Source organism: Telmatherina bonti (genome assembly GCF_933228915.1).
Source record: "Telmatherina bonti genome assembly, chromosome: 9".
Taxonomy (NCBI): Eukaryota; Metazoa; Chordata; class Actinopteri; order Atheriniformes; family Telmatherinidae; genus Telmatherina; species Telmatherina bonti.
Window position 1 is genome coordinate 5,419,581 of NC_136627.1, and position 137,470 is coordinate 5,557,050.

General features: G+C 42.5%; 4 protein-coding genes across 4 annotated transcripts; 2 read left to right on the forward strand and 2 right to left on the reverse strand.

Moving 5' to 3' along the window:
- Positions 1-17,469: 17,469 nt before the first annotated feature.
- Positions 17,470-26,750, reverse strand: LOC306760613 (succinate dehydrogenase [ubiquinone] cytochrome b small subunit B, mitochondrial-like). The gene is made up of 4 exons (XM_079246553.1): positions 26,659-26,750; positions 22,642-22,752; positions 21,021-21,171; positions 17,470-19,697 (listed from the first exon to the last, which is right to left on the reverse strand). Exons 1-4 carry the CDS (start codon positions 26,705-26,707, stop codon positions 19,532-19,534), a joined length of 477 nt encoding a protein of 158 aa, XP_079102679.1. The 5' UTR covers positions 26,708-26,750; the 3' UTR covers positions 17,470-19,531.
- A 2,150-nt stretch (positions 26,751-28,900) lies between these two features.
- On the forward strand, positions 28,901-30,574 carry timm8b (translocase of inner mitochondrial membrane 8 homolog B (yeast)). The gene is made up of 2 exons (XM_079246160.1): positions 28,901-29,120; positions 29,856-30,574. Exons 1-2 carry the CDS (start codon positions 29,019-29,021, stop codon positions 30,021-30,023), a joined length of 270 nt encoding a protein of 89 aa, XP_079102286.1. The 5' UTR covers positions 28,901-29,018; the 3' UTR covers positions 30,024-30,574.
- Positions 30,575-31,093: 519 nt separating this feature from the next.
- Positions 31,094-35,231, reverse strand: il4i1 (interleukin 4 induced 1; the record flags this gene model as incomplete). The annotated part of the gene is made up of 8 exons (XM_079246647.1): positions 31,094-31,862; positions 33,032-33,168; positions 33,247-33,315; positions 33,381-33,582; positions 34,435-34,547; positions 34,634-34,848; positions 34,950-35,019; positions 35,187-35,231. The coding sequence occupies 8 exons, from the start codon at positions 35,229-35,231 to the stop codon at positions 31,094-31,096; spliced, it is 1,620 nt and encodes a 539-aa protein (XP_079102773.1).
- A 4,901-nt stretch (positions 35,232-40,132) lies between these two features.
- snx19b (sorting nexin 19b) lies at positions 40,133-121,014 on the forward strand (the record flags this gene model as incomplete). The annotated part of the gene is made up of 13 exons (XM_079246957.1): positions 40,133-40,336; positions 40,434-40,628; positions 77,135-78,301; positions 80,777-80,975; positions 81,053-81,153; positions 81,228-81,347; positions 81,457-81,581; positions 82,945-83,038; positions 83,136-83,295; positions 83,575-83,710; positions 115,056-115,240; positions 115,405-115,492; positions 118,178-121,014. 13 exons carry the CDS (start codon positions 40,133-40,135, stop codon positions 118,299-118,301), a joined length of 2,898 nt encoding a protein of 965 aa, XP_079103083.1. The 3' UTR covers positions 118,302-121,014.
- Positions 121,015-137,470: the final 16,456 nt, after the last annotated feature.

Here is a 137,470-nt window from a genome sequence, read left to right on the forward strand (position 1 = left end):
ACCAACAGGTGATTCGTAGAACCAACAGCTGGTTCGTGGAACCAACAGGTGGTTCATATAACCAACAGGTGATTCGTGGAACCAACAGGTGGTTTGCAAAACCAACAGGTGGTTCACGGAACCAACAGCTGCTTCGTGGAACCAACAGGTGGTTTGTGGAACCAACAGGTCGTTCACGGAACCAACAGCTGGTTCGTGGAACCAACAGGTGGTTTGCATAACGGTGGGAGGAAGCCGGAGAACCTATGGGGAGAATCTCCTCAGCCAAGGCTCGAACCAGCAACTTTCTCACTCAGTGCTAACCACTATGCCACCATGACACCCACAGCACTAATATTTTCACTTGACATTTCAAAATATCAGGACCATCAGACATCATGTCTAGTGTTACTGTACAAGCCTGTGGGGGCCTTCTATGATCTGGGGTTGCTGCAGTTGTTCAGGTCCAGGTTCAAGTCTAGATTCAGGTCAGGGTTCAGGTCTAGGTTCAGGACTAGTTTTAGGTCTAGATTCAGGTCTAGGTTCAGGTCTTGACTCGAGTCTAGGTTCAGGTCTAGATTTAGCAACATTATGTGTCCAAAGAATTCTTTTCTTCAGGCAGCGTATTACTTATAATAAATATTATTAGGGTCCAAAGTATAGCCGGAGCCTATGGTTGTTGAAATGTTTATTATTCTTGTTCTTCTCGTTATTATTATTATTATTATTATTATTGTTATTATTATAATGCACAACTTGACGGTATGCATTAGAAACCGCCCTGAAACACCGACTGGGGGCGTATTTATGTCTGTTTCCAGCTGGTAAAACATTTGGGAACCTGCTGGTTCTTCGTACCCTCAGAGGCTGGAAGGTTTGCCGTCCAGAGGAAGGGGAATTTTACAGAATTAAAGCTTTATGTGATGTGACCAGCTCTGCAGGTTTTCAGTGTATCTCTGCTCCAGACCTGGACCCCACTGAGAATCCAAGACTCCTTGTGCAGAAGTTAATAGGCTGTTGGATCCATTTAATTTGATTCAGGTATGCTGGAGCAGGGACACATTGACAACTCGAAGGGCTACAGCCCTGGTTTATGTCATCTTCTCCACAAGTGTTTGGAGGTTCCTGAATGCATTGTATCGTTCATCCTACGCAGCCCTGGAAGCTGAATTCAGCATCTAACCAGCTTAACCAGATCTTTTGTCGTCACACACGAATCATAACCAAATAGAGAACACGATGATGTCCTCCGACTCGTTTCCTCATTTTCAAAAAAACTATAATGTATAAAAAATGTAAGAATAGGAAATTATGACGATTTAAAAACACAGATTCCTGAAACCCAGTGGGAAAACACTTGCCTAAATGCACAGATTATCAACGCGCCACTGAGACTTTAACAACGTAAACCGTTGCTGAAAACGTATGGGACGCCCGTAAAGCTGCATCTGTACGATCCCAACATTCCTGACAACTGTACGAAGTGTAATGGTAACGTTGGTCGCCTGCTCCATTATGTGTGGGAATGTGAAAAGATCCAGTCTTATTGGGAAGATGTGGTGAATTTGGCATGGCGATACCCCTGGACTCTGTGTACCTGTGTACCCTGATCCTTCTGTACCCGACCACAATGCAGCGTTTCTGGTCAACATGTGCCTGTTCCAGGCTAGCAGAGTAATTGTCCTTCGGAGGAATAGTATGGAAGGCTCTTCATCTGTAATGTGGTTACATGAAATAGAGCCCTGGCTTGCGTTGGAGAAACTAACCTACCTTGTAGGGGTGGGAAAATCACATTGAAAAATCGGAAATGGGGATTTTTTTGTTACAATTTTATTTATTTATATTTTTTTCTTTTGTTAAAAAATCTATTTTTTTCTTTTAAATAAATAAAATGAATGCACTATAAAATTTTTTGTTTTATTGTTTTTATTGATCTTTTTACTCATCTTCTGGGGCATTATAGCAGCAAAATGATGGTCTGGCTACTGGGTTGTTTTTCCTCATTAAAATGAAGAAAAATAATGAGCAAAAAAAAAAAGTTTTATTAATTTTTTTTTTTGCTTTTAATCTACAAAAATCAGCAATATCGAAGAATTGTGAGAATCGCATTTTAAATCAAATCGGCACCCAAAAAAAATCGGTATCGAATCGAATCGGGACAAAAGCATGTCGTCAAACCCCTACTATCTTGTCAGAGGAAGGATGAGGGTTCGAATCCCTCTAATTCACTCCATTCTGTGTGTGTGTGTGGGGGGGGTCACAAGTTCAGTATATGTGTGTTTGTATCGCTGTTTTGTAAAATTAATATTTTGTTAAAAAAGGAAAGAAAAAAAAGGAAATTGTATCATGAAAGCAGCGGTGGTCCTGCCTTATTTCACACCCTGGGCAACGCCCCCCCCCCCCAACACAACAGTTTCATAACAGTTGTCTGTAAAACACACCAAATTCTTTAAAAAGATCTATGCCACAAAGTCTAGCTTACTAAATGTTCATGTAAAAGGCGCTTTTGTTTCATCTTCATATAATGTTTTCATATAAACAACCAATTCAACTTGGAACTGATCAAATAAAAACACTATTTTTGGCTTCACGCTGCTTCCAGCACGGCTTAATGATGAAATTTATGTGTAAGTAGCGACAAAGTAGCTGGTATATGTTTAGCTACTATTAGCAAGAAGCTAATAAACACATCAGGTTGCATGTATAAAACTTTTATCTTTACTTTTCTTCTTCTGTGCTCTTCTTCCTGAACTGGGCTCCTGGTGGCTTTATTTACTTTTTTTTCCCATCCTTTGTTCAGCACTTGACTCAACAAACAACCGCGTTTCTCTGACGTAATCCACACGTGTCGTCTGCTTCTGCATTAGCGCTGCAGGTTTTACATATTGCAATGAGGGAAAACCCAAACAGTCCAGTTAGTTTATTTATCACTGTCAGCAAAACAGAGGTGTATAAAACCAAAACTTTAATAATAATAATAATTTTTATTTGGTCACCTCACAAGATAAAACAAGAAGAGCAAATCAATAAACACATGAATAAAAGATGCATAAAACAATAAAAATAATCAGAAACGGTGTGAAATGTTAACGTGAGAATTCCAGTTTGAACAGCTGTGTTTTTATTGACATCTTATTTATCAGGAAGCAGATTGTGACTAGACTTGAGTTGCATCCTGGCCTTCTGTCAGAGACCTTTTTTCACTCTGAACGGCAACAAATCTTTGGATCAGGTGGCAGGTAGTATGAAGCAACCGTGTGTGTGTGGTTCAGAGACCAGCTCAGATGATTAAATTTAATGAAACATCCCAGCAGGGGAGTCAAGTCCGGTCCTGAAGATCTACGATCCTGCAGCTTTTAGATGTGTCCCTTCTCCAACACACCTCAATCAAATGAATGTCTCTTTACCAGGCCTCTGCAGAGCTGCATGACACGTGCATGAGGGAATTCAGCTGTTTAATTCAGGTGTGTTGGGGAAGGGAAACATCTAAAAGTTGCAGGACGGTAGACCTCCAAGAGGAATTTAATCCGAGAGAGTTGATGACTACCACGGGACAGGTGGTGACTAGATACCAGGATCCAAATGAAGTACAGAAAATAAGACGAATGGAAATAATAAAAATATCAAACTGCAACAATAGAAGAAACAAAACCAAAAACTAAAACAATTCCAGCAGAATGAAATCAGCTACTTTTAAAGCTAAAACATAATAAAACCCACAAACCAAAACCACAGGAATGTGTGGACTTATTCAGTGTCTGCTTGCAATGTAACACACCCAAAGTGGTTGTTGCACTTCTCTGTTTTCTCCCACTGGGCCAGACTGGCAGCCAGACTGGTGCCAGTGCCGATAAACCAGCTAAATGACACAAAGTCCACCTCTGGCTGCGCCTTGTGTTTTTATAGGTGACTTTATGTTCACAGCTGATAGAGGAAAAGTGGAAAGCTTCAGCAGTTGCTGTGACCTCTGCAGATCACATCTGTCCTCTGCTGGTGGGAAGCAGAGCTGTGACATGGGAATGAAATCACCTGTAATCACTTCAGCACACCTTACAGGACACGTCTCTGCTGTTTACAGCAAAAATAAAAGTTTTCTTTACCTTAGAATGTAAAACTAAAACTTATGGTTTAGATTAAATGAAAAACAAAATAATATTTTCAGTTTACTAGTTCCTGTTGAAGTTATTACAAGAAAAAAAAAATCATATAATCTGGATATTAACCATCAAAATAGTTGTAGGCTTGTTGAAAAAGAAGTAAAATCCAAATCAAAAAAGGTGTTTTTGTATTTATTTCATTCCAAAAGTTTGTAATAAAGTTGTGTTGAATGAACGGATGAATACTTTCGCGCTTCTTTTCATTCCACTTCCTGGTTCGTTACCAGAGTCATAGACATAATGTACATAGACGCTGACTACACGAGCATTAAAAACATTAAAACAACGAGCTTTTATGTTAAAATATTTTTTATAATGCCATTTTACAAAGACATAAGGTACCTAAAATATAAATGAATGTATAAATGAATTTGATACTAACATGTTTGATTGTTCCTTGATACATTTGGATTTATCTATCTATTTTTTTTTTATCTGGTTAAATAAATTATTATTCAACCTTGTGAAGCATAATTCCACACAATCTGCTTTCAGCATTTTGCCTGTTATTGCAACCATATGTTGAACAAAATACAGAAATCTTTTGACTACGGTTGAGTCTTTCTTTTATGTACATTCATTCATTTATCAATGTAGATATACTGTTGTACAAAGTCTGAAAATAAAGTATTGTATCAAATCTGTGCAATTCAGAAGTTACCCAGAAAAACACTGGGAGAGCGCAAACCTTCGCCAAGGCCTTTAAAACGTTCCTGGATCCAAACGGTGATCTGGATCACCACCAAAATTAATTTAGCTCTTCCTTTTCATGTTTCAAACAAGTCCTGAAAATTTTATGAGAATCCGTCCATGACGTTTTAAGTTATCTTGAACACAAACAGATAAATCCGGTGAAAACACAACCTCCTTGTCGGAGGTAATTATGCTACCATGTAAAACTCTCATTATGAAACGTCAATGTCATATTTTTCCATAAACAACTCATTGGAGTGAAATTTATCATTTGCATTTAGTGTATTACTCTCTGTGTTAACATTATTTATAAACCAGTTATGTAGGAAAGTGTTTTGCTTGTGTGTAATATATACGTGTTGTTCCACAGAAAACAGTTATGTGGGGAAACTACGTTGACTCTGTAGCAAGACTCGAAAGCAGAGACCCATCCAATATGGCGCCGACGCTGGTTCACTCTCCAGCTTACGAGGAGGCGTCTATGTATATTATGTCTATGATCACAGTGCCGCAACGTCTTCGACATTTACGCTGCTTATCATACATGATTAAGATCCCGGATGAACCCATCAAACGCTGCTCGCGCTGCAAGCGAGACAACATCCGACGGGGCTGATATGTGAAGACGTTGGAGTATTTCTTTAAAGTCAGTTTTTGTTACTCGATCTGAGTCTTAGAAGAAGAAGAAGCGACCCGCGGAGAACACACCTTTACAGGTAAGTTTTCCCGCTGATCTCTGAGCCTACAAGGCGGGACTTCTGGTGCGACTTACAGATAGTCACATGTTTGGTGGAAGGGAGCGATCTCTGCAGCTTCTTACGGCTTGGCGTGCGTCACAGGCGGGAGTGCGTCTCTCCTGGACACCCAGGATTTAGATTGATTTGTTATTTAGATGTAAGTCCGTACATCATGTACTACAGGGGTCCCCAAACTTTCTGTACCAGGGACCAGTTTCACTCAGAAACACTTTTTCAAGGACGGGGTAGGGGCGTGAAGGTTCCAATAACATAAACCTTAATAATTATATTTAGTCTGTAATCTGAATGCAGCAATTACATTTTATATTAGGCACTTTCATGAACTATTACACTATAATATCAAATCACCTGAATGTAGAATCAGTGGGAGCTCTGGGCTTGTTTGCCTGCAAGTAGACATCCCATCTGAGCAGGGCCGTATTAAAAGTGCACAGGTCCCTGGGCCCAGAGTGTTCCAGGGGACCCCTTCCCCACCACTACATTGTGAATTATACACTGAAACAACATTTCTAACATCTCTCAGCCAGTGGTACCAGTAGCAGTACATTAGACACTGTGGTGTAACTATCTGACTTATGTACATTTTGTTTCATGTCAAAACTGCTGTTGTATGCCCGATGTGGCCCCCACAGGGCCCGAAGAGGGCATAGGCCCCTGGGCCCATGCCCATAAGGCCCATTGGATAATCCGGCCGTGCATCTGGGGGTGATGGGAGTCAGGGACACTCAAACTGTATTCCTCATATCCAGTCTACTCCGTAGTCTTGTTTTTGTTTTAAGTAATTGTTTCTGTCCTTCATGTTCTCGTTTTTTTCTTTCAAAATATTCTAAGGGCTTTTCTTTCAATGCTGGGTGTTTTGTCTCCATGTGGCAGAAACATTTTGATGGTTTTATGGCTTCATTGGCAAGTATGTCACCGCATATTACACAGAATGGCTGTGGGGCATGTGATTCACCTGTTGCGATGAACCTGTAACTCAGGTAGGAATCTTGGTATTTTCTTTCAAATGCAGCTTTCTTTTTACAACCAGTCTGTGACCCTTCTGCACTATCTTGTTTACCTTTTCCAAAGAAACTCTCCAGTGAACTCTGTTTCTGACTCATTTAGCGAGGGCTCGCTTGCATTGCTGATGCAGGATAGATACGCGCCAAAAAGTCAAGCGTGGAAGTTGGGCAAGGGCGGAAGTGGTTGTCTTTCAAAATATGACACTCGGAAGCAAAAACATATTTTTATATATAATAATCAAGATTATTCATTCTTTGTGGCCCAGTACAAAATGATCCAAGGACCGGTACCGGTGGTTGGGGACCCATGATGTACAAGGAGGAGGAATCATGTGGATCAGAAACATTTATAAAACATGTTTACATTATTCTTCAACCATTTATCTCTGTTGTATTTCACAGCTACAACATTTACTGCTTTCAGTTGCAGGAAAGTTTTGGTGCCATTTCAACAAAAACACTGAAATAGTTTGTGCTGACCAGCCGAACATTATGCTTTGTCAGAGAAATCTTAAAAGTCTTATATACCTACTATCCTTTTAACCAGCTGCTAGGATTACCAGCACACCCCTCACCCCTCTTACAAGATTAATAATAAAAGATAAAAACATGATCAACAAATAAACCATTTGATAGATGTCTCTGTCTGGACAAAGTAAAAATAAAGTAAAGCATGAGCTACTTGAAATAACACTTAAGCTAAGGCTAGTTGTTAGCATACTAACATCACCACTGCTGATCATTTAGATGCAGGTTTACTACGTAATACTACGTATAATACTATATGTAATACTCAAGGCCGGATTATACGATGGGCATTATGGGCACAGGTCCAGGGCCCCACACTCACTCGGGGCCCATGTAGGCCATACACCAGCATTTTGGACATGAAACAAAATGTACAAAATGCTGTTTAGTTACACCACAGTGTCTAGTGTGTTGCTTCTGGTACCACTGGCTGAGAGATGTTAGAAATGTTGCTTCACACTGTATCATGTATAATTATTATATACTACAATATTGAATTTCCCTTTGGGGATTAATAAAGTATTTTTCATTTCATTTCATCATTCACAATGTTCACAATTTTGTGGTGGGGAAGGGGGCCCCTGGAATACTCTGGGCCCAGGGGCCTCTACACTTTTATTCCGGCCCTGACAGGTAATACAGCAACATCAGCGTCTGATCCTGCAGAGTGAAAACAATCAGAGCTTGGACAATAAGCTTTCCTCTCGATTTGATTTTAAACAACGTTTCTTGTGCTGATTTGATTTTAAATTTCAATTCCTGGTATTGACGATTTTTACTAACAGAACATGTGATAAAGTTGCATTTTGACCACGATATCAAGAGTCAGATGTCAGTTTTTTTGTTTTATTCCGCAGCAATATATATCTGAACCAACTGTGTGAACTTATGCTGCTGTTTCTAGTCGTGTTACGGCGGTACAACATGACATGTGCATTACAGAGCTTATAAATGTCCTGTTAATGGACAGTCGAAGAGAAACACGTCGCCCTCTGCTGGAGGAAAGCGGTAACTTCTATTCCATCTGGCTCTAAACAGAAACATTTAAAGTTGAAAAAAGTTTATACTTGACCAAAAAAATGTATTTAAAGATTGTAAAATATATATATTTTTTCCCCATCTAACGAAGAAAACTTGGTTAACAGCAGCTTCATTTTGTGTAATTTATGCAACATTTAAACATGGAAAGCGCATCTGAACCCAGATGGATAAGACACGGCCCAGTTTCAGCTGGTATTTCCACTCTTCATCACGCAGAACACACCTAGCGTGATGCGGCTCGATACGTCTGCTCTGATTTTACACACAAGATCTTCAGAAACGTTTCAGACAGTTCCAGACACCCAGTCTGGAAAGTAAACCCTCCAACACACCTGTTGGGGTTTCTGTGGTCCAGCAGGTTCAGAGTTTAATCAACTGTAAAAAGCTGCAGTCACTTCATTTACAAGCCGATAAACACGACAGCTGGACGAGGACAGATGTGGACCTGTAAACAGACCAAACAGCTAGTGTATCAGAACATCCACCTGACGGTTCAACCCACAGATATGTTGTATTGGACAGCAGGAGACCCAGTCTCCCCAGTCAGGACCCGGTCTCCCCAGTCAGGACCCGGTCTCCCCAGTCAGGACCCAGTCAGGACCCGGTCTCCCCAGTCAGGACCCGGTCTCCCCAGTCAGGACCCGGTCTCCCCAGTCAGGACCCGGTCTCCCCAGTCAGGACCCAGTCAGGACCCGGTCTCCCCAGTCAGGACCCGGTCTCCCCAGTCAGGACCCGGTCTCCTCAGTCAGGACCCAGTCAGGACCCGGTCTCCCCAGTCAGGACCCGGTCTCCCCAGTCAGGACCCGGTCTCCTCAGTCAGGACCCAGTCAGGACCCGGTCTCCTCAGTCAGGACCCGGTCTCCTCAGTCAGGACCCGGTCTCCCCAGTCAGGACCCAGTCTCCCCAGTCAGGACCCAGTCAGGACCCGGTCTCCTCAGTCAGGACCCAGTCAGGACCCGGTCTCCTCAGTCAGGACCCGGTCTCCTCAGTCAGGACCCGGTCTCCTCAGTCAGGACCCGGTCTCCCCAGTCAGGACCCAGTCAGGACCCGGTCTCCTCAGTCAGGACCCGGTCTCCTCAGTCAGGACCCGGTCTCCTCAGTCAGGACCCGGTCTCCCCAGTCAGGACCCGGTCTCCCCAGTCAGGACCCAGTCTCCCCAGTCAGGACCCAGTCAGGACCCGGTCTCCTCAGTCAGGACCCAGTCAGGACCCGGTCTCCCCAGTCAGGACCCGGTCAGGACCCGGTCTCCTCAGTCAGGACCCAGTCAGGACCCGGTCTCCCCAGTCAGGACCCGGTCTCCCCAGTCAGGACCCGGTCTCCCCAGTCAGGACCCGGTCTCCCCAGTCAGGACCCGGTCTCCTCAGTCAGGACCCGGTCTCCTCAGTCAGGACCCGGTCTCCTCAGTCAGGACCCAGTCAGGACCCGGTCTCCCCAGTCAGGACCCAGTCAGGACCCGGTCTCCTCAGTCAGGACCCAGTCAGGACCCGGTCTCCCCAGTCAGGACCCGGTCTCCCCAGTCAGGACCCAGTCAGGACCCAGTCTCCCCAGTTTCCCCAGTCAGGACCCAGTCAGGACCCAGTCTCCCCAGTTTCCCCAGTCAGGACCCAGTCAGGACCCAGTCTCCCCAGTCTCCCCAGTCAGGACCCAGTCTCCCCAGTTTCCCCAGTCTCCCCAGTCAGGACCCAGTCTCCCCAGTCTCCCCAGTTTCCCCAGTCTCCCCAGTCAGGACCCAGTCTCCCCAGTCAGGACCCAGTCTCCCCAGTCAGGACCCAGTCTCCCCAGTCAGGACCCAGTCTCCCCAGTCAGGACCCAGTCTCCCCAGTCAGGACCCAGTCAGGACCCAGTCAGGACCCAGTCAGGACCCAGTCTCCCCAGTTTCCCCAGTCTCCCCAGTCTCCCCAGTCTCCCCAGTCAGGACCCAGTCTCCCCAGTCTCCCCAGTCTCCCCAGTCAGGACCCAGTCTCCCCAGTCTCCCCAGTCAGGACCCAGTCTCCCCAGTCTCCCCAGTCAGGACCCAGTCTCCCCAGTCAGGACCCAGTCTCCCCAGTCAGGACCCGGTTCATGTTTCCACTCGCAGCAGATTCAACAGAACTGCATCAAACCACAGCAACAGTAGAACTTGTGGGATTTTATTGAGTTTTAGTTTGTAGCTGCTGTTTACAACATGTGTGAAGCTTTTAATTCTCTTCAGACCCTGATTGATCTGATCTGATCGGATCTGATCAATCAGCTTCCGCCTATTAAACAAATGGTTCAGTCTGTGGTTGGACGCCAGAACCAGGCTGGCCAATCAGCTGAGACTAAAAGGACGAAGGACGTTTCAGAGCTCGGACCCCTGAGAGCCGCTGGATTTACCAGAACTTTTACTAAATGGAAAGAGATGAAGAGGAGGAGGCCGAGACGACGAAGAGCCGCCAGACCAGCTCGGCGTCCACAGATCAATGCAGGGAATCTGGTCTTCATGAACCGTCTGCAGACTGACTGCAGAGTACGGCGCGGAGACGGGGAGCGGTCTGAGACAGCGAGGTACCAGTAGGACATCGCTGTAGTTAGGCTCGCTGGTCATAAATCCCTCGTTAAGGCCCAGACCACCTAGAGTCGTCCTCCTGTGGACCTGTGCGTGTGTGTGTGTGTGTGTGTGTGTGTGTGTGTGATCTGATCTGTTTTCCTTCCTCCATCCAGTCGCCCTGATGGCTGCCAGTACCTGCCTCCCGTCCGTCGCTATACGCTATGAAGACATCTGTCAGGACTCGTTCTACTTTACAGGTAAACAATGTCGCTTGTTCTCCGTTTGGAAAATGTTCTTTCTGTCTGACACGCCCCTCATTCTGACCTTCATCATCCTCGCATGAACCGGGAAACCCTGCGCCGCGTGAACCGGGAAACCCTGCGCCGCGTGTCCGTACGTCTGCAGAGGCCGATGAAGGTAACGCTCCTGCTGCAGCTGCGATCTGGTTAGTAGAGACGGAGGTTCCCCGACACTGCTGATGTTTCGCCACGTTGCTCCTCACAGATTCGCAGTTTGAGGAAGACGCTTTCAGGAAAGTTGGACGTGAAGACAAGAAGTTTTGGATCCAAAGCAGGGAGAAAAAATTCCTGATTTTGACCACTGACAACAACCTAAAAGCCCAGGACTTGGACACGGTGGAGAGAAGACAGTCAGGTCTGATTGGACATGACGTTTTTGACTTTGGATTAATAAATCCGCCGTGAATCGAGGCTCAGACGCGGCTTTGTGTTGATAAAGTCCTTCTCATATCTTCTCCCTGTAGATTGCAAATTCAACATCCAGGTGTATCTGGACAACTGTAAAGAAGCAAAGATGGGGAAGCCAGTCATGCTGTACTCCTGTAAAGACGGCAAAAAGATGGTGGTCTGCTGCCGTAGCAACAGAGACGTTTACCCGAAGCAAATGGTGAATATTTACTTAACCTCTCACTGTTTGATTGAATGGTTTTTTATGTATTTATTGTGATTATTGTTGTGCACAGAATAATTTTCCTTCTCTTCACACAGTAACACCTAAAATATTTCTGTAAAGTCTCAGCTGAGGTGTTTCTTCTAAAACTTGTCCCGTGGATAATAAGGCTTCCCTTGGTTCTTAAGCTTTATTCTTTATTTTATTATTTGTTTCATAAGGCTGTTATTCAGCTTATAACTGCTGGACCGGAAAAAAGAGATAACCGAAAGAAAAGGATGAGGAAAGATAGAAGAAAAATAACTCAAACAAAAAGTAGAAAACAAGCCACAGCAACCGTCACGTCTTCTCTACAGAAGAACATCTTTTACATTGTTAGAGAATCAAGTATCTAAAATTTCAAAGAAAGCACAATATACATCTGGAGTAAAAACCAGACAGAGCAGTTTATGTACAGGGATGTGTGTGTGTGTGTGTGTGTGTGTGTGTGTGTGTGTGTGTGTGTGTGTGTGTGTAGGGGAGTAGTCGTGTAACTATGTATGCTGAGGTGTTTCTCACCAAGAAGAAAAACTTTTCAGGGTTAAAAGTCAGCAGGATCGACTTGTGGTGTGTTCAGACCAAACGTTCAAAACGCTCGATGCTGATCACTAAGCTGCCACTTTTGTGTCCGACTCCCAAAACGCTCCTGCCGCGTTTGCCGCTGGTTGGGAGCGAGCAGCAAACGCGGCGGAATAGAGAGAAGGGAAAGGCGGAGCTTTCCTTCCGGTCAGTCTGAATGATGGCGGTGCAGTAGAGACGGCATGGTTTTATTTAATAAATAAAGCTAGAGAACGTCGTGGTAGGGCGGTGATAGTCACTGTTAATGCAACAAGAGTCTCACTCGGCAGAGAGACGCCACCCAAACAAAGCGTTGCCAGGCTATCCTGCTACGTTGCCAAATCAGCAACATTCAGCTTTTTAGCAAGGAATGGTTATCCTAAATATTGCATGGAGTAATGGCGTTCTTATGCAACACTATATGGTGGAAATACAATAATCCCTCCAGAATGTGGGCGTTTCTTTTTCATTATATATACGGAGCTACCAGAGCAGCTCTTTGGTGGAGTTCGGTGCAGCAGAAATCAGCCGAAACTGGCAACTCTGACAGGGTCAGTCAGGGCCGTTAGGACAGCAAAGTTTCTGCAAGCAGCCTGCAGCTCTTGTTTGTGGAGAGAACTGCAGCGTTGATGATCGTTATGACTTGTTTAGATGCATTTTCAGAAAGCCAGTGGCTGCTTCACGAGCCGCAAGTGAGCCTCAGCCGCATGCGAGGAGGAACGCTGTCGTAGGGCGCCTCAGCCCCGTGTCTGGGTTCACCACAGAAATCCTCCAGCAGCTGCGAGCTGATCGCTCTGATTTGTTGACGTCCCGCGTCAAGCGGCCAAAGTTCAGATTTTCCATCTCTGGCTTTGGGCGCTCAAAACGCGACACGAGAAAGCTTGACGCCCCCTTGCCGCGCCTCCACATAGACTTTACATGTAAACCTGCCGCTCTTGACGCTCAAAACGCGTTTGGTCTGAACACACCGTTAAAGCTGCTTCCTTCTGAACACAGGGATCAACATCTGCTGACTTTCAGCCATCAGAAGTCAGGATTACAGTCTGAGAGTACGGGAACTTCTATCCGTGCACGTTGAGCGGAACGTCGTCCAGATTGTTAGCTCGACCGCTAGCTGAACCTGTTGCAGCTAACAGCTAACCTGTTGCTGACGGTTAAGGAACCATTTCTGCACCTTACGTATGTAAACGGAGACGTTCATGTCAAACGCCGTCATGCATCACCGACCTCATGTATGCGTTACGTTGGCGTGGTTGTTAAAGGAACAGTGTAAGAATTACTCCCGTCTAATGCTCACCGTTTTGAAAGCCCTTAACAACAACGGCAGCCGCGGTATGTCAAAAAGCCTCAACCTCACTCAGCTACTAAAACTGGTTAGCTCCCTGTGCTGACTGGAATCACCTGGTTGTTGCACGAGCAGATCGGATTCATGGCGTGGAGACGCCGTGCAAAACATCATCCCAACCCCATATATAAGAGCACAGACACTACACAAACGCACACACATACACACACTATGAAATCCGCATCTTCTCTTCTGGTGGAACTTTGTTTCGGCAGCTTTCACATCGCTGTAAACGTTGGCTGTCAGTGGCGGGAAATCCAAACTGAAAGCCGGTAAAAAGACTTTATAAGCTGCGTTTAGTGCGACTAAAAGCTGTTAACGCAGCTAAAAGCACGTAAACATCCACTTCTGTACCAACGATGTCAGTTTCACCTTGATGCGACCACACCCAACCTGCGTTTCCCTTAAAAAAGTTTTGCAAAATAAAGCGATATTTGTTCGTTTTGACAAACTACTGCGATTTGCAGATGTCAACATTTAGCAGCGTTTAGCGCACAAGCCTCAGTTCTCGTAAAATCTCGTAATACGGTTGAGATTTTACGAGTGTAGCGTTATTTTGGGGTTTTTTAACTTAATGCAGAGGATTTGCTGCGGCTTTTTGAAGCTTTTCTCCCTCATTTTCTTTACTAAAACTCTGAAATTCGCTGTTTGTTCCACACCGCGCTGTCTTTACTGGAAAGGAACTGGTCACATGACCCCTCCGCGTCACATCCGGGGACATGTAAATGTGAGAAAAGGGTTTCCATTGAACTTTTGCGATATATTTCTATATCTAAACATCTGGAAAACAACTTCATGAGAGCGTAAAAACTTTCAAATGTTTCCATTAGCGTTTTTTATTGTGATATTTAGGCCAAATTCCCCTCAGCCTTTTCCAATCCGAGTCTGTTTGCTCGAAAAGTCCGCTTCGTTTGGGCAAATATGAATGCACCAAATGAATTCTGATTCGGATCAAAGAAGTGGACCCGGTCCACCTACAAACGCAAGTCTCGGCACATTTCAAGTGGACCAAATACAGGAAGCGGACTACCAAAGAAAGCTAGCTTCTGACTTTAGATCAGAAGTTTCTCATCTCTTCTGACAGAAGATCTGAATCTGTGACGTTGGAATAAGACGGGTCTACTTCTGCTTCTGTCTGCAGGAACCTCCCAGTAACATTCCCGGAAACAACCACGAGGCCATGTTCTACCAGACAGAAATCTCCTCCGGCAGATACATGTTTGAGTCCACCCGGTATAAAAAGCATTTCCTGGCGTTCGAGCCGGACCAGGGCCATTTCCTCAAGCTGCTGCTGCATCCCAAAGAAGACGATGAAATGGACATGTCGTGTTTCGTTAACGTGTTAAAAGCTTAAGTATGAGGCAATAAGTCTCTGTAAGCTGTCGTTTTAATTTCCTGGTTTGTAGGTTTTTAAACGCAGGGGTTCTTAGGAATTTTCAGCTACGGCCCCCAAGATGGCGTACGTTGCCGTAACTCCAGAATCCGATTTATAATATGTTGTATAATAACCATAGACTGTATATTTAAGATGGACGGAGCCTCCGACGGTTAAAAGTGAAGCCTATGCAGAAGTGCATAAAACTGCAGTTCCCCCTTCATCCACTAGGGGCTGCAAAACAGAGCAAATCCCCATAGACTCCCATGTTAAAAAGACCAACTTCACAGCAGAAATAAACATGTTTACAGCAGAAATAAACAAAAATCCATGTTAGGTTAATAGGTCAGGTTTACCTTCATGACAACTGTGGGGGGAGTGAATTTTTTTCTAACTCGCCCGTTTAAAAGTAATTTATCCTCGAAATTCAGCATATTTAGGGGCGTGTCCTTTTGATTGACAGGTACCCAATCTCCCACTTCAATTAAGAAAAACGTAGAACAACCGCGGTTTCTAGCCGGTTAACAACGTGACTTAGCTTTAGCCCACTTACCTCTGTTAGCTGGTTAGCTCCTGTTATCTCCGGGTTAGCTCTTAGCTACAGAAAGGTTGGAGTACGCTAGATGTTAATCATCCACCGTGACGCTCACAGACCCCCTCTCAGCTCCACCTCTTTGCCCATATTTGTATTTTCCGGGTGAGACGATGCGCATGCCCCCGCCAACATGGTCATGGTAGGAACCGCCCACCGAGCTTCAATTCAGCTCTTCAGAAACCTACGGGTGACGTCACGGAGGCTCCGCCCATCTTTTACAATCTATGGTAATAACTTGTGTTAAAATGTGCCGCTCATTTCACAGATTTCTAACGACTCTGCTAAATGTTAGCCCATGTAAATTTGAAGGAGAATACTTTTAATAGAGAATTATTTCTAAATAATTGATTCGAATTTAAAATTACTTGATGTGTTCTGAGCATCTATGGGGAAGAAATTATGAATTTTCTGGGAGGGGTTTACTGTCCTTTAATGACTGTATTTGCAGAAAAACTGAAATTAAAATGTATAGTTCCTAGATAGAAACTAAAAAAAACATCTTGAAAATAGAAACGCATAAAATTAAGTGAAAATTAGCTACAAGGATTAATCGAACCCTGCAGGTATTTAGATATTTTATTCCAACAAATGTTTTTAAGATTCTTTCATCATTAAGCAGCAGGCGGCGTCTGACTTCAGGTTTTCTGTTTATGGTTTTATTGTTATATCATGATACTGTAATAATGTGGCTGTTCCACAGCAGCAGCTGTGGGAGTGACGCCGTCCCACAGCTGCTGCTACTGGTGACACCAGTGAACCTGCAGGTCAGGTGGCTCATACTCTGTAACATCCGTCACATTTCAACCGTCCGTCATGATAGCAGTTTGGTAAAAATGTAAATATTTTTTATTTGCTAAATAAACATCTAAAATGTTGTATTTGTGTGTCTGTAAGTTTGTTCCTTGAAGGCAGTGGGGTAGTCCAGGGCATACCCACTTCTAAACCTGCTGGTACATAGACATAATATGTATATATGTCTATGTACCAGTCTCTCACCAGTCTGTACTGGTTTAATCATTTCATGACTCTTCCTCCCTGAAACAGAAGAGCAGGAATTAAGTGAGAATGAACAGATGTACAGATGGATTCTGGGGTAAACTAAATGGACTCGTCTTACATGTCACTGTTTCTGAAGCATCGTTTTTCTGGGCTTTGTTTAGTTTTTAAAACAAGGGTGAGACGTTTAGAGCAGGTGTGCCACAGTCCTGCAAATGTTAGGAGTTTCTCTGCTGCAACACACCTGGCATGAGGACTGCAACCATATGTTTTTGTCCCGATTCAATTTAAATTGTGATTTTCATAATTTTTCGATATTTCTTATTTTTAAAGTTAAAAACAAAAATGCATAAAACTTCTTTTTTGCTCGTCATTTTTCTTGATTACACTGAGGAAAGAAAACAACACAGTAGCCAGACCATCAATCTGCTGCTATAATGTCCAAGAAAACAAGTAAAAAGATCAATAAATGTCATAAAAATGACAATTTTATAATTATTTTTATTTATTTGGAAAAAAATTTTTTTTTTTTTAAACAGAAAAATCTATTTAATAATTGCGAAGCAAAAAATCCAATTTTCAATTTTTCAATTAATTTTCCCACCCCTACCCGGCACACATCGGAGCGAATCAGCAGAGCTGCACATCAAACTGCACCAGTCTAATTAGCCGTTGATTTGAATCAGGTGTGTTGCAGCAGGGAAACTCCTAACATTTGCAGGACTGTGGCTCTCCAGGACCGGGGTTCCCTACCCCTGGTCTAGACCCACTTCTTGCAGGAGCACTCGCTCAGTCACTGCCTGAAGGCAACGTGGAGCCGCAACGCTGCAAAAGAATTAAGAAACTCGACATTTATCTGAGAAATGTGTAAAATGTTCCGCAGATTCAGATTTTCCGGTTTAAATGTAAAATATTTGACCTGGATGCAACGTTTTGGAAGAACACAAGCATCTAGAAGAGTCTGAGCTTTTTGGTTTTAACTTTATTTAAAGTGAATGAAAACAAAGATCCAACATGTCCTGGAGCAGAAGCTGGAGTCAGATTCCAGAGTTTTATCTCTGTTTTCTGGATCTTTCCGGACCTGTGCTGCCGTGTTGATGGAGCTCCATGAAGCAGATCTACGGGCTGAAAATGTGGAACTTCAGGGTAAATCAGACCTAACTGCAACATCAGTCATCTGATCTGGTTTTTAGGACTAAACCTGAACAGTGTTGAATCCCCGAACAGGAGAAGATGACGGGAACTTCAATAAAACTGCATTCTCACCACAAGGACTTTGTTTTTCATAAAGCTTGTTGGAAGGACCCCATATCTCCTTTTCAGACAAACTCTCCTTTAAGTGTGTTTTGTATTAGTATGATTTTCACCCCTTCAGGGAAATGCACCTTTAAGGAGGGGTTTAGTGGTTCTGTGGGATCATTACAGTGACGGTATATAAAGACTTGCTGATGACTAAAAGAGGCTTTTTGCAACTTTTTGCAGCCCTTGTAGCTCTGGAATTAATCATAAACATACTGTCTAGAGACTTTTCCTGAAGAGGACGGTAGTTTCATGTGTAGTTTTACCCTGTAGGGAAATTACTTTGATCCTTTCAGGGATTATTTTTGTTTGTCTGATTGTAAAAATCTGTAAAAAGCAAATAAAAGGTTTAGAGTTAAGGGGTTACCTTAACTTCCCAACAAAATTAGCTGCTTTATTTTTTCCAGTCTCGTATCAAGAGGAGAACCAGTAAGCCCCAGGTCCCTCGTCACCTGAAGAGGTTTTAACGATTGAGCTGTTCTAATTCTCCGAACGCCGGCAGCTAAAAACTGAAGAATCCAAAGGACCGAGAAGTTAGGCCAATAGCTGAAGCCTTAACAGGGGAGAAGTGTGAGAGACCAACCCCCAACCTCCTGACTGGAGTCTCACTGGTCAGATCTAAATACCAGAGAGAGGAACTCGAATGAAGGACGAGTCCCAGTAACGGTTCTAGAGCTCGACAACAGAAAACCATCATGGTTCCCTGAAGTCAACACGATGCGACTTTCCATTGTAACCAGCTTTCATTATGGAAATGGTAAATATCTTCAATTAAACCATCAGAAATAAAAGCTTTGGTCACCTGGGAGATGAAAATGATGGAAATGGCAAAAGTCTTTCCCAGTAAAACCAGTTTGGCATGACTTCCTGAGTCATGGGACAAATTAAAGCATAATTTCACCTTTTTAAAGAATCAAAGCGATGCATGGAGACGTTTCAGGCCACAACCTGCCGCAGGGGGCGCTAGACTGCGTCAATCGGCACGTTTTGTTGCCATGACAACGTCTTCAGTGATTTTATTTAAAATTCATTCATTTTGATCAGACTGAATCGAGAAACACAGATTTTATTGATAATCGTCACCTCTGCGGAGTTGGGTCTAAAGCTGCATGCAAACAGTGTGTGTGAACACACACACACACACACACACACACACACACACACACACACACACACACACACACACACACACACACACACACACACACACACTACAGGACGTGTCATCATGAAGACTTGACAAGAATTTAAATGATCATTATTTCTTCTGTTTATTGTTTTCATTGACACCGTGTGAGAATTCAGAACGTTGCGGCTCGTGTCTGCAGCAGATCCGAGCGCCGTCCCGATGACGTTCCAGCAGCTTCGTCCGGAAGCGGAGCGGCTCGTCCGGATGGCGGCCGCCTCACGCCGCGTCCTCCTACATGAGACGTGTCTTAAAGGTTTCTGGGAATGCCTGGCAATGAAAATGCGACGGCGCGAACGACTCAAACAGCTCTGCGTGGAAACAGATCCCAGCGTGATGTAGAACGGCGTTAACCTAAACGACTCGGTCAGACTCGTGGTCGAAAGCCGAACCGAGAAGCGGCGAGCTGGAGCTGGTGGACGTTTGTTTCAGACAGCACGTGCATACATGTAATATTGTCAAATGATATTTATAGGAATTTACAAAGAATTTTTTTTACAATCAGCCCGGATGAGATTCCTCCCCCCGCTGCGGGAAGCTTCTCCTGAGTCCATAGTCCTTCATTTGCTCCACAGCAGAGCCACGGCTTTGCAGATGCCCACGTCGTTGTAGTTGAAGTAGCAAAGCCCGGCGAAGGTGACGGTGGACAGGAGGAAGAGACCTGCGTTGGCCAGCTTTATCTTTGTGTCGCCGTGAACGTAATCCGTTAAAACCTGACCGAGACCCCTGAAAGACAAAAAAATAGTTTTATTTCCCTGCTGCAGATATGGACCAGAGCCCTGTTTACTGTTTACTGTCAGGACACTTTATGGGGACGGACCGGTCCTGCAGATCTGTGCGACTCGGATCTAAAACCCAGTTAAACCACATCAGCTGGTGTCGCTCGTTTCTGTTTGCAGAAGAGGTTCATGGGAGAGTACAGCAAAGGGCTCTACGGTGGCCTCGCAGCAAGAAGGCCGCTGGTTCGAGCCTCCGCTGGAGGAGGTTGGACGATGGCCTTTCTGTGTGGAGTTTGCATGTTCTCCCCGTGTATGTGTGGGTTCTCTCCAGGTGCTCCGGCTTCCTCCCACCGTCCAGACATGTTAGGTAACTGGTTTGGGAGGAGTGGCGCTGAGATGGACTGGCGACATGTCCAAGTGGTCCTGCCTCTCGCCCAGTGGTTACTGGATAGACTCCAGCTTACCCACTGGAACAAGTGGTTTAGAAGATGGATGGACGTACAGATGGATGGATGGACAGATGGACGGACGGGCAGACGGACGGAGCACAGGAGGAATTTTTCCCTCCCTACTAAAAGATTAAAACATCTGAGACAAATTTCGTTAATCTGATCTGCAGGATTTATTCCTTCTTTACGAAGCAGACAAGAGTTTTTACCTTAAATCTAGATTATTCTGTCATGATGGCGTCAAAAAGTTACAGAAAAAAAACTAGACGACGTATAAAGACTTGATGAGATTTTACACATTTACAGGATCTGGAAACTGGACGATGCAGAACAGTCGTTCCTTCGCGTCTCCGATGCGTCAGGTTGGGATTCCTTTCCAACATTCCAGACTCTAAAATCCCATCAGTGTCCCGTTCGGCCGACAGCTGGAAGCCTTCTGGCTCCTCCTGCTCCAGCCGACGGCGACGGCGTTGCTGCAGGAAACTGGAGCGCTGGTTTTCATCCTGGCTGCCTTTAATGAGACTTATGACTGGGATTTGCGGGTCGAAGTGCCACGCTGTTCGGTCTGCGCGCTGCCTGACGGGGGACGGTATCGTCGTGACACAGAGCCACAAGCTCCTTCTGAAGTCTGCAAAGAGAGCCGGAGCACAGCGAAGCTGAGCTAACATCTGCTGACAGCGCCGGTTAATCCAGCGGACGATCTCCGGACCTGGAGCGGAAAACTTCCTGATCCGTTTAATCCCAGTGTGCTGAGGTAAGACCACCGCGGCGCAGCCTGAACCCCGGCCGACCTCTGGTGATAAAGAGCGAGCTCCAGGTTCAGCTGGAGAAATGGAACGTGTGTGTGAAGAGGAAGTGAGCGAGGTGTGTTCTGGTCTTACCAGTGTCCGTGCAGGGTCAGGGCAGCAGCCAGGGAGTAGTCGATGACGGGACTGGGGCTGTAGTACGCTACGGGGCCCATGGCCAGCAGCAGGATGCTAAGGACTCGCTCCGCGGTCCAATGCAGCGAGGCGGCCTTGGAGTCGGCGCCCGCTGGAGGACAAACATCCACACGTCAGACATCCCTCAGCTTCATCGATACAAGAATCAGAATCCTGTTACATCCCGCTTTACCTGCTTCCTGCCTTTCAGATCGGAAGTTATACTTCTATATCTTACGGCCTTCACACTCCGAATAAACAACACGAATGTTTCGCAGGTGAAATACGAACATTTTGGTCCATAAACACCACGTTTGGCGTGAAATTATGAATAAATGGTGAGGATTCTAAAGCAAACGGCAAAGTGACCAAAACAAACATGGTGGCGGCGATATCGATGTTGATGCCGCAGAAGAAAAGAGGGAAAGAGGCGCCGGTTCGTCTTGTCGGAGAACAGAGAGGAGGACTCATTCAGTCCAGGATCCGAAGCGAGACCACGGCCGCTTCAGCAGCTGGTGGCTAGCTGGAAGAAGCGGGGAAGAATAAGTCAATAAGACGCTTGGCCATGGTTGCCATGGTGATGCAAACTCTGTCGCAGCAGCGACAACGTGACTCCAGCAAAGCTGCCAACATGCCTTCTCTGATTGGTCCACTGTGTGTGTGTGAACGTTACGTAAAATCCACCTCAGTTCGCAAAAATAAAAGTAGCCAAAAATCGCAGGACGTAATTTCATCCCTGACGCTGCCGTTGAAACAAAAGCGCCTGCTGACGCCAACGCTGCCGGTGACGCCAACGCTCCCGTTGAGGCCAACGCTGCCGGTGACGCCAACGCTCCCGCTGACGCCAACGCTCCCGTTGAGGCCAACGCTCCCGTTGAGGCCAACGCTGCCGGTGACGCCAACGCTCCCGTTGAGGCCAACGCTGCCGCTGACGCCAACGCTCCCGTTGAGGCCAACGCTGCCGGTGACGCCAACGCTCCCGTTGAGGCCAACGCTGCCGGTGACGCCAACGCTCCCGCTGACGCCAACGCTCCCGTTGAGGCCAACGCTGCCGGTGACGCCAACGCTCCCGCTGACGCCAACGCTGCCGGTGACGCCAACGCTCCCGCTGACGCCAACGCTGCCGGTGACGCCAACGCTCCCGTTGAGGCCAACGCTCCCGCTGACGCCAACGCTTCCGGTGACGCCAACACTCCCACTGACTCGTAAAATACCAACGTGTGAATTAGTCGCACAAACTATTTGGAGTCGGTGTGTGAAGGTCTTTAATACGCCTGTTTATCTTCATTGTCAGTTCATTGTTTTTATTCTGTTTGTTGATTTGTTCGTTGCCTTGGTTACATTAAGACCCAAACCACCGATGTCCCAGTTTGGGATTAATAAAGTCATCGATGCATGATTGTTTTCAGCAACAAAAGCATTTCTAAACACTTTGTGGCCCCCCGCCCCATAACTACACAAGTCTCCTCAACATGAGCAGCTGACCGGAGATGCGCTGATGGCCAGACCGAGCCGTGTAGACTCCCCACCACCCCCAGACCAGGTTCTGGTTACACACACGCCGCCGTCTGTCGACACTGACCATACAGAGCCTGAGATGAGTGGATCGCCGCCGTAATCAGCTGGGGTTGCTCCTGGTACCTGTGTGGAACAGCGACTGGTCTGAGCAGCAACGGGCTTCGGTAGAACAGAGCTGAGGAGAGAAGATGAAGATCTGCCAACAGCTCAACATGCAACCAGTTTGTCATGTTTGGTCTGCCGGTTTCTTTTCTTTTTATGAAACTACATGTAGAATCTGAAGCTTCTCATCTCAGTCAGGATGCAGACGGGGCGCTTCCATGGAAACGGGATGTTCTCAGCCTCCGCTGTCAGATTCTGAGGCTAAAATGATGTAAAATGAACGTATGGATAGATAAAGCAGCATAAAGAGCAACCAGAAGTTTGTAGAAATAACACACAGATCAGCAGTGACCAAGCCTTTTCTCATCTGCACCTCATTCTCTCACACAACACACTCTGTTTCCATGTTTCCACACTCCTTCCTGCTACTATCTACCTGCTGTCCTCACTGCAGCACCTCCACCTCAGCTGCATCCCAAACGTCTTCTTGGATTTATTCCAGCCATAGAGGATCATTATTTTCCTGCTTTTCTCATCACTTGTTGGTCTTTGGCTGCTCCTGATTGGACGTTACCGTCAGTTCAAGCTCTCTGATTGGTGGAAAGTCTGACAGGAAGTGTCTTCATCATCATGTCCAGGTGAAAATAGAGGTCTCTTAGCAACATGATGGTGATGGTGATGAAGATGTGATAAATAATGGTGGATTTACCATCTAGAGTCTCTGAATAAACACTACATGTTGTGTCTGGATTGTAAACCTCCTGGACGGATAGAAACATACAGATTTCCACACTGCCGTTCCTGATGGTAGAGGAGGTAGACCTCGGGGATCTGATGGAGGTTTAAGGGTTAAAGTAAACGAAAACACCTTCAGAGTCTCAGTCTTCGCGTCTCTTACTGACATTTACAGCCTCATATGAAGTATTTCATCGTGTTTACTCGACTTGAGATAAGTTATCATGTAGTTTGATGCGGCTGCAGGAAACACACCCAGGTTCTCTGCTGATAAAACTGAACACAGATGTCTGGATCAAAGCTTCATGTGAATCCGTTCGGGTTATCACGGTGCGGTGCTGCCCGACCCGTTGCTTCACCTTTCAGCTGGAACTACGTCACCATATCGCATGTTTTATGGCAAACACCTCTTCAGTTCAGCTAGGTGCGACTGCGATGTCCGTCTGCTGCATGGTTTCAGACTCTTCACAACGTGTTTTGAAGCTGAAACATGTTTCTGGATGTAATCTGAGGCTGAATAACTCGCTGAGCCTGCAGGGGGCGCCAAAACCTGTGCTGATAAGGAATGTGGCGATATCGACACCAGTACCAGCTATCGGCCTGATACGATGTGCTTCTACTTGATTCAATTTTCCAGCGTAACGTTTACAGGATGAAACCTCTGACAGTAACCAGACACATTAACCAGTCAGTCCTCCATCTGGTCCATCTGGTCCATCTGGTCCGGCAAGTACTCACTGCTGAAAACACGTGGTATCGGCTAGGGGTGGGAAAAATGAATTTAAAAAAATAAAAAATCTGGATTTTTTTTGCTTCACAATTTTAAAATCTTTTTTGGGATTTTTTCCCAAATAAATAAAAATAATCCATTATTTAATTTAAGGAATATTAAAGACAATGTTTAAATGAAGTCATTACTTTATCACTCGTGGTCCGATTGGTTGGCCTTTAGAGGTGGGAAAATCGAATCGAAAATTGGGATTTTTTTTTTTTAACATTTACTGAAGGTTTAAATAAAGTTTAATCTGGAATAAAAGGACGTATCCGAGTGATTTTATGCGTGCTGTGACACGCAGCCTGCAGATGTCCCACAAACTTTCACTGCATTTCCGGCGTTTTGCCATGGACTTATCGGCATCTCTGAGTTCAGCAGGTTTTTGCCTCAACTTGAGCAAATTCTGGACATCAAGGAGCAACGACTGATTCTTCTTTTGTACTTATTATCGGCTCTTTTTAAATCAACTAGAATCCTTTAACTTCCTGGGAGCCACAGTCCGAGTCATCCCTCCCAGTTATCATGTCACCAGTTAATCCTGAACACCAGTTTGACCACAGATGCGTTAAAGTTGAGCATCAACCTCTGGTTAAAAGCTGCTACAGCCCAGGAAGTTGTCCTGGCTCATGGTTTCTGTCTCATTAGGTGTCCAGACAGTTTGGAGCCGATAAGGAGACCGCAGGAAGATTCACCATCATCATTATAATACTGCGTTACTGTAATAACTTACACCAACCAATAAGTTAGTGATGTCATACAGTTAAACTGGTTCTAAAATGCAAAGTCAGCTGATTTAAAACCTCATAAAAACATCTTAACAATAAACTTCACTTCAAATTTACTTATTTCTTCAGAAGGAATTGGAGTTTCGTCTTGGACAGTCGTGAATTCTTTCAGCTAAATAAATCTATTGTATGAACAAATTATGACTTATCAAAACACTGCTATTAATAATAATAATATTAGCATTGTGTACATTAAGGCAGCAGTTCAACCTTTTTGTAACACAGTAAATATTTGTAAAATATTTTTCCAGCTAAGTACCCCCTAACCCCTGCAAAGTATTTTTGATCAAGAAATTACATGAAATCACAGCACTTTGTCAATTAAACTTTAAATGTCTCTACTACGCTTTATTTGGGACTCTATTGTTTGCGTAGTCAAGGCGACAGTGGCTGACGGATATGAGCGGTTCCTACCATCGCCATCTTGGCAGGGGCATGCGCGTCATCTCGCCCGGAAAATACAAATATGGGCAAAGAGGTGGAGCTGAGAGGGGGGCTGTGAGCGTCATGGTGGATGATTGACATCGAGCGAACTCCGAGCTTTCTGTAGCTAAGAGCTAACCGAGCTAACCTGGAGATAACAGGAGCTAACCAGCTAATGGAGGTAAGCGGACTAAAGCTAAGTCAAGTTGTTAACCTGCTAAAAACCGCGGTTGTTCTACGTTCTTCTTACTTGAAGCCGAAGATTGGTACCTGTCAATCAAAAGGACCCGCCCCTAAATTTGCCGAACTTCGAGATCAAATTACTTTTAAACAGGCAAGTTAGAAAAAAATTCACTCCCCCCACAGTTGTCATGAAGGTAAACCTGACCTATTAAACCTAAAATGGATTGTTGAACCAGGCTGTAAACCTGTTTATTTCTGCTGTAAACATGTTTATTTCTGCTGTGAAGTTGGTCTTTTTAACATGGTAGTGTATGAGGATTCGCTCTGTATTTGGAGCCCCTAGTGGATGAAGGGGGAACTGCAGTTTCACTTTTAACCGCTGAAGGTTGCCGCTTGGGTTCAATTCATGTCAGAACGTGGGATTTTGGGATAATTATTATGTAATAGTGTTTTAAAGAAACCATAAAAAGGTATATGTTTTAAAAGAAAAATTCACATACCCCCTGAAATGCCTTGAAGTACCCCCAGGGGTACGCGCACCCCCAATTGAGAAACAGTGCATTAAGGCCAACCAATCCAACCACGAGCGATAAAGTGGCGACTTCATTTAAACATTAATGTCTTTGTTATTCCTCAAATTCCTGTTTTGGACAAGACTATATGTGAATGCTACGAGCCATGAAGGGGGATCTTTCAAACAAAGAGGGAAGGAAAAGGAAGGGGAGGAAAAGGAGGAGGAAGAAGTGAAATGTGTTGTTTTCTTTGTTAGAAGGGCACCAGATGACATGGTAACAGTTTCATCTGCAACACCAGTCATGTTTATATTCCCTCTACCTTACTAAACTTACACTAACTGGTGATGTCAACTGGAAAACGTCCACTGGAGATTTTATTTCTTGTTGCTTTACTGGAAACGTGAACTTAAAAGTGTAATTCTCTGCAGGGCGTGATTTGTTCTTACGCCTCTCACGATCCACGCTGCGTCATCCAAACGAGCTGCTTTAAATCCACTGCGCTAAAATGCAAACATGTGTCGCCATAACCGACACAAACATTGATGGAAGAGGACAATACTTACGTTTAACTCCTCTGCGACACACAGAACTCAACCTGACGATGGCTGCCATGATGATTTACCAATCAAGGTCACGACAGTTACCCGGATGTGGTTGCTGCGGCGTCAGCGGTGCAAAGATTTTGCGTGTTAATAAAGTTGAGTTAATGCCGTCTGCTGCGCGAGTTTAGCAAATACAAGCTAAATAAACATTTTTACTGGTCTTCCTCCTCTCTTTAATTACTTTATACTAAATACTTATTGGATTATTTTGTACTGAGGCTTTTTGTTTGCTTTTTTTTTTTATTTATTTATTTTTTTTTACAAGTGGTGATCAGAGATGTGAATTACCATGCTGGTGAGTAAACAGGGCCGGATTAAAAGTGCACAGGTCCTTGGGCTGAGTGTTCCAGGGGCCCCACTCCACAACATAACATTGTAAAAATTGTGAATGATACACTGTGAAAAGACATTTCTAACATCTCTCAGCCAGTGGTACCAATAGCAATGCACTAGACACTGTGGTGTAACTATCTGGTTTTTATGTACATTTTGTTTCATGACCAAACTGCTGGTGTTTGCCCTACGTTGGTCCCACATGGTCCCCAAGTGGACATGGGCCCCTGGACTTGTGCCCATAATGCCCAATGGATAGTCCAGCTTTGTGTGTAAAGTGTGTTATTTAAACTGGTTTGTTTTAATTATATTAATAAAGTTCTTTAATAACATAAAAATATTTTGTTGGATGAAAAAGATTTCCACATGTCCTTGGCGTACACATAGTGTTCCAGTGACATATTCAGGAATGTTTTAATGGGATGATGAAGTTGGGTTCTCAAAACAATGTCCAGCAGGATCGTTGATAGCTGTGGTTCAAGAAAGTATGCTAAATACTTGGATTCTTGGGTAAAAAAAACCCCAAAAACATTTTAAATATTGCACAGTATAGATAAAGATAGAGTTAAAGCATCTGTGGCATTTAAAAACAATCTGTCACCACATCCTTGAAGAATCTTTATTTTACTCAACGAGAAGAAAGGTTTTAAATATGACACACAGCAGAATAATGGCACAGAAAGAGCAATCAGCTGTTTCTGTTTTTAAAGCTAATGGAGGGTTACCCACTGAACCCTAAATAAACACTACCCCACTCCCACGCCAAGCCGCATAAGTATTTAACATTAACTCTGTTGCACAAGTACACCTGTCATATTTGTTTTATCTGCTTTCATTTATTAAGAAAATGCAAATTTCTACTTCATGACAATATTCAACTTAACTGTATTTACATTGTACTTATTAAATGTACAAGAGCAACCCAAAGAACAAAGAAGCATAGCTTTGGATACGCACATTCTCAATAGCACCATAGAGGATGACACATATATGCACCTGAAGCCACTGGAAACCAGTGTTAGAGTTACGTTCTGGACTAATGTTTTGATTTACTGGAACATTTATTTTTGGTGACAAACATTACCAACAGTTTGCTGCTGTTTGGTGGATTGTTAACTGGAAACACAAATTTTGTTTCTTGGAGAAGTTGCAGCACACTACTTGGCAAAAGAACCTAGTTTTTCTGAACAACAAACTAGTAACCTGCAGAGATTCCAGATTTAAGCAGTGCCAGATACAATCTGTAGTCCACTGCTGTCTTTATTAAATATCCACAAAGCGTCTGGTGCAAAATGAAACCACGTTGTTCTTATCAATAAGATTGTTATGGTGAAGTTCTGCTGATTTGTGATATGATATTTTCATGATTATCATTGAATCTGCTGGTTTTCTCATGATGCATACTTTTCCAACTGGTTTGTGATTTTCTCGTTTTATGAAGCATAATGGTAGATGTTCATAAACTGGCTTTTTTAGATTTGTTTATTTATAAGTAAAGTTTACTAGTATTCCCTGGTAGTTAGTGGAAGGTTTGTATAGTATAGAAACTCTGTCTATGTCTGAAAAAAGTAAGGTTCACAACTATAAAGAATAATTTTCATATCGGTTTCTAATACAAAGTGACTAATTTTTATAAAGACTCTTATATCTTTTAAATAAAACCCTTTTCGTTATGTTTTTTATTTTACGGTGCAGAAAAAATAATCTTCCATGAAAGAAAAACTCGCGTTTTAGTTTTGAGTTAATTTCTCTTCAGCGTCAAATATCTTTGTGACCCTGTTTTGTTGCGTCACATCCTGTCAGCAGATTGTTAAACACACCGGAAGTCATCCTCTAATATTGACGGCTCAACGTCTGGTTTTTAAATCAGCGAAGTTTGCGCAGCCGCAGTACTTTCAGGTGGAGAAAGCGAAGGTGACCTCCTCTCCAGCCGGTCCGGCAGCCTGATACCGGCTCCCCACGCGCTCTTCTGGCCCGGTTCTGCAGACATGGACAGCTTGGACAGTTTCAACACTTCGGAGAAAGCGGAGGCGACGGAGCTTCAGAGGCTGATCGCCGTTGAACAGCAAAAAGCCCAGTTCCAAGCCCAGGTCAGTACCAGTTCTAAGCCCAGTTTAGTACCAGTTCCAGACACAGTTAAGTACCAGTTTTAAACCCAGTTTAGTACCAGTTCCAAGCCCAGGTCAGTTCCAAACCCAGTTTAGTACCAGTTTTAAGCCCAGTTTAGTACCGGTGCCAGGCCCAAGTTAGAACCAGTTCTAGACCCAGTTTAGTAACAGTTCTAGACCCAGTTTAGTACCAGTTTAGACAAGGTTTAGTACTGGTGCCAGGCCCAAGTTAGAACCAGTTCCAGACCCAGTTTAGTACCAGTTTGACACCCAGTTTAGTACCAGCTCCAGGCCCAAGTTGGAACCAGTTCCAGACCTTGTTTAGTACCAACTCCAGACCCAGTTTAGTACCAGTTTGACACCCAGTTTAGTTCCAGACCCAGTTTAGTATCAGCTCCAGGTCCCAGTTGGAACCAGCTCCAGGCCCAGTTGGACCATGCCAGTCGGACCAGTTAAATATCAGCTTTATAACGTATAAATGATAAAAACGCCACTTTTTTTTTTTCTAGCTACATTTTGTAGAATATGTCCCCACGGGCCAGACTGGACCCTCTGACGGGCCTGTTTTGGTCCCTGGGCCTGATGTTAGTCCCCGATCAGAAGGAAACCCACCAGAACTTCCTCCATCTGGTCTCTGGTTTCTCAGTTCTGCAGCTGATCCTCCTTCAGGTTTACCTTTATCTTGGTGTCCTGACCCGGTCCGGTTCTGGCTTCCAGGTGCACAGTTTCACCGACGTCTGCTGGGACAAGTGCGTGGACAGTCCGGGTTCCAAGCTGGACTACCGGACCGAGACGTGCCTGGTGAGCTGCGTGGAGAGGTTCATCGACACCACCCTGACCATCACCAACCGCTTCACACAGATGGTGCAGAAAGGAACCCAGTGACGACGGACTCTACCCGGACTTTTTTACCTGGACGATGGAGCTGACATGAGAAGGACCGCAGGAGGTTTAGCTGCTGGTTTAGGGGGGTAACCATGGCAACAACAGTCTGTGGTTCTGTCGTATTAACCCTTTGAACAAAGGAGTTCAAATCTGTTCTGCTTTTATGATCTGAAGATCAATGAAGAACATGATGGGAAAATAAAGACAAAATTATGTGAGAAAAAATGAAAATGTTTAAAGCTGGAAGCAGAAACCCAACATCAGCTGGAAGCTTTAACACGTCACATGATCACCGGTGGTTATTTATCAGAGCTGTGACGATATTTTTGTCCCAATTCGATTCAGATTTAAATTGTGATTCTCACAATTCTTGGAAATTGCTGATTTGTGAAGGTTAAAAACAAAAGAAATGTATAAAACTTTTTTTTGTTAATCATTTTTGTTGATTTATATGAGGAAAAAACAACACAGCAGCCAGACCATCATTCTGCTGCTATAATGCCCCAGAAGACAAATAAAAAGATCAATAAAAACAATAAAAGACCAAAAAATTATAATGGATTTTATTTATTTGAAAAAAAAAAATCTATTTTAATATTGTGAAACAAAAATCTCGATATCCAATTTTTTTATTTTTTTTTATTTTATTCAGTTTTCCCACCCCAATATTTACCCTGATAAACTGCAGTTTTTCTGCTTTGTCATCCTCATCGTCATGGCAACCTTCTGGTACCGGTTCATCTTTATCGTCAGGTCCGCCTTATGGTACCGGGTGGTCCTCATCGTCATGACGACCTTCTAGTACCAGGTCGTCCTCTTCATCAGGACCGTGTTCTGGTACCAGGTCGTCATGACAACCAGTACTGCCATGAAGCGTCAGGTGGTCTTCTGAACAACAGCAGGTGATTTTAATGATTAATGTACATAAATCCAGCTGGTTTTTTCAGTACTTAAATTTTTATTGAAAGATTTAATCTGACAGTTGATTTAAAATGGAGTCACAGAAACCAGACCAGAAAGCTGCAGCCTGACCAGTCTGACCAGTAAGAGTCGGCTCCAGCTAGAAGCAGCTAGCGCGTGAGGCTGTGGATGTTCCTGGCTGCTCTCAGTGCGGACTTCATGGCGGTTTCTATCCAGCCATGAGGCGTGGCCGTGTGCTCGCCTGCGAAGTGGACCCTCCCCTCGCTCTGGAACAGCTCCGCGGCGTAGTGTCCCTGCTGGTAAGGCGTGAAGAGGGCAAACGCTCCCAGACTGTACGGGTCCAAGCCCCACTTCTTCACCAGCCCCCCCGTACACAGAGGTCTGATGTACTCCCCGTGGATCTTCACCAGGTCCTCCAGAACCACAGCCAGGAGCTCGTCCTGGTCCATCCCCTGGAAGAGGGCGGAGTCATCGGAGCAGGTGTAGGACGCCAGCAGCGCCCCGGCTGCCGTGCCAGGGAAGCTGTGGCTGGGGTAGTAGATGAAGCGAGAAGGCTGGTCGGTGACGCTCTTCCCTCCTCGGATGCCCTCCGTCTCCCAGAAGCGCTCCCGGAAGCTGAGCACCACCTTGGTGGAGCTGGTGTAATGGACGGAGCGCAGAGCCTCCATCTTGTCCCCAGACAGAGGCGGCTGGAAGTCGATGAAGAGGGAGGCCTTGGCCGTGGCGGTGACCAGAGCGTAGTCGGCGGTGAGGTTCACCAGGGACACCGGGTTACGGCGGTCTCGGTACGTTATCGTCACACCGCCGCCGCCTGTTTGGTTTATACGCTTCACCTTGGAGCCGAGCAGGACGGTGGCGTTTAAGGCCTGGTGGAAAGCCTCGGGGAGGCGGTCGAAGCCGCCGGTCACTTCAAAATACCTGGAAAAACACCAACAATCAGTAAAAATCTCTTTATGTAGGATGTTTCATTTTCAGGCCAGAAGTTTTTGGTTTAATGTTCGTGTTGAGTCGGAGATGTTCCGCTTCGTCCTGCCTGGAGTTTGATTCGTTACCGTGGATTTCTCCTCAACCGGTAAGTATGGACAGAAAACAGGCTGGGAAAGGAACTGGAACCAGTCAGAACCAACTGGAGGATAATCTGACAACTAATCTGGTTAACTGGTCGGTCACATGACGAGTAGAAAGGGAGCATTGCAGAGAGGCAGAGTCTCTCAGATGGGAAGATGGACAGAGCCTCACCAGTCTGAGAAAAATGCAGATCCATCATTTTACATTGTAGAATATCACCGGATGATTTAGAGAATTAGAAGGAATCTCTGTATGCTGGGGACAAGGAGAAGCAGACATGATTCTCTACTGGAAACCAGTGCATGGACTCAGGAAGCTTCCAGAAACCAGTGTGAACCCAGTTCAGGCTGAAATCCACACATGCAGGTTAAAGCTCCATCATATGTGAAGAGGATCCAGAAACACGCCGTCTTCTCTGGACCAAAGCTCATTTAAAATGTTCTGAGTGGAAACCTGGATGAAGATGTGGAATAGTTTGTGGACAGCATGGACGGCGTGTCCTGCAGACTAAAGAGGAGAGGGAGCATCCAGCTTGTTATCAGCCTGCATCTCTGATGGGATGGGGTTGCATTAGTGCCGATGGCGCGGGCAGCTTCCACATCTGGGAAGCTCCATCAATGCTGAAACATCTGCTCCCATCCAGACAGCGTCTCTTTCAGGGAAGACCTTCCACCACGCTGGACCACATCCTGATGGTGGAACAGGAGAACTGGTCTGCTGCTGGACTGACCTGCAGGAACCTTTCTAAAACTAGAAAATCATCACATCTGTGAGGGTTTAATGTAAATAAATGTAAATAAATGTGGTGTTTTTATTGTGTTTATGTGAAAACGGGCTTTTGACACTTATATGCGGATTTTAACACACATCTGCTGCTGGTTTTTAAACTATTTTCTCTCCACACAAGAGCTGATTGTGTCCAGAACCAGTCACCATGACAGAATTCCCGCCTGGCTGATCCGTCTGGTCCTCGTCTTCCCGACATCCCACCTGAACACAGCCCAACACGACGGTCTTACTCTGCGTTGTCGCTGATGTCTGACTGGATGTAGAGCGTCTCCAGCAGCGACGTGTAGAACAGGCTGTTCTCATTCAGGATGTCCCCGATCATCCTCAGAGCTCCACGACTCAGGTTGCCCTCCTTCACCAAGTATTCCTGGCAGGATGTGAGAAGGGGATTCGTTCAGGTCCTTGTATCGTCTCTCACCCGGCAACATGGCGACAAAATATTTACCATCACTGTGTAGGAGTCGTATTTATCCAGCATGGCGCTGCAGCCAGCTGCTGTCAGGTCGTCTCTCACCTGGAAAACACTCGGAGTTAGAAGCTAACACGTGAAGCGTGGGAACGTGTGAAATGCAAACAGACCTTCCAGAGTGTCTGGCTGAAGAGTTGGGCGGCGGACATCCCCCTCTCTCCGTCCTTCAAGCTGTATTTGAGCACACTGGGGTCGTTCTCCACCGTGAGGGTTTTATGTACAGCTCCATTCACCAAATAGTAGGTGTTGACGTCATCCTGGATGAACCGGTTCAGGGAAATTTGCAGTTTGGAGATAAAAGAGAGCAAAATCCTGCAAAACAAACGTTCTGCTTTAAAAACATATGTTCATGTTTTTCCTCTCAGTTTACAGCTCATGCAAGGTGGAGCCTGTTTAGTTCATTTAGTCAAAGCTCCATTGTTTGTATCTGTCATGTAATTAAACTTTATTCACACAACTCTTTTAATACAAAATTGAATGTTTTAAAAAAATAAAAATCCTACAAATAAAACAAGAAAACAGGTATCAGAAAAGAAATTACATCCTGGTTGACTTCAGGCTCTGATGTGCAAGTTTCCAAGTGTTGGAGCAGGGAAAATATGAGAAAATAGATAAATACATTTCTTTAAATCTCAAAAATGTATTATTATTATTATTATTATTATTATTATTATTCTTAGTATTGAAGCAATAAAAAGAGTTTAATGACATGTAAATATTATTAAACAGCCATTTAAATACTTTTTTGGAGCTTTGTGTTCAAAACAAAATGTTTTGGCTTGTAAAATAAAAGTTAAATAAGTACTAAAAATATCAATTTAAATTAAATTAAATATGCCTGTTAACAAAACAGTGAAATGTAAAGAAGAAAAATAAAATCCGCCTCAGACCAGTATAAAATGATTAGTAATTAATCCAATGTTTTGACGTATAAACAGTTGTGCATAGATAAGTTTTAAGCCCCAGACTGAAGATGTTTTTACTGTCTGCAGAGGCTTTGGAGCCACATTTGCTTTCATTTGAATGAATCTCCTCCATCATCACTGCAGTAGCAGGTTAACGCAGGAATCGGCTGATTAAACCAAAGTCTGATGCCGAGCTGCAAACAGAGTGACTTCCAGCAGGGACAAACGTCGGTCCATCACCGCCTCTTCCTTTTCTCACCTATGAAAGCTTGGGATCCTCATGGCTCCCACTTCTGTGTACCAGCCCTCCTTGGTGTTCCTGAAGGTCTGCACCCGTCCCCCAACACGGTTACTGGCTTCTATTATCGTCACCTTAAGTCCAGAGAAACAGGATTATCACACCTTGCCTGCAGCGTCCATGTTGTCCCGTCAAAGCAGTGGAAGTTGTTTCCGTCCACCTTGTGTCCCGCATCCTCTAAAACCTTGGCAGCCGTCAGTCCAGCCATGCCCCCGCCGATGACCGCCACATGTCGAGGGGTCTCAGCAGGAGGAAGACCTTTCACCACCATGTCCAGGAGCTCGCTGTAGTCCGTGTCCTGGAGGCATTCGTAGAGAGGGTCTCCAGTGATCCCACTCACAGTGAAAACCACAACTCCCAGCAGAACCAGAGCAGCTGACGGGAGCAGAAACAGCAGCAGCCAGATGGAGGAATTACAGCTCAGACTGGCAAATATTCGACTCATTTAATTAAAACCTACCAACTTTAAAAAGTGCCATGTGAGGAATTATCCCGAGGAAAGACCCCCACAGCCTGGAGGTCGTCGCTGTGCAGCTGAAACTGACCCTGGGAGGGGAAGAAGAAACCTAACAGACACAGTGAACTCACCGAGGAGCTCAGACAGAAGTTTTACACATTCCTGACAACTAAATCTGCCTGGAAAAACTAAAAACACATAAAAATGATACGTAAATCTAAAATAGAGGAGAGTGGATCTGGTCCATCCCACTCACCTTAGTCTCAGGGAAGGTGTTGTATGTTGTCACAGAGGGATGCATGACTGAGGAGAAAGCAGCCGAGGCTCAACTACCACCGCTGCGAATCTGCACACAGAAAGGTTGACTGGAAAACCCGGCGGAGTCATATGTGCGACACCGAGGTCGTTTTAATGATGGCTTGTGTGGCTCCCTCAGGTCTTCCAGAAATATTTTCCCACACCGGCTCGAGAATCAACCACACTGAACAAATCAGATTAGCGAGCTTCCACCAGTCATCAGCATACCTCATTTTCTCCATCTTCACTCATTTCAGTGTCTGACCTGAAAGTGTCCGTCAAACCAAAAGCATCTAAATCTGCGTGTAATCAGTTTTAAATTCCACGACAAATAAACGGGTTTAATGCCATCATTAACCCCACCTGCCTCTGTTCATGTCCAGCACTGGTGGAGTTGGAGTCTGTAAACAAAAGAGGCAACATGATGGATTAAAAGATGACTTTCATTCTCCAAACTGATGCTGTCAAGAACTCAAAGTGTTCTCCAGCAGAGAAGAATCAGATTAACAATTTGAAGAAATGTTGGAAACTAAAGAAACGCTAACAGAGTCATGGCTCAGGCTTTAATTCACATGTTACATCCATGGGAAACATGTTTGTTGCTTGTGTAAGGAGGCTCTGGGAGTTAAATCATCCATGTTAATGCAGAATGTGTAAGGCTGAGTTCCCCCAACGCCCTGAGAAACCAGAGGCTCAGATTTGAAGTCAGACTGAGAAAAGCTCAAGTTAACTAATTAACTAATATGGAAAACCTTTAAGAGACTCATTTTTCTTGGTGGAAAGGTAAAAATGACTGTTCACTGTTTCCGACAACCTTTAAAGAGTTGGAGTTTTGATCATTAGGAAGGACAAAAAGAGAGCAGCAGATTTAAAGAAATGGAATAGAATATGTTTATCTTTAATAAAGAAGTTCAAGGCTTTATCTTGTGTATGTGATGTCAGACATAAAGCGCTGATTTGTTAGCATTTGGAAAAACTCATTGCATACCCATGAGATACTAATACATGGTAATACTACATGATGAGATACAATGCAGTTTGTTAAAATATGATGTGATGCAATACAATATGATACAATGCAATATGATGTAATATTATGTGATAAAACACTATGCGTTGCGATACTATGCAATACAGTGCAAAGTGATATAATACTACGTGATATGAAACTAAATGAAACAATATTATGTAATGTAATACTACGTGATACAATACTACGTGATACGATACTACGTGTTACGATACTACGTGTTACGATACTACGTGTTGCGATACTACGTGTTACGATACTACGTGTTGCGATGCTACGTGTTGCGATGCTACGTGACGCGATGCTACGTGACGCGATGCTACGTGATGCAATCTTACGTGATGCAATCTTACATGCGATACTATGTGATGCGATCCTACGTGACACGATGCTACGTGACGCGATGCTACATGATGTGATCCTACGTGATGCGATCCTACATGATGCGATCCTATGTGATGCAATACTACGTGATGCGATACTACGTGATGCGATCCTACGTGACGCGATGCTACGTCATGCGATCCTACATGATGTGATCCTACGTGATGCGATCCTACGTGATATGATACTACGTGATGCAATCCTACGTACTGCGATGCTACGTGATGCAATCCTACGTGATGCGATACTACGTGATGCGATACTACGTGATGCGATACTACGTGACGCAATACTACGTGACGCGATACTACGTGACGCGATCCTACGTGATGCAAAATTACATGATGCTATTCTACGTGATGCGATCCTACGTGATGCGATCCTACATAATGCGATGCTACGTGATGCGATACTACGTGATGCGATACTACGTGATGCGCTACTACGTGATGCGCTACTGCGTGATGCGCTACTGCGTGATGCGTTAAGTAATACGATACTACATGACGCGATGCTATGTGATGGGATCCTACGTGATTCGATCCTACGTGATACGATCCTACGTGATGCGATCCTATGTGATGCGATCCTACGTGACGCGATGCTACGTGACGCGATCCTACATGATGCGATTCTACGTGATGTGATCCTACATGATGCGATTCTACGTGATGTGATCCTATGTGATGCAATGCTACGTGATGCGATACTACGTGATAAGATACGACGTGATAAGATACGACGTGATAAGATACGTGATACAATAGGGATATGACACTACGTGATGCAATCCTACGTAATGCGATGCTACGTGATGCGAGGGTATTTGATGCGATATGATAAGTGATGCGATCCTACGTGATGCGATACTACGTGATGCGATACTACGTGATGCGATACTACGTGATACGATAGGGATACGACACTACATGATGCGACAGATGCGACGCTACGTGATGCAACGCCACGTGACGCGATGCTACGTGACGCGATGCTACGCGATACGATGCTACGAGATAGGATGTAATTTGATATAATGTGGTTTGATACTATGAAATTTGATACTATATGATGCAATACTATGTGGTACAATTTCTGTAAAGTGTCTGAAGTGTGTTAGAATAAGGACTAAAATAAATTAAATAAAACTGGAGACGGTCTAGATCATATATTACACATAATTCATGATTTTGTTTCTCTTAAAACTAAATCAAATGAACAACAACAAGAAAAAAAACCTTAAAACACAAACACATGGTGTATCATCTGGCCAACATTTGTTTCTCACTAAATGTAATCTAATGTATTTTCACAGGAATTAGGAGTCAGCATTAGTCATTGATTAATTGATCTCATCAATGTGATCTTTGGAAAAGCAGAAATTTTGCAGATGTGGAGCATTCAGGTGACATATGAACAGTGCTTTGCTGGTGTTCAGGCAGTTTTATGATCATAACTAAATAAAACACTCATTCAGAGGGAACATAGATGACATATTTACTAGATAATTCTAAACAACTTTAAATCAACACCGTTTCATTTAGCTATGTATTATGAATGTAACTTTTTCTAAACCAAACAGTTGTTGAGCTGCGCAGTTTGTGGTTATTTAACAACAAATCCCATGATCCTTTGCAGCAAAGCCTCATCGGAGCTGCAGCTGGGGAATACAAATAAAAAACTGTTGTGCAATCATACAGTTTTTAAAAAATGAAACAGGATTACATTTATAAATCTTTTTCATGTGAGAATATCAATTTCGCTCTCGCAGACGTCAGCGACGTCACGCAGGCGTTCACGTTTTGCTGACGTCACAGCAGGAAGTAAACACGGACAAGCGATGACATCAAGTGACATGACAGCTCGAACAGGTTCGGCATTTTTTTCCCCTTAACCCCCCTTTTTTATTCATATGTTAAGTGTTAAACTGCAAATACGAAAAGCGCCGCCTGTGTTGCTAATTGCTAATATTTTTATTCGGCGTTTTATCTCGTAAATGTTTGCTTCTAAAGGTTGATGCGTGTTTACACACAACACGCATCCTGCACGCATCTTACAGATAAATAAATAAATAAATAGCTTTATTGCCTTCATTTCGGCCTGTTTGCAGCGCATCAGAAATAATTATTTTACTAATATTTAATGTCAGATGCGTTTGCTTTCGCAGTGGTTCTTCTGTAGTGCATGTTGTTGATCGGTGTATAATTCAATTCTAACAATATAATATACAATATTACTATATTTAAATCTCCAGGTTAAATGATTTATATGCCGAATTAACTGTTGAGATGACTGATAGTGTGGGATTTAAAAAAAATCTTTTTAGTTGCGGTTGTTTTCCACATAAATCAAATAAAAGCTAAATTGCGACATTTCTGCGAAGTGTTTGGTGTGTGTTTTCTCAGAGTTTTAACTCTGCATACCTTACAAAAAACATAAATCCAACTGGAGAAGCTTATCAGAAAGTACATTTACTGGAAAACAACTTCAACACTGCGCGAGCTAAGGGTTTGTTTATTATCTGTTTGTTGTTAGATGCTCAGTAGAAGAAATCACATTGTTTAATAAATACAGTGATGCAAGTTAAGTTTAAGAGACAGATTTGATGTCTTATGAACCCTTTCATGCATACATTTTCAAAAAACAAAACAAACAAAAAAAAACAACAACAACAACAAAAAAAAAACCAAGGCCACATTATTTTAAATGCAATATTTAGCCTGTACAGACTAATGCAATGTGTTTTTGTTTACTAGTAATATTGAATTTATTTGATGGATTTGAATGCATTCTGCAAAATATTTATAAAACGACATATAATCATAATAATATTATCTAAATATTTTATAAAATATAAAATACCATTTACTTTTCCTATTTATCACACAAGCAAACCTTTGTAGTTACAATGTATGCATTATCTTTAGTATATCACATATTTATTTATTATTCAGTGAGCTGTAATGTAACGAATGACTCACTAACATCCACTGAAGTTGTACAATTACAAATACATCCTTATTCATTAATATGCAAGAAAAAAATATGTCCAGTATACTAACACTATGCGTGAAAGAGTTAACTTGTCTTGTTTATAATAAGCCACAACAAGCCTTTCATAACAAAAAAATATTTAAAATGTATTTATCTAAAAAAAAATCATAATTTTTCTTCATAACAAACCTGATCTGCAGGTTTCTGGAGTTTCATGGAAGTCTTGTGTGACTGAGTTGCCATGTTTGGATAAAAATGGATAAATTGAGACCTTATGGACCATTTTTTGCCCCCCCCTTAAATTAATAAGAACGCAGATTAATGATTATACTGTAACTTAATTTAGAGCACCGTAAGGCCTTTCAGCCTGCTATTAATGTTATTAAATCTTTATTCTTGCATGATTTTCCTTTACTTTTCAAGGTGTGGTGTAACCCTGGCATGCTGATCCCTCCTTGTTTCTTTGCGGCTGTTGAGGCTGTAAGCCCTGCAGGATCATGACTGAGGTGTGGGGACAGAGGAGCTTGTGGGGCTTTGGTGTGGTGTTGGCATGGCTTGTGTTGTTCCACCTGCTGGTCAACATCTGGCTTCTGTGCGTCTTCACCAGCCTGCTGGTGGTGCTGGGCGGCTGGCTCGGGTCGCAGGCCATCCTGGAGTCCCGTAACGTGGTTCACTTGGAGAGGTTTATAACCCTGGAACGGGTAAATGTGCTTTAAACAGTGTTAGCTTAACTTTTTCATTTTCAGCTCTACCTGATGGGGATCAACTAATTTCCCTTCATCCTGATAATAAATTCAGTTTCCAGAGTCGGAAGATGATGAGCTTCAGTTGGACCAGGAGATCCACAACACAGTGAGGAAGATCATCAGGGACTTTGTCACCTCCTGGTACTCCACCGTCTCCACGGAAAGTGCTTTTGAAACAGAAGTCCAGGAGGCGATGATCTCTATGGCCATGGAGCTGAAAGTACGGGCCAAACATATCGACAGGAAGGTACGACGTTTTATAAATTAAAGCTTTGATTGTCGGAAATTCAAAATGTAGATGTAACGAACATTGAGCCTGAAAATCAGACGTTCGTCTGGAGGAAGCTGAGAGTTGCCTGCAAACACTCCACATGATCTCATACTGGATCTGATGTGTGTTCAGTAGGGATGCACCAGGGCTGCTCGGTTATGGCAAAAATTATAATCACGATTATTTTGACTGAAATTGAGATCTCGATTATTGAACACGATTATCCCTTTATCTTTAACAACATGATGTTTTTTGTTTTTTTGTTTTTTTTAAATTAAACCGTGACTTTTAAAAAGAATGTCTTCAGGATTCCACATATTTTAGAAAACAAACAAATAACATGAAGCTTTGTCTTGACAAAGTGCAAATACTGATGTAAACTGAATAGATAAGTATAAGTAAGGATTAAACAATGCAGCGTGTCGTGGTGTTTTCGACTCCACGTCGGGCATTATAACCGTCTAATGCACGGTTCCAAGTTGTTTATTCCGCTATTACCATGGTCCCACACAGTAAACATTTTATAACAAACTTGTATTTCTTTCCTACAACATTTGCTGAAGTATAGGAACTATTTTACGTTGGCCTGGATGTACGTTTTATGCCAAACAACGGCTGTCAGGCTGCAGCGCGTTTCTCTGTTTCACCTGTTAAAAGACGGTTGATCTGAACCAGCTGGTTAACGCGTTGCTATGGTAACGCCCCGTAAAGGAGGGATATTACAGTGTTTAACTGGCCGAACTATGTATAGGAAAATAAAGCAGCCAGTTGTCACTGACAATGGTATAAACTATGTTGTAGTGAACTTCCACAACCTACTGCAGTTATTCTACATTGACCTGCAGCCGGAGCCGACTGAGACTGGCCGCCTGGGAGTGCTTTAGGACGGGAGAGGCTCCCGCTGCTCCTTCCTTACAGTAACTGCAGAACAATATGTGCCTTCAAGTCAGTCGCCAAAACACCAGAAAAGTCTCTAATAACTCCAGTAAAAGCTGCTAGATTTGTCGCTTTTAACAAAAAAAGTCTCCAGATTTAGCGAGAAAGTCTCCAAGTTGGCAACAGTGTCTGAATGAAAGCAAAGCGGCTGTGGGAGGAGTTTACAGCACAGCGCTGCAACGCCAGAGACGCTCGATTAGCAGCTGAAGACAGCAGGAGAGGAAACTGCAGAGAGAAAAATAATCACACCCTTTTATTTTTATGATCGTTGAAAACTCAGATCGTAGTTGAGATTAAAATCCGATTAATCGCCCTGACCTAGGATGCACTGATACCGATTCCAGTATTCTTTGGTATTGACTCAATACCAAACGTGTGTACTCGTACTTGATGTTAAAAGTGTACCGATACCACACTAGTCAATCCAGCGAAGATGTGTATGATGACATGCTTCCGATGTGTTTTAAAAGAAGTAAATGCCTTGAATGTTAAAATGTGATATTTTTGTTCCACTAAAAGCCAGATCTTCGTTTCAAAATCACACATTTATAGTTGTATTTAGGTAAAATGTGCCAAATCAGAATAAAACTTGTTAAAATAGTAAGATCTGTAATGTTATTATATCTGTATTGATGAAGTAACTTCAGAAATGATGGGTCATTTATTACAACCTGATGAAATCTTACACAGTTATAACAGAAATGATAACCATAGTCACAATAATGTTCACATAAACAGGTTTGGTATCGGCAGATATTCAAGTTTAAGATATCGGTATTGGATCAGAACTCCTAAAAGTGGATCGGTGCATCTCTAGTTTTGATGTCAGAATGGAGATTGGATGAAAAAAGAGAAAAGGTGTGACAACTTGTTACAGATTTGTCATACTGACAAAACATTTGGGGACGTAAGAAACAAAAAAAGAAAAAAAAAGAAACAAAACAAAGCTCAGAGCAGTTATGTGACATAAACAAAGTCATGTTCTACATGTCAGGCTGGAATGCAATGAAATGTCATGGACTTAAAAAGTAAAGACCTGTAAGGAAACTTTATGTGATGTTACACAGTTATAGGGCTGGAAAATGAATGAACACAGAATAATCTGGGTAATTTCAAACTAAGGATTATTTCTTTGAAGATAATTGTACCAAGAAAATCTATGATGGCGAGATCCATTACAACAAAGACATCACCATTTCTGGATTGTCACAGTTTAACACCACAGTTAATAAATCATGAAAATCGTCAGTATTATACATTATTGTATGTAGTTGTCTGTACTCAACTTCCTGTTTATCACTGATACTCGTGCAGAGTAATCAGAGTATTGTGAGTATTTGTACAGATGACAGGAGTCAGCTTGTATAACTCTTCTCCAGAATATTTGCATCTGTTATTATCCTGAAAAAAATCTAATAAATGAAGAATAGCTGATTAGAAAATGAGATTAGACTGAGTCAACAATGACGTCAACAGGTTTTCAATAGTTTCAAGTCCTCACAAAGACAAAACATAAAAAACTTCTTTCTACATACGGTGCTGCTCCCATTGCAGCCAAACATGATGAGACATGAAGACATAATCTGTAGAGACATTAAGACATAATCTGTAGAGAGATGAGGACATTATCTGTAGAGATATGAGGCCATAATATGTAGCGATATGAGGACATAATCTGTAGAGACATGAGGACATAATCTGTTGAGACATAAGGACAAAATATGTAAAGACATGAGGACATAATCTGTAGAGACATGAAGACATAATCTATAGAGACATGAAGAAATAATCTGTAGAGACATGAGGACATAATCTGTAGATACATAAGGACATAATCTGTAGAGACATGAAGAAATAATCTGTAGAGACATGAGGACATAATCTGTACAGACGTGAAGACATAATCTGTAGAGATATGAGGACGTAATCTGTAGAAACACGAGGACATAATCTGTAGAGACATGAAGACATAATCTGTAGAGACATGAAAACATCTTTAGAGACATGACGACATAATTTGTAGAGACATGAGGACATAATCTGTAGAGACATGAGGACCTAATCTGTTGAGACATAAGGACAAAATATGTAAAGACATGAGGACATAATCTGTAGAGACATGAAGACATAATCTATAGAGACATGAAGAAATAATCTGTAGAGACATGAAGACATAATCTGTAGAGATATGAGGACGTAATCTGTAGAAACACGAGGACATAATCTGTAGAGACATGAAGACATAATCTGTAGAGACATGAAAACATCTTTAGATACATGACGACATAATTTGTAGAGACATGAGGACATAATCTGTAGAGACATGAGGACCTAATCTGTAGAGACATAAGGACAAAATATGTAGAGACATGAAGACATAATCTATAGAGACATGAAGAAATAATCTGTAGAGACATGAGGACATAATCTGTAGATACATAAGGACATAATCTGTAGAGACATGAAGAAATAATCTGTAGAGACATGAATACATAATCTGTACAGACATGAAGACATAATCTGTAGAGATATGAGGACATAATCTGTAGAAACACGAGGACATAATCTGTAGAGACATGAAGACATAATCTGTAGAGACATGAAAACATCTTTAGACATGACAACATAATTGGTAGAGACATGAAGACATAATCTGTAGAGACATGAAAACATTATCTGTAGAGACATGAGGACATAATCGGTAGAGACATGAAGACATAATTTGTAGAGACATGAAGACATAATCTGTAGCGATATGAAGACAATCTGTAGAGACATGAAAACATAATCTGTAGAGACATGCGGACATAATCTGTAGACGCATGAGGACATAATGTGTAGAGACATGAGGACATAATCTGTAGAGACATGCGGACATATTCTGTAGAGACATGAGGACATTATCTATAGACATGAGGACATAATCTGTAGAGACATGAGGACATAATCTGTAGAGACATGAAGAAATAGTCTGTAGAGACATGAATACATAATCTGTACAGACATGAAGACATAATCTGTAGAGATATGAGGACGTAATCTGTAGAGACATGAGGACATAATCTGTAGAGACATGAAGACATAATCTGTAGAGACATGAGGACATAATCTGTAGATACATAAGGACATAATCTGTAGAGACATGAAGAAATAATCTGTAGAGACATGAATACATAATCTGTACAGACATGAAGACATAATCTGTAGAGATATAAGGACGTAATCTGTAGAAACACGAGGACATAATCTGTAGAGACATGAAGACATAATCTGTAGAGACATGAAAACATCTTTAGAGACATGACGACATAATCTGTAGAGACATGAAAACATAATCTGTAGAGACATGAGGACATAATCTGTAGAGACATGAAAACATAATCTGTAGACGCATGAGGACATAATGTGTAGAGACATGCGGACATATTCTGTAGACATGAGGACATAATCTGTAGACATGAGGACATAATCTGTGGAGACATGAAGAAATAGTCTGTAGAGACATGAATACATAATCTGTACAGACATGAAGACATAATCTGTAGAGATATGAGGACGTAATCTGTAGAGACATGAGGACATAATCTGTAGAGACATGAGGACATAATCTGTAGAGACATGAAGACATAATCTGTAGATACATAAGGACATAATCTGTAGAGACATGAAGAAATAATCTGTAGAGACATGAATACATAATCTGTACAGACATGAAGACATAATCTGTAGAGATATAAGGACGTAATCTGTAGAAACACGAGGACATAATCTGTAGAGACATGAAGACATAATCTGTAGAGACATGAAAACATCTTTAGAAACATGACGACATAATCTGTAGAGACATGAAAACATAATCTGTAGAGACATGAGGACATAATCTGTAGAGACATGAAAACATAATCTGTAGACGCATGAGGACATAATGTGTAGAGACATGCGGACATATTCTGTAGACATGAGGACATAATCTGTAGACATGAGGACATAATCTGTGGAGACATAGACATGATCTGTGGAGATATGAGGACATAATATGTAGAGACATGAAGACATAATATGTAGAGACATGAAGACATAATCTGTAAAGATATGAAGACAATCTTCAGAGACATGAAAAAGTTATCTGTAGAGACATGCGGACATAATCTGTAGAAACATGAAAACATAATCTGTAGAGACATGAAGACATAATCTGTAGAGACATGAAAAGATAATCTGTAGAGACATGAGGACATAATCTATTGAGGCATGAAAACATAATCTGTAGAGACATGAGGACATAATCTGTAGAGACATGAAGAAATAATCTGTAGAGACATGAATACATAATCTGTACAGACATGAGGACATAATCTGTAGAGATATGAGGACGTAATCTGTAGAGACATGAGGACATAATCTGTAGAGACATGAAGACATAATCTGTAGAGACATGAAAACATAAACTGTAGAGACATGCGGACATAATCTGTAGAAACATGAAAACATAATCTGTAGAGACATGAAGACATAATCTGTAGAGACATGAAAAGATAATCTGTAGAGACATGAGGACATAATCTATTGAGGCATGAAAGCATAATCTGTAGAGACGTGAAGACAATCTGTTGACGCATGAGGACATAATGTGTAGAGACATGAGGACATAATGTGTAGAGACATGAGGACATAATCTGTAGAGACATGCGGACATAATCTGTAGAGACACGAGGACATAATCTGTACAGACATGAAGACATAATCTGTAGAGATATGGGGACGTAATCTGTAGAGACATGAGGACATAATCTGTAGAGACATGAAGACATAATCTGTAGAGACATGAAAACATCTGTAGAGACATGAAGACATAATCTGTAGAGACATGAGGACATAATTTGTAGAGACATGAGGACATAATCTGTAGAGACATGAAAACATAATCTGTAGAGACATGAGGACATAATCTGTAGACACATGAGGACATAATTTGAAGACATGAGGAAATAATCTGTAGAGACATGCGGCCATAATCTGTAGAGACATGAAAACATAATCTGTAGAGACGTGAAGACATAATCTGTAGACGCATGAGGACATAATGTGTAGAGACATGAGGACATAATCTGTAGAGACATGCGGACATATTCTGTAGAGCCATGAGGACATCATCTGTAGACATGAGGACATAATCTGTAGAGACATAAAGACATGATCTGTAGAGATACGAGGACATAATATGTAGAGACATGATGACCTAATCTGTAGAGACATGAAGACATAATCTGTAGAGATATGAGCACATAATCTGTAGAGACATGAAGACATAATATGTAGAGACATGAGGACATAATCTGTAGAGACATGAAGAAATAATCTTTAGAGACATGAATACATAATCTGTACAGACATGAAGACATAATCTGTAGAGACATGAGGACGTAATCTGTAGAGACATGAGGACATAATCTGTATAGACATGAAGACATAATCTGTAGAGACATGACAACATAAACTGTAGAGACATGCGGACATAATCTGTAGAAACATGAAAACACAATCTGTAGAGACATGAAGACAATCTGTAGAGACATGGGGATATAATTTGTAGAGACATGACGACATGCTTTGTAGAGACATGAGGACATAATCTGTAGAGACATGAAAACATAATCTGTAGAGACATGAGGACATAATCTGTAGAGACATGAAACCAATCTGTAGAGACGTGAAGATATAATCTGTTGACGCAAGAGGACATAATGTGTAGAGACATGAAGACATAATGTGTCGAGACATGAGGACATAATCTGTAGAGACATGCGGACATAATCTGTAGAGACATGAGGACATAATCTGTACAGACATGAAGACATAATCTGTAGAGATATGAGGACGTAATCTGTAGAGACATGAGGACATAATCTGTAGAGACATGAAGACATAATCTGTAGAGACATGAAAACATCTGTAGAGACATGAAGACCTAATCTGTAGAGACATGAGGACATAATTTGTAGAGACATGACGACATAATCTGTAGAGACATGAAAACATAATCTGTAGAGACATGAGGACATAATCTGTAGACACACGAGGACATAATTTGAAGACATGAGGAAATAATCTGTAGAGACATGCGGCCATAATCTGTAGAGACATGAAGACATAATCTGTAGAGACATGAAGACATAATCTGTAAAGACATGAGGACATAATCTGTAGAGACATGAGGACATAATCTGTAGAGACATGAGGACATAATCTGTAGAGACATGAAGACATAATCTCTAGAGATATGAGGACATAATCTGTAGAGACATGAAGACATAATGTGTAGAGACATGAAGACATAATCTGTAGAGATATGAAGACAATCTGCAGAGACATGAAAACGTAATCTGTAGAGACATGCGGACATAATCTGTAGAAACATGAAAACATAATCTGTAGAGACATGAAGAAATAATCTGTAGAGACATGAATACATAATCTGTACAGACATGAAGACATAATCTGTAGAGATATGAGGATGTAATCTGTAGAGACATGAGGACATAATCTGTAGAGACATGAAGACATAATCTGTAGAGACATGAAAACATAAACTGTAGAGACATGCAGACATAATCTGTAGAAACATGAAAACATAATCTGTAGAGACATGAAGACATAATCTGTAGAGACATGAGGATATAATTTGTAGAGACATGACGACATACTTTGTAGAGACATGAGGACATAATCTGTAGAGACATGAAAACAATCTGTAGAGACATGAAAACATAATCTGTAGAGACATGAGGACATAATCTGTATAGACATGAAAACAATCTGTAGAGACGTGAAGATATAATCTGTTGACGCAAGAGGACATAATGTGTAGAGACATGAAGACATAATGTGTCGAGACATGAGGACATAATCTGTAGAGACATGCGGACATAATCTGTAGAGACATGAGGACATAATCTGTACAGACATGAAGACATAATCTGTAGAGATGAGGACGTAATCTGTAGAGACATGAGGACATAATCTGTAGAGACATGAAGACATAATCTGTAGAGACATGAAAACATCTGTAGAGACATGAAGACCTAATCTGTAGAGACATGAGGACATAATTTGTAGAGACATGACGACATAATCTGTAGAGACATGAAAACATAATCTGTAGAGACATGAGGACATAATCTGTAGACACACGAGGACATAATTTGAAGACATGAGGAAATAATCTGTAGAGACATGCGGCCATAATCTGTAGAGACATGAAGACATAATCTGTAGAGACATGAAGACATAATCTGTAAAGACATGAGGACATAATCTGTAGAGACATGAGGACATAATCTGTAGAGACATGAGGACATAATCTGTAGAGACATGAAGACATAATCTCTAGAGATATGAGGACATAATCTGTAGAGACATGAAGACATAATATGTAGAGACATGAAGACATAATCTGTAGAGATATGAAGACAATCTGCAGAGACATGAAAACGTAATCTGTAGAGACATGCGGACATAATCTGTAGAAACATGAAAACATAATCTGTAGAGACATGAAGAAATAATCTGTAGAGACATGAATACATAATCTGTACAGACATGAAGACATAATCTGTAGAGATATGAGGATGTAATCTGTAGAGACATGAGGACATAATCTGTAGAGACATGAAGACATAATCTGTAGAGACATGAAAACATAAACTGTAGAGACATGCGGACATAATCTGTAGAAACATGAAAACATAATCTGTAGAGACATGAAGACATAATCTGTAGAGACATGAGGATATAATTTGTAGAGACATGGCGACATACTTTGTAGAGACATGAGGACATAATCTGTAGAGACATGAAAACAATCTGTAGAGACATGAGGACATAATCTGTAGACACATGAGGACATAATGTTTAGAGACATGAGGACATAATCTGTAGAGACATGCGGACATATTCTGTAGAGACATGAGGACATAATCTGTAGACATGAGGACATAATCTGTAGAGACATAAAGACATGATCTGTAGAGATACGAGGACATAATATGTAGAGACATGATGACCTAATCTGTAGAGACATTAAGACATAATCTGTAGATATATGAGCACATAATCTGTAGAGACATGAAGACATAATATGTAGAGACATGAGGACATAATCTGTAGAGACATGAAGACATAATCTGTAGAAACATGAAAACATCTGTAGAGACATGAAGACATAATCTGTAGAGACATGAGGACATAATTTGTAGAGACATGAGGACATAATCTGTAGAGACATGCGGCCATAATCTGTAGAGACATGAAGACATAATCTGTAGAGACATGAAGACATAATGTGTAGAGACATGAGGACATAATCTGTAGAGACATGAGGACATAATCTGTAGAGACATGAGGACATAATCTGTAGAGACATGAAGACATAATCTCTAGAGATATGAGGACATAATCTGTAGAGACATGAAGACATATGTAGAGATATGAAGACATAATCTGTAGAGATATGAAGGAAATCTGCAGAGACATTTAAACGTAATCTGTAGAGACATGCGGACATAATCTGTAGAAACATGAAAACATAATCTGTAGAGACATGAAGAAATAATCTGTAGAGACATGAATACATAATCTGTACAGACATGAAGACAATCTGTAGAGATATGAGGATGTAATCTGTAGAGACATGAGGACATAATCTGTAGAGACATGAAGACATAATCTGTAGAGACATGAAAACATAAACTGTAGAGACATGCGGACATAATCTGTAGAAACATGAAAACATAATCTGTAGAGACATGAAGACATAATCTGTAGAGACATGAGGATATAATTTGTAGAGACATGAGGACATACTTTGTAGAGACATGAGGACATAATCTGTAGAGACATGAAGACATAATCTGTAGAGATATGAAGACAATCTGCAGAGACATGAAAACGTAATCTGTAGAGACATGCGGACATAATCTGTAGAAACATGAAAACATAATCTGTAGAGACATGAAGAAATAATCTGTAGAGACATTAATACATAATCTGTACAGACATGAAGACATAATCTGTAGAGATATGAGGATGTAATCTGTGGAGACATGAGGACATAATCTGTAGAGACATGAAGACATAATCTGTAGAGACATGAAAACATAAACTGTAGAGACATGCGGACATAATCTGTAGAAACATGAAAACATAATCTGTAGAGACATGAGGACATAATCTGTAGAGACATGAGGATATAATTTGTAGAGACATGACGGCATACTTTGTAGAGACATGAGGACATAATCTGTAGAGACATGAAGACATAATCTGTAGAGATATGAAGACAATCTGCAGAGACATGAAAACGTAATCTGTAGAGACATGCGGACATAATCTGTAGAAACATGAAAACATAATCTGTAGAGACATGAAGAAATAATCTGTAGAGACATGAATACATAATCTGTACAGACATGAAGACATAATCTGTAGAGATATGAGGATGTAATCTGTAGAGACATGAGGACATAATCTGTAGAGACATGAAGACATAATCTGTAGAGACATGAAAACATAAACTGTAGAGACATGCGGACATAATCTGTAGAAACATGAAAACATAATCTGTAGAGACATGAAGACATAATCTGTAGAGACATGAGGATATAATTTGTAGAGACATGACGACATACTTTGTAGAGACATGAGGACATAATCTGTAGAGACATGCGGACATAATCTGTAGAGACACGAGGACATAGTCTGTACAGACATGAAGACATAATCTGTAGAGACATGAAGACATAATCTGTAGAAACATGAAAACATCTGTAGAGACATGAAGACATAATCTGTAGAGACATGAGGACATAATTTGTAGAGACATGAGGACATAATCTGTAGAGACATGAAAACATAATCTGTAGAGACATGAGGACACAATCTGTAGACACATGAGGACATAATGTGTAGAGACATGAGGACATAATCTGTAGAGACATGCGGACATATTCCGTAGAGACATGAGGACATAATCTGTAGACATGAGGACATAATCTGTAGAGACATAAATACATGATCTGTGGAGATACGAGGACATAATATGTAGACATGATGACCTAATCTGTAGAGACATGAAGACATAATCTGTAGAGATATGAGCACATAATCTGTAGAGACATGAAGACATAATATGTAGAGACATGAGGACATAATCTGTAGAGACATGAAGACATAATCTGTAGAAACATGAAAACATCTGTAGAGACATGAAGACAAAATCTGTAGAGACATGAGGACATAATTTGTAGAGACATGAGGACACAATCTGTAGAGACATGAGGACATAATCTGTAGACACATGAGGACATAATGTGTAGAGACATGAGGACATAATCTGTAGAGACATGCGGACATATTCTGTAGAGACATGAGGACATAATCTGTAGACATGAGGACATAATCTGTAGAGACATAAAGACATGATCTGTAGAGATACGAGGACATAATATGTAGAGACAGGATGACCTAATCTTTAGAGACATGAAAACATAATCTGTAGAGATATGAGCACATAATCTGTAGAGACATGAAGACATAATATGTAGAGACATGAGGACATAATCTGTAGACATGAGGACATAATCTGTAGAGACATGAAGAAATAATCTGTAGAGACATGAATACATAATCTGTACAGACATGAAGACATAATCTGTAGAGATATGAGGACGTAATCTGTAGAGACATGAGGACATAATCTGTAGAGACATGAAGACATAATCTGTAGAGACATGACAACAAACTGTAGAGACATGCGGCCATAATCTGTAGAAACATGAAAACATAATCTGTAGAGACATGAAGACATAATCTGTAGAGACATGGGGATATAATTTGTAGAGACATGACGACATACTTTGTAGAGACATGAGGACATAATCTGTAGAGACATGAAAACATAATCTGTAGAGATATGAGGACATAATCTGTAGAGACATTAAAACATAATCTGTAGAGACGTGAAGACATAATCTGTTGATGCAAGAGGACATAATGTGTAGAGACATGAAGACATAATGTGTAGAGACATGAGGACAAAATCTGTAGAGACATGTGGACATAATCTGTAGAGACATGAAAACATCTGTAGAGACATGAAGACCTAATCTGTAGAGACATGAGGACATAATTTGTAGAGACATGTGGACATAATCTGTAGAGACATGAAAACATAATCTGTAGAGACATGACGACATAATCTGTAGACACATGAGGACATAATTTGAAGACATGAGGAAATAATCTGTAGAGACATGCGGCCATAATGTGTAGAGACATGAAGAAATAATCTGTAGAGACATGAGGACATAATCTGTAGATACATAAGGACATAATCTGTAGAGACATGAATACATAATCTGTAGAGTCATGAATACATAATCTGTACAGACATGAAGACATAATCTGTAGACACATGAGGAAATAATCTGTAGAGACATGCGGCCATAATCTGTAGAGACATGAAGACATAATCTGTAGAGACATGAAAACATCTGTAGAGACATGAGGACATAATCTGTAGAGACATGAAAACATAATCTGTAGAGACATGAGGACATAATCTGTAGACACATGAGGACATAATTTGAAGACATGAGGAAATAATCTGTAGAGACATGAAAACATAATCTGTAGAGACATGAGGACATAATCTGTTGATGCAAGAGGACATAATCTGTAGAGACATGAGGACAAAATCTGTAGAGACATGTGGACATAATCTGTAGAGACATGAAAACATCTGTAGAGACATGAAGACCTAATCTGTAGAGACATGAGGACATAATTTGTAGAGACATGTGGACATAATCTGTAGAGACATGAGGACATAATCTGTAGACACATGAGGACATAATTTGAAGACATGAGGAAATAATCTGTAGAGACATGAAAACATAATCTGTAGAGACATGAGGACATAATCTGTTGATGCAAGAGGACATAATCTGTAGAGACATGAGGACAAAATCTGTAGAGACATGTGGACATAATCTGTAGAGACATGAAAACATCTGTAGAGACATGAAGACCTAATCTGTAGAGACATGAGGACATAATTTGTAGAGACATGTGGACATAATCTGTAGAGACATGAGGACATAATCTGTAGACACATGAGGACATAATTTGAAGACATGAGGAAATAATCTGTAGAGACATGCGGCCATAATGTGTAGAGACATGAAGACATAATCTTTAGAGACATGAAGAAATAATCTGTAGAGACATGAGGACATAATCTGTAGATACATAAGGACATAATCTGTATAGACATGAATACATAATCTGTAGAGTCATGAATACATAATCTGTAGAGACATGAAGACATAATATGTAGAGACATGAGGACATAATCTGTAGAGACATGAAGACATAATCTGTAGAAACATGAAAACATCTGTAGAGACATGAAGACATAATCTGTAGAGACATGAGGACATAATTTGTAGAGACATGAGGACACAATCTGTAGAGACATGAGGACATAATCTGTAGACACATGAGGACATAATGTGTAGAGACATGAGGACATAATCTGTAGAGACATGCGGACATATTCTGTAGAGACATGAGGACATAATCTGTAGACATGAGGACATAATCTGTAGAGACATAAATACATGATCTGTAGAGATACGAGGACATAATATGTAGAGACAGGATGACCTAATCTGTAGAGACACGAGGACATAGTCTGTACAGACATGAAGACATAATCTGTAGAGACATGAAGACATAATCTGTAGAAACATGAAAACATCTGTAGAGACATGAAGACATAATCTGTAGAGACATGAGGACATAATTTGTAGAGACATGAGGACATAATCTGTAGAGACATGAAAACATAATCTGTAGAGACATGAGGACACAATCTGTAGACACATGAGGACATAATGTGTAGAGACATGAGGACATAATCTGTAGAGACATGAGGACATAATCTGTAGAGACATGAGGACATAATCTGTAGAGACATGAAGACATAATCTCTAGAGATATGAGGACATAATCTGTAGAGACATGAAGACATATGTAGAGATATGAAGACATAATCTGTAGAGATATGAAGGAAATCTGCAGAGACATTTAAACGTAATCTGTAGAGACATGCGGACATAATCTGTAGAAACATGAAAACATAATCTGTAGAGACATGAAGAAATAATCTGTAGAGACATGAATACATAATCTGTACAGACATGAAGACAATCTGTAGAGATATGAGGATGTAATCTGTAGAGACATGAGGACATAATCTGTAGAGACATGAAGACATAATCTGTAGAGACATGAAAACATAAACTGTAGAGACATGCGGACATAATCTGTAGAAACATGAAAACATAATCTGTAGAGACATGAAGACATAATCTGTAGAGACATGAGGATATAATTTGTAGAGACATGACGACATACTTTGTAGAGACATGAGGACATAATCTGTAGAGACATGAAGACATAATCTGTAGAGATATGAAGACAATCTGCAGAGACATGAAAACGTAATCTGTAGAGACATGCGGACATAATCTGTAGAAACATGAAAACATAATCTGTAGAGACATGAAGAAATAATCTGTAGAGACATTAATACATAATCTGTACAGACATGAAGACATAATCTGTAGAGATATGAGGATGTAATCTGTAGAGACATGAGGACATAATCTGTAGAGACATGAAGACATAATCTGTAGAGACATGAAAACATAAACTGTAGAGACATGCGGACATAATCTGTAGAAACATGAAAACATAATCTGTAGAGACATGAGGACATAATCTGTAGAGACATGAGGATATAATTTGTAGAGACATGACGGCATACTTTGTAGAGACATGAGGACATAATCTGTAGAGACATGAAGACATAATCTGTAGAGATATGAAGACAATCTGCAGAGACATGAAAACGTAATCTGTAGAGACATGCGGACATAATCTGCAGAAACATGAAAACATAATCTGTAGAGACATGAAGAAATAATCTGTAGAGACATGAATACATAATCTGTACAGACATGAAGACATAATCTGTAGAGATATGAGGATGTAATCTGTAGAGACATGAGGACATAATCTGTAGAGACATGAAGACATAATCTGTAGAGACATGAAAACATAAACTGTAGAGACATGCGGACATAATCTGTAGAAACATGAAAACATAATCTGTAGAGACATGAAGACATAATCTGTAGAGACATGAGGATATAATTTGTAGAGACATGACGACATACTTTGTAGAGACATGAGGACATAATCTGTAGAGACGTGAAGACAATCTGTTGACGCATGAGGACATAATGTGTAGAGACATGAGGACATAATCTGTAGAGACATGCGGACATAATCTGTAGAGACACGAGGACATAGTCTGTACAGACATGAAGACATAATCTGTAGAGACATGAAGACATAATCTGTAGAAACATGAAAACATCTGTAGAGACATGAAGACATAATCTGTAGAGACATGAGGACATAATTTGTAGAGACATGAGGACATAATCTGTAGAGACATGAAAACATAATCTGTAGAGACATGAGGACACAATCTGTAGACACATGAGGACATAATGTGTAGAGACATGAGGACATAATCTGTAGAGACATGCGGACATATTCCGTAGAGACATGAGGACATAATCTGTAGACATGAGGACATAATCTGTAGAGACATAAATACATGATCTGTGGAGATACGAGGACATAATATGTAGACATGATGACCTAATCTGTAGAGACATGAAGACATAATCTGTAGAGATATGAGCACATAATCTGTAGAGACATGAAGACATAATATGTAGAGACATGAGGACATAATCTGTAGAGACATGAAGACATAATCTGTAGAAACATGAAAACATCTGTAGAGACATGAAGACATAATCTGTAGAGACATGAGGACATAATCTGTAGAGACATGAAGACATAATCTGTAGAGACATGAAAACATAAACTGTAGAGACATGCGGACATAATCTGTAGAAACATGAAAACATAATCTGTAGAGACATGAAGACATAATCTGTAGAGACATGAGGATATAATTTGTAGAGACATGACGACATACTTTGTAGAGACATGAGGACATAATCTGTAGAGACATGAAGACATAATCTGTAGAGATATGAAGACAATCTGCAGAGACATGAAAACGTAATCTGTAGAGACATGCGGACATAATCTGTAGAAACATGAAAACATAATCTGTAGAGACATGAAGAAATAATCTGTAGAGACATTAATACATAATCTGTACAGACATGAAGACATAATCTGTAGAGATATGAGGATGTAATCTGTAGAGACATGAGGACATAATCTGTAGAGACATGAAGACATAATCTGTAGAGACATGAAAACATAAACTGTAGAGACATGCGGACATAATCTGTAGAAACATGAAAACATAATCTGTAGAGACATGAGGACATAATCTGTAGAGACATGAGGATATAATTTGTAGAGACATGACGGCATACTTTGTAGAGACATGAGGACATAATCTGTAGAGACATGAAGACATAATCTGTAGAGATATGAAGACAATCTGCAGAGACATGAAAACGTAATCTGTAGAGACATGCGGACATAATCTGCAGAAACATGAAAACATAATCTGTAGAGACATGAAGAAATAATCTGTAGAGACATGAATACATAATCTGTACAGACATGAAGACATAATCTGTAGAGATATGAGGATGTAATCTGTAGAGACATGAGGACATAATCTGTAGAGACATGAAGACATAATCTGTAGAGACATGAAAACATAAACTGTAGAGACATGCGGACATAATCTGTAGAAACATGAAAACATAATCTGTAGAGACATGAAGACATAATCTGTAGAGACATGAGGATATAATTTGTAGAGACATGACGACATACTTTGTAGAGACATGAGGACATAATCTGTAGAGACGTGAAGACAATCTGTTGACGCATGAGGACATAATGTGTAGAGACATGAGGACATAATCTGTAGAGACATGCGGACATAATCTGTAGAGACACGAGGACATAGTCTGTACAGACATGAAGACATAATCTGTAGAGACATGAAGACATAATCTGTAGAAACATGAAAACATCTGTAGAGACATGAAGACATAATCTGTAGAGACATGAGGACATAATTTGTAGAGACATGAGGACATAATCTGTAGAGACATGAAAACATAATCTGTAGAGACATGAGGACACAATCTGTAGACACATGAGGACATAATGTGTAGAGACATGAGGACATAATCTGTAGAGACATGCGGACATATTCCGTAGAGACATGAGGACATAATCTGTAGACATGAGGACATAATCTGTAGAGACATAAATACATGATCTGTGGAGATACGAGGACATAATATGTAGACATGATGACCTAATCTGTAGAGACATGAAGACATAATCTGTAGAGATATGAGCACATAATCTGTAGAGACATGAAGACATAATATGTAGAGACATGAGGACATAATCTGTAGAGACATGAAGACATAATCTGTAGAAACATGAAAACATCTGTAGAGACATGAAGACATAATCTGTAGAGACATGAGGACATAATTTGTAGAGACATGAGGACACAATCTGTAGAGACATGAGGACATAATCTGTAGACACATGAGGACATAATGTGTAGAGACATGAGGACATAATCTGTAGAGACATGCGGACATATTCTGTAGAGACATGAGGACATAATCTGTAGACATGAGGACATAATCTGTAGAGACATAAAGACATGATCTGTAGAGATACGAGGACATAATATGTAGAGACAGGATGACCTAATCTTTAGAGACATGAAAACATAATCTGTAGAGATATGAGCACATAATCTGTAGAGACATGAAGACATAATATGTAGAGACATGAGGACATAATCTGTAGACATGAGGACATAATCTGTAGAGACATGAAGAAATAATCTGTAGAGACATGAATACATAATCTGTACAGACATGAAGACATAATCTGTAGAGATATGAGGACGTAATCTGTAGAGACATGAGGACATAATCTGTAGAGACATGAAGACATAATCTGTAGAGACATGACAACAAACTGTAGAGACATGCGGACATAATCTGTAGAAACATGAAAACATAATCTGTAGAGACATGAAGACATAATCTGTAGAGACATGGGGATATAATTTGTAGAGACATGACGACATACTTTGTAGAGACATGAGGACATAATCTGTAGAGACATGAAAACAATCTGTAGAGACATGAGGACATAATCTGTAGAGACATTAAAACATAATCTGTAGAGACGTGAAGACATAATCTGTTGATGCAAGAGGACATAATGTGTAGAGACATGAAGACATAATGTGTAGAGACATGAGGACAAAATCTGTAGAGACATGTGGACATAATCTGTAGAGACATGAAAACATCTGTAGAGACATGAAGACCTAATCTGTAGAGACATGAGGACATAATTTGTAGAGACATGTGGACATAATCTGTAGAGACATGAAAACATAATCTGTAGAGACATGAGGACATAATCTGTAGACACATGAGGACATAATTTGAAGACATGAGGAAATAATCTGTAGAGACATGCGGCCATAATGTGTAGAGACATGAAGAAATAATCTGTAGAGACATGAGGACATAATCTGTAGATACATAAGGACATAATCTGTAGAGACATGAATACATAATCTGTAGAGTCATGAATACATAATCTGTACAGACATGAAGACATAGTCTGTAGACACATGAGGAAATAATCTGTAGAGACATGCGGCCATAATCTGTAGAGACATGAAGACATAATCTGTAGAGACATGAAAACATCTGTAGAGACATGAGGACATAATCTGTAGAGACATGAAAACATAATCTGTAGAGACATGAGGACATAATCTGTAGACACATGAGGACATAATTTGAAGACATGAGGAAATAATCTGTAGAGACATGAAAACATAATCTGTAGAGACATGAGGACATAATCTGTTGATGCAAGAGGACATAATCTGTAGAGACATGAGGACAAAATCTGTAGAGACATGTGGACATAATCTGTAGAGACATGAAAACATCTGTAGAGACACGAAGACCTAATCTGTAGAGACATGAGGACATAATTTGTAGAGACATGTGGACATAATCTGTAGAGACATGAGGACATAATCTGTAGACACATGAGGACATAATTTGAAGACATGAGGAAATAATCTGTAGAGACATGCGGCCATAATGTGTAGAGACATGAAGACATAATCTTTAGAGACATGAAGAAATAATCTGTAGAGACATGAGGACATAATCTGTAGATACATAAGGACATAATCTGTATAGACATGAATACATAATCTGTAGAGTCATGAATACATAATCTGTAGCGACATGAAGACATAATATGTAGAGACATGAGGACATAATCTGTAGAGACATGAAGACATAATCTGTAGAAACATGAAAACATCTGTAGAGACATGAAGACATAATCTGTAGAGACATGGACATAATTTGTAGAGACATGAGGACACAATCTGTAGAGACATGAGGACATAATCTGTAGACACATGAGGACATAATGTGTAGAGACATGAGGACATAATCTGTAGAGACATGCGGACATATTCTGTAGAGACATGAGGACATAATCTGTAGACATGAGGACATAATCTGTAGAGACATAAAGACATGATCTGTAGAGATACGAGGACATAATATGTAGAGACAGGATGACCTAATCTGTAGAGACACGAGGACATAGTCTGTACAGACATGAAGACATAATCTGTAGAGACATGAAGACATAATCTGTAGAAACATGAAAACATCTGTAGAGACATGAAGACATAATCTGTAGAGACATGAGGACATAATTTGTAGAGACATGAGGACATAATCTGTAGAGACATGAAAACATAATCTGTAGAGACATGAGGACACAATCTGTAGACACATGAGGACATAATGTGTAGAGACATGAGGACATAATCTGTAGAGACATGCGGACATATTCCGTAGAGACATGAGGACATAATCTGTAGACATGAGGACATAATCTGTAGAGACATAAATACATGATCTGTGGAGATACGAGGACATAATATGTAGACATGATGACCTAATCTGTAGAGACATGAAGACATAATCTGTAGAGTCATGAATACATAATCTGTAGAGACATGAAGACATAATATGTAGAGACATGAGGACATAATCTGTAGAGACATGAAGACATAATCTGTAGAAACATGAAAACATCTGTAGAGACATGAAGACATAATCTGTAGAGACATGAGGACATAATTTGTAGAGACATGAGGACACAATCTGTAGAGACATGAGGACATAATCTGTAGACACATGAGGACATAATGTGTAGAGACATGAGGACATAATCTGTAGAGACATGCGGACATATTCTGTAGAGACATGAGGACATAATCTGTAGACATGAGGACATAATCTGTAGAGACATAAATACATGATCTGTAGAGATACGAGGACATAATATGTAGAGACAGGATGACCTAATCTGTAGAGACACGAGGACATAGTCTGTACAGACATGAAGACATAATCTGTAGAGACATGAAGACATAATCTGTAGAAACATGAAAACATCTGTAGAGACATGAAGACATAATCTGTAGAGACATGAGGACATAATTTGTAGAGACATGAGGACATAATCTGTAGAGACATGAAAACATAATCTGTAGAGACATGAGGACACAATCTGTAGACACATGAGGACATAATGTGTAGAGACATGAGGACATAATCTGTAGAGACATGAGGACATAATCTGTAGAGACATGAGGACATAATCTGTAGAGACATGAAGACATAATCTCTAGAGATATGAGGACATAATCTGTAGAGACATGAAGACATATGTAGAGATATGAAGACATAATCTGTAGAGATATGAAGGAAATCTGCAGAGACATTTAAACGTAATCTGTAGAGACATGCGGACATAATCTGTAGAAACATGAAAACATAATCTGTAGAGACATGAAGAAATAATCTGTAGAGACATGAATACATAATCTGTACAGACATGAAGACAATCTGTAGAGATATGAGGATGTAATCTGTAGAGACATGAGGACATAATCTGTAGAGACATGAAGACATAATCTGTAGAGACATGAAAACATAAACTGTAGAGACATGCGGACATAATCTGTAGAAACATGAAAACATAATCTGTAGAGACAAGAAGACATAATCTGTAGAGACATGAGGATATAATTTGTAGAGACATGACGGCATACTTTGTAGAGACATGAGGACATAATCTGTAGAGACATGAAGACATAATCTGTAGAGATATGAAGACAATCTGCAGAGACATGAAAACGTAATCTGTAGAGACATGCGGACATAATCTGTAGAAACATGAAAACAAACTGTAGAGACATGCGGACATAATCTGTAGAAACATGAAAACATAATCTGTAGAGACATGAAGACATAATCTGTAGAGACATGGGGATATAATTTGTAGAGACATGACGACATACTTTGTAGAGACATGAGGACATAATCTGTAGAGACATGAAAACAATCTGTAGAGACATGAGGACATAATCTGTAGAGACATTAAAACATAATCTGTAGAGACGTGAAGACATAATCTGTTGATGCAAGAGGACATAATGTGTAGAGACATGAAGACATAATGTGTAGAGACATGAGGACAAAATCTGTAGAGACATGTGGACATAATCTGTAGAGACATGAAAACATCTGTAGAGACATGAAGACCTAATCTGTAGAGACATGAGGACATAATTTGTAGAGACATGTGGACATAATCTGTAGAGACATGAAAACATAATCTGTAGAGACATGAGGACATAATCTGTAGACACATGAGGACATAATTTGAAGACATGAGGAAATAATCTGTAGAGACATGCGGCCATAATGTGTAGAGACATGAAGAAATAATCTGTAGAGACATGAGGACATAATCTGTAGATACATAAGGACATAATCTGTAGAGACATGAATACATAATCTGTAGAGTCATGAATACATAATCTGTACAGACATGAAGACATAGTCTGTAGACACATGAGGAAATAATCTGTAGAGACATGCGGCCATAATCTGTAGAGACATGAAGACATAATCTGTAGAGACATGAAAACATCTGTAGAGACATGAGGACATAATCTGTAGAGACATGAAAACATAATCTGTAGAGACATGAGGACATAATCTGTAGACACATGAGGACATAATTTGAAGACATGAGGAAATAATCTGTAGAGACATGAAAACATAATCTGTAGAGACATGAGGACATAATCTGTTGATGCAAGAGGACATAATCTGTAGAGACATGAGGACAAAATCTGTAGAGACATGTGGACATAATCTGTAGAGACATGAAAACATCTGTAGAGACATGAAGACCTAATCTGTAGAGACATGAGGACATAATTTGTAGAGACATGTGGACATAATCTGTAGAGACATGAGGACATAATCTGTAGACACATGAGGACATAATTTGAAGACATGAGGAAATAATCTGTAGAGACATGCGGCCATAATGTGTAGAGACATGAAGACATAATCTTTAGAGACATGAAGAAATAATCTGTAGAGACATGAGGACATAATCTGTAGATACATAAGGACATAATCTGTATAGACATGAATACATAATCTGTAGAGTCATGAATACATAATCTGTAGCGACATGAAGACATAATATGTAGAGACATGAGGACATAATCTGTAGAGACATGAAGACATAATCTGTAGAAACATGAAAACATCTGTAGAGACATGAAGACATAATCTGTAGAGACATGAGGACATAATTTGTAGAGACATGAGGACACAATCTGTAGAGACATGAGGACATAATCTGTAGACACATGAGGACATAATGTGTAGAGACATGAGGACATAATCTGTAGAGACATGCGGACATATTCTGTAGAGACATGAGGACATAATCTGTAGACATGAGGACATAATCTGTAGAGACATAAAGACATGATCTGTAGAGATACGAGGACATAATATGTAGAGACAGGATGACCTAATCTGTAGAGACACGAGGACATAGTCTGTACAGACATGAAGACATAATCTGTAGAGACATGAAGACATAATCTGTAGAAACATGAAAACATCTGTAGAGACATGAAGACATAATCTGTAGAGACATGAGGACATAATTTGTAGAGACATGAGGACATAATCTGTAGAGACATGAAAACATAATCTGTAGAGACATGAGGACACAATCTGTAGACACATGAGGACATAATGTGTAGAGACATGAGGACATAATCTGTAGAGACATGCGGACATATTCCGTAGAGACATGAGGACATAATCTGTAGACATGAGGACATAATCTTTAGAGACATGAAGAAATAATCTGTAGAGACATGAGGACATAATCTGTAGATACATAAGGACATAATCTGTATAGACATGAATACATAATCTGTAGAGTCATGAATACATAATCTGTAGAGACATGAAGACATAATATGTAGAGACATGAGGACATAATCTGTAGAGACATGAAGACATAATCTGTAGAAACATGAAAACATCTGTAGAGACATGAAGACATAATCTGTAGAGACATGAGGACATAATTTGTAGAGACATGAGGACACAATCTGTAGAGACATGAGGACATAATCTGTAGACACATGAGGACATAATGTGTAGAGACATGAGGACATAATCTGTAGAGACATGCGGACATATTCTGTAGAGACATGAGGACATAATCTGTAGACATGAGGACATAATCTGTAGAGACATAAATACATGATCTGTAGAGATACGAGGACATAATATGTAGAGACAGGATGACCTAATCTGTAGAGACACGAGGACATAGTCTGTACAGACATGAAGACATAATCTGTAGAGACATGAAGACATAATCTGTAGAAACATGAAAACATCTGTAGAGACATGAAGACATAATCTGTAGAGACATGAGGACATAATTTGTAGAGACATGAGGACATAATCTGTAGAGACATGAAAACATAATCTGTAGAGACATGAGGACACAATCTGTAGACACATGAGGACATAATGTGTAGAGACATGAGGACATAATCTGTAGAGACATGAGGACATAATCTGTAGAGACATGAGGACATAATCTGTAGAGACATGAAGACATAATCTCTAGAGATATGAGGACATAATCTGTAGAGACATGAAGACATATGTAGAGATATGAAGACATAATCTGTAGAGATATGAAGGAAATCTGCAGAGACATTTAAACGTAATCTGTAGAGACATGCGGACATAATCTGTAGAAACATGAAAACATAATCTGTAGAGACATGAAGAAATAATCTGTAGAGACATGAATACATAATCTGTACAGACATGAAGACAATCTGTAGAGATATGAGGATGTAATCTGTAGAGACATGAGGACATAATCTGTAGAGACATGAAGACATAATCTGTAGAGACATGAAAACATAAACTGTAGAGACATGCGGACATAATCTGTAGAAACATGAAAACATAATCTGTAGAGACATGAAGACATAATCTGTAGAGACATGAGGATATAATTTGTAGAGACATGACGACATACTTTGTAGAGACATGAGGACATAATCTGTAGAGACATGAAGACATAATCTGTAGAGATATGAAGACAATCTGCAGAGACATGAAAACGTAATCTGTAGAGACATGCGGACATAATCTGTAGAAACATGAAAACATAATCTGTAGAGACATGAAGAAATAATCTGTAGAGACATTAATACATAATCTGTACAGACATGAAGACATAATCTGTAGAGATATGAGGATGTAATCTGTAGAGACATGAGGACATAATCTGTAGAGACATGAAGACATAATCTGTAGAGACATGAAAACATAAACTGTAGAGACATGCGGACATAATCTGTAGAAACATGAAAACATAATCTGTAGAGACATGAGGACATAATCTGTAGAGACATGAGGATATAATTTGTAGAGACATGACGGCATACTTTGTAGAGACATGAGGACATAATCTGTAGAGACATGAAGACATAATCTGTAGAGATATGAAGACAATCTGCAGAGACATGAAAACGTAATCTGTAGAGACATGCGGACATAATCTGCAGAAACATGAAAACATAATCTGTAGAGACATGAAGAAATAATCTGTAGAGACATGAATACATAATCTGTACAGACATGAAGACATAATCTGTAGAGATATGAGGATGTAATCTGTAGAGACATGAGGACATAATCTGTAGAGACATGAAGACATAATCTGTAGAGACATGAAAACATAAACTGTAGAGACATGCGGACATAATCTGTAGAAACATGAAAACATAATCTGTAGAGACATGAAGACATAATCTGTAGAGACATGAGGATATAATTTGTAGAGACATGACGACATACTTTGTAGAGACATGAGGACATAATCTGTAGAGACGTGAAGACAATCTGTTGACGCATGAGGACATAATGTGTAGAGACATGAGGACATAATCTGTAGAGACATGCGGACATAATCTGTAGAGACACGAGGACATAGTCTGTACAGACATGAAGACATAATCTGTAGAGACATGAAGACATAATCTGTAGAAACATGAAAACATCTGTAGAGACATGAAGACATAATCTGTAGAGACATGAGGACATAATTTGTAGAGACATGAGGACATAATCTGTAGAGACATGAAAACATAATCTGTAGAGACATGAGGACACAATCTGTAGACACATGAGGACATAATGTGTAGAGACATGAGGACATAATCTGTAGAGACATGCGGACATATTCCGTAGAGACATGAGGACATAATCTGTAGACATGAGGACATAATCTGTAGAGACATAAATACATGATCTGTGGAGATACGAGGACATAATATGTAGACATGATGACCTAATCTGTAGAGACATGAAGACATAATCTGTAGAGATATGAGCACATAATCTGTAGAGACATGAAGACATAATATGTAGAGACATGAGGACATAATCTGTAGAGACATGAAGACATAATCTGTAGAAACATGAAAACATCTGTAGAGACATGAAGACATAATCTGTAGAGACATGAGGACATAATTTGTAGAGACATGAGGACACAATCTGTAGAGACATGAGGACATAATCTGTAGACACATGAGGACATAATGTGTAGAGACATGAGGACATAATCTGTAGAGACATGCGGACATATTCTGTAGAGACATGAGGACATAATCTGTAGACATGAGGACATAATCTGTAGAGACATAAAGACATGATCTGTAGAGATACGAGGACATAATATGTAGAGACAGGATGACCTAATCTTTAGAGACATGAAAACATAATCTGTAGAGATATGAGCACATAATCTGTAGAGACATGAAGACATAATATGTAGAGACATGAGGACATAATCTGTAGACATGAGGACATAATCTGTAGAGACATGAAGAAATAATCTGTAGAGACATGAATACATAATCTGTACAGACATGAAGACATAATCTGTAGAGATATGAGGACGTAATCTGTAGAGACATGAGGACATAATCTGTAGAGACATGAAGACATAATCTGTAGAGACATGACAACAAACTGTAGAGACATGCGGACATAATCTGTAGAAACATGAAAACATAATCTGTAGAGACATGAAGACATAATCTGTAGAGACATGGGGATATAATTTGTAGAGACATGACGACATACTTTGTAGAGACATGAGGACATAATCTGTAGAGACATGAAAACAATCTGTAGAGACATGAGGACATAATCTGTAGAGACATTAAAACATAATCTGTAGAGACGTGAAGACATAATCTGTTGATGCAAGAGGACATAATGTGTAGAGACATGAAGACATAATGTGTAGAGACATGAGGACAAAATCTGTAGAGACATGTGGACATAATCTGTAGAGACATGAAAACATCTGTAGAGACATGAAGACCTAATCTGTAGAGACATGAGGACATAATTTGTAGAGACATGTGGACATAATCTGTAGAGACATGAAAACATAATCTGTAGAGACATGAGGACATAATCTGTAGACACATGAGGACATAATTTGAAGACATGAGGAAATAATCTGTAGAGACATGCGGCCATAATGTGTAGAGACATGAAGAAATAATCTGTAGAGACATGAGGACATAATCTGTAGATACATAAGGACATAATCTGTAGAGACATGAATACATAATCTGTAGAGTCATGAATACATAATCTGTACAGACATGAAGACATAGTCTGTAGACACATGAGGAAATAATCTGTAGAGACATGCGGCCATAATCTGTAGAGACATGAAGACATAATCTGTAGAGACATGAAAACATCTGTAGAGACATGAGGACATAATCTGTAGAGACATGAAAACATAATCTGTAGAGACATGAGGACATAATCTGTAGACACATGAGGACATAATTTGAAGACATGAGGAAATAATCTGTAGAGACATGAAAACATAATCTGTAGAGACATGAGGACATAATCTGTTGATGCAAGAGGACATAATCTGTAGAGACATGAGGACAAAATCTGTAGAGACATGTGGACATAATCTGTAGAGACATGAAAACATCTGTAGAGACATGAAGACCTAATCTGTAGAGACATGAGGACATAATTTGTAGAGACATGTGGACATAATCTGTAGAGACATGAGGACATAATCTGTAGACACATGAGGACATAATTTGAAGACATGAGGAAATAATCTGTAGAGACATGCGGCCATAATGTGTAGAGACATGAAGACATAATCTTTAGAGACATGAAGAAATAATCTGTAGAGACATGAGGACATAATCTGTAGATACATAAGGACATAATCTGTATAGACATGAATACATAATCTGTAGAGTCATGAATACATAATCTGTAGCGACATGAAGACATAATATGTAGAGACATGAGGACATAATCTGTAGAGACATGAAGACATAATCTGTAGAAACATGAAAACATCTGTAGAGACATGAAGACATAATCTGTAGAGACATGAGGACATAATTTGTAGAGACATGAGGACACAATCTGTAGAGACATGAGGACATAATCTGTAGACACATGAGGACATAATGTGTAGAGACATGAGGACATAATCTGTAGAGACATGCGGACATATTCTGTAGAGACATGAGGACATAATCTGTAGACATGAGGACATAATCTGTAGAGACATAAAGACATGATCTGTAGAGATACGAGGACATAATATGTAGAGACAGGATGACCTAATCTGTAGAGACACGAGGACATAGTCTGTACAGACATGAAGACATAATCTGTAGAGACATGAAGACATAATCTGTAGAAACATGAAAACATCTGTAGAGACATGAAGACATAATCTGTAGAGACATGAGGACATAATTTGTAGAGACATGAGGACATAATCTGTAGAGACATGAAAACATAATCTGTAGAGACATGAGGACACAATCTGTAGACACATGAGGACATAATGTGTAGAGACATGAGGACATAATCTGTAGAGACATGCGGACATATTCCGTAGAGACATGAGGACATAATCTGTAGACATGAGGACATAATCTGTAGAGACATAAAGACATGATCTGTAGAGATACGAGGACATAATATGTAGACATGATGACCTAATCTGTAGAGACATGAAGACATAATCTGTAGAGATATGAGCACATAATCTGTAGAGACATGAAAACATAATATGTAGAGACATGAGGACATAATCTGTAGAGACATGAAGACATAATCTGTAGAAACATGAAAACATCTGTAGAGACATGACGACATAATCTGTAGAGACATGAGGACATAATTTGTAGAGACATGAGGACACAATCTGTAGAGACATGAGGACATAATCTGTAGACACATGAGGACATAATGTGTAGAGACATGAGGACATAATCTGTAGAGACATGCGGACATATTCTGTAGAGACATGAGGACATAATCTGTAGACATGAGGACATAATCTGTAGAGACATAAAGACATGATCTGTAGAGATACGAGGACATATGTAGAGACAGGATGACCTAATCTGTAGAGACATGAAGACATAATCTGTAGAGATATGAGCACATAATCTGTAGAGACATGAAGACATAATATGTAGAGACATGAGGACATAATCTGTAGACATGAGGACATAATCTGTAGAGACATGAAGAAATAATCTGTAGAGACATGAATACATAATCTGTACAGACATGAAGACATAATCTGTAGAGATATGAGGACGTAATCTGTAGAGACATGAGGACATAATCTGTAGAGACATGAAGACATAATCTGTAGAGACATGACAACAAACTGTAGAGACATGCGGACATAATCTGTAGAAACATGAAAACATAATCTGTAGAGACATGAAGACATAATCTGTAGAGACATGGGGATATAATTTGTAGAGACATGACGACATACTTTGTAGAGACATGAGGACATAATCTGTAGAGACATGAAAACATAATCTGTAGAGACATGAGGACATAATCTGTAGAGACATTAAAACATAATCTGTAGAGACGTGAAGACATAATCTGTTGATGCAAGAGGACATAATGTGTAGAGACATGAGGACATAATGTGTAGAGACATGAGGACAAAATCTGTAGAGACATGTGGACATAATCTGTAGAGACATGAAAACATCTGTAGAGACATGAAGACCTAATCTGTAGAGACATGAGGACATAATTTGTAGAGACATGTGGACATAATCTGTAGAGACATGAAAACATAATCTGTAGAGACATGAGGACATAATCTGTAGACACATGAAGACATAATTTGAAGACATGAGGAAATAATCTGTAGAGACATGCGGCCATAATGTGTAGAGACATGAAGACATAATCTTTAGAGACATGAAGAAATAATCTGTAGAGACATGAGGACATAATCTGTAGATACATAAGGACATAATCTGTAGAGACATGAATACATAATCTGTAAAGTCATGAATACATAATCTGTACAGACATGAAGACATAATCTGTAGACACATGAGGAAATAATCTGTAGAGACATGCGGCCATAATCTGTAGAGACATGAAGACATAATCTGTAGAGACACGAAAACATCTGTAGAGACATGAGGACATAATCTGTAGAGACATGAAAACATAATCTGTAGAGACATGAGGACATAATCTGTAGACACATGAGGACATAATTTGAAGACATGAGGAAATAATCTGTAGAGACATGAAAACATAATCAGTAGAGACATGAGGACATAATCTGTAGACACATGAGGACATAATTTGAAGACATGAGGAAATAATCTGTAGAGACATGCGGCCATAATCTGTAGACACATGAAGACATAATCTTTAGAGACATGAAGAAATAATCTGTAGAGACATGAGGACATAATCTGTAGATACATAAGGACATAATCTGTAGAGACATGAATACATAATCTGTAGAGTCATGAATACATAATCTGTACAGACATGAAGACATAATCTGTAGACACATGAGGAAATAATCTGTAGAGACATGCGGCCATAATCTGTAGAGACATGAAGACATAATTTGTAGAGACATGAGGACACAATCTGTAGAGACATGAAAACATAATCTGTAGAGACATGAGGACATAATCTGTAGACACATGAGGAAATAATCTGTCGAGACATGCGGCCATAATCTGTAGAGACATGCGGCCATAATCTGTAGAGACATGCGGCCATAATCTGTAGAGACATGAAGACATAATCTGTAGAGACATGAAGACATAATCTGTAAAGACATAAGGACATAATTTGTAGAGACATGAGGACATAATCTGTAGAGACATGAGGACATAATCTGTAGAGACATGAAAACACAATCTGTAAAGACATGAGGACATAATCTGCAGAGATTTGAGGACATAATCTGTAGAGGTATGAGGACGTAATCTATAGAAACATGAGGACATAATCTGTAGAGACATGAAGACATAATCTGTAGAGACATGAAAACATCTTTAGACATGACGACATAATTTGTAGAGACATGAGGACATAATCTGTAGAGACATGAAAACATAATCTGTAGAGACATGAGGACATAATCGGTAGAGACATGAAGACATAATTTGTAGAGACATGAGGACATAATCTGTAGCGATATGAAAATCTGTAGAGACATGAAAACATAATCTGTAGAGACATGAAAACAATCTGTAGAGACGTGAAGACATAATCTGTATACACATGAGGACATAATTTGTAGAGACATGAGGACATAATCTGTAGAGACATGCGGACATAATCTGTAGAGACATGAGGACATAATCTGTAGAGATATGAGGACGTAATCTATAGAGACATGAGGACATAATCTGTAGAGACATGAAGACATAATCTGTACAGACATGAAGACATAATCTGTAAAGACATGAGGACATAATCTGTAGAGACATGAAGACAATCTGTAGAGACATGCGGACATAATCTGTAGAGACATGAAAACATCTGTAGAGACATGAAGACATAATCTGTAGAGACATGAGGACATAATTTGTAGAGACATGAAGACATAATCTGTAGAGACATGAAAACATCTTTAGACATGACGACATAATTTGTAGAGACATGAGGACATAATCTGTAGAGACATGAAAACATAATCTGTAGAGACATGAGGACATAATCGGTAGAGACATGAAGACATAATTTGTAGAGACATGATGACATAATCTGTAGCGATATGAAAATCTGTAGAGACATGAAAACATAATCTGTAGAGACATGAAAACAATCTGTAGAGACGTGAAGACATAATCTGTATACACATGAGGACATAATTTGTAGAGACATGAGGACATAATCTGTAGAGACATGCGGACATAATCTGTAGAGACATGAGGACATAATCTGTAGAGATATGAGGACGTAATCTATAGAGACATGAGGACATAATCTGTAGAGACATGAAGACATAATCTGTACAGACATGAAGACATAATCTGTAAAGACATGAGGACATAATCTGTAGAGACATGAAGACAATCTGTAGAGACATGCGGACATAATCTGTAGAGACATGAAAACATCTGTAGAGACATGAAGACATAATCTGTAGAGACATGAGGACATAATTTGTAGAGACATGAAAACATAATATGTAGAGACATGAGGACATAGTCTGTAGACACTTGAGGACATAATTTGATGACATGAGGAAATAATCTGTAGAGACATGCGGCCATAATCTGTAGAGATATGAAGACATAATCTGTAGAGACATGAAGACATAATCTGTAAAGACATGAGGACATCATCTGTAGAGACATGAAGAAATAATCTGTAGCGACATGAAGACATAATCTGTAGAGATATGAGGACGTAATCTGTAGAGACATGAGGACATAATCTGTAGAGACATGAAGAAATAATCTGTAGAGACATGAATACATAATCTGTAGAGACATGAAGACATAATCTGTAGAGATATGAGGACGTAATCTGTAGAGACATGAGGACATAATCTGTAGAGACATGAAGACATAATCTGTAGAGACATGAAAACATAATCTGTAGAGACATGCAGACATAATCTGTAGAAACATGAAAACATAATCTGTAGAGACATGAAGACAATCTGTAGAGACATGAGGATATAATTTGTAGAGGCATGACGACATACTTTGTAGAGACATGAAGACATAATCTGTAGAGACATGAAAACATAATCTGTAGAGACAAGAGGACATAATCTGTAGAGACAGGAAAACAATCTGTAGAGATGGGAAGACAATCTGTTGACGCATGAGGACATAATGTGTAGAGATATGAGGACGTTATCTCTATAGACATGAGGACATAATCTGTAGAGATGTGAGGACGTAATCTGTAGAGACATGAAGACATAATCTGTGGAGACATGAAGACATAATCTGTACAGAAATGAAGACATTCTGTATGGATATGAGAATGTAATCTGTAGAGACATGAGGAGATATTCTGTGGAGATATGAGGACGTAATCTGTAGAGCCATGAAGACATAACCTGTTGAGACACGAACGACATAATCTATAGAAACATGAGAACATAATCTGTAGAGACATGAAGACATAATCTGTAGAGACATGAGGACATCATCTGTAGAGATATGAGGACATAATCTGTAGACACATAGACAATCTGTAGAGACATGAGGACATAATCTGTAGAGACATAAAGACATAACCTGTAGAGACATGAGGACATAATCTGTGGAGATATGAGGACATAATCTGTAGAGACATAAGGACCTAATCTGTAGAGACATGAAGACATAATCTTTAGAGACATGAAGAAATAATCTGTAGAGACATGAGGACATAATCTGTAGATACATAAGGACACAATCTGTAGAGACATGAATACATAAAGAGACATGAATACATAATCTGTACAGACATGAAGACATAATCTGTAGAGGTATGAGGACGTAATCTATAGAAACATGAGGACATAATCTGTAGAGACATGAAGACATAATCTGTAGAGACATGAAAACATCTTTAGACATGACGACATAATTTGTAGAGACATGAGGACATAATCTGTAGAGACATGAAAACATAATCTGTAGAGACATGAGGACATAATCGGTAGAGACATGAAGACATAATTTGTAGAGACATGATGACATAATCTGTAGCGATATGAAAACAATCTGTAGAGACATGAAAACATAATCTGTAGAGACGTGAAGACATAATCTGTATACACATGAGGACATAATTTGTAGAGACATGAGGACATAATCTGTAGAGACATGCGGACATAATCTGTAGAGACATGAGGACATAATCTGTAGAGATATGAGGACGTAATCTATAGAGACATGAGGACATAATCTGTAGAGACATGAAGACATAATCTGTAGAGACATGAAGACATAATCTGTAAAGACATGAGGACATAATCTGTAGAGACATGAAGACATAATCTGTAGAGACATGAGGACATAATTTGTAGAGACATGAGGACATAATCTGTAGAGACATGAAAACATAATATGTAGAGACATGAGGACATATTCTGTAGACACTTGAGGACATAATTTGATGACATGAGGAAATAATCTGTAGAGACATGCGGCCATAATCTGTAGAGATATGAAGACATAATCTGTAGAGACATGAAGACATAATCTGTAAAGACATGAGGACATCATCTGTAGAGACATGAAGAAATAATCTGTAGAGACATGAAGACATAATCTGTAGAGATATGAGGACGTAATCTGTAGAGACATGAGGACATAATCTGTAGAGACATGAAGAAATAATCTGTAGAGACATGAATACATAATCTGTAGAGACATGAAGACATAATCTGTAGAGATATGAGGACGTAATCTGTAGAGACATGAGGACATAATCTGTAGAGACATGAAGACATAATCTGTAGAGACATGAAAACATAATCTGTAGAGACATGCAGACATAATCTGTAGAAACATGAAAACATAATCTGTAGAGACATGAAGACAATCTGTAGAGACATGAGGATATAATTTGTAGAGGCATGACGACATACTTTGTAGAGACATGAAGACATAATCTGTAGAGACATGAAAACATAATCTGTAGAGACAAGAGGACATAATCTGTAGAGACAGGAAAACATAATCTGTAGAGACGGGAAGACATAATCTGTTGACGCATGAGGACATAATGTGTAGAGATATGAGGACGTAATCTCTAGAGACATGAGGACATAATCTGTAGAGATGTGAGGACATAATCTCTAGAGATATGAGGACATAATCAGTAGATACATGAGGACATAATCTGTAGAGACATGCGGATATAATCTGTAGAGACATGAGGACATAATCTGTAGACATGAGGACATAATCTGTAGAGACGTAAAGACATAATATCTAGAGACATGAAGACATAATCTGTAGAGATATGAAGACAATCTGTTGAGACATGAAAACAATCTGTAGAGACATGCGGACATAATCTGTAGAGACATGAAGAAATAATCTGTAGAGACATGAATACATAATCTGTACAGACATGAAGACATAATCTGTAGAGATTTGAGGACGTAATCTGTAGAGACATGAGGACATAATCTGTAGAGACATGAAGACATAACCTGTAGAGACATGATAACATAATCTGTAGAGACATGCAGACATAATCTGTAGAAACATGAAAACATAATATGTAGAGACATGAAGACATAATCTGTAGAGACATAAGGATATAATTTGTAGAGGCATGACGACATACTTTGTAGAGACATGCGGACATAATCTGTAGACACATGAAAACATCTGTAGAGACATGAAGACATAATCTGTAGAGACATGAGGACATAATCTGTAGAGACATGAGGACATAATCTGTAGACATGAAGATATAATCTGTAGAGACATGAATACATAATCTGTACAGACATGAAGACATAATCTGTAGAGATATGAGGACGTAATCTGTAGAGACATGACATAATCTGTAGAGACATGAAGACATAATCTGTAGAGACATGCTAACATAATCTGTAGAGACATGCAGACATAATCAGCAGAAACATGAAAACATAATCTGTAGACATGAAAACATAATCTGTAGAGACATGAGGACATAATCTGTAGAGACATGAAAACATAATCTGTAGAGACGTGAAGACATAATCTGTTGACGCATGAGGACATAATGTGTAGAGACATGAGGACATAATCTGTAGAAACATGAAGACATAATCTGTAGAGACATGAAGACATAATCTGTACAGACATGAAGACATATTCTGTAGAGACATGAAGACATAATCTGTAGAGACATGAAGACATAATCTGTAGAGACATGAGGAGATAAACTGTAGAGACATGAGGACATAATCTGTCGAGACATGAAAACATAATCTGTAGAGACATGAGGAGATAAACTGTAGAGACATGAAGACATAATCTGTCGAGACATGAAGACATAATCTGTAGAGACATGAAAACATAATCTGTAGAGACATGAGGAGATAAACTGTAGAGACATGAGGACATAATCTGTAGAGACACAAGGAGATAAACTGTAGAGACATGAAGACATAATATATAGAGACATGAAAACATAATCTGTAGAGACACAAGGAGATAAACTGTAGAGACATGAAGACATAATATATAGAGACATGAAAACATAATCTGTAGAGACATGAGGAGATAAACTGTAGAGACATGAAGACATAATCTGTCGAGACATGAAGACATAATCTGTAGAGACATGAAAACATAATCTGTAGAGACATGAGGAGATAAACTGTAGAGACATGAAGACATAATCTGTAAAGACATGAGGACATAATTTGTAGAGACATGAAGACATAATCTGTAGAGACATGAAGACATAATCTGTAGAGACATGAGGACAGTATATGCAGAGATGAAGACATAATTGGTATATTTAACAGAAAGCCCTTCATGCAGGTTTTAAATTGACTAAACCAGATGTAACTCTCTGCAGGAGCTGACGCAGAAGATCCTGCATCTGCTTGGCGCCCACCTGCAGGACTTCCTCAGAGCGAAGGAGCTTCTGACAGAGAAGCGCGGCGATGCCAGCGAGCAGCTGTGGACGGCGTACTCCAACATGACGGCACCTCACCGAGCCACGAGGAGCGATGTGATGGAGGTGGACTACGTCAGGGCTGCTGTTGACTTGCTGCTTCATATCTTGGTGCCTTCGCCACATTTAGAGACCCGCACCGGGCAGTTCGTTGTTGGAGAGCTCATCACCTGCAACGTCCTGCTGCCGCTCATCGATAAACTCTCCGATCCTGATTGGTTGAACCTCCTCATCATAGAGATATTTGATCAGTCTGGCATTCAGCAGGAGACGGTGGTAGCAGAGCTGCTGATGTCCCTCCAGCCTCCACCGTCCGCTGAGTCAGAGCTGGAACCGCCTCAGCTCACAGCAAACACGCCTGAGGAGAACGGTGAGTCTGAGCCGATCTGTGACCCGGACACGGCCATGCCGGAGCCCGGTTCCGGCCGTGTTACTGACTCGGAGGAGGTGGACTTTCCTCTCAGCCTTCCTGAAGAAGATGAGACACCTCGACCCTTTTTGAGGCATTACATGAGAGGAAGCAAGTCTAACCCGTTCTACCAGGAGAACGACTCTGACCTGGACTCACCGTTGGCTGAATTCAAACCAGCTTCCATCGATTCCTTGGTCCTGATTGGTCCAGACGAGCAGCTGGACGACAAGCAGAGAGAAGACAGCACCGAAGGTGTGGATGTGGAAGATGTTTGTCCCAGTCCGGTGGATGGCTCATGTCCTAAAGTTCTGCTGAACTCAGAGCTAGTGGAGCATCTTGATGGCAGCCGGACTCCTCCAGGTAGGACCGAAAACATTGGCAACCTCCAGCAGCTGGACAGGGAGGGCGGTTCTCCTGCAGCCAACCCAAACAGAGAGCTCGTCCTGGGAGTAGAGCAGACTGGGATGGGGAATGCCAACGAGCTGACTGTAGGCAGCCCGTTGCAGAGCTGCTCCCCCATGGCAACTTTCAGCTTTGAGCCCCTCAGCAGCCCAGAAGGACCCGTCATCATTCAGAACCTCCGCATCACTGGTACCATTACAGCTAAGGAGCATCGTGGTACCGGCTCGCATCCCTACACGCTTTACACCATCAAAGTAAGATGTCCGCATCACTGTTCTTTCCTCCGCCTCCCCTTTCTGCATCAGTCATCCTGCAGTTTAGACCCAGTTTATTTACCGTCACACTGCAGGAGGGAGATTCTTATTCCACAGACAATAAACACATCTGGTTCTGGTCCAGCTCATTAAAGTCCACAGATGTAATCCAGTCTAATCCAGCTCAGTTACCTCACTTTAAATCCTCATCAGTTCAGTTTGATCCCATTTTCAGGATGTTCATCGATATAAATCTAAACACTTAACCAACTGGAATAATTTAATTTAATTTAATTTAATTTAATTTAATTTAATTTAATTTAATTTAATTTAATTTAATTTAATTTAATTTAATTTAATTTAATTTAATTTAAGTTAATATACTGTGATGGACTGGCGAGCTGTCCAGGGTGTACCCTGCCTGTCGCCCAAAGACTGCTGGGATAGGCTCCAGCTTCCCCGCGACCCTGAATTGGAATAAGCGGTTCAGAAAATGAATGAATGAATGAATAAATGAATTTAATTTAATTTAATTTAATTTAATTTAATTTAATTTAATTTAATTTAATTTAATTTAATTTAATTTAATTAATATACTGTGATGGACTGGTGAGCTGTCCAGGGTGTACCCTTCCTTTCCCCCAAAGACTGCTGGGATAGGTTCCAGCTTCCCCGCAACCCTTCATTGGATTAAGCGATTAAGATAATATAATATAATATAATATAATATAATATAATATAATATAATATAATATAATATAATATAATATAGAATTATATAAATTTGGATAAATAGAGTGAAAGTCAGTCAGGTTGTATTTATTGTTAAATTAGCTATTTTCTTTAGAATTTAGTTTTATTTATTGTTGTAAGACCAACTTTACTTCAGTTCAGCTGAAACACATTAAAAAGGAAAAATTCTTTCAGTGGATTTTAGAGACAACTAGGCTTAAATGGGACATTTTCTTACTGCACCTTTTGTATCATACATATGAGCGAATTACGACAAGAACAGACAAAAACAAGTATTATCCTCATGAAAGGAATAAAAGTTGACTTTCAGTCTGTTGATATGAAGCTGATATACAGCTGGTTCGGCCCACAGAACAGCCAAATATGCGTTAGAGTGTTTGCTTTTCTTCATCTTCTTTAGTGAAACATTTCACCAGAATTTAAGAAAAAAAAAAAGAAGCATTTAATAAGAAAATGAAATGCAGATAATCTCTTCCGACTGGTGTTCAGTCGGTTTGTCATACTTCATCGGGATAGCATTCCACAAGTTCAGGTTTAAGGGTTTATCTGTCAGTTTTTGCTTTCTGATAATACCATACCAATTTAGACTAACTCAAGCCGTTTCCCTGACCTTAACCCTAAAAAGACATGACAGAACACTTTAATACTTGTAAACTGTTATACGTTTCATGCACTTAGTTTCGCCACATTTGATGGTACACATGCACCGGAACCGATCTGGTAGTTACAGAGGAATTATGCCGGAATTATTCTCTCTCTTTTTCAGTCCCTTTGCGTATCAATCCTGAAATGCTTTGGATCTACCTGTGTGTTTATATCGCTGCTATGCAATGCCCTGTAGCATAGCGCCTGTAACGTAACACCTGTAGCATAACGCCTGTAGCGTAATGCCTGTAGCGTAACGCCTGTAGCAAAATGCCTATAGGGTAACGGCTTATAGGGTAACGGCTTATAGGGTAAGGCCTGTAGGGTAAGGTTTGTAGGGTAATGCCTGTAGCGTAATGTCTGTAGGGTAATGCTTATAGGGTAAGACCTGTATGGTAACACCTGTAGGGTAACACCTGTAGCATAACAGCTGTAGCGGAATACCTGTAGCGTATTGCCTGTAGTGTAACACCTGTAGCAAAATGCCTATAGGGTAACGCTTATAGGGTAAGGCCTGTAGGGTAAAGCCTGTAGGGTAACGCCTGTAGCGCAATGCCTGTAGGGTAACGCTTATAGTGTAATGCCTGTATGGTAAGGCCTGTAGCGTAATGCCTGTAGCATAACGCTTATAGGATAACGCTTATAGCGTAACGCCTGTATGGTAAGGCCTGTAGCGTAATGCCTGTAGCATGACGCCTGTAGCATAACGCTTATAGGATAACGCTTATAGCGTAACGCTTATAGCATAACGCCTGTATGGTAAGGCCTGTACGGTAATGCTTATAGCGTAACGCCTGTAGCATAATACCTGTAGCATAACGCCTGTAGTGTAAGGCCTATAGGGTAACGCTTATAGCGTAACGCCTGTAGGGCAAGGCCTATACGGTAATGCCTGTATAGTAAGGCCTGTAGCTTAACGCCCGTTTTACATGTAGAATGAAGACATCTAAAATGCTGATGTGATCTTAACTTGTTTGGTTGAATGTTGTGTTTGCAGTCGCTAACAATAACATGTGTATCGTGTCCCTAACACCAGTAATGACATAAATTAGAGGGATTTGTCTTAATGGTTTCCAGTATGAGACTTCGGTGGGTTGTGAAAACCCGGGAAGCATCCAGCCAGGTTGTGAAGATGCAGAAGTCCCACAGACGGGCTGCGAGAACCCGTCAGCCATGCAGCCTGTTGCCTATCACATGGTCAACAGGCGGTACAGCGAGTTCCTCAACCTGCAGACTCGGCTCGAAGAGAAGAATGATCTCCGGAAACTCATCAAAGGCATGTATGACCGACTGCCAATCAGCAGCTTGTCTTTCCTTCACACAGAGCTAAATATTTAATGTCACCATTTTTAGGTGTGAAAGGTCCAAAGAAAGTCTTTCCAGACATGCCGTTTGGAAACATGGACAGCGACAGGATCGAGGCCCGGAAAGGCCTGCTGGAGACCTTTCTAAAGGTTGGTCTGTTTGTCTTCTTACCTCACATTTATTCACTATCACATGTCTGATTATTTCTGTTTTTGTCTTCCAGCATCTGTGTGCCATCTCTGAGATAGCCAACAGTGAGGAGATGCAGGAGTTCCTCGCTCTAAACACTGACGCCAGGATTGCCTTCGTGAAGAAACCCTTCGTGGTGTCGCGCATAGACAAGGTTCACGCACACACACGGCCAGCAGCACAGAGTAGCATCTGCAGATTGGTGTAACGTAGACCCACTCTTTCTCAGCTTGTGCTTCAGCGTGGGGGTGTTTCTTCTGCAGATTGTAGTGAACGCCATTGTGGACACCCTGAAGACAGCGTTTCCTCGTTCAGAACCTCAGAGTCCCACAGAGGACAACGAATGCGACCTGGATGGAGGAAAACTCTCCACAGACAAGAAGAACAAGTATGTCTTAATATTTTATAATGATTGTGTATGAAACGGTTAGACTGCAAGAGTGAAGGGTGTTGGTGACAGTCACCGGGTAGCTTCGTCTTCATGAAGACCAACTCTGCTAGTAATGAAGTGTTTACACGGTCATGCTTCTTGCAGTTGGGGGTTTTTTGCCTCTGCCAGGGGATGTCTAGTGTTTTATTTGACTCCAAATGTCAGAAAATGCCTCAGTGATAGTTTTCTTAAACCCAAAGAGCACATTTTCCAAAATAAAATGTAGTAAGTCCATAAAAATTTGTGTGAGGGAAGCTGCGTAGCCGAAGTCGGACCTTAATCATGTCTTTAACAAGTTATATATTGGTTTGATGTACAAACTAAACTAGTTCCACACTGGAAAACACTTCACAGTGATTACAATAACTATATTACTTTTATATATGTTCTCTTTATTTTTCTATTTGAATAATGACAAATTAAGCTGAATAAATGATTATTTTTTATTTATTACATGTTATTCTTACATATTATATTTGATTTGATAAATGATTTCTGGTTTCTTTTTTTACTCATATTTTTAGTTTTTTTTTTTTTAAAAATTCCTTACATGTGGATTTACTCCAAACTTCCTTAAACAATTTCTGAGACTTTTTGCTTAATTTTATGGTAAAAACTTAATTGAAAATCCAGTTTTAGACAGTATGGGACGTCTCTTCTGCCCCCTGGTGGACACAATATGCACTACCATAATTCAATGTCACACAGTAACAAACAGTAAATATACTGAAAGAAGTTTTGCAGATAATTTTTGCAAATATTTTTCATTGAAGGGCAAAAAAACAAGACTTCAGATTAGGAAAAGGTACTTTATTCCCCACATTTCTCTTGTGTTGGGTTAAATATGACCTTCTTAAATGAAGGTCATTAAGAATTTGTTTTCTTTAGAGGGTGAGGGTGAAATTATATATATATATATATATATATATATATATATATATATATATATATATATATATATATATGTACATGCAACATGTTTTTTACATTTTAACCTGAACAAATGAACCAAACCTGCTGGACTATTTTTTTTTTAATTGAATAATGTTCCATCTTTTGCAACATCGTCTCTCATGTTCAGCTCATATGTGAGACTTTCCAGCCTTAATATCTTTTTAATGAATAAAAATCATTATTTGTAGGTCGTCTTTGCTGCCTGAAGGAAAATGTCCGGCAGGGATTGGTCTTTACATGCACTTTTCCTCCATCATGACATATAAAACACAGATGCATCTGTGTGTTTCATGCAACATGGTCTGCGATCATATCAGAGCCTAGTTTAGGTTTAGTTGCTGAACAGTTATTATTTATCCATTTCCAGGTCTCGTCTGAAGCTTTCCAGTAAAAACATGCCGTTCATGAATGGCTCAGACATCAGACCACCAGTTTTATTCAGTTTGGACCAAACAAGCACGGTAAGTTCTGACTGAGAGGCACATTAACTCTCAAACTGATTTACTGATATAAATATGAAGTATGGTGCTTGCTGGTGATGGTTGAATTGTCTTTAAGGTGTTTAACGGGATGTCTCTGGGAGATTTACAAGCCTTCATCGCTGAACAAGAGAAGCTGTCCATCAGATCCGAGGTCGATGTGGAGGACAGTTCAGGATTAGTGCATGACAGAAGCTTAGGAAGTGAAGACGTGAGGAGAAAACACTGTCAGGAGCTCGGTAAGGTGCCGTCAGCGCAGATAAAACAGAAGTTAAACACTGAAATCAGCAGTTAAAGCAGTGAAATGGAGGTTAAAATAAAACCTGCAGTGTCTTAACATGGCCACACGAGGGCAGCGTTAGAAACCATATGAAGTGGAAAACAGTGTGTTCCTCACCTGCATGACTGCTGCAGATTACATGTACAACTCCACTTCAGCCGCTGCAGCACCTTTACAGCCGGAAGTCTGACATCTCCCGGTCTAGTCATGTGACACAGTTGTGTTTTGCATGTGGTAGGCACAGCGGGTGAGACAGCGCTGGCCGAGGTGGCGCTGAACATCCTGTGTCTGCTGATGAAGGAGCAGTGGAGCTGGCTCTGCTCTGAAAACATCCAGAGGACCATCAGGCTGCTGTTTGGGACCCTGATCAACAGGTGAGGTTGGATTTTACGCTGGTGGGATGCAGCGGCGTACTGCATCTGTTGGGTTTGCAGCCAGCAGTGTTACAGAACATAAACAATAAAAACACACAGCAAAACACACTGACACAGAATAAAACATGTTTAATAGGGACGCACTGATGTCTCAATACCAAGCGTGTGTACTTGTACTTGGTATTAATAAAAGTGTACCAATACCCGATACTACAATCCAGCGAAGATGTATATGATGACATGCGTCAGACGTGTTTTAAAAGAATGTTAAAATGTGACATTTTTTGTTCCACTAAAAGGGAGATTTTTGTTTCCAAACCACACATTTATAGTTGTATTTAGGCAAAATGTGTCAAATCAGAATAAAACTTGTTAAAATAGTTAGATCTGTAATGTTATTATATTTGTATTGGTGAGGTAACTTCAGAAAGGATGGGTCATTTATTACAACCTAATGAAATCTAACACAGTTATGACAGTCACAATAATGTTCACATAAACACATCTGGTATCGGCAGATATTCTAGTTTCACATATCAGTATCCCATCGGAACTCCCAAAAAGTGGATCAGTACATTCCTAATGTTTTTATAATGAAACTGATGAATGAAAGGATGAGAAACTTTATTTATCCATTTGTCCTCAAAGAAGCAACAGAATATTCAATTCAATTCAGTTCAGTTCAATTCAATTCAGTTCAATTCAATTCAATTCAATTCAATTCAGTTTTATTTGTTCAGCACCACTTTACAACAGTGTCATTTCAGACCACTTCACAGACTCATCAGTTTGAGTCAACTCATAAAAAGTTAACTAGTTAAAGTGGAACTATTATGTGTATTTCAGGCTATTTTATTTTTATTTCTGAGCCCAGAAGGGCTGGGATTGATGGAGTTATTGTCACAAATGGCTTTATTTACTTCAGACCGACCCTCTCCGTAGGCTGTCAGATCAGCCTGCGGGCAAAACGAGTGGATTGAGACTCTTCCGCATTAAGCCCCGCCTCCCGCCACCGCGCTACATCGGGAGCGCGCACCGCACCTGCTTTCACCGTCATTGTAACATCTCATAAACAGAAGGATTAGGCTCATATGAACTCAATAAAACTAAACAAAATACCATGTCAACACATAGCATACAGCCCTACATGTTGAAACCTGAATCAGAGCCTGAAAGCGAAGTGGAAAACAGCAACCCACAGCAACGAATGCAGCAGGATGTCTCTCTTTGGTAAACTCACCAGCCATCGTTGGAAATAACTTTATCCCACGTTTTCCACCCGCCTGATGTATTTGTACATGCCCTTGTTAACCAGTAGAAGGTATCCAATCACCGAACCTTATCCCCCGGGACGTCACAAGGATTTCAAAGTAGAAAAAAACTCTCTAAAACGACACGTTTTTCGTCGCCATGGAAACCGAACGGAGAGATTGCTGGAACTCAAACTCAAACATGTGTTTAGGTGATAAAAAACAGCGCCGTTCACATGTCTGATGAGGATTCAACACTGTAACACTGTAGAAAGCTCAGAAAACTCCAAATACCATAAAAGCACCCCTTTAATGAGAACCAGCAGGTTGCATTGAATCTTGACTTGGATCCGATCCTCCATCCTGAGCTGCAGGAGGCGACAGTGGGAAGGAAAAACCTCCAGCAGAACCCGGCTAGTTTAATGTTTTTTTTGGTTCCTCCACATCGCCATGAGAATCTCATGTTCCACCTCATCACCTCTGGTTCCACCTCATCATGATGAGAACCTCCGGTTCCACCTCATCATGATGAGAACCTCCGGTTCCACCTCATCATCATAAGAACCTCCGGTTCCACCTCATCATGATGAGAACCTCCGGTTCCACCTCATCATGATGAGAACCTCCGGTTCCACCTCATCATGATGAGAACCTCCGGTTCCACCTCATCATCATAAGAACCTCCGGTTCCACCTCATCATGATGAGAACCTCCGGTTCCACCTCATCATCATAAGAACCTCCGGTTCCACCTCATCATGATGAGAACCTCCGGTTCCACCTCATCATGATGAGAACCTCCGGTTCCACCTCATCATGATGAAAACCTCCGGTTCCACCTCATCATGATGAGAACCTCCGGTTCCACCTCATCATGATGAGAACCTCCGGTTCCACCTCATCATCATGAGAACCTCCGGTTCCACCTCATCATGATGAGAACCTCCGGTTCCACCTCATCATGATGAGAACCTCCGGTTCCACCTCATCATGATGAGAACCTCCGGTTCCACCTCATCATCATAAGAACCTCCGGTTCCACCTCATCATGATGAGAACCTCCCGTTCCACCTCATCATGATGAGAACCTCCGGTTCCACCTCATCATCATAAGAACCTCCCGTTCCACCTCATCATGATGAGAACCTCCGGTTCCACCTCATCATGATGAGAACCTCCGGTTCCACCTCATCATGATGAGAACCTCCCGTTCCACCTCATCATCACCATGAGAATCTTTCAGACCTTCTCTGGAAACCCTGGGATGGTTGTGTGTGGAAATCCCAGTAAACACTCAGACCAATAACCTTAGATCTCCTTTCTTCTTCATTCTGAGTTAAAATGTCAGCAAGTCGTCTCCATTGTGTCTTCAGCCTGATTATCCGTTTCAGATCAAACTTCGTGAAGTCAAATGAAATGAAAAATTTGGTTTAATTGCTTTTATAAATTGACTTATTTTTACTTATTTACTTCGTTTCCACTGCTGTGCGGTGTCGATGAGCGCAGGACTTCAACGCTAATAATTTTAGAAGCAGCTGAGATGGATCTTTCCAGGAAAAGCAGGCTGGTGCTGCTTTTAACAAGGATTTCTGCTGAAAATAAATGACGGAAACATGCAGATTTTAAGGGGCCGCTGTGTGTGTGGACCGAGCCAGGTCAGGACATGAAGACAATATTCTCATGTTCTACTGACTCTGACCTCACGTTCCCCAGAGTGTTGCTCCCAGAATATCCATCCTCATGTTGATACTGGGTCCGCTATTTAAAGAAGTCTCACCAGACCAGCATGAGAGGCCTTGTGCTTTTGTTTGGTCTAAATCAGGCAGCAGAGTGAGGCAGCTTTCTCCTCCCATCAGACAGACCTGATGAATGTTAGACTCTTCAGAGAAAAACAGACCAGAATAAAGGAGATAATCCTGAATTCCAGGCTTAGAATCCACCTGGAAAACAAAGCAGCGGTAACATGGAAAAGTCATGCGTTCACAAGAAAGTATCGCATGCTTTACTGAAGCTTAGCTGGTGTTTACTGATGTTTACTGATGTTTACTGAAGCTTAGCTGGTGTTTACTGGTGTTTACTGAAGCTTAGCTGGTGTTTACTGGTGTTTACTGATGTTTACTGAAGCTTAGCTGCTGTTTACTGGTGTTTACTGATGTTTACTGAAGCTTAGCTGCTGTTTACTGATGTTTACTGAAGCTTAGCTGGTGTTTACTGGTGTTTACTGATGTTTACTGAAGCTTAGCTGGTGTTTACTGATGTTTACTGAAGCTTAGCTGGTGTTTACTGGTGTTTACTGAAGCTTAGCTGGTGTTTACTGGTGTTTACTGGTGTTTACTGAAGCTTAGCTGGTGTTTACTGAAGCTTAGCTGGTGTTTACTGGTGTTTACTGATGTTTACTGAAGCTTAGCTGGTGTTTACTGGTGTTTACTGATGTTTACTGAAGCTTAGCTGGTGTTTACTGATGTTTACTGAAGCTTAGCTGGTGTTTACTGGTGTTTACTGATGTTTACTGAAGCTTAGCTGGTGTTTACTGATGTTTACTGAAGCTTAGCTGGTGTTTACTGATGTTTACTGAAGCTTAGCTGGTGTTTACTGATGTTTACTGAAGCTTAGCTGGTGTTTACTGATGTTTACTGAAGCTTAGCTGGTGTTTACTGGTGTTTACTGATGTTTACTGAAGCTTAGCTGGTGTTTACTGATGTTTACTGAAGCTTAGCTGGTGTTTACTGGTGTTTACTGATGTTTACTGAAGCTTAGCTGGTGTTTACTGGTGTTTACTGAAGCTTAGCTGGTGTTTACTGGTGTTTACTGGTGTTTACTGATGTTTACTGAAGCTTAGCTGGTGTTTACTGATGTTTACTGAAGCTTAGCTGGTGTTTACTGGTGTTTACTGATGTTTACTGAAGCTTAGCTGGTGTTTACTGGTGTTTACTGATGTTTACTGAAGCTTAGCTGGTGTTTACTGATGTTTACTGAAGCTTAGCTGGTGTTTACTGATGTTTACTGAAGCTTAGCTGGTGTTTACTGATGTTTACTGAAGCTTAGCTGGTGTTTACTGATGTTTACTGAAGCTTAGCTGGTGTTTACTGGTGTTTACTGATGTTTACTGAAGCTTAGCTGGTGTTTACTGGTGTTTACTGATGTTTACTGAAGCTTAGCTGGTGTTTACTGGTGTTTACTGATGTTTACTGAAGCTTAGCTGGTGTTTACTGGTGTTTACTGATGTTTACTGAAGCTTAGCTGGTGTTTACTGATGTTTACTGAAGCTTAGCTGGTGTTTACTGATGTTTACTGAAGCTTAGCTGGTGTTTACTGATGTTTACTGAAGCTTAGCTGGTGTTTACTGATGTTTACTGAAGCTTAGCTGGTGTTTACTGATGTTTACTGAAGCTTAGCTGGTGTTTACTGATGTTTACTGAAGCTTAGCTGGTGTTTACTGGTGTTTACTGATGTTTACTGAAGCTTAGCTGGTGTTTACTGGTGTTTACTGAAGCTTAGCTGGTGTTTACTGGTGTTTACTGATGTTTACTGAAGCTTAGCTGGTGTTTACTGGTGTTTACTGAAGCTTAGCTGGTGTTTACTGGTGTTTACTGATGTTTACTGAAGCTTAGCTGGTGTTTACTGATGTTTACTGAAGCTTAGCTGGTGTTTACTGATGTTTACTGAAGCTTAGCTGGTGTTTACTGGTGTTTACTGATGTTTACTGAAGCTTAGCTGGTGTTTACTGATGTTTACTGAAGCTTAGCTGGTGTTTACTGATGTTTACTGAAGCTTAGCTGGTGTTTACTGGTGTTTACTGATGTTTACTGAAGCTTAGCTGGTGTTTACTGGTGTTTACTGATGTTTACTGAAGCTTAGCTGGTGTTTACTGATGTTTACTGAAGCTTAGCTGGTGTTTACTGGTGTTTACTGATGTTTACTGAAGCTTAGCTGGTATTTACTGGTGTTTACTGATGTTTACTGAAGCTTAGCTGGTGTTTACTGATGTTTACTGATGTTTACTGAAGCTTAGCTGGTGTTTACTGGTGTTTACTGAAGCTTAGCTGGTGTTTACTGGTGTTTACTGATGTTTACTGATGTTTACTGGTGTTTACTGGTGTTTACTGGTGTTTACTGATGTTTACTGGTGTTTACTGATGCACTCCTGCATCGGGGTTGTGGCCGTTGTTGTCTGTCTTCCTGCAGAGCCTTAAAGCTTCACCAGTTAGACCAATAATAACTCATGATGAAACATCTGGTAATCTGAACCTAGACCTGAACCTAGAACTCAACCTAGACCTGAACCTAGAACTCAACCTAGACCTGAACCTAGAACTCAACCTAGACCTGAACCTAGAACTCAACCTAGAACTCAACCTAGATCTGAACCTAGACCTGAACCTAGAACTCAACCTAGACCTGAACCTAGAACTCAACCTAGACCTGAACCTAGAACTCAACCTAGACCTGAACCTAGAACTCAACCTAGAACTCAACCTAGATCTGAACCTAGACCTGAACCTAGAACTCAATCTAGACCTGAACCTAGAACTCAACCTAGACCTGAACCTAGAACTCAACCTAGACCTGAACCTAGAACTCAACCTAGAACTCAACCTAGATCTGAACCTAGACCTAAACCTAGAACTCAACCTAGACCTGAACCTAGAACTCAACCTAGACCTGAACCTAGAACTCAACCTAGACCTGAACCTAGAACTCAACCTAGAACTCAACCTAGATCTGAACCTAGACCTGAACCTAGAACTCAATCTAGATCTGAACCTAGAACTCAACCTAGAACTCAACCTAGACCTGAACCTAGAACTCAACCTAGACCTGAACCTAGAACTCAACCTAGACCTAAACCTAAACCTGAATCTAGACCTGAACCTAGACCTAAACCTAAACCTGAATCTAGACCTGAACCTAGACCTAAACCTAAACCTGAATCTAGACCTGAACCTAGACCTGAATCTAGACCTGAACCTAGACCTGAACCTAGACCTAAACCTAAACCTGAATCTAGACCTGAACCTAGACCTGAATCTAGACCTGAACCTAGACCTGAATCTAGACCTGAACCTAGACCTGAACCTAGAACTGGACCTAGAACTGAATCTAGACCTGAATCTAGACCTGAACCTAGACCTGAACCTAGACCTGAACCTAGAACTGGACCTAGAACTGAATCTAGACCTGAACCTACAACTGAACCTAGACCTGAACCTAGACCTGAACCTAGATTTGAATCTAGACCTGAACCTATAACTGAATCTAGACCTGAACCTAGACCTGAACCTAGATCTGAATCTAGACCTGAACCTAGAACTGGACCTAGAACTGAATCTAGACCTGAACCTAGACCTGAACCTAGACCTGAACCTAGATCTGAATCTAGACCTGAACCTATAACTGAATCTAGACCTCAACCTAGACCTGAATCTAGACCTGAACCTACAACTGAATCTAGACCTGAACCTAGAACTGAACCTAGATCTGAATCTAGACCTGAACCCAGAACTGGACCTAGAACTGAATCTAGACCTGAACCTAGACCTGAACCTAGACCTGAACCTAGACCTGAATCTAGACCTGAACCTAGAACTGAACCTAGATCTGAATCTAGACCTGAACCCAGAACTGGACCTAGAACTGAATCTAGACCTGAATCTAAACCTGAACCTAGACCTGAACCTAGACCTGAATCTAGACCTGAACCTAGACCTGATCCTAGACCTGATCCTAGACCTGAATCTAGACCTGAACCTAGACCTGAACCAGGACATGAATCTAGACCTCATCCTAGACATGAACCTAGACCCAGACCTAGACCTGAGCAACCCCAGATCATAGACTTCCCCCACAGGCTTGTGCAGTAACACTAGACATGATGTCTGCATCACTTCATCGGCCTCTCTTCTTACCCTGATGCTCCATCACTCTGGAACAGGGTCCATCTGGACTCATCAGACCACATGACCTTCTTCCAGGTCCAGAATCCAGTCTTTCTGCTTTTCCTCCGGTTCTCCTCTCTGATCAGTGGTTTTCTTCTGGCTCCACAGCTGTTCAGTCTCATTGTTCACGTGGAAATGTTCTTACTTTCACTATGAAACCTGGTCCTGAGTTCTACTGTAGTTTTTCTTCCATCTGGTTCCAGCAGACGTTCCAGTGATCACCATCACCATCATTCAGGATGTTTTTCCAGCACATTTCTTCCTGGAAGACGATGCTTCCCCACCATCCTTCCAGCTTTTAATGCTGTGTTGGACACTTCTGAACCCAGTTCTAGTAGTTTCTGCATCTCCTGACATGTTTTCTCTGCTGGATGTCGATGATCTGACCCTTCTGGAACAGACTAACATCTTTTTGTCTTCCCACTTGCTTGTTTAAGAAATGAGAACCTGCTCATTGTATCTGTTGGGATTAAATAACTTGTTGCAGTTGAATCATCATCCTGCAGGAAATCGTCCAATAGGAGGCTCCGACCTGTTAGTTTAGTTAAACCCAGGTGGAGACTTTACTTTGGGACAGGTAGTTTACAGGTAACTACATCTTAACTAGATTTTCTAAGTAGCTGTTTAGTGGAGGCTGCTAGAAGCAGCAGAAACTTAATCCATGCCGGCCTGCAGCTGCGCTGAAAACATGTCTGTGAGAATTACATCTGAATGATGGAGAAAGTTTGTGTCTGAGACGTGAAGCCAGATCCGTGTCTCTGCGCGTGAGACGAGTCTGCATGGAAAAGCTGTCTCCATATACCGGGCCCCACGCGAGGCTCTGCTTTGGGATATGTCTGATTTTTATGGACTGGAAAAGTGGGACAGATCAAGATGAATATAGTTTCTTTCTGTTCGACAACAGTCTGGAGCGAAAATCCAGCTGTGGCCGCGGAGAGTCCGTCTCTAAGTGGACTCTCTCTGTCTGACTCCTGTAGTCGCAGCGTTAGAAGTCCTCGGTCGGTGACGATCCCACGGCACTGCGGATACAGATTACTGGTGTTTCCAGAAACCAGGCCGACGTGTCCCTCAGCTGGACGGTCGGCGATGAGGCGCTGGTGTGGAGAAACCGCGTCCCTGCTGATGAAAACACCGACAGTGATGAATCAAACTGCGTCAGGATTTTCCACTGGAAGTGTGGAACGTTCCCCAACTGGGTCAAGGGGAAGCATCACATCTGCTGATGGTCTGGCACGTGCGTGCACATGGACAGCCATGCTGATGCTTTTTCTGCTTGTCTCTGGGCTCCTTGTTGGTTTGAAGGATTTCCCCGACTTCACATGTTTCCCTTGAGAAACTTCCTTCTGCTGCACCTGTTGCACAAGGTCGTCATTCTTTATTTTTACCCCCTAAAACAGCGTATTAATGCTGTCAGAGGGGTTTCTGTCTCACTGCTCTGCTTTTAGCTCATGACCACATTGTGGCGTTTGGAGACAATCTTTCAAATGTGGTAAAATAAACAAAAAGGAAAGTTTCTGGGATCTGGAACTCTTTGCTTTGCTATTACCAGGAAGGGATGAAATTCTCCTCACTAACACAAGCTAATAATGTTCCTCCAGTTTCCTTTTGTTTCATGTTTTACATCCTAACGAGTAAATCTAGATTCTTACTTTCTGGTAAGAAAGTTTGAAATTCAACCCAGAAACATAACATAACCCAGCTCCAAAAAAGTCTGGATGTTGTGTTACGTATAGATAAAAATGTATTCCATGTAAATGTCGAAAAAACCAGAATCCCATCAGGTCGTATTTTCCTCCCAGTAGAAGATAAACATCATGTCAAACGATGAAACTGAGACGTTTTATCATCTGATGGAAAATATGAATCTGATGCAGAAACACATCTGGTTTAAACAGCTGGAACAGGAGCAACAAAAGGCTGAAAAAGTAACGTCTGCAGGAACATCTGACAACTAATCAGGTTAATTATCAACATGTCAGTAACATGACGGGCATAAAAGGAGCATTTCAGAGAGGCAGAGTCTCTCAGATGGAAAGATGGAGCTTCACCAGTCTGAGACAAACTGGATCTAAACATTCAGAAAATGACCTTCATAAGACTTTGAAGGTCCACCATCTACAGTTTAGAATATCTGCTACAGATTCAAAGAATAAGAAGGAATCTCTGTATTCTGGGGACAAGGCTCAATACTGGTGATATTCTGCATTAACAGCAGACATGATTCTGTACTGGAAACCAGTGCATGGACTCCATCATATGTGAAGAGGATCCAGAAACACGCCGTCTTCTCTGGACCAAAGCTCATTTAAAATGTTCTGAGTGGAAACCTGGATGAAGATGTGGAATAGTTTGTGGACAGCATGGACGGCGTGTCCTGCAGACTAAAGAGGAGAGGGAGCATCCAGCTTGTTATCAGCCTGCATCTCTGATGGGATGGGGTTGCATTAGTGCCGATGGCGTGGGCAGCTTCCACATCTGGGAAGCTCCATCAATGCTGAAACATCTGCTCCCATCCAGACAACGTCTCTTTCAGGGAAGACCTTGCAGGTTCCACCATGCTGGACCACATCCTGCATCATCACAGCAGCATGTAAACATGCATCATGTGAGATGACTTGTGACCCTTTGTCTTGTAGAGGAGAGTTCAGGATTTCCCACACAGCGTTTCATTCAGGACTTCTGCCTGATTTTAGCTGACAGAGTTCATTGTGAATCATTTGTTCTTCAGTGTTGGAGGACGTCATGCCTTATTCCTGCGTTTGGACTCCATCATCCTTTATGACAGGGAAGTGGGGAAACTGTGAACTTAAATCTTCCTCCCATAACAGAGATCTGTCCTTCATACTCTGACAATCCAGTTGTTTTCAGAGCGTATTAAAATCCTTCGCTGCGTCTCGTTCTGCTGCTGTTCCTTGACTTATGGGTTCTGGGGCCAGGAGACTCGGTGAGCTGTTTGGAAGCCCATGCCTCTCCTGTTGGCTGTATTTCTCTCCCAGGCTGAGTGTGTGTACTCAGATAGATGGGCGTACATGACAGATTTGGTGTTGGGGAATGGAAGAGGTGCTGGTTATGTAAGCGTGGGGGCATCTGTGGAGCAGGAGGAGATGTGACATCCCTGGACAGGCTGTTCCTGAGATGAGACGGTCAGACCTGGTCCTCATGGTGGGGTCAGACTGTCAGACTTTTTTATAGCTGCTGCTGTGTTTACGTTGGCACCTCTCCCTGTGTTTATCACAGAGCGTTTTTCCCCTTTTACAACCATTTCTGTTCGTTTTTCACCGGGCGCTGTAATAGATCTCCAGCTGGCTTACTTGTGAAGGTTATGAAACACACTCGGCCCTCTCTGCATCCCTTTATCCTTGTTTGGTGCTGGGAGGTGGGGGGGTGCTGTAGCGATACTGAACATCTCGCTTGGCAGGACATGAGACATGATACAGCTCATTATTGTCCACGCTCCTGATAAAGTTAGCCGGAGGACAAGCGCTGCGTGCTCCAACACCATGGGGATGTTTACAGAATAAACCTGATAAGTGATAAACACATGTCTGAAATAAGGACAGGAGCCCGCTGGCCTCTTTAACATCCCCGTGTCTGGTTTCAGCACTCACCTGAGATGAGGATCCAGGACGTAGTTCATCTTCTGCCTCCAGGGACATGCTTGTGCCATGACATGTCGTCTGTAGAAATCTGCCTGGAGGCTTATTTTAGCTCAAACGAGACCTGGATGTGCTCGTCTGTGTTGACCTTAAATGGTAACTACAATAATCCCCCTGCATGTATTCTGACTGTTACATCAGAAACTGATTTAAGTCCAAGAATGTGAAGCATCTTGATTTAATCTTGATTACTGCAGATTGGCTGGAAGGCCGTATCGCTGACTGACTCAGAGTTTTGAGTTAGTCTTTGCAGCTGCACTAAAAGCAAGCAATAAACACTCTTCTAAACCTGCTGACAGAAAATAAAACTCTCCTCCTGTTAATCCTCATGTAGGTAACGCAGCAGACACGGAGAGCAAACCGTTTGATTTCTAGTTTTTATATTTGGACGGAAACCTTTCTAAAGCTAATGCTAACGTTGCTAATGGCTTGATGGTACCGCTGAATTAACACCAAATGGCAACCTCTGGCGTTTAAAAGTGAAGCCTATGCGGAAGTGCATAAAACTGCAGTTCCCCCTTCATCCACTAGGAGCTGCAAAACAAAGCAAATCCCCATAGACTCCCATGTTAAAAAGACCAACTTCACAGCAGAAATAAACATGTTTACAGCAGAAATAAACATGTTTACAGCCTGGTTCAAAAATCCATGTTTGGTTTGATAGGTCAGGTTTACCTTCATGACAACTGTGGGAGGAGTGAATTTTTTTCTAACTCGCCCGTTTAATCTCATAGTTCAGCATACTTAGGGGCGTGTTCTTTTGATTGACAGGTACCCGATCTCCAGCTTCAAGTCAGAAGAACGTAGAACAACCGCGGTTTTTTAGCCGGTTAATAACATGACTTAGCTTTAGCTCCTCTGTTAGCTGGTTAGCACCTGTTATCTCCGGGTTAGCTCGGTTAGCTCTTAGCTACAGAAAGCTCAGAGTTTGCTCGATGTCAATCATCCACCATGACACTCACAGCCCCCCTCTCAGCTCCACCTCTTTGCCCATATTTGTATTTTCCGGGCGAGACGACGCGCATGCCCCTGCCAAGATGGTGATGGTAGGAACCGCCCAGCTTCAATTCAGCTCTTCAGAAACCTACGGGTGACGTCACGGAGGCTCCGCCCATCTTTTATATACAGTCTGATTAACACGCCAAAAAGCAGCAGCAGGTGGAGGTGGTTTAGTGAGGATAGCAGGTAAATCGTAGCATTAATAAGTGTACAAGAGGAAAACATGTAAAAGATTTCTGTTGTGTGATGCTTGATGAATGAATGATGTGCAGATGAGAAAAGTCCTGCTCACTGATGGACTTTACACAGATAAATCTATTCTCAAAGCACAAATGTGTCTGTTTGTGGAGTTTTAAGGCCTAAACCCAAAGGCAGAGAGGAGATTTTAAATGTCTCTTTGACAGAGTGATGCTGTTTTGTGTTTGTCAGCCCTGATTGGTTGAAATCGCCCTGCAGTTAGAGCCGAACCGAAGACGAGCGTTTTCTCTATGGTGGCGTGGACACAGAGCTTGACCTCTGTGTGTGTGTTTGTGTGATCATCCCTTTTTTTAGCTTGCACAAAGATTTCACTCGTCCAAGCTACGACAGAGCGACTGTAAAGTTCTGTGGGCCATGTGTGTTTAAGGGCACACGACTGTGTTTTGACCAGTCGCAGCGATGGAGGTGCCACGACAGGCCCAATAAAACCTGGGCCGGCACATGCTTGCACATGCTCAAACACGCACAGAGGAGAGCAGACGGCGGGTAGACGGCAGCGAGTCGGCTCCGTGGCCCCAGTAAAGGCGCTGATGTGTCTATCTCTGTGTTATGATGTGGTACTGTTATGATGTGGTGGTTTGCTTTTTCCTTGGTTCTGGGTTCCTGTTTTATTTTGGTAGTATTTCCTGTATGGTTCCCTTGTTTGTTTGTTTAGCTTTATTGATTTCCCGGTCATTGAGTTCACCTGCGTTCACTTAGTTAATTTGCTTCACCTGTTTCTTGTTTGGTTTTTCTGTGTATTTATACCCCTCGGTTTCAGTTGTGTTTGTTGGTTCATTGTCATTCTGTTAGTTGTCATTTTGTTGCTCTGCCCTGGGAATAAACCTGAGTTCTGTAGACTGGCGCCCCCGACTCCTGCATTTGGGTCCACCTCCCTCCAGCCACTGTAACAGAATGAACCAACCAAACGAGGACCCAGCGGAGATGATCACTCTCTTTGAATTTCTTCGTCGGGAGGCAGCCAAACACCTCCCGACCTACGAGCCTCTGGACCCAGACCCTCTCTGGACCTCGCGACGAAAGAGACACTCCAGGCGCCGTAAGCAAAAACCCCCAGTGAGCATGACGAGTGACGAACTGGTGGGAATGCTGCTGGGGCTGGACGAAGAACCGGAACCAGTCGACACTGAGGTCCAGTCGCGGTTCTGGGGAACCAGATTGGCTATCAAGCCACCAGCTCCACGGTCCACGTATCCAGTATCCCCGCCTGGTCCACGGTCTACGCCGCCCGCGTCCCAGCCCAGACCCACGTCTCCGGCGCTGCGGGCTCCCACGCCGGCGCCCGGAACCCGTCCGGCGCTGCAGGCTCCCACGCCGGCGCCCGGGTCCACGTCTCCGGCGCTGCAGGCTCCCACGCCGGCGCCGGGGTCCACGTCTCCGGCGCTGCAGGCTCCCACGCCAGCGTCCGGGTCCACGTCTCCGGCGCTGCAGGCTCCCACGCCAGCGCCCAGGTCCACGTCTCCGGCGCTGCGGGCTCCCACGCCAGCGCCCAGGTCCACGTCTCCGGCGCTGCGGGCTCCCACGCCAGCGCCCAGGTCCACGTCTCCGGCGCTGCGGGCTCCCACGCCAGCGCCCAGAACCCGTCCGGCGCTGCGGGCTCCCACGCCAGCGCCCAGAACCCGTCCGGCGCTGCGGGCTCCCACGCCAGCGCCCAGAACCCGTCCGGCGCTGCGGGCTCCCACGCCAGCGCCCAGAACCCGTCCGGCGCTGCGGGCTCCCACGCCAGCGCCAAGGGCTCGTCCGCATCCCTTGGTCCATGTTCCCGGGGGGGTCCCAGGACGGGACGCTCCTCCCTTGCTCCATGTTCCCGAGGGGGTCCCAGGACGGGACGCTCCTCCCCTGCTCCATGTTCCCGAGGGGGTCCCAGGACGGGACGCTCCTCCCCTGCTCCATGTTCCCGAGGGGGTCCCGGGACGGGACGCTCCTCCCTTGCTCCATGTTCCCGAGGGGGTCCCGGGACGGGACGCTCCTCCCCTGCTCCATGTTCCCGAGGGGGTCCCGGGTCGGGACGCTCCTCCCTTGCTCCATGTTCCCGAGGGGGTCCCAGGACGGGACGCTCCCCCTCTGTCCCGAGTTCCCGAGGGGGTCCCAGGTCGGGACGCTCCTCCTCTGTCCCGAGTTCCTGAGGGGGTCCCAGGTTGGGATTCTCCCCCACCGGCCCCAGCGCCAGCCCCGGTGTCCGGCGAGGAGGTCGCTCCTTCTCCTCTGTCTCCAGTGTCCGGCGAGGAGGTCGCTCCTTCTCCTCCGTCTCCAGTGTCCGGCGAGGAGGTCGCTCCTTCTCCTCCGTCTCCAGTGTCCGGCGAGGAGGTCGCTCCTTCTCCTCCGTCTCCAGTGTCCGGCGAGGAGGTCGCTCCTTCTCCTCCGTCTCCAGTGTCCGGCGAGGAGGTCGCTCCTTCTCCTCCGTCTCCAGTGTCCGGCGAGGAGGTCGCTCCTTCTCCTCCGTCTCCAGTGTCCGGCGAGGAGGTCGCTCCTTCTCCTCCGTCTCCAGTGTCCGGCGAGGAGGTCGCTCCTTCTCCTCTGCCTCCGGTGTCCAACGTGAGGGATCCAGAGCCGAGGCTGCCCCCGTCGTCTCGGCCTCCCGGCCGTCCTCCAGAGCCTGGCCTGCCTTCGTCGTCTCGGCCTCCCGGCCGTCCTCCAGAGCCTGGCCTGCCTTCGTCGTCTCGGCCTCCCGGCCGTCCTCCAGAGCCTGGCCTGCCTTCGTCGTCTCGGCCTCCCGGCCGTCCTCCAGAGCCTGGCCTGCCTTCGTCGTCTCGGCCTCCCGGCCGTCCTCCAGAGCCTGGCCTGCCTTCGTCGTCTCGGCCTCCCGGCCGCCCTCCAGAGCTAGGCCCTTTGGACTCTTTCCCCGGCCCTGTGCCCCTGGACTTTGTTTTTTCCCCTGGTCCCTCCTCCGGGCCCCCTCCTCCCGCCCGTCTCGGGACTCTGGACGTTTTTGGGGCCATCCGGTGGCTGGCCCTTGAGGGGGGGGTACTGTTATGATGTGGTACTGTTATGATGTGGTGGTTTGCTTTTTCCTTGGTTCTGGGTTCCTGTTTTATTTTGGTAGTATTTCCTGTATGGTTCCCTTGTTTGTTTGTTTAGCTTTATTGATTTCCCGGTCATTGAGTTCACCTGCGTTCACTTAGTTAATTTGCTTCACCTGTTTCTTGTTTGGTTTTTCTGTGTATTTATACCCCTCGGTTTCAGTTGTGTTTGTTGGTTCATTGTCATTCTGTTAGTTGTCATTTTGTTGCTCTGCCCTGGGAATAAACCTGAGTTCTGTAGACTGGCGCCCCGACTCCTGCATTTGGGTCCACCTCCCTCCAGCCACTGTAACACTCTGAGCCAAACGCTGGACGGAGGTGTACGCTGGGTGTACTGTGAGCAGACACATCACTCCAGGTGAAAACAATCTGAAAGATCCACTCCGGCAGGACATTTGTCTTTTATGTGTTTGGACTACATGAGCTATTACATAACTAGCAGTTCTTCTTGCCTGAAAAAGTGTTTTTCTGATACAACTTTTCACTCTGAGCTGATGTCAGTCAGAGATCTCAGGCAAAACTAAATACTGGTCCAGTTAGAGTCCAGTTTTACTTCACATGTTTGACCTTAGAAGTGCAAAAGAAGTCCATGACTTCACCTCTCCCAGAGACCAGTCTGCATCAGCTCCCATCACCCAGGTCAACAGCCAATCAGTGCATCCATGGGCCGGTGTGCACAAGGTTCCTGTAGTTCTCAGAGATGATGTCAGCAGTATGAAACGGTAAACAGCACCAGGCTCTGACATCTTCAGCATGTTATGATGGAACAAGATGCAGCGATGTCTGTCTGCAGCAGGGACCGTTCTGAGCAAGGCTCGGCTCTAAACACTGGATAATTAACACTTCATTACGGTGTCCAACCTCTAAATGTAACCCAACTTCTCTGACTGAACACCTGACAGACTTTATTTTTACCTCGGTAGAGGTAAAGCAGATAATAAGCTGCATTGTTACACTGGAAATATGAACTGGATTTAAACCATTAAGAACAGAAAAGCCTGGAAAAAAATAGGGATAAAAAATAAGAATGAAGACGGTAATATGTTGCAGTGTCTGGGTCTGATTATTGGAGTGCTGAGTCGCTTCGGGATTTTCACTCCGTCCCCTCTCAGAGCAATTCTTCTACAGTATTTAATCCATCTGGACAGGATTAGATAGTTAAATCCATGTATTGTGCAACAGGACTTGAAACGTGTGACCAACAATGTGTGTGAATGTGACTAACACTTCTCAGGTCCACGTGTAGGACTTGTGAGTCCCTGAATGTCTGTCATCAGCCCTCAGTGCTGTACTCCAAGGTTCTTGTATTCTTCCACCACCTCCTCCTTTTCTCCCAGGATGGAAACAGTAGCTATGTTTACACGGAGCCAAATATAGCGATCAGTTTGAAAGCTCTGTCTCTAAGAATGATCCATGTATACACCTCATTCCTAATGAAAAGTGTCAAACCACAGGGGTAGAATATTCCTTTTCCCAAACCAGTCGTGGTGTCATGTAAACACTGAATCAGGAAGTCGTCGGGTTGCGTTCTTACAGGTTGCTCTGATTAGATGTAAACGTGTAACGGGTGATGTTTCCTCACTTGGGAAGATGGCGACAAACAAATTCCCCAGACAGTGGCAGAATGCCTGTTTTTAATTCAGACTCTTGTCTCTTCGCCGTTTCCTCTTCGTTGTTTGCAGCAGGAGCGCACGAAGATCATGCTGCTGCCTGAAAGTAGTGCAGTAAATCCCGTGATGTAAACATCTTTATGCGCATGTCGTACAGGACTGTTCTGCCTAAATGTTAGCGCATATACACTCTAGATCAGCATGGAAATGTTAAACTTGGTTATACCATGGCCTGAGTGAATACTCGATTCTTATTGGTTGCAGGGTGTCCGTTAAAAAGTGATATAGGACACCAGTTAAAAAAAGTTCAGTCAAATAGCCCAATAGTTCTAAATCTTTGCACTGTCTCAAACGCCAGTTTGTAATTGTGGCAACAGAAATGTTAGCGACCAATAGGCAGAACAGAAAGCAGAAAGAATATCTGGAAAGACGATGTCAAATGGCGGCCCATGGTTAATAATGAATGTATGATATCAGATGTTAGGACAACTGGTCTGTAATTATCTGGCCCATATGATTGGGATTTTCTAGGTCTTGGAACAGTATTTGCTTACATGTTGCTATCTCTAATCACTACTAATTTAAGAATTAGATAATATAGATAAAAATAACAACAAATACGGATACTGCAGATGCTTGTGACCAAGTAGTGATATAAATGATCTAGCCTGATGTTATATGTTATATCACCAAAGAGGAGCTGCATTTTCTGAAACTCCAAGTCCATGAAGACAATTCTCATGAAAAAGAGGAAACATGAATCAAGAGGAGTACATTATGTGGAAGTAGCACAGCCTCATGATCCATTTCACATTAGGATATGTTTCGTGTTATTCATTTAGTTTTACCCTGGAACACTAACATACGACAAGTAGCCATTTAAAATAAATGTAACATTGATGAAAATCACAAATGAATTGGTGCTGAGCGCGAAGCTCTGAAAACTGGGTTCATTTTTTTTGCCGGTTCTCCAAATTTAAAATATTACATGTATCAGTGCAATAAGTGCAGACCGTGATTCTGTAGCCATAGTTTACCTGAATGCCCTGCAGATTCAGGTCTGTCACACTTCTTGCTCTATCCACACCATGACTAGCTACTGCTGGTCATTGTTTTCAGGATCATTTTAATTGATGATCATTTCGATGGTGTCTATTTTCTTTTTCTTTTTTTTTGCAATCAGCAAAGTTGGATGAGAAGATCAGACTCAGAAGTTGAGTCTTACCAGGCCCGATAGAAGCGTTGCTTGTCCTGCTCTCCCACCAACATGTTTCAGGGGATTATTCCTCATAGTAGTTTGTTTAGAAAGAAAAAGTTACATTGTCTTATGCAAGCTGTTGGATTCTTAAGTAAATATTTAAAAAGTTGCAAATGTTTGTTTTTTGCTGACTTTACTATTCTCACATTCCCATAGTTTTGGACTGTGACTCTGAGGTCCTTTATTGTCTCTGGAAACTCTGGAAAAATAGATTGGAAATCAGCTGGTGTAGATCAAATAAAGTCTTTTAAAAACTTGGAAAAGAAATGTATTTTCCAGAGTCTAAATATGTTCACAGTACTTCAGATGTAGGTACAAAACAACCTCAGACCACCAGCATGTAACATGAGGCTTGTTGTGTAGTTTGAGCAGTGAGGTGGCTGTATGCTTTTTATTCTGTTTATTGTCCCATGTTTCCATGGGTTTAGCTCTAAAAAGAAGTCCATGTTTTTATAGGATGGAGAGCATTGTACATGAGAGACTCAGGCCTGCAGCTAAGACATGTGGAGGTAATTTGCAATAACAGGCAGGCTTGTCTTTGTGAGTGGTGATGCACTGATTTAGACCATAGCCATTAAAAATGTGTTTATTTGCTGTTTTGGACTGCATATTCTGTCCGGTCTGTGTATACGTCTGTCTGTGAAGCTTCATTGTACAGCATTGAAGTCAAACAGGCAACAAATCAGTTGCTAGGTTTTGTACCAGCCAACTTTGTGCATCCATTCATTTCTGGTAGTTATTGCCAGATTTCATCCATCCATCCATCCATCCATCTTCTGCCGCTTATCCGGGGTCGGGTCGCGGGGGCAGCAGCCTAAGCAGGGAAGCCCAGACTTCCCTCTCCCCAGCCACATTTGCCAACTCTGCGGGGGGGATCCCGAGGCGTTCCCAGGCCAGCCGAGAGATGTAATCCCTCCAGCGTGTCCTGGGTCTTCCCCGGGGTCTCTTATTGCCAGATTTCATAACTGAAAATGAAATCAGACTTTGTAAATAAATCAAACCGGATAGTCAGCAGAAGTGACCAAGTCTAAATCTAGCAGTAAAAATAATAAAATTATTTAGTATTCCCTCATTTAACTAGGTATGTTATCCAAATCTAAATAAAATTATCAAATTAAAAAATACCCTTTTTTCTGATTTCTTGAATATTAGACTGTGGTAGCTGACAAACCATAGACTGTATATAAAAAGATGGACAGAGCCTCCATGACATCACCCATAGGTTTCTGAAGAGCTGAATTGAAGCCCGGTGGGCGGTTTCTACCATCGGCATCTTAGCAGCGTCATGCGTGTCGTCTCGCCCATAAAATACAAATATGGGTAAAGAGGTGGAGCTTAGTGGGGGGCTTTTAGCATGGGGGGTGGATGATTGACATTGAGCAAACTCCGAGCTGCCTGTAGCTAAGAGCTAACTGAGCTAACTCAGGGCTAACAGGAGCTAACCAGCTAATGGAGTGAAGTGTGCTAAAGCTAAGTCAAGTTGTTAAGTGGCTAAAAACTGCGGTTGTTCTACATTCTTTTTACTACAATAGGGAGATTGGGTACCAGTCAATCAAAAGGGCACACCCCTAAATATGCTCAGTTTCGAGATTAATTTACTTTTAAGTGGGGGAGTTAGGTGGAAATTCATTTCCCCCACAGTTATCATGAAGGTAAACTTGACCTATTAAACCAAAAATGGATTTTTGTACCAGGCTGTAAACATGTTTATTTCTGCTGTGAAGTTGGTCTTTTTAACATTGGAGTCTAAGGGGATTTGCTCTGTTTTGAAGCCCCTAGTGCACTGGTTTCCAAAGTTTTTCTGCAGGGCCCCCTTGTCATCGACGACAATAATGTCGAGGCCCCCCCCCCCCACTCCCATCACATAAACTAAAGAAACATACTAAGAAATGCGTCTTTAGTTTCAGTGGCTGTATTGTAGGTAACTATAATTGTCAGTATTATTATCCATTCTTCTGCTTTAGTGTCAAACACTACTACTACTTTTGGTTGAGGGGAGTTTTCTATGAGACGATTCTGCTTTAGTAGAACAACTTTGCTTTATATGATAGTTGGATAGTTTATTTCTAAAGTAACCTGCAGGCTTTTCTTTGTGTTCAGGATGAAAAGTCCACAAGTGGTGGTGTAACTTGTTTGGCTTCGTACTTCATTATATTAAATGATACTATTTTGGTCCATGCAAATGACTATGGTCTCATTATTACCCACTGCAGAGTTCTCCACCGGCCACTGGGTGTCACTAGAGGCTAGGGAAACAAGACATGGTTAAGCTAGCAGATGAAGTAGCCACGTTTACACCGTGTTCATGTCAAGACAGAGATGTTAACCTGTCCGGCTTATTTCCTGTAAGTCCGCTTATGTTTTACTACTGCTGCTAAGCTGATTCAAGTTTCTACGTCATGTATTAGGCATTTCTATGGTGAAATTGCATTAGTTTACGCTCATACTGTTGTAATGTTACAGGGCTTCCTCATCGTTGTCATTAAAGTGGTCTGACATCGAGGAGTGTGTTTCTTCATGAGGAAGCCATGGTTGTTGTTAAGTGCTCGGTTCTTGGCTGCACCTTCGGTACGGATGATGTGTCTGAGGCCCTCGCCGTTGCCCTGCTGACGAATCACGGGCTCGCCCATCAGGGCCCGCCTGGAATTGCCGCGCCTGCCCAGCTCCGTGCTCCTCTGGGCCCCAAGCTCGAACGTCCCAGGGTTGACATCGGCATATCGATAGAAGAATGGAACGTGTTCACTCGTCGCTGGGATGTCTTCCGCGTTGGCTCTGGCATAGGAGACGCCCAAGCCCCTTTCCAGCTGTTCCAGTGTGCTGGCCCCGAACTCGGAGATAGTTTGTTGAAGGCGAACCACGATGCCGCATCTGGACCCCTGCCAGATTTGTTAGCTGCCATGCGCTCACTCGCAGTCATTCCTGTGGCCACGTGCGTCCTGCGCACCGAGCTCCTTCAATTACACCAGGAGCGCGACGAATCGTTCCGCGCCTTTTCTGCCAGGGTGCGGGGGAAGGCGGAGACCTGTGCCTACAATGCAGCGTGCGTATGCGGCAGGACTGTGGACTATACGGACCATATTATCCGTGATGTTTTGGTCAATGGCATCTATGACCCAGACATGCGCCGTGAAACGCTGGGGATACCCGATGTCCTGCGGAGACCAGTGAATGAGGTGATCGCGCTCGTTGAGACCAAGGAAATGGCTCGCAATGCACTCCCATCACCCAACCTTTCAGCCATGTCTTCATTCAGACGCTTGAACAAGGTTCAGCAGACGGGGCCTACCCCGACCCCAGCCCCGGTTGACAGGGCTAAAAAGGCCTCATGCCCAGTCTGCAAGAACGCTTTTGAAGTTTTCTCGGAGGGACCTCGCGGTTGGAATACCAAGCCCCACCGAGTCTGCGTTGACTGCTTCAGGGCCCGTCGGCGCCAGAAGCGGCTGCAGCTGCCACACGTCGGCCAACAAGCTACCATGGACTCAGAGCCGATCTCTCAGATCATGTCGTCCTGGTCCAGGGCCCTGCCTACCAGACGTCGCAGGGGCCAGCCCCGTTGCCATGTTCCTGACGCCGTCGGGCCCACGACCATCAGGCTTGACCACCACATCTTCTCGAGGGGCGAGTGGAGACGCGCCAAACTGAGGGACCACCCTCGCGTCTCGATCTCCATCTCGGTTGATAACCTGGCCGGAAGCGGCACCCGCAATAGGGGCTCATGCTTGAAGGCTTGCTGACACCGGCGCGCAGTCAGACCTATGGTCCCTCTCAGAGTTTCTCGCCTGTGGGTTCTCGCGTAATGACCTGCACCCCGTAGGTCTGAGCCTGTCGGCTGCCAACCACTCTCCTATTGCTGTTGACGGTGCTTTCTTTGCTGTGCTCTCTACGACCCCTAGCAGCGGGGTGGGCACGTCCTGCCGTTCCATGGTGTACGTTAGCAGGTCAGTCCAGTCCATGTATCTCTCCTATGAGTCGCTGCTCTGCCTCGGCCTCCTGCCTGGCACCTTCCCGTCGAATACCAGTAACGTGATTTCTGGGGGGGGGGCGTGACCGGGTCGCCCTTAACAAGGCGGATCAGCCCTTGCCGGTCTCTGCCACTCAGTCCACTGTCGGCGGCCGAGATCCCTGTGGGCCTAATGATCCTGAGTGCTCATGCCTTCAGCGTTCTGCCCCACCGCCTCGGCCTGCAGAGTTGCCCTTCCCATGCACTCCGAGCAATAATGGCATCATGCGGGCCTGGCTGTTGGAGAGATATGCTTCATCTACATTCAACACCTGCCCCCATCGGGAGCTGCCATGGATGGACGGGCCACCGATTGAGATTCATGTGGACCCTGCGGCCACACCTAAGGCGTGCCACACCGCGGCAACCGTGCCCCTGCACTGGCAGCAGAAGGTACACGATGACCTCCTTCGGGACGAGGCCCTGGGTGTGATTGAACGTGTGCCTTATGGTGTCCCAGTGACATGGTGCCATCGTATGGTTGTCACTCGGAAGCATGACGGCTCCCCCCGCAGAACCGTGGACCTTTCACCTCTCAACAGGTACTGTCGACGTGAGACCTTTGCCACTGAACCCCCCTTCCACCTTGCCCGTCGCATCCCAAAGGACGCCTGGAAAACTGTCACGAATGCCTGGAACGGTTATCATAGTGTGCCCTTGCGCGAGTCGGATCGCCACCTGACCACTTTTATAACACCGTTCGGACGCTGGCGCTATACCAGGGCGCCTCAGGGTTTCCTGTCTTCTGGGGATGGCTACAACCGCCGTTTTGACGCTATCCTCTCGGATTACGAGCAAAAGGAGCGTTGTGTCGATGACACCATCCACTATGACGCTGACTTAGAGCAGCACTGGTGGAGGACCATCGACTTCCTCACACGGGTCGGCCGGGCGGGCATCGTGCTGAACCCTGACAAGTTTCAGTTCGCGGAAAGGACTGTTGACTTCGCTGGCTTTAGGATCTCGGACTCTACGATCGAACCACTTCCGAAGTACTTGGACGCTATCCGAGACTTTCCCACCCCAGTCTCCACCACAGATATCAGGAGCTGGTTTGGCCTTGTCAACCAGGTGGCTAACTATGCCCAGCTGCGTGACTCCATGGCTCCATTTAAGCCTTTCCTCAGCCCGAGGTGCAAGTTTTCGTGGTCGCGCGAGCTGGAGGACGCCTTCCAAGCGTCTAAGCAGGCTGTGGTTGAGGCCATCCGGGTGGGTGTGGAGATCTATGACATGCAGAGGAGGACTTGCCTGCGCCCTGACTGGTCCCGGCGTGGCATTGGTTACTTTCTCCTGCAACAACACTGCGACTGCAGTTCTGGGGTACCGGACTGTTGCCTGGACGGATGGCGGATAACCCTTGCTGGGTCACGCTTCCTATCCTCGGCGGAACAGCGTTACGCTGCTATCGAGGGGGAGGCTCTGGCCGTGGCCTGGGGCCTTGAGCAGACTAAATATTTTACGCAGGGGTGCGACAACCTTGTTGTCGTCACGGACCACAAACCTCTGGTGAAGATCTTTGGCGACCGTACGCTGGATGAGATCACAAATTCTCGTCTGTTTAGGCTCAAGCAGCGGACCCTTCCTTGGCGCTTTGACGTCGTACACCTACCTGGCCAGAGCAATCATGCCGCTGATGCCACCTCGAGACACCCTTCCCCTGCTGGCTCTATTGCCAGCCACTCACTGGGGCCACATAGCGATCCCGACGGTGTTGAGTCCGCACTCATGGCTTCTATCCGCGAGGATGCGCAGGAACTTGTTGTCATCTCCTGGCCCCTCCTTGCTCAGGAGACGGCAGCAGATGCTTCCTTTGCTCATCTTCTGTACCTTATTGAGCATGAGGGTAAGATTGACGCTCGAGACCCTGCTCTGGCCAGCCTATCGCTGGTCTGTGAGTCCGTCTATGCACTGGATGGTGTCCTACTGTATGATGACCGTGTCGTGGTTCCGCCGTCCCTCAGAGGTAGGGTCCTCCGGCACCTTCATTCTGCTCACCAGGGGACTTCGCTGATGCTGCAGCGTGCCCGTGCCATTGTTTACTGGCCTGGGATGTCGAGGGACATCCGGGCCATCAGGGATGGATGCGCGGACTGCAACCGCAATGCCCCTTCACATGCAGCCACGCCCCCCATCCCATCCTCGCCACCATCCACACCATTCGAAGCTGTGTTCGCCGACTTCTTTGACTACGGGGGCCGCCACTACTTGGTCGTCGGGGACCGCCTCTCTGGGTGGGTGGAGGTCCTGAGCTCCACAGCGGGCACTGGCTTAGGGGGCTCGACTGGCTTGGTCCGCCACCTCCGTGCGTTTTTTGCTACCTTCGGTGTACCGGAGGAGCTTTCCAGTGACGGGGGCCCAGAGTTTACCGCCAGCCATACAGAGGATTTCCTCCGTTTATGGCATGTCAGACATCGTGTGTCCTCTGTTGGCTTTCCGCAGTCCAACGGCAGGGCTGAGGTTGCGGTGAAGACAGCCAAGCGCCTGCTGGTCTCCAATACCGGCCCGACTGGCAGTCTTGATCACGACCGTTTCCTACGCGCCATGCTGCAGCTGCGCAACACGCCTGATCCTGATTGTAATCTTTCGCCTGCGCAGATTATCTTTGGCCGCCCCTTGCGTGACTCCCTGTCCTTCGTCGGTAGGCTTGAGAAGTTCTCCAACCCACATGTCCGCCCACTCTGGCGTCAGGCATGGGCCGCGAAGGAGGAGGCCCTGAGTCTCTAGAGCAGCGCTCACGGCCTCTCCGCCCTCTGGCACTGGGGGAGACGGTGTTCCTCCAGAACCTGCAGGGCCCCAGCCCGCGCAAATGGGATAGGTCTGGGGTGGTAGTGGAGTCCCCGGGCTATGATCAGTATCGGATCAGGGTAGACGGGTCGGGTCGCCTGACTTTGCGCAACCGGCGCTTCCTCCGCGCTTATACCCCGGCCACCCACCATGCTAGGCGGCTGCGGGATGCGCCATCACCGCTGCCTGCTTTGGTGGCCAGGGAGCCTCGACCTGCCACTCGGGTCCCGGGGACCCCCCAGGTGGACCCGGATGGGCTCTGCCATGCTGTTCCCGGTGCACCCTTGTCAGTACCCCATGAGGCGGTTCCCTCCGGGGATGGCCTCTCTTTTGATCCCACCCCCATGGATGTCCCACCGGACCGGGTGCCGCGGTCGCCGCCTTTGCTGCCTCAACGTGTGCTTCCTGCTCGTGTGAGACGGCCCCCCAGACGCTATGAACCTGAGTCAGGCCGCTGGGTGCTGGCCTGAGTCCGTAAACCTAGTTTGGCTCTGGCTTTTCGGACTGGAGGGGGATGCAGAGTTCTCCACCGGCCACTGGGTGTCACTAGAGGCTAGGGAAACAAGACATGGTTAAGCTAGCAGATGAAGTAGCCACGTTTACACCGTGTTCATGTCAAGACAGAGATGTTAACCTGTCCGGCTTATTTCCTGTAAGTCCGCTTATGTTTTACTACTGCTGCTAAGCTGATTCAAGTTTCTACGTCATGTATTAGGCATTTCTATGGTGAAATTGCATTAGTTTACGCTCATACTGTTGTAATGTTACAGGGCTTCCTCATCGTTGTCATTAAAGTGGTCTGACATCGAGGAGTGTGTTTCTTCACCCACCAATGGTGATTATTATTACTGGTCAAGCTGGGACAGATATACGCCATGATAGTTTGCTTTTTTTTGTACTTGAAGTCTCTTTTGTTGATTTATCATAATTTCCAATGATATTTTTACAAATTTATCTGGTGTAAAAACTTCCAAGTTTTATTTAGCCTTGCCGCGCCCCCCCCTGTGATTACTCTGGGCCCCCCCTGGGGGGCCCCCCCCCCAGTTTGGGAACCACTGCCCTAGTGGATGAGGGGGCAACTACAATGGGGAACTGCAATTTTATGTACTTCTGCATAGGTTTCACTTTTAACTGCCGGAGGTAGCCGCTTGTAAGTAACAGAGCTTGCTTACAGGTACTGTATTAGCTAATAGATGTCATTCTAGCTTAATGACACCATACTTGCTTATCGACACCATGCTAGCTTACAGACACAGTGCTAACTTGTAGACACTGTTTTAGCTTACGAGTACAATATTGTCTTATATTTGTCTTGGTAGCTTAACGTCACCATACTAGCTTAGAGACACCGCGTTAGTTTACAGCAGGGGTAGGCAACTCCGGTCCTCAAGTGCCACAGTCCTGCAAATGTAAGGAGTTTCTCTGCTATCTACGATACTAGCTTACAAACACTTGGCTAGTTTACATACACAATGCTAGCTTACAGACATTACACTGGCCTACGGAAACTGTACTAACTTATAGACACCATTCTAGATTACAGACACCATACTAGCTTATAAAATACTATCACAACTCATGAACACCAATGACAGTTTACAAGCACAATACTATACTATACTAGCATATAGACTGTGTTTGGATAATTACCTGTCCTGATTTGGCAACAGCTCATCATTTTTTTTTTTTTTTTTGCTTCAACATGATGAATTCACACACCTTTGCATGATTTTGTATGCCACATACATTTTATTTTCCTTAAATGTTGACCATCAAACTTGTCACAAAATCACAAAAAGATGAGAGGTTTCTGAAAATGTTTGCAGTTCACTCAGTTGAGCTAAATATTAACTTTGGAGCCAAATCCCAGTAAAGAGTGACTCATTCTGGTCTTATCAAGTTGAACCCAGTTTGTGGGATTCTCTATGTTTACGCAACATTTTAGAATTATGTGTGTTTGTTGTGTGTGGTCTGGGGTTTTATGTGTAATGAACAGTTGATCTGATTATTGAATATTTAACAAGAAACATAATATGTGACCAGACTGGTTGTGCAAGCGGTGGGTTCTGCGTCTTTAAATGCCATGTGTTGTATTTTTGTACGTTCTCACCACTTTGACGGATTTTTAAATCTATCTTTTCAACCTGCATTAGAAGAAATGTCAAAACGTCAACTTTCCACTTGTTCTTTGTTCACCACGCCCACCTCAAATATCCCAACTTATTACACAATATTTCTCATAGTCCCATGAGAAGAAAGATCTGCATTACTGGTGGGTTAGGAACAAGCCACAAGATATCCCCTAAACACGTCCACAATAACAAAATGACATCATTTTGTTCTTGTGGCCTAAAGAACAATCAAAAAGTCTCACTTCTGGGGAGGATGGAAGTGGCCTAAACCACATTGTTATGAGTTTTGTGACCTGGAGTTTCTCCATCATGAAACCTCCATCATGCTGCAAATCCAAACGTCACCTGGATTGCTGAAGGAAATTACTCTTGGAGAATGTTTTATACTGTTCCTTAGTCGAGTGAACATAACATTCAGTCTCAGGGTCCTTGTGAAAATATCTCTTCTTGTACTTTCTTCACAGATTCAGTCTGTTTGAGAGAAAAGAGGGTTCTTTACTTCCCTTCTCAACACCAGGTCATTATCCTAAATCCATCTCGGTGATTGGCATTACAATACTACAAGGTCGACCAGTTATTAAAACAACAATGCACTAGTTCATGGAAATCTCTGCAGTTCAGGGGTCTGACTTACACCTCTCATTATTAATATTAAACTTTGCTTATTAAGTGACTGAACCTTCTGCAAAAGGCTGGAAAAAAACTACTGGGAATGAGGCCAGGCCACAGTAGGGATGCTTTCCTGATTACCAGGAGAATCCAAAGGATTTATCTTTACTTTACTTCAACCATGATCTGATGTTGGTTTATTGTGTAAAAAGATAATTCCTGATAGTTCCTTGTGCTGGTGCTGGATTACCTGAAACCAAGTGGCAACCTCCAACAGTCAGAAGTGAAGCCTGTGTGGAAGTGGCAAAACCTGCAGTTTTCCTTTCATCCACTAGGGGCTCGAAAAGAGAGTCAATACCCAATATTGCCCTTTTCCATCAGCACCTACATATCCAACCTCCACTCCTCCTGGTTTGTAGGCGTTTCCATCAGGATCGTCCAGGCTGAGCAGACACTTTTTTCACACCTACTTCTTTAGGGTTCTAAAGTATGTTCTTAGCCTTAAGGCCCATTTCTGACGTTTCAAATGTTATCATACGTCGTCATACTTCCACGTGTCTTTTACGTTGCCATGGTTGCTAAGTCACTTCATCCAATGCTGAGTTATTTGTTCTGACACCGGCTGATGGATATTCGTTCTCTCTGCAAATACTCCTGCCGTCTACAACATCAACAACATGTACAGTTGTCGATGTTGTTGTTCTGATCATCAGTGTCCCTTATTACACAATATTTCTCATGAAAAGAAAGATCTGCATGACTGGTGGGTTAGGAACAAACCACAAGATGTACCCCAACCACGTCCACAAGAATGTATATATATTCTCGTATGTATATATATATATCTATATATCTATATCTATATATCTATCTATATATATATATATATATATATATATATATATATATATATATATATATATATATATATATATATATATATATCTGAAATGGGTAACCAGGCATTAGGTTAGCTTGCGAGTAGAATTGTTTTTGTGTTAGCAGTAGCTTATTTTTTCAAGAATATTAGATTGTCTTTTCCTTCTTTTAAATGACATCAGTCAGACTTTAACATTGCGTAAATAAAGTGATCAATCTAATTGTTTAACTTGCTATTTTATCTCCAGACAGTTTTCAGTCGTGCTTAAAGACCCACTCCAATCTTCCTTTTAAGCTTTTAAAAATATGTTCTCAGTTATGTTTAAAGTCTCATTTAAAGACATGAAGTATTTTTTAGCCACAAAACTTGAGCCATTTTCTGGACTCTACTTTTGCAGAACACCAGAGCGGTTAAAAGTGAAGCCTATGCGGAACTGCATAAAACTGCAGTTCCCCCTTCATCCGCTAAGGGCTGCAAAACAGAGCAAATCCCCATAGACTCCCATGTTAAAAAGGCCAACTTCACAACAGAAATAAACAGGTGTACAGCAGAAATAAACATGTTTACAGCCTGGTTCAAAAATCCATTTTCGGTTTATAGGTCTGGTTTAACTTCATGACAACTGTGGGGGAGTGAATTTTTTTCTAACTCGCCTCTTTTAAAGTAATTTAATCTTGAAGTTTGGCATATCCCACAAGTCAGAAGAACGGAAAACAACCGCAGTTTTTAGCTGGTTTAAAACGTGACTTAGCTTTAGCCTGCTTACCTTCGTTAGCTGGTTAGCTCCTGTTATCTCGGGGTTAGCTCGGCTAGTTCTTAGCTACAGAAAGCTCGGAGTTCGCTCGATGTCAATCATCCGCCATAACACTCACGGCCCCCCTCTCAGCTCCACCTCTTTGCCCATATTTGTATTTTTGGGGCGAGACGATGCGCATGACGCTGCCATGATGGCAATGGTAGGAACCGCCCACCAAGCTTAAATTCAGCTCTTTAGAAACCTATGGGTGACGTCACAGAGGCTCCGTCCATCTCTTTATATGCAGTCTATGGATGTAACGTTAGCTAATGCTAACAAGCACACTCTTTTGAATTATCGGCACCCAAATAAAAAAAAACAAAACAACTTTCCATAAACAAACTGGATGTCCACTTGATGGTGTGCACCCAGATTCACATTTATCTTGCTGGGGAAGCCATTTTTCCCTGCTACCAGTTGGTGAAACAGACTTCTGTGTTGTCTTGCTCTCTCACAGCAAAGAGTTTCGGTCAATGATGAAAGCTAACATGATTTGCATTTATTTTAGTAACTTACTACTACACACACGTTGATCATCATCAACCATCTTCTTTCACAGACTGTGACTGGACGGTGGGGTGGGGCAGGAGCTTGTGCCACCGCCTTGTGGTCTTATGATGTGATAGTGAGGTTCTGTTTGAGCCCACCTTTAGTGGTCTACCGATGTTTGACAATGATTTATTCTATTTTATTCAATTCTACAGTCATTTAGCAGACGCTTTTATCCAAAGTGACTGACATATGAGTGAGAACAACACATGGAAATACTCAGAAAAGCTGTATTGATGCAATATTTCACTATATATGTCCTATAGAGTCAGAAAAATGCCACATAGACATGTGAACAACACAAAAAAACATGATTTTCGCTGGAGTGGGTCATTAAGATGCTTTAAAATAATTATAGATTGACATTGATTGTGTCTAATGATGACATGTTAGAAAATAAGGGTACTGTAGTAAAGTACAACCCTGATTACCCAAAATTCGGGATACTGTAAAATTGAAATAAAACAACCTTATCAAGTCACATTTTATTCCTAGTAGAAGATTTAACGTAGAAGTTAGTTTCTAACTAGCATAAATTCGTCATAACTCTATTGTTGTACATGTTGGAAAAATCTGCAGTACTATGCATGTATCTTCATTGTGTAATCTCAACTGTAAACTGTAAAATGTACACAACTGTAAAATACTTAAAAAAGAAACAGAGTGGAGAAGAAAAAACGCAAAAGCTTTCCTAACTCACCCATGCAGGGCTTATGCAGCTAAGCAGTAAATGGCCACAACAAGTAAATGAGATAATGTTGTTAGGGTTCATATAAAGTAAGAAAGAGAAGATTGGGCCTGAAGGCAGGTCTTCTGTTTCTGTTTAAGGCAGTTCTGAGGTTTCACACTGTGTTGCATAACATCATCTGTCTGCTGTTAAACTTTTTTTTACCTCATCTTCAAGTCCTGGAAAACTCAAAGCCTTAAATTATCTTAAACATCATGTTTTGAACGTAAGAGGTTACTTTGCTTCTATTTAAACTATCAACATGTGTTGCTGGTTCACCTGCTCGACCTGTACGTGGTCTGGATGCCTGAGCTGCATTGCTGCTTGTATACTATACTTGGTGCTTTAAATAACCTCCTCCAGCCTCGGGAATGGCTGGCTCTCTCCACCCCTCAGATGGTAAATCCTGGTGTGAAAAGGTCAGGTGGGAACAGCAAGAGGTCAGAATCGACCGGCTGTACACACCTGACTGGATTTCCTCATCACAAGACCTTCATTTCAACGGTTTGGGTTCGATCTGAGATCGCTTCCAGTGTGAGACTGTGCCAGGCCAGACTCCTCTGGTACTCGCTGAGTCTCAGATCAGCGTGGGAATGCAGATGGTGGTTAACGTTTACAAGGGTCGGCTGGGTGGGGGACAGGATCATTGAGGGTTGGTCAGGTCAGGCATGAAACATTAAACTTAAGAAGTCAGGAGATTAGCCGAGTGCTGCTCAGGTCATCAGTCCTTCCAGATCTTTAAATCACAACAAATATGGACAGCAGGAATTTGGGACACTCTGTTCCAGAGTGTCTCTTAGATGTACTCAGCTAATAGATGTAACACCACAGAAATGAATATTAGCTCCAGTCTAATTTTGTGATATTTTTTTGCCATTTCAGATGGTTGGATGTGAGTGTGGCCAACCTGACCTGTACCAGGTACTGGGTCGCATACCTTCAGGTCATCCAAGAGGCTGTGTGGCCGGGAGGAGCTTTGCCTACTGCCCCACCACCCCAACGCAGCCAGCAAGAGAAGGACAACACCAAACAACAAGCCCTAGCTTGTCTGATGGGAGTTCTACCAGGTACGTCTAGACCTGAAGCTGACCTGTCTTCTGTATTCTTGACATGAGAATTTAAACTTTAATACAGTAAAATCTATGCTGAGCTTCAGAAGGAAAGATACCCAATAAACCGCCAGTTTGTTTGCTGTTAAACCAGTATAACACCAGTCTCCATGTCTTCATAGAGCTGGTTTCAGACATGTTGGGCTCAGATAAGTACAAAATCACCTGGCAGATGGCTCTGGACTCTTTTCAAGACCCCCACATTAACAGGTACGTTTTACCACACATACTATCCCAGTGTGGCGTATACCATCTCAGTCGGAGGAGTATGTACTGTCAAGAGTCCCAAAAGCTGTTTTTGACTATTTAATAAAACGGGTTTTTACTTTATTAATCATGTTTTGGAAATTCAGGTCTGCTTGTGGCCCATCTCTAGATGTATGAGAGAGCAGTGGGCGGCCATGTTTCTGCACCCGAGGAGCAGTAGGGAGGGTTTAGTGCAGGTGTCCATTGAGGGCCGGCGTCCTGAAGGTGTTCAATTTTTGTGCAGGATATGTGCAGGTTCCCAGTGTTACTGATGCCTGGTGTGAGGCCTTGCTCAAGGGTCCACTGTGATTCACCTCTTTTGGCTCTCTGGGAACTTGACCCCTGGTTCTCCGGATTCAATTCCTCCTCCATAACCCTCACTAACCATCGCCTAGTGGTTCTTTAGATTTTCTTCTTGGTTATGGACTTAATGAAAACAGCAGCTTGATATTTTCTAAAGCATCAAGTCATATTTTATTCCTAGAAGAAGACAAACAACAGACGATGAAGCTGAGACATTTTATCTTTTGATAAAAGAAAAACATGAGCTGATTATGCATCTGATGCAGCACCACATCTGTAAAAAGTAGTTCCAGAGTAATACTTAACATTGTTAGCATGTGTTAGCATCAGTAGCAAGTAGTTCCAAGGTGATGTTTACCATTGCTAGCATGTGTTAGAAACTATGAAAAGTAGTTCCAGGGTGATGTTTAGCATTGCTAGCAGGTGTTAGCACAGGGCTACTCGATTTGAAAATATAAGTAGTTTATTAATTTTTCTATTTTAAATTCCGTCCCACATGACAAGGACAAATGCTCAAATTATAATAATGAAAATTCCAGTCAGAGCCTATTTTTTTCCTAACTTTTAACATAAAAAGGTCATATCAAACTAAATGTCTCGATGTGATGCCTTCTCACATTATAATCTTTAAACACCGCCACATACTCAATTTTTTGTATGGCGTTCGGTTTTGCACTCGAGTGTGACAGCAAAATAAATACGTATCAGTCCAGGCGGGGTTAAATCTGCAGTTTTCGTTGTCAGTTTTGTATTTTGGGACAAAGAACGACATTCTTGCTAGCGCTACTCTTACAAATTCAAACCATAACAACACACGCTTGGGTTAATGTTGCTAGGCAACCAAGTGTTGCATTCATGGTCTGCACAACTGTAGGATTGTAGGCTACTTAAAGTGGAACTATTATGTGCATTTCAGGCAAATTTATTTTTATTTCTTAGACCAGAAGGACTGGGATTGATGGAGTTATTGTCACAAATCGCTTTATTTACTTCAGACCGACCCTCTCCGTAGGCTGTCAGATCAGCCTGTGGGCAAAACGAGTGGATTGAGACTCTTCTGCATTAAGCCCCGCCTCCTGCCACTGCACTACATTGGGAGCACGCACTGCAACTGCTTTCGCCGTCATTGTAACATCTCATAAACAGAAGGATTAGGCTAATATTAAGTCAATAAAAAACAAAATACAATGTCAACACATAGCATACAGCCCTACATGTTGGAACCTGAATCAGACCCTGAAAACGAAGTGGAAAACAGCAACCCACAGCAACGAATGCAGCAGGATGTCTCTCTTTGGTAAACTCACCAGCCATCGTTGGAAATAACTTTATCCCACGTTTTCCACCCGCCTGATGTATTTGTACATGCCCTTGTTAACCAGTAGAAGGTAACCAATCACCGAACGTCACAAGGATTTCCAAGTAGAAAAAACTGAAACGACGCATTTTTCGTCGCCATGGAAACCGAACTGAGAGAGTGCTGGAACTCAAACTCAAACATGCGTTTAGGTGATAAAAAAACAGTGTCGTTCACATGTCTTATGAGGATTCAACACTGTAACACTGTAGAAAGCTCAGAAAACTCCAAATACCATAATAGGAACCCTTTAATGAAGAATGACGGAAGGTTCTTGATCAATATCTTTATTCTTTTACATAAGCTGGACCACATAAAAGTTGGTTCTGGGCTGCATGTGGCCCGTGGGTCGCCATTTGAAGAGACATGCTTTAGGACTTGTGAAAAGTAGTTCCTGAATGATGTTTAGCATTGTGCAGAATTTGCTCTTCTCCACAGATATGCCAAAGGCCCTAATGTAACCCAAAACCACTGACTTGTTTCGGTCCCAGATGTTTCCCTTTTGAAAGAAAACAATGTAGCTTTAATTCGTGAGCCCCCGCAAAAAATCAAATTTTCTAAATCTGAAGTCTTCTACTTCTTGGTATTCATGTGGAGACACACGGAGACATAGAGATGCATATCAGATGTATGCAGCAGAGTTTTAAACAAAGTTTCTACCATAAAGTGATGGAAATGTCTCAGAAGCTGTATACATTTGGCTTTAAAGGGTTAAGCTAACACCTGTTATATCATTTATCTTATGCAGGTTGCGTAAGCTATGAGTTAATGTGGTTGCTGGCTTCTAATCTGAAATGTTTTAATGCCACGCATTAGCGTAGCAACAGGAAGTTTCCATGTTAAATATAAATCAGGTCCATTCCTCCTGGCGTCTCACATCATGTCTGAAAGTAAAATAAGATTCATAAGGAGACCCAGGGGACTCCTCATCGTCTCCATCGTCACGCCATGTCAGATATAAGCTGACTCTTGGTGTTGTGTTCCCGCAGACACCTGGTCTACTGCTTGTTTGATCTTCTGCTGGACTTCCTGGTTCCTGAGATGCCTGAGGAGGACTTCCAGAGAAGCCTTCTGCAGACCCTTTCCAAGAACCCAGAGAAGCTTCTGGCATGAGGAGACGCCACATCCTGCATGATCTCAGTGAGGAGCAGGTGAACGACAGCATGGCAGTGAGGCAGCTTCTGTCCTCACCATCCTCTGTCCTCACCTCAAACCCCTGAGGTGTCTCAGGCTCTGTCTCAGATTCCATGCTAATATAGGGACATGTGACACTCTTGAACACGGCGTCCTGTACTCACACACAGACACGCTTCTTTGATTACAGCAACACACCTGGTCTGTGTTCTCAGAACATGTCTGATGTGCTGTTCAGATCCAAACATGTGGCAAAGCCCCTCGATCTCCACATCTTGCCTCATTCTGCCCGCTAAACTCCACGGATTTAGCTAAACTCACTTCAGATGGTCTTCGCACTCTGCCTTCATCCCCTCTACACACTGGGAGGAAAATCTCCTTCCTGTTGCTCTACTCTGGAGAAGCAGGATTAGCTTTCCCCCTCCGGTAATTCTCTTCAGCATCCCACCAACCCTGCGCAGACCCACACATGTGATTCTGACATAATGTGAGCAATGCTTCCTAAAGCTGAGCTTTCCTGAGAGATTTAATGGTGCAGAGGAAGGACACACCATGACGTGTTGTAGAGATATTTTACCAGCGTTATATGTCACAGTTCTGGCTAATGGGCCCCACACAGGACAAACTGCACTGGTTACATCTAAATCAGGGGTGCCGAAATCCAGTTCTGGAGGTCTTCTCTCCTGCTGATTTTCTCTAACACGCCTGAATCATCTGCAAGACATCCAGCTCTGCAGAGGCCCGGTAACCAGGCGTTCATCTAATTTAGGTGTTTAGGAGAAGATATACATCTAAAAGTGGCAGGATAGTAGATCTCCAGAAACGGATTGGGGCTCCACTGATATAAATTATAGAAGAGACGGGCTCCACTTAACAGTATGTGGCATCTCTGCATCGTAGATTCAAGTTACAATGTCTTTTTCTGCTGTCTACACAGAAACGCTAAAAGCTGGTGGTCCACAGTGCAAAGCAGTACCTGGCACATCTGGCGACATGATGGCGTTGCATGTCTGTTACAGGTCTGTTACACGTCTGTTACAGGTCTGTTACACATCTGTTACAGGTCTGTTACACGTCTGTTACAGGTCTGTTACACATCTGTTACAGGTCTGTTACAGGTCTGTTACACATCTGTTACAAGTCTGTTAAACGTCTGTTACAGGTCTGTTAAACGTCTGTTACGCATCTGTTACAGGTCTGTTACAGGTTTGTTACAGGTCTGTTACACATCTGTTACAGGTCTGTTACACGTCTGTTACAGGTCTGTTACACATCTGTTACAGGTCTGTTACACATCTGTTACAAGTCTGTTAAACGTCTGTTACAGGTCTGTTAAACGTCTGTTACGCATCTGTTACAGGTCTGTTACAGGTTTGTTACAGGTCTGTTACAGATCTGTTACACGTCTGTTATAGGTCTGTTACAGGTCTGTTACATGTCTGTTACACGTCTGTTATACGTCTGTTACAGGTCTGTTACAGATCTGTTACACGTCTGTTACAGGTCTGTTACACGTCTGCTATGCATCTGTTACACATCTGTTACAAGTCTGTTAAACATCTGTTACAGGTCTGTTAAACGTCTGTTACACGTCTGTTACACATGTGTTACAGGTCTGTTACACATCTGTTACAAGTCTGTTAAACATCTGTTACAGGTCTGTTAAACGTCTGTTACACGTCTGTTACACATGTGTTACAGGTCTGTTACAAGTCTGTTACACATGTGTTACAGGTCTGTTACACGTCTGTTACACATGTGTTACAGGTCTGTTACAAGTCTGTTACAGGTCTGTTACACGTGTGTTACAGGTCTGTTACACGTGTGCATTGTGGCATTCAGTGAGACCACACTGGGTTTTCTGTTGTTCTGATGTTCAGATTCAGAGTTGGGCGAGAAAGTTGTGTAGATTCTGGTCTTAATGGCACCACTGCACCATCCTGCCTCCTCATCTCACTTCCTTTCTGCCTGATGAAGAGCAGCAGACCTCCTCCCAGACTGATTTTATTCTTCTTTTTCCAGTCTGGGACTAAAGTGTCCAGATGTGACAGCAGAAAGGTGACTAGTTAATCATTATTCATACGTTTCCTGCTGCTTCGGCTCGTTGAAGCATCGCCACATCCCAGATTTAAAATAAAAACTCTGAAATGTTCCTCATCTTTTTTAATCTCTATCTGTCCTTTCTGTTGATATTCAGCATATTTATGAGATGATTTATTTGTTTGAATTGATCATTTATTCTGGATTCCGTCCATGGAACAAGTGAAGGTCCTGATTGTGCGCCCATGCGGTCCTGGTTTCCTGCTTTCAGCCTTGCTGTCATCCTTCATCCTGTTCATCTTTGTAAAGTGTCATATTCTGCTCGTTGTTGATGTTTCTGATATGAAGAGAAATTTTTCTAGTTTATATAAATGAAGGAATTCCAGCGATACATGTTTGCTTTCTGCCTCTTTTCGCCTTCATCCTGCCAAATTAACAGAAGCGCCTCATTGTGTAAAAGTCCTCGTTGTTCTCTGTGACGGGACGCAACACCTTTCCTTCTTATCAGGCCTCTTCCTGCTGTTTCTCTGCTCTCTGATCATGTGCATGTGTTGTGTGCACGATAACGCCATATTGTAAACATTTTGCCGCTCGTTCTGAGCACATTTGACAAAATAATAAAGTTGCCAATCATGACTTATTAAATCTTCAACTGTTGTTTGCTCTCGTTATTTTCTTGGCTGGAGGAGGGGGTGATGCATTACAAGACGCTGCTGAGCCTTATTTTTTATGAGAGTTAACTTTACTGTCTGGATGCTCACCAAGAATCTGGCTGGCCTCTTCAGGGTCAGAAATGTGCTCCGTATTGTCTTCAACTCTTTTTACATTTGATATAGCTTCCCATCAGTTTGCTCGAGCCTGCTGACTCATGCCTTCATATCCAATATCCGTCACAAACATGCAGAAAATGACCTTTAGGTGGCTGATAATGAGTATCAGAACCATTTCTGGGAAGAGTTTGAGTAAAGCGCCAGTATTCTAACAACAAAGAGGGACTTGGAGGCTGGCTTTGCATGGCTGGAAAATCCTCTTAATCAGACTGACAGAGAAAACTGATAGAAACACTTGAGGCAGGATGAATAATTTTTAGCTTTTTATTTCTTCCACAACACAGTTTTCTGTTTTTAGTTATTTTTAACAGATAAAGGAGAGTCCACCTGTCTCTGTTTTTGTTTCTATGTCATGTAAAATTATAGCTGGGTGACCTGGGATGATGCACCTAATGTCTGTTTCATCAACTCCACCTATTTAACTTCCAGTTAATGGCGATAATTTTGTCCCACTTGGTCCCCTTCGTACCAGCATGACATGGTTTAACCACCACAACCTGGCTGAGTCCTGCTGCTGACCATGTCCATCCCTTTCTGAGCACAGTGTAGCATCTTCTGATGGAAACTTCCAGCAGGATGATGCACCATGTCACAAAGCTCACATCATCTCCACCATGACGATGAGTTCACTGTCCTCCAACGGCTCCACAGTCACCAGATCTACATCCAGCAGAGCAGCTTTGGGAAATTCTCATGGTGATGAGGTGGAACGAGAGATTCTCATGGTGATGAGGTGGAACGGGAGATTCTCATGGTGATGAGGTGGAACGGGAGATTCTCATGGTGATGAGGTGGAACGGGAGATTCTCGTGGTGATGAGGTGGAACGAGAGATTCTCATCATGATGTGGTGGAACGGGAGATTCTCATGGTGATGAGGTGGAACGGGAGATTCTCATGGTGATGAGGTGGAACGGGAGATTCTCGTGGTGATGAGGTGGAACGGGAGATTCTCGTGGTGATGAGGTGGAACGGGAGATTCTCGTGATGATGAGGTGGAACGAGAGATTCTCATCATGATGTGGTGGAACGGGAGATTCTCATCGTGATGAGGTGGAACGGGAGATTCTCATCGTGATGAGGTGGAACGGGAGATTCTCATGGTGATGAGGTGGAACGAGAGATTCTCATCGTGATGAGGTGGAACGAGAGATTCTCATCGTGATGAGGTGGAACGGGAGATTCTCGTGGTGATGAGGTGGAACGAGAGATTCTCGTGGTGATGAGGTGGAACGGGAGATTCTCGTGGTGATGAGGTGGAACGGGAGATTCTCGTGGTGATGAGGTGGAACGGGAGATTCTCGTGGTGATGAGGTGGAACGGGAGATTCTCGTGGTGATGAGGTGGAACGGGAGATTCTCGTGGTGATGAGGTGGAACGGGAGATTCTCGTGGTGATGAGGTGGAACGGGAGATTCTCGTGGTGATGAGGTGGAACGGGAGATTCTCATCGTGATGAGGTGGAACGGGAGATTCTCATCGTGATGAGGTGGAACGGGAGATTCTCATGGTGATGAGGTGGAACGAGAGATTCTCATCGTGATGAGGTGGAACGGGAGATTCTCATGGTGATGAGGTGGAACGAGAGATTCTCATCGTGATGAGGTGGAACGGGAGATTCTCATGGTGATGAGGTGGAACGGGAGATTCTCATGGTGATGAGGTGGAACGGGAGATTCTCATGGTGATGAGGTGGAACGAGAGATTCTCATCGTGATGAGGTGGAACGGGAGATTCTCATGGTGATGAGGTGGAACGAGAGATTCTCATCGTGATGAGGTGGAACGAGAGATTCTCATCGTGATGAGGTGGAACGGGAGATTCTCGTGGTGATGAGGTGGAACGGGAGATTCTCGTGGTGATGAGGTGGAACGGGAGATTCTCGTGGTGATGAGGTGGAACGGGAGATTCTCGTGGTGATGAGGTGGAACGGGAGATTCTCGTGGTGATGAGGTGGAACGGGAGATTCTGAAATGATCGGAGAAAGGACCCAAAAGCAGCACAAGAGATCTGGGCAGATTAACAGTTTTTATTTCAGCCACTTGGTGAGGTTCGGTGCTGGAGTTGAACTCTGGTTCCCAATGAGTAGAGCAGAGCAACTTTCCTCTGGGCCGACAGAGTGGACACCTAGCACAACAAGGTGAGTGAAGATCCACAACTCACGGTTGGGGGTCCTCCAGGACAGAAACCCAGTAACCACTGGGGAGCAGGCTCCAAGGGCAAGGCAGGAAGCGGAAGTCGGGGACAGATCAGGTCGGTAACGGGCAACAAGAAGTAAACACAGAGGAAGAATGACTGAGTCAAGTTCCAAAAATAAAATGTATAAATCATTGTTTTATTTTTGGTTTTATGCAACTCCTGAAGCTCATGAAACCATACAATCGGCATCAGACTATTGATCCTATAAAAGAACAAATGTCCACAAATGGAGAAATAAGAAGGATTTTAGGACTAGTGGAATGAGAATGTAGTGGAATCAGGATGCACCAACACCAGAGCTCAAACACAGATCTCTATCATGTCTTGCAGCACCACCAATGAGAGGACCTGAGTTCTGAGTTGGGTTTGGGTCAAAGTCCCAGCTGCCGACGTCATACCACGATCTGACTGACTTACTGCATCGCTATAGCAACTGCAGCCTTCTGCACATGGAGTGAGGCAGCTACAAGCTTGTAACCTGCCGCTGCTGCCGCTGACATCCTGGAGAAATCACAGGCTGCCATGGCAACAAGACCATCCATCTTCACTGTTATTTTTAACTGGATGCTAAAAGTTGAACATCAAAGCAACAACCTTAAAATCCTCATCAGAACCAGGCCAAACAAATCAGTTAAAGACGGCCATGTGGCCACACCAGTCTCGTTATGCGACTGAATGTGAGTTTGTCCGAATTTCCACTAAGTGTATAAATGGTAGCCTTTGATTGGCCGGTTGTCAGGGAGCCAAAAACAAACCAGTTGTCCTTTAATAGAGAAGGTCAGGCGCTCATTTGACACTGAAAATGAACACGTTATAAAGCTGTTAGCATTAGATTTGGTAGACATTACAAGATGTGCTAATCCCACAGAGCTGCCATTTATCAATAACTGTTGGAGTAAAATGCTCTGCTGTAAGTATGCTCTGGCAAAACCTGCTTGTAAGTGAGTCACAGGCCAATAAGATGACCTTTTCCTATCAAAGCTGGGTTCTAACCCTTTCAGATCTACCCAATTCTTTATTTATCCCTGTGATGAAACGGGTATATTCTGGTAATAAGGTTTTTAAAGCCTTAAGAGTCATAGTAAGGTTTTTTTAAGATGTGGTAATATCTATATATGACTTACTGAAAAATAAAGGAAGATTACACAAAACAAATGAAAAAAGTTTCAGACTTGTCTAAAATAATTTTAGGACAAAGATATCTTTTTGGAATGCTGCAGCTATAAACCTCTATCAGGTTAAGGATCAGGGCACGAAGACCATGCTGGATTAACTATCATCAGGAAAGATCTCAAAAAGAGATGGGACGAAGACATTGCCAGGAGAGCCAGATACTCTGGGATCATTCAGGAAGATCTCAGAGAATAGACAGGACAAAGGTGCTGCTGGATTAGCTGGTTGTTAGGAAAGATATCGGAGAAGAGATGGGACAAAGACAATGCCTAATTAGCTGGTCTTTAGGGGAGATCTCGGAGATGAGATGGAAAGAAGATGATGCGAGGATAGCCAGATGTGCTGAGACTGTTAAGGAAGATCTCGGAGAAGAGACGGGATGAAGACGATGCCGGATTAGCCAGTTGTTAGGGGAGATCTCGTAGAATAAATGGGACTAATACGATGCCTGATTAGCTGGTCTTTAGGGCAGATCTTGGAGAAAAGATGAGACGAAGACAATGTCAGATTAGCCGATTGTTAGGAGAGATCTTGGAGATGAGATGGGAAGAAGACGATGCCAAATAGACGTCATACAGGGAGATCTTGGGGAAGAGATGAGACACAGACGATGCTGGATTAGCCGGTTGTAAGGGGAGATCTCGACAGGGAAAAACTCTCATTCCTCACTTTTCAGAAGGAAGAATCAGAGCCTTACTGCGTTTCCAAGGCCTGTGATGAACTTTACGCTCAACTTCCATCAATAGATAAAGACCTAGTGGAGAATTTAACACGAGGGCAGGACTGTTGTCTGAGTAGTATTATTTCAACATCCACAGACGATAAGAACATTGGTGGTGTGGTGTGATGGGTTCTACCTGGCGCCTGGTACCACTGCTGCACACATTCAGCCGCTCCTTGTTTAGTGTGGCGGTGAATGAACTGAGAGTTTTGCTTCTCGTCAACATCAGGCTGCAGCGTGGGCAGGTTTACATGGAAACCACATGTTCTTTGTCATAACCTCTTTGCAGGTTATGCAATCCACTCTCATCGCTCCCCCTTCACCGGCACGCACGCACATTCTCCAGCACTGTTTGACACGCTGTGGTCTCTGGTCATGTCCTGGTGAGACGCTCCACTCCCTGTCCACGGCTTCTTTTTCTACTTTCTTACATAATGAAGCACACACATGTAGAGGTTGCAGCTTTGAGGACATGCACATTTGTGCTAACTGTCCTTTAGAGGACACAATCAGAGACAAGACCTGGTTTGTTTTGGGGACATTAGAAGATGCTAATGCTAACTCCTCTGTTTTGGTTTCAGGATTTCTTTTTTTTTCAACTTTATCTGAGTTTCAACAACTTCAAACAAGTAAAACATGAGCAGCATTATGTACGAAGCTGCTGCAGAACGTCTGGTCAGCTTCTAGAAACCATCGTGTCCATGCAGTTGGAAACTAAAGGTACAGCCGCGCTAAGATCCAAAGATCTGGATGTGCTTTTTCTGCTCTGAGCAGCTGGTGAAACATCACATCACAATGTTGTTTTCAGTCTGCAGCTGATAACAGCTGTCTCACCTGCTCTAACAGCAAGCAGCTGCAGCTCAGAGAGGCAGGTTGAATGATGGGGTGTCCTGCTGGTGGGCCGCAGCGCCCTCTGGTGGCTCAGAGGGAAGGCGGCGCGTCTGATCTTTCTCAAACTGAACACCATGTAGAAACAGTAGAACTGAATAAAGACAAACTAATACTGTACATTTAGCAAAAGTCAAGATGGATGGAAAATAATATAAAAATTCATATCAAACATTGAATAAACCACCTCACGAGAATATGTTTCACTGGCTTAATTCCATGAAACAATGTTATTATAAATACTATAAAATTCACATTTCTAATTACAGTCAGATTTCATGGCTTATCGGACATATCAATAACAAATCAGTCATGTTGCCTTGTTGCTGAAAGGACATGTGATGTGTAAGGAAAGCCTCCAGATGGCAACATAAGCAAACTGAATGCTTAAAGTTCACTTTGCTGAGAGGCCACAATGAGGCGCTGCTGCTGAACTCAGAGGAATCCACCTGTTACTGCTGAAGGAGTCCAACATACTGCAGCAAGGAGGTAGGACTCCGTCTGATTCAGAGTTATAGTCAGAAATACTGAAAATATTCCAGCTGATTCCCAAAAGTCTGGATGCAAAGACAAACAGATTACAGTGATTTATAAATATCCTGTTTCCATATTTACTTCCCAGCAGACGATAAACATGTCAGATGATGACACTGAGACGTTTTATCATCCAATGGAAAATATGAATCTGATGCAGCAACACGTCTGGAAACAGTAGTTCCAGGAGGATGTTTAGGACAGGAGAGGAAAACTTTCCACAGCTAAACAGAAGCCAGTCAGTCTTCTCCAATCACAGCTTTTCATTCTGCGACCACTGCATCCCGCTCTCCACATCCGGGACAAACCCTGGGGTCAGGTTTGACCCAACCTTTCATTTGACCAACGTCTCTGGAAGACAGGGATCCTACATCCTGGTCCTCAGGGTCCGGTGTCCTGCAGGTTTTTCTGGTGTCCCTGCTGGAACCAGCTCTGCGTACGTCTGATAAATAAACACTGATATGAATCAGGTGTGCTGCAGCTTGGAAAACCTGCAGGACACCGAGGAGCTGGACTGAGGATCCCTGCTGTAAGACATTGTTTTTTCTAAACTCCTTCCCCCCCGTTTGCTCTCTAGTGATGCTGAAAAGCTGGTGCACGGCTTTGTCTCCTCCAGGCTGGATTCCTGTAACCCCCCCGCTGGGATACCGGGCAGGAGCCTGCAGAAGCTCCAGCTGTGCCGTCTGCATCCTGACGGGGAGTGGAAGATTCCACCTCATCACTCCTGTTTTGCAGTCCCTGCATTGGCTCCCTGTCCAGCAGAGGACAGATTATAAGGTCTGCCTGCGACTTCCAGGGTCTGCACGGCCATGTCTCAGTATGTGACGGAGCTACTGTCCCCACACACCACCATTCGCCGCCGTTGCCCACCCAGGACCAGACTGAGCACAGTGGGGGACAAGTCATTTCAGGCTGCTGTGGAATCCACTGGAATATTCCACGGAGAGTGGACTGAAAACTTTTGTATTGACAAAGGCTTTTACATGGTGTTGTGCATTTTACTTATTTATGAATTTGTGTGTTTTTGTGTTTCTTTTGACCTGCAGAACTTTGAGATTCTGTTTAGGATGTAAACTGCATGATAAATGCAATTTTTTATTATTATTATTATTATTATTATTAGGGTCCGAACTATACAAAGTATATTTATTATTGTTTTCTTCCTTTCTTCTAACATCTGTCTGTAAACATCTGGGAAGTGAGGAGTTTCAGGTGAGGAATGTCGTCCCGTTCTGGTCTGATGCAGGATTCCAGCTGCTCTACTGGACCTTGTTTCTGGATTTCTGCCTCCACGATGCTCCAGATGTTTGTACTGGTGAAACTGGACTGCAGCCGGACCAGTTCTCCTGTTCCACCATGTTGCTGTGATGATGCAGGATGTGGTCCAGCATGGTGGAACCTGCAAGGTCTTCCCTGAAAGAGACGTTGTCTGGATGGGAGCAGATGTTTCAGCATTGATGGAGCTTCCCAGATGTGGAAGCTGCCCACGCCATCGGCACTAATGCAACCCCATCCCATCAGAGATGCAGGCTGATAACAAGCTGGATGCTCCCTCTCCTCTTTAGTCTGCAGGACACGCCGTCCATGCTGTCCACAAACTATTCCACATCTTCATCCAGGTTTCCACTCAGAACATTTTAAATGAGCTTTGGTCCAGAGAAGACGGCGTGTTTCTGGATCCTCTTCACATATGATGCAGCTTTAACCTGCATGTGTGGATTTACTGCTGATTTCTGGAATCTTCCTGAGTCCATGCACTGGTTTCCAGTAGAGAATCATGTATCCTGTTAATGCAGAAGATCACCTGCGTCTAGCCTTGTCCCATGCATACAGAAATTCCCCCCAATTCTTTGAACTTTTTCACATCATCATATAAATGGTGGAATCTTAACAACTTTTTCGGATTACAACTGGGAGTGACAACAACAGGAGAAAAGCTTCAGCAGGTGGTATCCGTCAGTCCATCTGCTGGCAGCCAGCTCACGCTTCAGTGTCGCAATGCAGCTGAACCAAGAGCGATCACCACATCCACAGCTGTATTAGTAACCAGAATCCTCCTCAGCCTGATTAATTCCCCCGCCTGTGTGACCGACGAGGCTGGGTTTGTTATTGTTCCAGCACAGAGCAGTGGGGCTGGATGAGTCTGGGGAAATCAGCCTGCATGTATGAAACTACACCACACTTCTGCAAAGTCTGAGCAGTGAAGCCACTGCAGGACCTCAGTGAGGTCATACTTGTTGGTTATCACTCACTTTGACTCATCCGTTGCGTATTAGATGGTGGATGGATGGATGTAGGAATAGGTGGATGTAGGGATGTATGTATGTATGTATGTAAGGATGGATGGATGGATAAATGGATGGATGGATGAATGTAGGGATGGGTGGATGGTTGAATAAATGGATGGATGATGGATGGATGAATGGATGGATGGATGGATGGAAGTAATTTGATACAGTAATTTGATACAGTCGATCATAACATTCTGTTACAAAGACTAGAACAGGTGATTGGAATTACAGGTACAGCGTTAAGCTGGTTTAAATCATATTTATCTGATAGACTTCAGTTTGTTCATGTAAATGACAAGTCCTCTTCACAAACTACAGTAAGTCATGGAGTTCCTCAAGGTTCTGTACTTGGACCACTGCTCTTTACGCTATATATGCTCCCTTTAGGCAAAATTATTAGACAGCATGGAATAAAAACTCAGAGCTAAATTTTCCGGTTTTGTAATGAACCTGGATGGCATTACTTTAGCTTCCAGTGCTACAGTGAGAAACCTTGGAGTAATATTTGACCCTGACCTGTCCTTTGGTCCACATATTAAGCAGGTTACTAAAACAGCCTTCTTTCATTTACGTAATATAGCCAAAATTAGGGACATTCTGTCTCAGAGTGATGCAGAAAAACTGGTTCATGCTTTTGTTACTTCCAGACTAGATTACTGTAACTCTCTATTACTGGGCTGTCCTAAATATGCCCTGAAAAGCCTTCAGCTGATCCAGAATTCTGCAGCCAGAGTCCTGACCAGAACCAGCATGAGAGATCATATTTCTCCAGTTTTAGCCTCTCTTCATTGGCTGCCTATTGAATCTAGAATAGAATTTAAAATCCTTCTCCTTACATATAAAGCCCTCCACAACCAGGCACCACTATATATCAAAGACCTCATTGTTCCTTATTGTTACGGCCACAGCTCAAGACCGCAACAAAGCGAGGGAGACAGAGACTGGGTAAAGTGCACGAAAGGATATTTATTACGGAAAGAAAGAAAGTACCAAAAAATAAGACTAACATAAGATAATTAACTTAAATGTGCAAGTAGTTGAAGAGCGGGGACAGCAGCGGGCGGCTGCTTGGGCGACATGGCACAGACACCCACGGGAGCGCCGGAGGAGGAACCGGAGCGCAGGAGAAGCAGAAGAGACAGCACTCTGGTCCAGGACCACTTTTATAGGCGGAGAAGCAGACGGGTGGAGCCAGGGCAAATTGCGTCCAGGTGGACAATCAGCAGCTGCACAGAGGGCAAAGGAGGAGCGGCTGCAGCAGCAAATCAACCCCCCCAAAGCCCCATATGTCCTGGGGACGTAACACTTATATACCAAGCAGAGTACTTCGTTCGCAGACTGCAGGCTTACTTGTGGTTCCTAGAGTCTCAAAGAGCCGAGCAGGAGGCAGAGCCTTTGGTTATCAGGCCCCTCTCTTATGGAATAAGCTCCCAGTTAGTGTTAGGGAAGCAGACACCCTCCCCACCTTTAAGACTAGGCTGAAGACTTATCTTTTTGATAAGTCCTATAGCTAGGGATGGTTAGCATCCCTTAGTTATACTGCTATAGGTTTAGACTGCTGAGGGACATTTCCTGATACACTGAGCTTCTTTCTTTTTTCGCTTTATCTCTTTCTTTTACCCCCCCCCATAACAGTGTTGCATCATTAACATGTATGTCTCCTGTCTCAGCAGGTCTCCCTGGCCGGGAGTAGCAGTTCCTGTTGTCTGTTGTCTTTCTGTCCTCTTCCCCCCACACAGCAGAGGCAGATGGCTGCCTGTCCTGAGCCGGGTTCTGCCGGAGGTTTCCTTCCTGTTAAAAGGGAGTTTTTTCCTTCCCACTGTCGCCACTGTGCTTGCTCAGGATGGGAGATTGAGTTGGACTCAACTCAATCTGTTGGTTTCCTTATATAGGCTGTTATGAATTGGCCTTCATTATGTTTTCCCCTCTGTCTGTAAAGCGTCTTGAGATGGCATTGCCGTGGTTTGACACTATATAAATAAAGTTGAATTGTATTGAATTGAATTGAATTGAATTGAATTGAATTGAATTGAATTGAATTGAATTGAATTGAATGGATGGATGGATGGATGGATGGATGGATGGATGGATGGATGGATAAATGGAAAGAAGGATGGATGAATGGATGGATAGATGGATGGATAAATGGAAAGATGGATGGATAAATAGATAGAAGGATGGATGGGTGGATGGATTTAAGGAGGGAGGGATAGTAGAGGGATAGATGATGCAGCGGATGCTGGGGAGTCATGTCTTCTGACATGTGACCGGTTTAACATTGATTAAAGGAAACAAACATTTGGTAAGAAAAATAATTCCAGGCTCATTTCTTTGTGATGAAGTAGAAAAGTAGGGTTAAAAATATCCAGACTTTAAAGGGTTAAATGTCAATACTGTTCTAGTCGACATGTTCTTTGTACTGACACTTCCTCCTTATTTGGAGGCAGATTTCCGCTTCATTCTCTTCATTTCAACGTGTTTCATGGTTTAGTGCTTGACGTGCAGCTGTTTTCTTCTCCTAACTCCAACAGACTCTTTGTTGCCTGATTTACAGATTTCCTGAAGCAAATATGGAATCTAACGACGAGCTACAGCTGCCAAAGGAAGAGCTGATGTGACACATCCTCACATTCCACATATCTGCGAACAGTGCTGACAATGGAAGTGCACATGCGGGACAGCACATGCACGAGGTCAACATCTATTCACAACACCGCCAGTCAGGTTTAAAAACAAAGCAAACAGCAACGTTTCCACCAGCCAGGGGAGGATCAACCCCCCCGCTGGACTCCAGCAGGGAAACGGTCTGATAAACAGTAGAAACTGACTTTACAGGATGTTTTCACCACAAATTCATGAGACTTTTGATGTTAATCAGTACTTTTCAGGTAATTTCCTGGAAAACATGTCATTTTTTAAGACATGGATGTGTGACTGCTTGGACATCTGATGCTTCAAACCTTTATTACGTTTAATTTGAGTAAACTCTGATTAAAGCCAACAAGAGGCTGTTTATCACACTAAATCTGCTCAGGAATCACGTCTGTCTGAGTCTGAATATTCTCCTTTTGCCTGTTTACCTGCAGCAAAACACTCTTCGTTCTTTTTTTGTTTGGTAGAAACAACAAGTTGAAACTACAGTATATTTCAACTAATAATACTCAACATTTTTATGAAAGACTATTGATAATTCCTTTATTTACTGTAGTTTAAATTATGACTCCAACTTACAAAACAAAATAAAAAAAGAAACAAATAAAAAAAGCAATCTCCATGTTCAGAAAAGAGAAGGAAGAAGTACAAAGCTTATTAAATACCACTCCTTTTGATACACTTCATTGCTAAACTTGATGTAACTCACACAAATTACATAAACTATGTCTGTCAATCTAGATATGAGCACCTGAGCAGGTATAACCATCCCAGCATGATCACCCATACAGAGCATCTAGGATATTCATAGAATCAGAATTAGAAGTTTATTTATGGTCCCAGTACAAAGACATACGACTTGCAGTACACCTGACAAGAGTCAGACACAATTAAACAAACACACACAAGATGAGGCAAACACAGCGTGCAGTTCCTGCAGATTGGTAGGAAAACATGAGGTAAACGGGGGGGTTAAGTCTCTACATCGCCCCGCCAAGGCTGGAGATCTGACTACACACACCTCAGTACAAATAAGCACATCCTCACACAGTCACATGGTCAGGAATACAATCTGTTGGGGTGGGACAACAGGGTCTCCCAGCAAACCAGGTGAACACATGAGCAGCCACACAAACAGTATTCACTCTACTCCACATTATCCATCAACACATAAATCTGAAACTGTCACGCTTTGTGGAGATGTGGGGAGAGAGCTAAAGAGAGAAAGAAGCTCAGTGTATCAGGAAAAGTCCCTCAGCAGTCTTAACCTACAGCAGCATGACTAAGGGATGCTAACCATCCCTAGCGATACACTCTCAAAAATAGAGGTACAAGATAAGGACATTTCTGTACCTATAGGTACATTTTAAAGAAATGTTCTCTCAGGAGTACAATACTGGTCTTTAAGAGACCAGAAGCACCTTCAGAGTACGAAAAAGGGTTCAAAGTGACATAAAGTACAAATTTGTACCATTTCGACCATAAGGGTACCTGCAGCATTGAAAAATGTCATGTTAATGGCTGTAATGTTACAAACTAGAGCAGAGTTGAGTGATGACAGTAGTACTACTTAACAGTCATTTACTACACCAGACAATGAAGGTCAGATGCTGCAAACCAAGTGTATGGCTGGTCAGTATTTTGAGTTTTTGAAGATTATTTCTAGATTTAAGATAAGATAATATTGCTAAGTGGAATGGACCAGGCCTAATGCTGTGGAAAACATAAAAAACATAACTTGAAAAGGTGAGGTTGAACTTGATAAGGTACAAAAATAGACCAGAACTGAAGGGTACAGAAATGTCTCTCAAAAGAGTACACCCCCAGTGACAAGCATTTGTACCTTTTTAGGTACAAGCTGGTACCTCTATTTTTGGACTGTGTAGGACTTATCAAAAAGATAAGTCTTCAGCCTAGTCTTAAAGGTGGGGAGGGTGTCTGCTTCTCTAACACTAACGGTGTGTTCAGACCAAACGCGTTTTTAGAGTCAAGAGTGGCAGGTTTACATGTAAAGTCTATGTGGAGGCGCATCGAGGGGGCGTCGAGCTTTGAGTGACGCTCATTCCGCGTAGAAAATTTAAGAAGTTTTTTAAGCTCCACGCGTGTCAAAAGCCAGAGATGGAAAATCTGAACTTTGGCCGCTTGATGCGGGGCATCAACCAATCAGAGCGATCAGCTCGCAGCTGCTGGAGGATACCTGTGGTGAACCCACACACGGGGCTGAAGACGCCCTGAAGACGTTCCTCATCGCATGCGGCTTGTGAGGCAGCCGCTGGCTTTCTGAAAATGCTCTCTAAACAAGTCATAACGATCCACTACGGTGCAGTTCTCTCCACAAACAAGAGCTGCAGGCTGCTTGCAGAAACTTTGCTGTCCTAACGGCCCTAACTGAGCCTGTCAGAGTTGCCAGTTTCGGCTGATTTCTGCTGCACTGAACTCCACCAAAGAGCTCCTCTGTCGGTAGCTCCAGACAAGCTTCAAACGCAGCAGGAGCGGCAGGAGCGCTTTGGGCGTGCCAGTTTAGTGACCAGCATCGAGCGTTTGGTCTGAACATACCGTAACTGGGAGCTTATTCCATAAGAGAGGGGCCTGATAACCAAAGGCTCTGCCTCCTGCTCGGCTCTTTGAGACTCTAGGAACCACAAGTAAGCCTGCAGTCTGCGAACGAAGTACTCTGCTTGGTATATAAGGAACTATGAGGTCTTTGATATATAGTGGTGCCTGGTTGTGGAGGGCTTTATATGTAAGGAGAAGGATTTTAAATTCTATTCTAGATTCAACAGGCAGCCAATGAAGAGAGGCTAAAACTGGAGAAATATGATCTCTCCTGCCGGTTCTGGTCAGGACTCTGGCTGCAGAATTCTGGGCCCCACCCACTACCCACCATCTTTAAATGAACCAGTATTGAACTGGGCGAACTGTGGCTGTAGCGCTCGGTGTGTGAATGAGCTCGAATAAGAGAAGTTTTTTTACATCAGGGGTGTCAAACTGCAGTCCTCGAGGAACCGTATCCGGCCTCCAACACACCTGATTCAAAAGGGATCCGGCCGCTTCTTGTAACCTGCGTATTAATTTCGCTCAGGTGTGTTGGAGCATGGAGACAACAAACACCTGCAGGACACCAGTTTGAGGACTGGAGTGTGATACCCGTGTTTTATACAGACACTAAAGACAGAAAGAGAGGAGAGGGATGCGTGTTTATTAGGAAGTATGCCTTCTATAGACATGTTCTTCGTCAAACTGTGAGAAAAAGATGAGGACAAAGAAGTAGTAGAAGCTGACGTGAAGGTGAAGTCAGGTCCAGATCTGTAGGAGGCTACTGTTAGCCTGAAGCTAGCTGCAGCAGCAGGAACTTCAGTGGATTTTTTAAATAACGTTTTGTTTTCCTGATAATATCAGATACCTGTTTCACATAGAGGGAGAAAAGAAAATAGGAAGAAAGGCGCTGAGACACAAATGGAGAGCTGAAGGAGTAAGGACAAAAGGAGAGCTGTAAGACAAAGAGACAGAAGTACAGACAGACAGAGATGGAGACAGGAAGAGAGAAACAAGCAAGGTGAGGAGGACAGACACAGGGATAAAACATTATAGTGACTGAGTAATGGAATATCTGAAACGTATTCTGCCCTGATGGACATGAAACAAAATGTACATAAAAGCCAGATAGTTACACCACAGTGTCTGTCTGGTGTATTGCTACTGGTACCACTGGCTGAGGGATGTTAGGAATGTCGTTTCACAGTGAATTATTCACAATTTTCACAATGTTGGGGTGGGGAAGGGGGCCCCTGGGACACTCTGGACACCCCTGGCTTCTGCACTTTTAATCCGGCCCTGTGTGTGCATCTGAGCCAATGTAATCATACATCAATATGCACAACATGTCTGCTAGGACTGTGACGATATGCTTTTGTCCCGATTCAATACCATTCGGATTTTTGGGTGATGATTCGATTAAAACTGCAATTCTCAAGATTCTTCAAAATTGCTGATTTTTGTAGACTAAAAACAACAAAAAAATGGTACAAAACTTTTTTTTGATAATCATTTTTCTTGATTTCAATGAGGAGGAAACAACCCAGTAGCCAGACCATCGTTCTGCTGCTAGAATGCCCAAGAAGACGAGTAAAAAGATCAATAAAAACAATAAAAATGGCAAAAATTCCATTATGGATTGTTTGTATTTATTTAAAGAAAAAAAAGTTTTTCTTAACAAAAAATTTATTTTAAAATCCTGATATTCGATTTTTTTCTATTTGATTTCCCATCCCTGTTATCTGGCATGTGCAACAATGCATCTAGTCCAGTGTGTCAACTCGCTCCCTCCCAGACCCCGCGAGTATACTCTGTTGAGATTGTTTCTAAAACAGGTTGATGTTTGGACATTGTTTCTGTTCCAGGGTCTCTCCACTAACAGTTATACTAAATTCTTTTATTGTTGTTCGATACCGCTTTATGTTACATTCTAACCTGTCTCTGTTGTGCCCATAGACCGTATATGAAAGATGGATGGAGCCTTCAGCGGTTAAAAGTGAAGCCTGTGTGGAAGTGCATAAAACTGCAGTTCCTCCTTCATCCACTAGGGGCTGCAAAACAGAGCAAATCCCCATAGACTCCCATGTTAAAAAGACCAACTTCACAGCAGGAATAAACATGTTTACAGCCTGGTACATAAATCCATTTTAGGTTTAATAGGTCAGGTTTACCTTCATGACAACTGTTGGGGGAGTGAATTTTTTTCTTACTCGTCCGTATAAAAGTAATTTAATCTCGAAATTCAGCATACTTAGGGGCGTGTTCTTTTGATTGTCAGGTACCGATCTCCAACTTCAAATAAGAAGAACGTAGAACAACCGCGGTTTTTAGCCGGTTAACAACGTGACTTAGCTTTAGCCCGCTTACCTCCATTAGCTGGTTAGCTCCTGTTATCTCCAGGTTAGCTCGGTTAGCTCTTAGCTACAGAAAGCTTGGAGTTCACTCGATGTCAATCATCCACCCCCACACTCACAGCCCCCCTCTCAGCTCCACCTCTTTGCCCATACTTGTATTTTCCGGGTCAGACGACATACATGCCCCTGCCAAGATGGCGATGGTAGGAACCGCCCACCGAGCTTCAAGTCAGCTCTTCAGAAACCTACGGGTGACGTCATGGAGGCTCCGCCCATCATGTGATGATTCGCTGTGGCGACGCCCTCAGAGGGACGACCTGAAAGGAAACAACCTTATTATTGTTATTGTTACAGTGGTATCAGTGGTTGTGGTTTCGGGAAGTCTTAACGTAGTTTGTTACCTTTAACGTATGATAATCAGGATTTATTTCAAACATTTTTCCATCAGTCACTGTGTTACATGTGAAATAAAACAGGCGTGATGTTAGAAGCGAAGTATTGCCGTGATAGATCTGCTCCGATTGTTTCGTCAGATCATTCAACCTGCTTCATTCCTGCACATCTCACGTGGAACTGGGCTTTCTGTTGTCTTCCACTGGTAGCCGGGTGCTGCTGCTGGAGGAAAAACGGCTTGAACCCAGCGTGACCTCTCTGACCTCTGTCACTGCAGGTTGATGGGCGGGACCTGAGCCATCACACGTTCAGTCAGACGATGAAGATATTGTTTAGTCTGATGACTTTGGCGGTCTCTGGGTGGACTGGGATGTGGCCGGCTGGTTTACTGGACTCCATAAATTCCTCATCAGAGCTGAAGTGATGATGAAGTTTCTCTGGTATGTGATGAAGAGCTGCTGTTTGTTTCTGGAAACTCTCCAGTGGAACTACGTCGTATCTGCGCGTTAGCGGTGTGATGATAAAGATGGATTCATCGTT

What these genes read in the sequence shown, in the direction of transcription:
- timm8b (XM_079246160.1), top strand. Translation starts at nt 29,019, where the DNA reads ATGGACAGCTTGGACAGTTTCAACACTTCGGAGAAAGCGGAGGCGACG. An exon ending in AAGCCCAGTTCCAAGCCCAG is followed by an intron (nt 29,121 to 29,855) that starts GTCAGTACCAGT and finishes TCTGGCTTCCAG; the next exon opens with GTGCACAGTTTCACCGACGT.
- LOC306760613 (XM_079246553.1), bottom strand. Translation starts at nt 26,707, where the DNA reads ATGGCAGCCATCGTCAGGTTGAGTTCTGTGTGTCGCAGAGGAGTTAAA. An exon ending in GTGTCGCAGAGGAGTTAAAC is followed by an intron (nt 22,753 to 26,658) that starts GTAAGTATTGTC and finishes TTCTCTCCTCAG; the next exon opens with CTCTGTTCTACCGAAGCCCG. An exon ending in CTGACCCTGCACGGACACTG is followed by an intron (nt 19,698 to 21,020) that starts GTAAGACCAGAA and finishes TTTGTCTTTCAG; the next exon opens with GGGTCTCGGTCAGGTTTTAA.